Here is a 144,179-nt window from a genome sequence, read left to right as displayed (position 1 = left end):
CTTTACAGCTTTCATCAGGGCACACTGCCTGAGGCATCATGCGATATAATTCATTCTCTTTTTTTTTTTTTAAAGACTAATTGTCCTTCTTAAAGTACGCCAGCATCTAGTTCTACTCTTCACGAACTTCTGCTTCATTCATGTGCATTTTTACCTAACCAATTAAGCAGAAGACAAAGACAAAAGCAATAGAGAGAATGTTTAAACAAAGGGAAAAACACAATATGAAGAAAAGAAGAGAAACTTCTGGGCTCTAAGATGGGTCAGACACAGAAAAAGAAAGCAAAACTGGAAGGTGAAAAAGAGAGGGAAAACAGATGAACAAAGACAGAGAGAGGAAAAGGATATCCAATCAACAAATAAATAACAGACAACACAGAAAAAAGTGGGATGGAGGAAACAAAAGAGGAAAATATCAGGGGTTATACATATATAATATATATGTGACTACAGTCTCTACATGCAATCTACTACAAAACATAATTTCAAAAAACTCAGAGCTACCTCTAACATGATGACACCATCATAATCTACCTGAAAGTAAACGCCTATGATCTACTGTTCATCATTTTGTCATTATCTAATGCTCTTTGGCAATATCAACCAAATATATGACGAGAAGTGAACTTTGGCAATATCTGGAAGGAACGCTGGAAATGCATACACATGAGTACTTACTGCTGACTGGCAGGCAATTTTCCACCGTCAATCACAGATCAATTATTCTGGAAGGTTAAGCTGGATCAATTTACAAATCGGCAATCAATCTCTACAACAGAAATTCTTAATGTGAACCTTAATTCTTAATGTAAAATATTCCATACAGCTGTTAACGAGAAATGAATACGGAACTAGATAACATGCTCGATTATACTGCTATGAAATTGCATTTTTAGTAAAATTACTCTTTATTATTGTATTACTCTATATAAGGAAGAATCAATGAATGCGTAGTTGTTTATATATGGAAAATACAGATATATAAAAACACATTTAGAAAAAAAACAACAATCGCTTCTTTCTCAAAGAAACAACAGTTACAAGGAGTCATTTCTGATAAGGCCTAATTATGCTGTGTTTAATGCCCTTCGATTTTCCCCCTACATTTATATCAAAATATTTAAACAAAAACAAAAACAAAAAAGTCAAATCTAATTCAAAGTACTGACCTGGCCAAATGTTTTTAAAAGCTTGTCCATAATTCCTTAGCGTCTTCTTGCTTTCATTTAATATCTTACACCATAGGTTTACCTCTTGCTCTCTTTATAAAGTGATCGTTTTGGTTTTTCTCTACAAAGTCAAACGCACAAGGATGACTAGAGCACAGGGTCACACAATGCAGTTGTGAACTCTTCCCTAGAGTAATGTCAAAGTGCACAACTGATCTTTTTTCCACTACGGATACCCATGCACAATTTCTACCCATCTTCTCTGTGTTCAAGACGATAAATACAAGAGCTATCTATGCCTGATGACTTTGCAATGTCTGTCTGGTTTTCTGGAGCTGTGAACGACCGACTGCCTTCAACGCTCTCTGAATTTAATGTCCCATGCACTTGCTGTCTTCACACGGCAGTTCATTTACTCTGTGTGTGTGTGTGTGTGTGTGTGTGTGTATCAAATTTCTTATTTCAATGTATCAGTGGGCGAGTCCAGGCTCACACAAAACTCAGCACTCTTAAAAAAGTATTGCACAGTTTCTTTCAAATATGATTTTTTTTCAGGGGGTTGGAGGGAGGGGATGAAATTTCACTAATCATTACTGTGAAAAGTATAATGGAGCTGAAATCCTGCAGCCTCTAAAACCCACTCACACTAATTTGCAGATACTAAACTTATTTTCATAATCAGTGAAATATAATAATAGTAAACATCATCAAGCATAAATGACGACATTTAAAAGACCCGATTTCCCATCCAAAAGAAACTACTTGTCAAAGTAGCAAATTTCAAAATTAAAAATGTATGCAGACACCTATTGCAACCAAAATGTGCACGCACACACCGGCATACAAACACACACTCTCTCCCTCTCTCTAATTATGACCTTTAAAAGTGACAGCTCCCAAGAAAAAGAAGAGATGAACACATATTGCACACTGAATGACTTGGCATGTCTGTTCGCCACTAAAATGCCAAAAAATGCTTCATGGACAATTTCTTTTAATGGTAATCAATATGTAAAAAAAACTAATGATAATAACAAAACAAAATAAACAAACAAATTATCAACAAAAAAAAAGGAGGAAAATATGGAAAATAGGACAAAAAGGTGACTGATGACAATGTGTATATATATATTTCTTTTTTTTTTTTATTATTACAAGAAACATATGTACAAAGAAGCCAAACAAAATACAAGAGTGTCGTAACACAAGAACGGTCTATCCCACTGAGAAGTATCTTGAAACATCAATACAAAACTAATAATAATAATTTATATCTGCAATCTCAACACACACACACACATACACACACAAACACACAAGAAAAGAAGCACAGACAACATAAAAAAAAAAGAGAAAAATCAGAAGAGAACTGACACTGAATTAATTCCCTTTAGACAATGGATTCAGTGACAGATGGGCAAACACACACACACACACACAGACACACCACTTATCAGCAAAAGGGTGGTGTATGCAATTTGCACACTTTATCATGTGCAAGGAGCACACTTGCATGACATGTCACGCTTTCATGATTGTCCAACAGCACCCAGTACACCGGTCTTTCTCTCTCTCTCTCTCTAACACATACACACACACAAATATAGCTATTCTTCTTATCTACCTTAGTCATCCTGCTTCCTCTCACCATCAACATTTTCATATTTTATCTAGGGAAAGTTAAAGGGAGGGAATGCAAATGTAGAACAGAATGATGTTAATGCTAACATCAGTATTACAGACGAGTATGTGAAACAGTGGTGCACTGATTTCATCTACACCATGCAAAAACTGTGACAAGCGTTCTGGAAAGTGGACCTGTAATGACAAACCGAGTCACTCTGACTGAGGCCAGAGACAATCCACCTGAACAGTGTATGAACAAAACAAAAAAAGCAGAAACAAGCATTCTAAACAATGAAAAAAAGAAAGAAAAAAAAATCAGAGCATTTGAGCAATATACTTTTTTCCCCCTCCTGGATTCAAATCACTGTCTAAATCACAGAACAGTTTGCTCAGTACTTGCTGAATAACGAAATAAATGCTGAAAGCAAAATATAGATATAATTTCAATATTCCTACAATGTAAACAGAGCCACAAAAAGCAGCAAGGTCAAGGGTTAAATATAAACTTGAATCAGAAAAAAATGACAAAAAGCATCTATAATTTTACACACACACAAACACACACATATATATAAAAGCAACTCATTAAACATAACACAAAAGTAACAAAAACAATCCACAAATCAAAAATCCCTGGAAAACAACAAACAAACAGTTTAGACAACCTGCAAATACCTTAACATTTATATTCATAAAAATGCAACTTAAGTCATCAATTTCTGGAGGAAACTTCTTTAAAACAAAAAAAAAAAAAAAGAAGAAAAAAGAAGAAAAAAATTAAAAGGAAGCAAAATTAACCACAAAGTGAAATGCGTTTAATGAGAAGCAGAAAAAAGTGAGAGACCCCTCCCCATTCCCCCCACCCCCCCCCACCTGAATCTCCCGCCCCCCACCACTCCCGCTCTCCCCTTAATTATGATACTCAAACAGGACATTTATATACAGTGAGGCAGTGCAGAGTGAAAATTCTCAATGTATTCACAATGTGAAAGGTGACCCAAAACATAAGCTGTCAATCATTAGATATTTTTTCAAGCACTTGACCTTTTAAAGTGCCTCGCACTTAGAAAAAAAAATCAACCAAAAAAAAAAAAAGCATAACACACATTAAAAATTCAGATGAGCACGTTCTGAGTGCTCTTTACTTCTTACAAATGTACAAAAAATATACAGCTTTTTTTTCTTCTTTTTTACATACTTGTACATACCTATCATCCGCTCTCATGCATGGAAACTCTCTCTCTCTCTCACACAGCCCTTAGAGCCAGTCACTTATTTCCGGTGATTATGATATAAATAGAATAGCCACAAAAAAAACAACAAAAAAAACAACAAAACAAAAAACAACAACAACAAAAAAACAAGGAAACTCTCCAGAAGAGAAGTAGATGTAGAGTTAACAACTCTTCGTCAGATCTGCATCCCACTTCGCACAACAGTTAATATGCATTCATTCCTTGTGCGTGTGTGTGTGTGTGTGTGTGTGTGTGTGTGTGAACAGAGCGTATCTGGTGCATTCACATCAAAATGTGTGTGTGTACAAAAGATCTTCAATTTAAGTACTACCCCTTCTTTATTTGTGGGTATATTTTGCATACCCCCATCCCTTACTAAATAATTCCTACCTGACATGTTAATGTAGACATGTATTTGTTACTTTTTTATTTAATAATAAAAAAAAAAAAAAAAAAAAAAAAAAAAAAAAAAAAAAAAAAAAATCCCTACCTTCCACATGACAAAAAGACAATGAGGCAGCTCAACAGTCACAGCAATGACAGATGTGGAAATGGACTACATGTGTAGCACAGACTTTCTTTTGGCTAACATGACAACATGGTCCACACACTAATACTAGCAACAGGAAATTTCCACCTAAAGAATAAAGCAGAGAACTGCCATACAGTCTCAGTCTCCAACAGTGCTGGCCTCCACGAGATGTCGAAAGCGAAACAGACTGTATGGCAGACACATTCTTACTGACAACGGGACTAAAGCTTTCTATCATCTAGGCTTCTTTTGTAAAAGCCTTAGATTGTAAGCAAAACAAAGAAAATCGTTTAAGCTACTGACCAGCTTTTAAATCAGGACTTTTGGATCTGGGTTAAGGGATGCATGAAGTACCATAAAAGTGGGACTGAAAGTTTTTATTTCGATATATATCTTCTTAATAAATCACTTTTTTCCCCACTCCAGTGGAAATCAAATTACACTACAAGGCAGAATTCTCAGTGACAGCCAAATATGCTGCCAATACTTGTGCTGGTGTGTCTGTGTCTTGTGCGTATTCGCATGTGTGTGCGTGCTTGTGCGCATGCACATCTTTGCACAAGTTTGTGTGTGTGTGTGTGTGTGTGTGTGTGTGTGTGTGAGAGAGAGAGAGAGAGAGAGAGAGAGAGAGAGAGAGAGAGAGAGAGAGCGCACGCTAATCTGCAACTGCATGTGTGCTTGCATGCACGGCAAAAGTCTTGAGAAAAACAGATTTTTAAATATTTTAAAATAAAAGTGATACACATGAAAAGATTGAAAAGATGAGATTCTTTGATGGAGATTCTAAAACAATTTCTTTTTTTCTTTTTTCAAATAATAATTCCCAAATAAACTAAGCAGAAGGACAAACTAAACAAATCACCATCCAACCAACTAAGCATGATCTCATAAAATATCTAAGGGTTGGGAATATGAGTGGGTGTGTGGAAATCCAGCCCATCACATCAGCCAATTTACAAGACTGACATGTGCGATTCTCTTCATTCTAACAAATGCATCATAATCTTTGGATGTTTTCTGTTACAAGTTGATGATGGTCACAGAGATCAACGAGAACATTTTTTTTTTTTTTTTTTTTTTATTCTTTCACCTGATTTCAGTCTGTCTTGACCAACACAATTTATTAATAGCACACACACACACACAAATCAATGAAAAGTGTAGAAAGCCTGACCAAGCAAAGATCTCAGATCTTTAACAGTTGTTTCCCTTGCGTCAGTCTACTGAACTAAACAGCATGAGGAACATTCACACTCAAGATTCCTGGATTCAGATCTGCTCAAACAACCCAAATAAAGGGAAACAAAATCCTGCGGACAATGATGACCACTATGGAAGGGAAAAAAATATACGTTGCACCGAATGTGAAAACCGTAACATTATAAGTAATCTTCCATCGGATTTGAATATTCCAACACAAAACAAGTCTCTCTCCAAAATTCAACAAAAACTGATCATTCAATCATTCATCCTTCCTTTTCCACTGAATACTGCCATACATTAATAATTGCAATCTTGATATGATGATGATGAAATTCTAGTTTCCTTTACATTCAGTACACTGAATTAAGTATTGCTATATCACCCTTGCTATTCTGATTCATACCGCAACATCCGTTAAATCATCACAACAGACTGGGGAAAAAAATGTGAACCTTGTCTTTCACATTACCCAACTGCTTCCATTATGACACAATTCCAGATCTACAAGCATGTCAACATCGCAATGATCAAAACATGCATAGCACCCTGTGAAAACTGGAAATTTGCACAACAGCTTCAAAACACATTCAACAGGTACTTCATTAAAAAAAAAAAAAAAAGAAACAATAATATCAAAACAAAAGGAAATTTTCCTTTCAAAATTACACATGTGAATAAATGACACTTCCCCCCTTTTCTATTCAAACAAGAAAGAAGACAATTCACACACTGCAGTTTTAACCCCACATAGACAATTCACACACTGCAGTTTTAACCCCATATAGACAATTCACACACTGCAGTTTTAACCCCACATAAGTTCAGAGTGCTGGAGGGTTGGGGAAGTGACTGAATATTTACACACACAAAGTCATACAGGCTGCAGTATTGTTGTACCCAGTCATAAATGCTTCACGGTAATGCCAACATCAATAAATAATAAAAGACAAGTTTCCATCAGTGAGGGGGGGAAAAAAAATGGTGTGCACATAACGATGTGACCAGGTAGTATACACTGATACCACCCCACTGCACCCACTTTTTTCTTTCTTATTTAAAAAAATCAACAACAAAAATCAACATGCTATCTGCTTTCAGGATTATGACATATTTCCACTGAACGACACGCTATGGAACCTGTCCCATCATGCCAACAACTACATTCTGTGACCCCAACATGTAAACTGACAGCTCAAAAATAGCATCAATTTTGTGCTAAAAACATAAGCTCACATTCTTGACACAAAAACAATAACTTCACAGGTCCCTACTGCACCTAAAGAAAGGGACCCATGTGGGTCCTGCACCCTGACAGTAAATAACTCTATCAGTTTTCCACCGACAAACTACCTGTTCATCTTATAAGGTGACGAATCGTGCAGAATCAAACTTATCTGGAACTCAGTGGTGGGCTATGGAACACCAACAGGGAAGGGAGAGGTAAAAGAAACATAAAAAAAAAGAAAAAAGAATGAAATCACAACGATCAACCAGAAAGGGGAGGCAATAAACATCAATAATAATCACAATAATAAAGGACGAGGGGGAAAGAAAGAAAGAAACAAAGACACATCAATTCACAGCTCAAGGGAAAGGAGCAGACGTCAGGTAAAAACAACAAAATGAAAGTGAAGGACAGACAATAAAAAGACGGGTGACAGCAGACACAGTCACAGACCAAGTGAAGCTATACATATATATATATATATATATATATAAATATAAATCCAGGAGACAGAAAAGATTAGGCAACACCACAATATCCATAAAAAAAAAAAAAACGAAAAAAAAAAGAAAAAAAGAAGAAGACACCCATGGCTAACAGAACTCGCTGTCTCAACATGCGCACTAACTGGCACACCAAAACAGATGAAGGCAATATCTCCACGGCATGTTGACTAAAGCCGGATGATTGATGCTGATGCCGATGATCATGATGATGCTTCTTCCTCCCCTCCTCCTCCTCCTCCTGCTGCCGACTCTACAAGCAGAGGACACAGCCAGCACGACAACAACAGGAGCTACTACGAGTCCAACAGAGAAGGGTCATTGGCCGTAAGAACATAGGGGTCTACCTGTTCGGGCGGGGCATTGCGAAGCCGCTGGGCCACAGTTTTCTTGCCCTTGCTGCTGCTGCCGCTGGAACCGGTGCCGCTGCCCACTGCACCACCACTACCAGCAAGGCCACTGACTGCAGTGCTGGTGGGGGTGGTGGTTTCACTGCCGGCCTTCTCTCCCCCTTCCCGTAGCTTCATCAGGTTCTGAGTCTGTAGGACAATGAGGATGTTCAAATGTCATAGGATGTTCAAATGTTACATCCAAACAGGAAAGGTTTTTGAGGGGGTTGTTCCCCCCCCCCCCCAAGATCACTGTGACCTACTGATGCAGACTCCAGCAGGGGTCTGATTCCTGTCCTGTTTTTCAAAATATTACTCTGCTCAAGCAGAGAGATCAAAAGTAGATGCGGCTGGTAGCCTCCAAAAGTATATTACCTCCTGTCTGTTTATGTATGCAGCATCCCCTTTGACCCAAAATTACGCTCAATCCAACAAAATGTATTGTGACCCACTGGTGCAGACTCCGGCAGAAGTCTGATTCTTGTCCCGTGCAAAATACTACATCAGCTTGGGCAGAGAACTCCTTCTATGGTGTGCAGATGGGGAGATCTACATAAAAGTGAAGGAAAAGCTGTACCATTTATCAATTCCTTTCCCTACCCCCCTTTTTAACAAGTTATTTTTGGGGGTTTTTTGTCTGTCATGATGTAAAACTTGTGTGAAAAAGTAATACACAAAAAAGAGAGAGAAAAAAGAGAAGTAGCAGCACAACACCCTTCTGCCCCTCACCATTCCTCAAGGTGCCACACCACTTCTCAGTGCAGCCTGCAACTGGAGTTTCTCATGTGCAAGCTGCTTTTTCTCCTTTCAATTTTTTTTTTTTTTTTAAACAAGTCACACCACAAAGTAGAATCACAACACCCCCCCCCCCCATCCCCTTCCAAAAAAAAATTCCTTTTTTTTTTCTTAAACATGTCCGACCACAAAGTAGCATCACCCCCCCCCCCACCCATCTCTCCCCAAAAAACAAACTGCCCCTTCAATTTTTTTTAAAACATGTCACACCACAAAGTAACAACACCCCCCCCCCCCCTCATCCCCCCAAAAAAACAAACTCCTCCTTCAGTTTTTTTTTTTTTTTTTTTTTTTTAACATGTCACACCACAAAGTAAGAACACTCCGCTCCCCCCCACCCCCAAATCCTCCCAAAACAAACTCCCCCTTATGTTTTTTTTAAAACATGTCACACCACACAAAGTAACACCCCCCCCCCTCATCCCCCTCCCCAAAACAAACTAACCCTTCATTTTTTTTTTAACACATGTCACACAACAAAGTAACAACCCCCCCAAAAAAAAACAACAACTCTCCCTTCAATTTTTTAAAAAAAAAACATGTCACACCACAAAGTAATACCCACCCCCAACCCACCCCCCAAAAAACCCCCCAAACTCCCCCTTCAATTTTTTTTTTCAAACATGTCACACCACAAAGTAACATTATCCCCCCCCCCGTCCCCCCTCACCCCCTCCCTACCCCCCCACAGTTCCATACCACTTCTCTCAGCGTGGCCTGCAGGCGGTGTTTCTCGTGAGTGAGCTGCTCTATCTCCTCCAGGTTGCGCTGTTTCTTGGTGCTGGTCATCTCCAGCAGGGCGATGGTGGAGTCCTTCTCACTGATGGCCGCCTGGACCGCCTCTTGCCTGTCACACACGGCCGGCCGTACAGTGTTTTGCTTTTAGCTGTCACTTGTCATTCACCTTAAAATCTTCTACTTGAGTTCTGGTCAACAAAAATGTGTGTACTTTCAGAATAATAATTAAAAAAACACAAGAGAGGCAAGGCCTTCAAGACTCACTTGTGATACACTTAAAAAAAAAATCAAGCTTTTTATGTATCGAGTATAATTTCAAAATGTAACATTTAAGATGAGAAAGATCAGTTTAAAGCAAATTAACTCCCCTAGCATTACAGAGTAATTTCCCTTTTTTACTATCTGCATCAAAACGTTTGCAAAATAAATAAAACTTCCATGCTTAGCAAAAGAAGTTCCTGTTTGAACAAAAAATGATAATAATGACTGCTCTAGCTGTTGGGTCAGAATATCAGATCAAAGTGCCAAGTTTAGAGAATACAAAAAAATATAAATATAACAGTAAATGCAGTTTGCATATAATTAGGCTTCATTCTTTATTTTTTTTGTGCCCATCCCAGAGGCGCAATATTGTTTTAAACAAGATGACTGGAAAGAACTGAATTTTTCCTATTTTTATGCCAAATTTGGTGTCAACTGACAAAGTAGTTGCAGAGAAAATGTCAATGTTAAAGTTTACCACGGACACACAGACAGACAACCGAACACCGGGTTAAAACACAGACTCACTTTGTTTACACAAGTGAGTCAAAAAAGTGTACTCTACATACACTGACAAAAAACTGAAACTTTTGTTCCAATGATATCTGGACCCTCACCTGTCGTGCTTTCACTCAGGTGTGTGTGTGTGTGTTCTTTCCTCTTACTTTCTTTCACTCTCCATGATGTTGTGGAGCCAACAGGTTTAAAAATAGCAAGAAACACCCAGCTTTAATCAGTCAATACATTCAGGGTCAGTTCACCATCAGCACTCACTCTTTAACCTTTGACTTCTGGAACTATTTGTAATTTTTGCCATAAAACACATCACAAAACTCTAACTCCCCCCCCCCCCCCACCCCCCCCCCAAAAAAAAAATCACTAAAATTAAAAAAATGCTCAAAAGCATGTACAAGTATTGTTTTTTTGAAGGAAAATGAATGGAAAATATATTTCTCATAAGTTTGATGTTGACAGTATCAGGGGGAACAGGGGAAGATATCACAGATTTTTAGAAAAACAACAAGACATCATTTGAAAAAAGAAAAAAAAGAAGAAGAAAAAATCAAGGCCATGTATTTCATGGGTGGAAATGCTGCTGAAATATTTGCAAATGCATTGAACACAACAACCAAGTGCAATAACATCGTTTTCCTCCATTATCATGCTGTTCTGTACAAAAACACCCTATATAAACACTCACACACACCCAATGACAAAACACAACACAGGAAGACAACAAAAAGAAATAACAGAAAGTAGCAAACTCGACCATATAATCCAGTCCAGTGCACGTACTGCTGCTAGCCCGTGATTTCATACACCTCTTTCAGGTGTTCCACGACTAACTTACTTCATTTCATACACCTCTTCCAGGTGTTTCTGTCGCTCTGCCCCCATCCGTTTGAGTTTGGCGTCACGGTCCTCCAACTGCCGCGTCAGTGTGGCTAGCTTGCTGGTGTACTCGCGGGATGACGCTTGCATGCCTTCCACTTCCTTCCGCATATCTTCCATCTGGGGTGGGAGGGGGGCATAAGGCAGGAATATAGCTGGTTAGTCTGGAGTGTGTGTGTGTGGGGGGGGGGAGGGGGGGTATGAATGTGTCTCTGTGTGTTCTGTGAGAGAGAGAGAGAGAGAGAGAGAGAGAGAGAGAGAATGTGAGTGTGCATTTTCACCTAACCAGATAGATGTAACAAATATAAACAGTTGGCAGGTATATTCAATCTACCTAAATGGACAGGTGTAAGAAACAGTTATCAAGCAGATCTCTGAGATTGATTTAACAAGGCAGAAACAAAGAATTCTGAATGCTAGATGCACACACTGTATTACCACCCAAGTTTTCACAATCTAAATATGACCTAAGGCTGACCTGTAACAACCTACACTGCTACACAGGTTATGTTTAGGGAAATACCAAGTTTTCAAAATCTAAAGATTTAAACACAAATATACCCATGGCTGACTCGTGCCTACCAAAGCTTTATGCACAGGTTATGGTAAAGGAAATACCAAGTTTTCACAATCCAAATATATCAAACACAAATGTACTCAGAACTAACCAGTTACCACTTCGGCCTGGCCATACATGTTATGATAAGGGAAATACCCAGTTTACACAATCCAAATATTCAAACACAAATGTATTCAGAAGTGACTAATTATTATCTAGGTTTGCAACACAGGTTATGGTAAAGGAAATACCCAGTTTTCACAACCAAAATATCCTCATGGCTTACAAATTACTACCAAAACCTGTCACACAGGTTTTGTTGATGGATATGCCCTGTTTTCACAATCCAAATGATTATTCAAATCTCACATAATTACCAGTTTTCACAATCTACATAATCATTAAAATACACATGTACTCACAGCTGACTTGGAAGAATCAATCTGGGACTGTAATTCCACCATGTCCATCTCTCGTTGTGCAGTGATGCGTACACTCTCCCTCAGGGCTTCCTCCAATTCTTCTATCCGTTCGTTCTTCTGCTCTATGGTTGTCTGTAATGTACATGATAAAAGGTTAACAGCATTCGTTCGCTCTGCTCTATGAGGTTGTCTATATGTAGATGATAAAAGGTTAACAGCGTTCGTTCGCTCTGCTCTATGAGGTTGTCTGTATGTACATGATAAAAGGTTAACAGCATTCGTTCATTCTACTCTACAGTTGTCTGTAATGTACATGATAAAAGGTCAACAGCGTTCGTTCTTCTGCTCTATGGTTGTCTATATGTACATGATAAAAGGTTAACAGCGTTCGTTCTTCTGCTCTATGGTTGTCTGTAATGTACACATAAAAGGTTAACAGCGTTCGTTCTTCTGCTCTGTGGTTGTAATGTACATGATGAAAGGTTAACAGTGTTTGTTCATTCTGTTCTGTGGTTGTCTGTAATGTACATGATAAAAGGTCAACAGCGTTCGTTCTTCTGCTCTATGGTTGTCTGTAATGTACATGATAAAAGGTTAACAGTGTTCGTTCATTCTGCTCTATGGCTGTCTATATGTACATGATAAAAGGTTAACAACGTTTGTTCATTCTGCTCTATGGTTGTCTGTAATGTACATGATAAAAGATTAACGGTCACAAGGCCTTTTATGGTTGTAGGGGTGAATTCATATCCACTGTTTCTAGCCAATTATCATCAATGGCCTGCATCAAGGGAAGCAAGCAAGTTTGATGTGCGATGTTCTCTACTAAGCTCCAGGATGGATTACATCCCTTCGACTTTGGTGAAAATCCAATACAGATATGCAGCTCAAGTTTTTTGGTTTTTTTCTACTTTGTATTTTGTGTTTCTTTTTACCACAACAGATTTCTCTGTGTGAAATTCAGGCTGCTCTATAAAGTGCGCCACCATTTTTTTTTTTTTTTTTTTTTTTTTTTTTAGTATTTTTTCCTGCGTGCAGTTTTATTTTTTCCTACTGAAGTTGATTTTTCTACAGAATTTTGCCAGGAACAACCCTTTTGTTGCCATGGGTTCTTTTACGTGTGCTAAGTGCATGCTGCACATGGGACTTTGGTTTATCGTCTCATTCGAATGTTGCTACATTTTGTCCATAATCATTTGGAGTGAGATTATAAATATGAAATTTACCATATCTAAGAGGTGTGGGATGAGGAGGTGCTACAGCTGATAGTTTTGCTTACTTAATAATTTAAACAGTAAGCGATGTATCAGAATTCTTACTTGTTCAGTTATGTTGACTTGGACTTGCTTAGTTGGTTGCAGACAATAGTGCAACTTTCTCTTCAATGCTCACCATTTCTCTCTCTCTCTCTCTCTCTCAGTTTGTCTCTTTTTCAACATCAACAAGCAAATTACACTTTCCTCACCGTTCTAAAAATCAACACAACACACATTTACACAAACACACACATACATTCACAAACACTCACACTCACACACTCTCACATACACACACAGATATACATTCATGAACACACACTCTCACATACACACATACTCTTTCACACACAATCTCTCTCTCTCTCTCTCTCACCCAAACACATTCTCTCTCTCACACCCAAACACACACTCTCTCTCTCTCTCTCACACACACAAACCCTCTCTCTCTCACACACACACACACACACACACACACTCTCCTGAGATTTTCAACCCAGACAACTGATGCCCACGGAAACACAAGACACGTACAGACAGCTGCGAGGCGTCGTCGGTGAAGGAGTCTTCTCGTTTTCGTGCCTCCTCCAGGAGCTGTGCGTTCTTCTTCTTCTCCGTCTGCTGGTTACGTTTCAGGGTGCCCACCTTCTGCCGGTACTCCTTGATCACACTGCAACACACACACACACATACATGTATACATGCACAATCACACACACACACACACACACTCACAAAAACATACGCACACACACACAAATACACACAAACTCATTCTCACACAGACACAATCACACACAGACACACACCTTACACATGATGATGAATTTTGTTCAATGTCCCGATACAAATACTGGTGATTGAAGACATTTTGTTACAGTATTGATTTTTTTTTAATATATTTGAGTGTTATCACTCAGTAAATGAGGGGGAGGGGGATCAAATGGGCATCATACACACACAAACACACAAGCGCCACACACACATGCAAACACAAAAAATATGTACACACACACACACACAATTTAAAGTGTTATCATGATCCACAGTCAACACACAAAGACAAACCAAATCCAATACACTCATCCAGTTCAAATGAGCATGTAACAACATCATCAGTAGCCAGCAATAGCAGCCAACTAACTCTACTTTGGTATGGCCATGTAACAAGATCCACTGGATCCTCCTTTATCCATCTTACCTCTGAGCGATGTGTTAAGTATTATTTTCCTCCTTTCACTACAAGCCTGATTCCTTGCATCCTCCTGATTGCCCTTCTCTACTGTACGAGGAGTTTGTGCCACACAAATACCACACATCATTCTTTCCCTCCTTTCGCTAAAACCTTCAAGCCTTACTCTTCCATCTCTGTGATCTGCCCTTTCCCAATATATGGTGAGATTGTGCTGTATGAGTACCACAATATTAGCATTATTATTTGATCCAACCGTTTTGGTGCTTTGGGTGGTTTCCCATGTCAGTGTATGTGCAGACTGGCATGTGCCTGAAGCCCCTTTGTGTAAGCATGCACGCAGAAAATCAATACACACACTTACGATTCTGTAATCCATGTCAGCATCCGGTGGATCATAGAAACAAGAACATACCAAGCCTCCACACCCACGAAAACCCCCAAGTATCACGGCCTACACAGCAGGGTAAAAAATAGCCATGCACGTAAAAACCCACTCATGCAAGTATGTGAGTGACCTTGGGAGCAGCAGCCCACAAATGCAGAAGAAGTATCATTATTATTATCATTGTTTCCCTCCTTTCACACAGGGAGGTGCCATGGTAAAAAATCAGTAAGGTGTTTCCCTCCTTTCACACAGGGAGGTGCCATGGTAAAAAATCAGTAAGGTGTGTCCCTCCTTTCACACAGGGAGGTGCCATGGTAAAAAATCAGTAAGGTGTTTCCCTCCTTTCACACAGGGAGGTGCCATGGTAAAAAATCAGTAAGGTGTTTCCCTCCTTTCACACAGGGAGGTGCCTTGGTAAAAAAATCAGTAAGGTGTTTCCCTCCTTTCACACAGGGAGGTGCCACTGTAAAAAATCAGTAAGGTGTTTCCCTCCTTTCACACAGGGAGGTGCCACTGTAAAAAATCAGTAAGGTGTGTCCCTCCTTTCACACAGGGAGGTGCCTTGGTAAAAAAATCAGTAAGGTGTTTCCCTCCTTTCACACAGGGAGGTGCCACTGTAAAAAATCAGTAAGGTGTTTCCCTCCTTTCACACAGGGAGGTGCCACTGTAAAAAATCAGTAAGGTGTGTCCCTCCTTTCACACAGGGAGGTGTCATGGTAAAAAATCAGTAAGGTGTGTCCCTCCTTTCACACAGGGAGGTGCCATGGTAAAAAATCAGTAAGGTGTTTCCCTCCTTTCACACAGGGAGGTGCCTTGGTAAAAAAATCAGTAAGGTGTTTCCCTCCTTTCACACAGGGAGGTGTCATGGTAAAAAATCAGTAAGGTGTTTCCCTCCTTTCACACAGGGAGGTGCCTTGGTAAAAAATCATTAAGGTGTTTCCCTCCTTTCACACAGGGAGGTGCCTTGGTAAAAAAATCAGTAAGGTGTTTCCCTCCTTTCACACAGGGAGGTGCCACTGTAAAAAATCAGTAAGGTGTTTCCCTCCTTTCACACAGGGAGGTGCCTTGGTTAAAAATCAGTAAGGTGTTTCCCTCCTTTCACACAGGGAGGTGCCTTGGTAAAAAAATCAGAAAGGTGTTTCCCTCCTTTCACACAGGGAGGTGCCATGGTAAAAAATCAGTAAGGTGTTTCCCTCCTTTCACACAGGGAGGTGTCATGGTAAAAAATCAGTAAGGTGTGTCCCTCCTTTCACACAGGGAGGTGCCATGGTAAAAGATCAGTAAGGTGTGTCCCTCCTTTCACACAGGGAGGTGCCATGGTAAAAGATCAGTAAGGTGATGTGTTTGTGATCCAGTGGTACGGGTTCGATCCCCTCTTTTGGCACAGAGTTGTGTCCATCAGAAAGGCACATCACTCAGATTTTCCTCACCCCACCCAGGTGTATGGGTACCTGGCTTGGGGAAGGTTACAACAGCACAAGGAGAGGACTGGGCCTCCCTGCCTACCTATGCCCAGCCCTACACAGTGGATATGAATGCACTGCTGTCAGGGCCCATAAAAGGCTGTGGGACCTTTTAACCTTTTACAGGCTGTGGAATTCTCCAGGTGAGTTTCCTCAGAAAATCGGCTGGAGTCCTGGGGCTGCCTGATGCCCCTGGTGGGGTGCATGGAGGCAAAGCCCCGAAAACGGAAATCAGTGATTCTTAAGAGGTTTGGGGGGCCTCTCATGAAAGCTAAAACAATAATTCACAGTTTCTTCTTGGACCCCCAAGAAAAAAACAGGGCGGTCCTCTTCCTCTCCTACTTCAACAGTTTGTGACAACCATTCCCATCCCCACTTATCTGCAATGCTTTCTTCGTTACAAAAATACGTGGCCACGATTCACCACTCAAGACATGCTTGCCGTTTGAAAATTACAAGATGGCGATTAAAGCAAAAGTAACGTCACTGTATAGATGAAAAACTGAACCCAGCTCAAAACGAAAAACTGAACCTGGCTTGAAACGGACTGGACTGAAATCAACTGCTTTTCTGCTGAAAACAGCATATCTGCTGAGAGTCCACGTAAAAATTTTATTTTATTTCATTCCTCTGAAATCAACTGCTCTTCCTCTGAAAATAGTGTAACCACTGACAGTCCACTGAAAAAATTTATATTATTTTTTCCTCTAAAATCATCTGCTCTTCCGCTGAAAATAGTGGATCCACTGACAGTCCACTGAAAAAATTCATTTTATTTTTTCCCTCTGCAATAAAACCACTCTTCCGCTGAAAACAGCGGATCCGCTGCTAAGAGTTCCCCAGCCCGCCTGCTTTTTTTTCCTCTTTCACCCCAAGCGTCAATCAAGCCCTTACTCCTGCATGTCGGTGATCTGGGCTTCCTTCTCCTTCTTGTCCTCCTCCAGCTCAGACACCTTCTTCTGCAGCTCCTCCAGCAGGTTGGGGGCCGGGGCCTCTCCTCCGTCCTCCTCCCCCCCGTTCACCTGTGGCCCCTCGGCCATGCTGCTGGGGTCCCCTGCAGAGGTCCACAGGTCCGAGTCCTGCACTGGGTCTGTCTGCATCTCGGCTGTAGCCACCTCTTTGCTCTGCGGAAATGCGCAGGATGTAGGGAGGTGAGAAGCGAAACGAAAAGAAAAATGAAGTTTTGTTTTTCCTAAGGGTACTGAGATTAGCATGATAACAACAATCATGTTGTTGTTTGTTTTTGTTTTTTCACCCAGCACTGAGGTACAAAATCAAGTTTAAAAAAAAAAAAGTACAAGAAAAGAAAATCCAAGAAAACTGAGTTAGGAAGAAAGAGAGGAAGCAAGAGAAATAGGTGGGGATAGGCAGAGAGAGAGAGAGAGGGAGAGGGAGAGAGAGAGAGAGAGAATTTGCTGTTTAGGGATGATTTAGATGAAACAGGAGAGAGAGAGAAGGGTGAGGAGAGAGAGAGAGAGAGAGAGAGAGAGACAGACAGACAGACATACAGACACAGACCTAGACAGACAGAGATAGAGAGAGTGAGAGAGAGAATGATTTAGATGAAACAAAAGAGAGAGAGAGAGAGAGAGAGAGAGAGAGAGAGAAAGGGAAAGAGAAAGGGAAAGAGAAAGAGAGACCAACTCAGAGACAGAGAGGGAGAGTCAAATGTTTGAATGTATTTTAAAGAAAATGACAAGGACATAAATGTACATAACATGTATAGGCATGAGAGAGAGAGAGAGAGAGAGAGAGAGAGAGAGAGAGAGGGAGATGAAGGGAAAAAGACAGGAGTTTGAGAGAAGGGAAATCAGGATGAGCCACAACCCTCTGAACTCTGACACCCTCCACCCATCCAACATCCTACTTCACAGCAGTCCACAACACCATCATCAAAGTGACAGAAGACGAAGGAAACCAGTCCTCTTACAGACTGCGTGGTGGACTCCTGTGCAGCAGCCTCCAGTTGTCTCATCTTGGCGTCAGCCTGGAACTTCTGGGCCCTCAGTTCTGCGGCTTCCTCTCTCAGCTCACACAGCTCCGTCTGACATGTGGAGAAAGGAGTCGATGGTTCAATCAGGGTTCCCAGGTGGTGGGCATGAAGCCAAAAAAGGACCTTTAAAGGACTTTATAAGGACCTCAAATCAGTTTAAAAGGACCTTTGCCGACATGACTTTACAGTACACCCCAATCTATTTGACATGCAGAACAGCAGACACTTACCTCTCATAAACGGAAGAACAGCTAATCCCATTTGACTGTCGTATTTAGTCTTTGCAATTCACGTCACTGTAGGCTAGGCCTAAGCAAAGCAGCAGCAGCAGGCGTGACTCACAGCCACTGTACTACGCTTCGCGTCTGCCACCAAGCAGAAAGCGCACTACTGTTAGGGCCTAGGCCTATAGGCTGTATCCTCCTACAGTAAGTACTGAGTTTCAGACGATCGCGTCAGCATCTTTCAACGCGCTTTGCAACTTGCGGTTTTGGTGTCGAAGGTGTTTCAGTTTCGTTCTCAAGTCTCTTTCTCTTCATAAAACAGGACTTAACAGTACCTTTCAAAAATTAAAAGGACCTCCTGATGAGTTAAAAGGACCAACTTGCTGAATCAAAGCACTTAAAAGGCCTTTTGACCAAAATCCAATTCCTAAGGACTTAAAAGGACTTGAAAGGACCCTACGAACCTTGTTCAATTCTCTATAGTTACTCTTCCTTTATCCATGAGAGGAAAGGCGAACAATGGTTCATTTCTCTACCATTACCCATCCACACAACAGTCACTTTATCTATCCATTTCCTATCCACACAATCATTTTATCTATCCAGACCAATGACAGATTTCTAATAACATTTCATTCCATATTCACTTAAAAACACTCCACTAACACTACACACATTGCAAACACAGATATATCATGGTGACACAACTAACATAACAAGGCGTTCAAAACTAAACCTGCAACCCTAGCCTTCTGGTCAATGTACTGGTATAGGAAAAGTAATCTGCAAAATGTTCCTGGATTATCTGCCAAGCAGGTGGGTGTTTGTGTGTGCGTGAGCGCGAATGCAAGAGCATGTGTGTGCGCATGCTTGCGTGTATAGGGGCTTATACGTACTATCTATAATCATTATTATCATTATTTCAATGTTGGGACTGTTTTTGGACTTTTTACAAAAAATGTCAGATGCCTTGTTGTCAGGTCTCTTACAAACACACCAACAGTAGACACCGATTGGTTTGAACATTGTAAAACAAACTGTTGCCAAGTGTCCTTCTGACAGTTTAAAATACAGTTTTCCACATTTTCAAAGCAAAGCCGGATTGGTTTCATTCGAAGGTCAGGCATCTGTTGTTTTTCTGCTTTGCTTTTTTTTTTTTTTTTAAAACAGCAGATGTGGATTAGCATAAATGGATCAATAAGCACACCTTGACACCATCTTGAAATGGAAACTTCACAGCAACAGAACACGGTATGGAAAAACAGGTCATTTCACAAAACGATCAAGCCACAGCAGACCCCCGCCCCTCCCCACTCACACACACCCTCCCTTCAAAACTCCCTCCACACATCCCCACCTGTTTGGCAGTCAGTTCGAAATGCATGGCCTCCATCTGAGTCTTCAGGTCCTGGTTGGTCTTGACGTACAGGTCCAGCTCTTCCTGGTGATCTCGGTCAGACTGTTCCCGCATCTCCCGCAGTCTGCACAACACAGGATACAACAATACACTATACTTTCTGATCTCCACCTGGAGTGGCAGCCTAGTCGTGTGTGCCTGCCTTGGAAGTGAGATAATCTGAGCACACAGGTTCGAATCCCAGTATTTTCTCCCCCTTCACCAGACATTGAGTGGTAATCTGGATGCTAATCTTTCGGATTAGACAACAAACGAATTCCCGTGTGTATCATGCACTTAGCCCATGTAAAAGAACCTGCGGCAACAAATGGTTTGTTCCTGGCAAAATTCTGTAGCAAAATCCACTTCAATAGGAAAACAAATAAACTGAAAGCAGAAAAAAAGAGAAAAAACATGGGTGGCGCTCTCAGTGTAGCGACCCCAATTTCAAACAGAGAAATCTATTTTGACAAAAAAAAGAGCAATACGACACAATACATTATAGTTTGTTATCTTCATCTGGAGTGCCTAATGGTGTGCATCTGCCCAGGAAGTAAGCGAATCTGAGCGCACAGGTTCAAATCCCACTCTCGCTAGAATTTTCTCACCCCTCCACTAGACCTGGAGTGGTGGTCTGGATGGTATTCTTTCAGATATAACAATAACCGAGGTCTCATGTGCAGCATGCGCTTTGCGCACACAAAAGAATCCATGGCAACAAAAAACTTGTCCCTGGCAAAACTCTGTAGAGAAATCCAATTTTGACAGAAAAACACATATACTTGCAGGCAGAACACGCACAAAAAAGAGAAGAAAAAAAAGGTTGGCGCTCTCCCTGGGAATTTCACACATAAAAATATGTTGATACAAAAAAGTAAAACAATACGATTAAAAGAAATGGATGGATAAATCATTTCATAAATAAAACCGCAAGCAAATGTGTCTGTTGGCCCCCCGAGTAGAGTGCCAAACACACATCACTACACTATCAACACTGACCGCACACACACACACACACACACAAACCTTATTTGAGAACATAATGTCCCATCAACTCCGACTAACAGGAAAATACTCTTCTGCACAAAAGCAAGTTTTATAATAAAATAAAGCTGTTTCTGTTCTGTTATGACAAAAGGAAGTTTCGTATTGCATTGTTTTTATTTTCAATTGCGAGTTTTACTGACTGCAGTTGAGCACATCAAAGTGACCAAGGTATGAACCCTCTCTCTTGGCCTTCCTTCCCACCCACTTCCTCCCCGCACCCCCTTCCTTAAAATAGGATTACCTGAGCGACTGCTTCACTTGTAGAAGATTTAACTGCGATAGCAAGATATATCACTGACATTTTTCATAACGGTAAGCTTCCAGCCTTCGGTCACATTATACAAACTGGTAGCCAAGAAACATATCACCACACACAAATGCATGTACACACAGATACGTGCTTCCCTTTACTATCTATTTCGTTACAATTCATGCATAAATTAACAAACCGAGATGGGCAAAAAAGAGTACCACAAACACAAAGCAAAGCTTTTTTAATCAAAACAAACTCTCACAATGTGAAAGTTTCAATTAAAGACACCTAATCAAATAGAAAGTGCACAGGCAATGCTGACATTGGACAAATACTAATTTCAAAAGAACTCTTCTCTGACTATCAATAAAGTTTTGACGGTACAGTCTAATCGAGTCTGTGCAAAGAGAGGATTCACCGCAACGCAAAACCCACATCTGCCAAGATACCAAGTCAAAAGATGCATCATTTAGCTAAAACACTGTCAACACCAGATTCTTTACTGCAGGCAGTTCTGCACAGTCTGGTCTCACTGCAAACCACACACCAATGAAATTCACCCGACTGCGCAGGAGTTAGCCACAAGATGTTACAAACAAATGTGATGAAGGACAGAATAAACCAGCCCAATAATCACTTCTTATTTTGACTGGAGTTATGATTTTTTTTAAAAATCCTTTGGGTCACATCCAATCCAATCCCACTAACATTCCAAATGACTAGGATTAGGATTAATCATGATTCATCAAATCAAATGGGAGGAATCAAACACTGTCACATAATAAAAGAACAGCATCTGCAATGTGGAAAATATAAAGAACAGACTTCAGAGAGCAGTTTGTTGACTTAAACCAAAGGCAGAGAACCACAGAGAACCAAATTATAAAAGTTTCAATAAAGTAACTAAAGCTCTTCCCATTAAGCAAAAGAAGAAGTCTACACACCCTCCAAACGCCTCCCCTCTCTCTCTCACACACACATATATACAAACACACACAAACACACACACACACACAGGGTAACCTGATCACTGGATAATAAGGTAAATGTGGAAAACAGAGCTAAAACCTTAAGTGGATTAATATCCTGCTAAAAACATACATGTACTCAATCTGAAAAATGTGACAATGTTGGGATAAAATTACACTATTCATCTTACAGCATTGCACACACACACACACACACACACACACACACACACACACACACACAAACATACACACACACACTTTCACTCTTGCTCACACCAAAGTAATGTACTGGTATAAGTGAAAATTCTTATTAGTTTCTCACATGTTAAAAACTGAAAGCTGATAGCTCTTGTGTTCAAGTCCTGAGACAATTACAGAGGGGAAATAATTCTCACAAAACACTGCCAAATGATTCACACAAATGAGTTTATATTGTTACATGTCAGTGATGTGACAACTAGTTTGGCAATATATATATATGTAAGTTCATATAAGAGTTTGTATTTGTGCACACGTGTCTTTGTCAGTGACTGTGACTGTGACTGTGTGTGTGTGTGTGTGTGTGTATGTGTGTGTGTGTGTGCGCGCGCGCGCATACTTGTCTTTAAGTCTCTCTGTGTGTATGTCTGAGCACATGTGTGTGTGTATGTGCAGATATATGCATTCTTGCCCGAGTGTGTGCAAGTGACAAAGCCAAATACTGAGAAATAAAAAAGCAAAGATGTCTATGTGTATGCACGTCTTGTTTGCAGGCACACACATATGAACATAAGGCATAGAATGCATGCACAAACGCACACTCGCCAAAGCAAAGAAATCTGTTCTGCCATGCAAGGAAAGCAAAACAGTCTGACTCCAATAAATGCCTTAAAACAGAAGCATCCCAGTAAAACAGACTTGGGACAGACACATGTGATCTTTACAGGTGCACAAAAAAACAGCAAACCAGCCAATAAACAGTGACTGAACAAATACATCAAGAAAATGTACACTGTGCAGTGAACACTGTCTGTTTTTTTCCTCTTCATTCCCTCCCTAAGATTTAACATCCAAACATAACTCCCACTTCTAACTCGCATGTTTTTACCACTAGATACCTTTTTTGTTGAGCTACATTATGACACAACAAGCAACAAAATCATGGGTCACAGAGGGTAGCTTTGTGCAACTGTACTGTGTTAAAATAAATTATTAAAAAAACCAAAAAAAAAACAGAATAGAAAACTGAATAAGTGATCGGACAGTTAAAGTGTGCTAAACAAAAAGCTTTAGTCACACTCACACAGAACAACTTTGCGAACAAGAAGCCAGAAAGTACAAAGTTTAATGAACCCATACACAAACATAATTATGCAAAGATATATTCACAATTACCCATTACCATTACCACAATAAAATGGAATACAGTTTTGTACATTATCTATTTATGTTTCGGTCTGGTTTTTAAGCCATCACTGGGCACTGCAGGTGGCTTGGCAAGGTGAAATAAAACAAAAGAAATATGTACGTGGTCCTTTCTGCTGTTAAAACTGTTAGGCATTGATTGGACATCAGACGGTAAGGTACCTTCCAAGTTGCTGGATTCTCTCTAAGATAACCTCTTTCATTCTGACACAGATAAAACAGAAATATGGTAAGTGTACAAACTGGTAAGATAAACAACAACATCATCATCAACGAAGGAACAAACACAAAAGTGTGAACAATACAACAGCCAGGTTTCATCAATGTCAAATCATGGAAATACACTTTCTGGACATGAAACATTCATTTAAATCGTTCAAACTCAACACGTTCTAAATCAACAGCAAGCTTATATTTCATTACCCTTTCACACAATGTCCTGTGAGGAAATCTGGCCATTAAAAAAACAACAACAAAAAAACAACCCACCACCTAAAAAAAAGAAACTAAAAAATATCTGATGACTTCCTCTGGTAGAATTTACACAGATACTTCTCACCCAACAAACTAGTTCTGGTGAAGTACTAAACAGATCTGCCACCACCCGAAGACACCAAACCAAATCACGCTGTCGAAAGCCCGGCCAACCGACTGCATAGGTGTAATTTCAGGGCTGACCACAAGACAAAACAAGGCAAAATCTTTATTAACCAAGGGTGGATTGCATGAGCGAACTTTGCAGCACTAAGTTTACTTGTCATTAAGAATGTTCCTAACTCCATGGTAAACTACGTATACTTATGAACATTCTTAACTCTAAGCAAACAAGCGCTGCAAAGATCACCCCATGCAACCCAGCCCAGGGTTAAAATTAAGCCAATGAAGCTTTTCTTACATGCTGCCCTCATCCATGTGGGAGCAAAAAACAGAAAGGGGAGACATATACAGGCACCACTGAACACCACCAAAGTGACTCAGCAGCAGTGCAGGGTCTCCTCTGGTGTGTGGCCTCCTAGCAACCTAACATCAATGGTTCCCTGTGCACTGCCGACACTGGGAGTATGACAGATGAACTCGGGTGTGGCTGTGTTTGGGGGACTCAGAATGAGTGGCGTGGGAGCAATGCCACTGAGACGGTGCAGATGACAGGGCAGCAAAAAAAAAAAAAAAATAAGGGGAGACAAGGAGTGCACTCACCTCTCGATCTGACGGTCCTTCTCGGTGATGGACTCCTCCAAACTGGACACAGCGCTGTCTGTGGAGTCGGTGAACATCTGACGGGCCTTCACCTGCGAAAGCGTCTCCTCCTTCTCCTTGATCAGGTCCTCCTGCGTCTCCACCTGACCACCCACACAGCAATTTGAACACCCGGTAAATTTTAAACATACACTCTCCGAACGCTAAGACAAACAAGAATATGTTGATTAATTTGGTGATACAGACAATACACTAATGAAATTGAATACCATGCTACCTGAATAATCTAAAAAAAAACAACAAAACAACCAACAACAAGAAAACGATGCAGTACAATATACAACTTTTTACATTATTTACAAGAATTTACCAAAAACACTGGGATATGGTATTTGTTCTTTAAACACACAGCAGTACAATATATAACTTTTTACATTATTTACAAAAATTTACCAAAAACACTGGGATATGGTATTTGTTCTTTAAACACACAGCAGTACAATATATAACTTTTTACATTATTTACAAGAATTTACCAAAAACATTGGGATATGGTATTTGTTCTTTAAACGCACAAAGTCCAAATGACACAGCTATCCCTACCAACCTCTCTGAATAAAGCACAGAAGAAAGAAAAACATCTTTCTTTCTTTCCAACTATCAATCAGTAGACTAAATGAATCTTAACACTTTGTTCTAACTGAAAGTGGGATGGGAGCTCTGCATGAGTCAAACAGTAAATTTCTGCACTTGCACAGGGACAATGAACTCTGTCTGACCTTTCTCTGGAGTACAGTTATCTTTCTCTCCTTGGTGTCCAGCTGATCCTTCAGCTCCGCCACCTCCGTCTCCAGCCGTCGTTTGTCGGAGGCCACAGCCTGGGATTCCTTGCTCTTGCGCTCTATCGTCCCATCCTTGTTCTTCAAACGCTCCTGAAGACCCTCGATCTGAAACATAGCAACCACATTGTGTCTTTAACATCTTGTATAAAACCCTGAAAATTGTAGGTGCCTCTGTTAAAGGAATAACAGAATAAATCTATAACATCACCAAAGTCTACATGATGAAATTCCGGTTTTCTTTTTTTTCTTTTTTTCTTTTTTTTACGTAAGGAAAGTGGATTGTTAGCAATTTTATTCTTACGTAGAAGTTCATCTTTACACACACACATGTACACATGTCCATTATCATAACATTGAAGTATGCGCATGTGTATACCTCATTAGAAACAAATTTTGATGACAATAAAAATAAATATGTGAAAAGAATCCGTAAAATTTCTAACCACAGGTTTCTCCATCACCCCACCCCTTCCCCCACTTCTCCTCTTACACACACACACACACACACAAATATGTGCAAGCATATACACATACACAAACACATTCACACAAACACGCACAAACACACTTGTACACCCTCCCCCCCCCACACACACTCACAATCTGCCCCCCTTCCTACACATACACTGACAACTCCCCCAACCCCCCCAGGCCCCCACACAACCACCACCCCTACTCACACCCACACACACACAAGCCCTCACATCCACCCCCATCCACATACGCAAAACACCCCCTCAGACACATACACAAACACCTCCTCCCACACACACACACAAATTCACAACCCCCACACATGAACACACAATTACCCTCCACACTCCCCCATACACATACACCCCCCCCCACACACACACACCCACAAACACCCCCTCCCACAAACCCACACGAACACCCCCTCAAACACACACACACACACTCACAACCCCCCCCCACGCAAACACACCCTCCCACACACATACACTCACAACCCTCTACCCTTCCTCCCCACACACATCCACAACCCCCCCCACCCCCCTCACACATAGACACACCCACACACGCACACACACACACATCCAACTTCCCCCACCCCACCCACACAAAACATCCCCCCTACCCCCACCAACCTCCCCACACAGAGACGTACATCTGCCTGCAGCATGGTGGTCTGTTTCTCCTTGGCAGCCAGCTGTTCCTTGAGGACGGTGACGTGGTGCAGGGTCTCCTCGTGCTGACGCTTCAGAGTCTCCGCCTGCAGCTGAAGGCTGGCGTACTCCCTCTCCTTGCGCCCCATCTCATCCTTCAGGCTCTGCAGCTACACAATGCAATTTTTTTTCTTCTTGATCTTCATGTGCGTGCCAGCGCGATCTCACTGCATACACACATCTCTCACCTCAGTGCCTTTGTTTCTGTCCCCACTGGCTCTGAACCTAACCATAAACGTTAAGTATGCATAACAGAATAAAAAAATATATTGATACTAACACAGTAACAGACGTGAAAAAAAAACCCAAAAAACCCAAAATTGTTGAATGAAACCTCACACATCATAGGTGCAAAAAAGAAAAAAAAGAAAAAAAAAGAAAAAACCCACACAACACAGCAAGAGTGCCCAATTATGAGGTCAAGAAAAAGGCAAAAATTATCACAGCCTTTCTGGAAAAAATATAGGTGAATGGACCAGAAAATAGAGAAAGAAAAAAAAAAAAAGAAATAACAGAGAAAAGGAAAAAAACACAGACAGCAAGAGACAAAAAAGAAAAAAATTTGCAGCACACAACTTACCTCCAAGCGCTGCTGTCTGTCCTTGACCCCCGGGCTATCTTTGGACAGGTCACGTCTGTCATCCATTGTCAGTTCTTCCTTGGATTTGAGAAGTTTGTCTTCTAGCGATTGCACTTCTCTCTCCAAGGCAGCAATTCTGGCATCCTGTACAATCATTATCACCACTATCATTACCCTGTCAAGCCCTAACAGGTGAGATACAAGTGGATTCAAGTCTCCATACAGAGTTGAAAGTATGAAAAAAAAAACCCACACAAATTATAATAATAAATGACATAATTAAATCAAATGAAGACATAATTCATATAAATTATAATGCAGTACCCCCTTCTCAGATGGGGCTCATCACACTTTACAAATTTAAGAATAAGTGACATACTGCCTGCGTTGATTTATTTGTGCATACTTTTATGTCACTTATTCTTAAATTCGCATATTAGTAAACCGCAGTAAGCCCCATCTCAGATGGGCATACTGCGCTATGTAAGCTTTCAGTTTATTATCATCATCATCATCATTTTTAGTTGTTGTTTTTTTTCAGTAATAACTATCCAGTCTGTTTAATACCTTGTCTTCCCATGAGATCATGTGACTCAGACATTGGGAAGTACCAGGTATACTCTTTACCCATCTGTATTGATTTTAGAACTCATTAACACACAGGGATGAAAGATAACATATTTTGTAAACCGAACTATGCTTTTGTGAGCGCTGTTCGCTTTTAGCTGCACACTTTGTTTAACTGTTTTCTTGTGGGTACTGTCAGCTTTTAGTTACACATTTTGTGAACTGTACTTTTGTGGGTTTGGTTCCCTTTTAGTTGCACCAGACAAAAGACGCAGCTTGGTCAAAACATCTGCTTTCTCCGGCATCTACAGTCTGTCTTAGTGACACTAATCAAAGGCCACTCTGCGGAGAAAGTTACTGACCACAACAGACTGGAGTCCATCCACATATTGTTTAATCATATTTGTCATTTGTTTTCAGCCAGCTTCAGACCAGTCACCACACCCCCCAGTAAAACTGCCTAAGAGCTGGCGTCTTTCTGTGTGTGTGTGTGTGTGTGTGTGTGTGTGCGTGCGTGCATGCATGCGAAATGTGTGTGTGTGTGTGTGTGTGTGCGCGTGTTTGTCTGTTTGTGTGTGCGCGTGCTTGTGTGTGTGTGAAGCGACAGCTGCATTTCCTTCAGACCAAACCACTCAAAAACCCACTTTGCAGACTTTGGTCTTTGCTTTCAAGCTGGAGAAGTTTACAAAACTTTGCAGAAGACCTTGTGAAAAGGCAGATGTGGCAGATCCATGATTCTAAAAATAACACTTTACTTTTTCCTGATTTTCACGTATTTGTTAAAAAAAGAGAAAAAAAAGAGAGAGAGTATATATATATATATATATATATATATATATATATAAAGAGAAAAATCAATCCAGAGAAGGAGAAAGTAAGTGGAGAGGGTGGAGTGGTGGGCTGGTGTGTGTGTGGGGGGCTGGGGGGGGGGGGGGGGCAGGGGGTGGAGAGAAAATGCACACAATACACAAAAGGGTGAGAGAGGAGAGAAGAAAAGAGACTAAAGAGGAGACAGAATCGGGACAGTGTCACACACACACACACACACACACACAGACACACACACCCACACACACGCACACTCAATAAAGATCATTTTGACTTGACTTGACAGAGGGTGGGGTGGAGGTTGGGAAATATGTACTGCACACTGACAGCTCCATACTGATTGAAACAGCAAGTGAACAAATTTACAGAGTCACTGCACTTTCCCAGCACACAGTAAAGGCAAAGCTGAAAGAGCTGTCAACAAGGGATCCACTGACCCTGCTACGACCCCACCAGAAAGCTCTGAAGGCAGAGGAATTATTGGACATGACAGAGAGAGAAGTGAGGGGATGTGAGGCTGGGGGATTATGGGGGAGTGGGGCAGTGCCAACATCAGCCATGCACTTTGTTTGACCTCCAATACCCAGCCATCACAATGCATGGTATCTTACTTCAGACAAGGTGCAGGAAGAGGAAGACATGGAAGGGGATCTGGGGGGGGGGGGGGATTCAAGGAGGTAGTGGTGTGGGGGTGAGGGAGGGCCTGATGAACAGAATGGAGAGAGACTGTGACAGAGAGACAGAGAACAGTTCACAGAGCCCCTCCTCCCTTTGCCTTTCAGTCACTGTCACACACTTTCACACATTCCACCACCATCCCACACACATAGAAAGATCAAGGAAGTTGATTCTTCTTCAAGTTCTTAAAAAATAGATGACTTTTCTGGTTTGTTGAGAAAAACATAAAAAGCATGATATCTGGATGTAGGCTTATATCAACAAAGCACTGGCACTGTGTTTTATGCTGTATGGTGAAAGTCAACATCACAGCTGAGGGGCTGATCTTGGTTCAAGTTTCACACAGGTGACTATTTTCCTCCCCTGAACACTACCTCATTCATCGCCATCTTTTTTCCACAAAACCGTGAAAAGTAATCTGAAACCTTCTTTTGTCTTCAGCGGTACACTGATGTCCTTGTAGCAAAAGGCACATGACAGGAAGAACAGAATACCCAGCAAAGTCTTGTATAAGATCAACTTCTAAAGGTACACTGCTTTTCACTAGGAAGATCGGCAAAATAAAAAAAGTGAGAGAGCTGCTAGGGGCCAGATGGTAGTACTGGAGGGGTTGGGGATAGTGTTTCAAGTTGCAACTCTGTGGCAATGCACTTTTCCTTGGGAAAGCAGCCTTAATAAAAATCTGTAGTGTGAATATATATATATATATGCATGTGCTTGTGTGCTGGTCTGTGTGTGTGTGTGTGTGTGTGTGTGTGGGTGTGTGTGTATGTGTGTGTGCGTGCGTGCGTTTTGGTGCTTGCAAGAGAATGAAGGGACAAAAACTTGCCATTGGAAAATAGTACAAAATGAGTCATCATCAAGTTGGAAAACACTACAAAGTGAATCATTGTGAAGATGAAAAACAGCACAAAATGAATCACTGTCAAGGAGGAAAACATTACAATATGAATGATTGTCAAGGTGTAAAACAACACAAAATCAATGAATCATCATCAAAGGGAAACGGTGCAAAATGAATCATCCTCAATGTGTAAAACACAAAATGAATGATCGTCAAGGTGAAAACCACAACAACAAAAAAATGAATGATCGTCAAAGTGGAAAACATTACCTTTGCCTCAATCATGGCATTGAGAGTGTGACTGGAACTGGATGAGGCTGACAGGTCCACAGAAAGGGATGAAGCATCTGTGCCACTTCGCAACCGAGCAGACTCCTGCAAATCATGTATTCACACAAATGTTGTCTCACTCGGTGCTTTGCAAAACTCAATCAACAGAGTAATTTCACAATCTGCAACACTGACTATGTGCTAAAAAAAAAAACAACCCAAAAACAAAAAATCCAAATGGTTACATTCACCATCACCACTGGCACGCTCTAGAAATTGATAATATTCAAGTCAGTAAAATGACATGATCAGGCAGTGATTTTTTCAAATTTGTGGACTAAAATAGTAAATCAGCACAAGTTCAAAATACAATAGTCATACCCATTCACATTCAAAAAGATCACATACGTGTACAAACACACTGGCATGCCCTGTCGAGGTATGATAATTTCTTCCAGTACATTGCTTTTTTCACTCAAGCTTTCTGAACAATGTGTACTCAATATATGCCTCCAAGATCAACACTCAATCTATGCCTCCAAGATCAAAACACTCACAATAATTTGAGCAGATAAATGTGAACATTTTCAATGTTTTTACATGTCATGTTTGTGATAGTGACTTGTGTGCACACATCCATTATCTGAGAGACTGAAAAAAAAGAAAAAGAAAAAAAAAAGTTAATGTGTGAGCAAACTGTGTGTATGAGCACATGCTCAACTTCCCAATAAGGCTGTGTTCAGTTCAGTCAGTATTTTTTGCCTGTGTGTGCCTTGAAAACATGCACATGTGTGCTATACCTGTCTATGAAAACATGTACGTGTGCTGTAGTATGCCTGTTAAACAGGAATACATGTGCTGTGCCTATCTGTGAAAACACACACGCATGTGCCATGCCTGTCTGTGAAAAACATGTACATGTATGTGTGTAAGCAGGAGGATCACCTCAGACAGCTTGCTGATCTCTGCGTCCCTGGCCTCCACAGCGGCCTCCAGCTGTCGGATCTTGGAGGCGTCTTGGGCCGCCTGGGACTGCAGGCTCTCCATCTCTCTCCGGTCATCCTCCAGCTGGTTCACCGGCAACCCTTTACCCTGCAACACACCAGTCGTCTGACACCCCGCACATGTTAACCCTTTACCCTGCAACACACCAGTCGTCTGACACCCCACACGTTAACCCTTTACCCTGCAACACACCAGTGGTCTGACACCCCACACGTTAACCCTTTACCCTGCAGCACACCAGTCGTCTGACACCCCACACATGTTAACCCTTTACCCTGCAACACACCAGTCATCTGACACCTCATTTTAACCCTTTACCCTGCAACACACCAGTCGTCTGATGCCATACACATGTTAACCCTTTACCCTGCAACACACCAGTCATCTGACACCTCATTTTAACCCTTTCCCCTGCAACACACCAGTCGTCTGACGCCATACACGTGTTAACCCTTTCCCCTGCAAAACACCATGAGATGCCAACCCCTGTCATGGGTTTGTAGGAAATTTGGTAGGAACATTTTGAATTTGGTACATTCTGAATTTGGTAGGAACTCTCAGACTACAAGCCACATCAGCAAACATACATTTCATCTAAAAGGCATACATACAATCACTTGGGCAAAGATGCTGTTTGACCAAGACGCAACTTGATTCAGCCACGTTCTCTCTTGTTCAGGCAAACGATTAAGCTGATCGGTCCACTCAATGCTGTTTCAATGTAAGCACGCACACGATTAACTGAGCATAATCACATGAGACCAAGGTTCAAAGTGACTGCCCTGGCCATGTGATCAAAAGGTCCAGAGCATCTGGGTAATGTTATTATGACAGGAGAGTATGTGACAAAGCTATGTAGTCCAAAAAGAACTCGTCGGAACAATTTTGACGTAGGAACAATTTGCGATCGAGCGTGACAAAATATGGCGACATCGCAACAGTTGGCATCTCTGAACACCTGACATGTCAACCCCTACCCTGCAACACACCAGTCATCTGACACCACATGTTAACCCTTTCCCCTGCAACACACCAGTCATCTGACACCACATGTTAACCCTTTCCCCTGCAACACACCAGTCATCTGACACCACATGTTAACCCTTTCCCCTGCAACACACTAGTCGTCTGACACCACATGTTAACCCTTTCCCCTGCAACACACTAGTCGTCTGACACCACATGTTAACCCTTTCCCCTGCAACACACCAGTCATCTGACACCACATGTTAACCCTTTCCCCTGCAACACACCAGTCGTCTGACACCACATGTTAACCCTTTCCCCTCCAACACACCAGTCGTCTGACACATGTTAACCCTTTCCCCTGCAACACACCAGTCGCCTGACACCTTATGTTAACCCTCTACCCTGCAACACACTGGTCATCTGACACCCGGACATTTGAACTGTTAGCTGGCGCTTCCAGCATTTGCTTACGTTAATATGTACATATGCTCCTTGTTGCATTTGCTTATGTACTCTTGCTAATTGTAGCAACTGCTTAACAACTCATTGTTCCAGCATCCGGTTATGAACAACTCATTGTGCATCTTTGGATTATGTATGCCTGCTCTCTGCAGCATTTGTTTATTTGTCTTAGTAACTCTTAATCCAGTGCTGGCTAGCTCTAACCACAATAACAAGAAATAGACCACAACAGTGCAATAAACGTTTGATGTGAACTACAGAATGTAAACGACTTCAAATTATCCACAGAAATAAATAAAACCATCCGCAGCTTACAGAAATTGTTAACAGGTTCTGCTGATGAGAAATCTTAAGTGTACCATAAATAGACAAGCCTGCAATGTGGAAAAAAAAATCTTTAAAAATAGATTCATTATGTTAATGTTCTGCACTGATTGTCACTGTTGATGAGAAATCTTAATCATACTAGGAATAGGCACAACCGCAATAAAATAAATAAATAAATAATTTTTTTTTAAATATATAATTATATTCCTTATAATAATGCTCTGCAGTGATCATCACACTTTTACAACATTCTTCCCATAAGACAAATTGCTTCCAGACATTTCCCCATAAAACAAAATAATAATTATATAACACTATCAATTCAAACAATTCTATAACAACTTTTTTTTTTTTTTAACTACAACAATATGATAATAATACTAATAATAACAATAATCCGGCACCCAAGACCCCACCTGCAGCATGTCCAGCAGGGTCTTGATGCTGGCATCCCGCGCAGCCAGTGTCTGTTTCTGGGTCTCGATGCGGATCTCCAGCTCATCGACCGTGCGGCGCAGGATGAGCATCTCCTTCCCCTGACTCTCCTTCTCGTTCCGGAGGCTCTCCAGCTCCGAGGCGTTGGCCGCCGCGATGACCTCCGCCCCCTCCCCCGTGCCGAACTTGCCTCCCAGGTCATGGAAAAGATCCCTGTGTCTCTGTTCAAACAGATCACACAGGCATGTGTGGTCAATGATTTGTTGTACCACAAAATCTTTCCAGACTTCTACAGGTGTCTCCTTGAAGGATTTTTTTTTTTTTTTTTTTTAATGAGTTTTTATCAATTCATAACGTTCAATTATACCAGGAAAACTCAAACAATATTCTTTCTTTGTGTGTGTATGTGTTGTAAATTGGGGACATGCAGGCCGTAACATTTCAGTCCTCTCATCTAGACCATAAAAGTCTGCTCATTGTACAAGATTTGTTTCTTCTCAACGTTTAGAGAAAAAAAAAAAAAAAAAAAAAAATCTGATATCAGTTTTCATTACTGGTTTTATCATTGTTTTTGTTTTGTTTTTTTCCCCCCGTACATCAGGTGGTTTCCTAGCTTTCTGATTCCATGAAACTGGAACTGTAAAGGTCTAGATTTGTTTTACTTTCAATGCATATTATTTGACAGAAATTTAGCCAGGGACAACCCCTTTGCTGCCTTGCTAGGTGCATGCTATTTATATATATATATACATACACACACATATATATAAGTACTAGACCTCAGTTTATCATCTCAATATGAAAGACTCGAACCCAGGCCATCAATGAAAGTGTAGTGGAGGAGGGAGTAAAAATATGGGTCCATATAAATTTGAAAAAAAACAAACAAAAAAAAAAACCAACTTTGCCACGGCGGCTAGAAAGATTTTTGTGTGTGTATCTTTCATTTCTTAAATGATATCATATTTATAATCTGAGGCAAATTTGTTAAAATCAATGTTCTGTGACTTTTCTTGAGAGAAAATGCACACACACACATGTACACACACACTCACACACACACACACACTCTCTCTCTCTCTCTCTCACACACACACAAACACACACTGAGGCAACAACAGCCATTGCATACTTATTTCATAAACAATATATAAAAGCTCTTTTGATTTTTTAATAGGTCCAAAAAAGGAACTGCGTGCAACACAATCTTTCTTTCAACATAGAGCACACATATCAAAATATCATGTGCTTCATGACATCCTGAATGCCCCTGGGGCAAAGCATACAAGCAGAGATGCAAATGTTAACACCAACTCAAATGCCAAACTGTTGCCGTCAGTAGCATTTTGCCCATGAGGTCTAACATACAACAGTGTCCTGTGTGTGTGTGTGTGTGTGTGTGAGAGAGAGAGAGAGAGAGAGAGAGAGAGAGAGAGAGAGGGGGGAAGGGGGTGGGGATGATGGGCATTGTGATTATGAATGTGTGTGTCACTGTCTGTCACAGGATGTATGTACTATGTATATTTACAAAATACATCACAAGCACTACATTCTACATACATTACTTTGAACCCATGTAAATAAAGAATAATAATATTGGCGTCACAAGAATCTGTCAATAAGAAACCATACAAAACATTGATGATTTCCATGTATCAGTGACTGTGTTCCTCTAAAACTGGTAATTATCATGACTAAGTACACTGAATCAATGCACACTCATTAGACCAAATCCTGCCCCTTTCCAATTCTCCCCCCTGAACACAGAAACACACACATATACAAACACACACACAGTCACACACACACACACCTTTCTCTTTTTTCCCACCACCTTCACCACACAACCCAACCTATCCAATCCCAAAGACCAAACTCATCATCAGAGGTCAGACGACAGAGGATAGGCAACAGCCATACCCCCTCATCACAAATGCATGAGCTCAGACTCCTCTGCAATATTCCCACCACATTGGGAATGCTACATGTATGTTAAAATACATGGCTTAACTTGGAGCAGCTGATACTCTGCTGATAAATCGCCTCAATTACGCATTCCTGCTCTGGACAGAGCATCTTGCACCAAACAGGAGACATGAAGGCTCTGACAGCAAATCTAGGAGGCTGTGATAAAAAGTCACAGGCCAAAGAGTGGGTGGGGTGGGGTGGGAGATGATAAGGGTAAAGGAGATAAAGTAACAGGGTTAAGGCATCAAAGAGAGCAAAGAGAGAGGTAGAGAGTGAAAAAATACAAGAGAAAGAGAGCACGGAACTCCGAAACAATTTACTGCAAGGCCACTGGCCTATTTGCGAGGGAGACAGTCAGGTCAGTACTGTATTAAATTTAAAGACACACAAAATACCTTAAATCAAGAGGAAACAGGCCTTCATCATAAGCCCAAAGTTTTGTTAATGAAATGTATGCAAACAAGACTGGAGAGAGACAAAACGAGAACAAATGAACTGAGAGTCAGACACTGTTAGTTTATCAAACCATTTTCAAGACCTACTTGAGAACATAACCAAAAAACAAAACAAAAACAAAACAAAACAAACAAACAAACAAAAAAACCCAAAAATTGTAGATGACAGATGCAATAGCTAAATTTGTTAAAGTACTGGACTTTCAATTTGGGGGTCATAGGTTCAATCCCATGTATCTAAAACTGGAAAAAAGCCCACTCTACAAGTGAACACAGGAGTTGTAAACCTGGAATGCAGTTCAAAAGAAAGAGAAGCATCTTACACACACACACACACACACACACACACAGAGAGAGAGAGAGAGAGAGACAGAAATTATGGCTCCAACCTAAAAGCAAAGAGTATGACTAAAAGACAGAGGTGAAATGGACAAGAAAACAAACAAAAATGACACAGAGGAGATGGAGGAGTTTGGTTTCTGAAGGGAAGACTACAAAAATCAAGGGGAAAAAGAATTCGCTGTTACATCAGTCCCAAGTTAAAATTTCATCCGGTGAAGAGCGAGTTAGCTTTGGAGGGAGGGAAAGAGACAGATAAAGTTTCCCAGACCATCATCACATTCACAGTATTCAAACAAAAAAACAAAAAAAACACTATAAAAAAAGAAAAAAAAGAACCCAACAATTCTGGCTATTGTGTGCCACTGCCTGTTAGGGGTGTGGTGTGCTGACCTTTGGACTGGAACCAAAATCAGATATATACCATTATCAGAGTCAGAGAGTGCTGTCCAGAGGGCGTGTCCATGAGCTGTCTACTACTCTAGTCTGTGGAATCCAGTTCTCAGGCCTCCGTGGCTGGGTGTGGATGCTTCACTTTCACTGTTAAATGCCCTAGCATTCAAGCATACCAAATGCCACCCTAAACTCTTTAGAAATCTTTTCTCTCTTTTTTGGGGGGCGTGGGGGGTGGGGTGGGGGTCTTAAACAAGAAGTAAACACTACAGGCACTCTTAAAACAAAAGTGAGAGACAGACAGAGAGAGACAGAGAGAGAGAGAGAGAGAGAGAGAGAGAGAGAGAGAGAGAGAGAGCGGGAGAGAGAGATGCCTTATCAAAAGCCCTGTCTGTTTCTGAGCTGGGCATTCCTCTTCCCCTGGTGGAATCAATGGAAAATTCATCTGTCTCTAGCTATCATTTATAACTTCATTTTTAATGTATGCAAATAACTTTGTCTATGGATACTACAAATGGATAAAAATATTAAAAAAGGGAAAGAGAAAAAAAGATTTTTCACCAATAAAAAAGGAAACACAGGCATGAGTAGGTAGTCATAAATATGATAAACATGAAAAAATTACTTCTAAGATTTCAGGACTGTGCGCTCTTCTTTATTTCTTATGCCTCGAGTCAGTTCACACAAACAGTATCAAGGTTATCATTTAATGAAACTGTAAAGGCTGTTAAGACAGTAACAAGGTATTCATTCATACAGTATGATATCAGGATGTATGTAACTGAATCTCTGGCAGAGATGAAGATGACCACATCTGATATATCTGGTGTCTGTGGGCCAGGTTAGCGTGTCAGTGGCCCGGGTTAGTGTGTCACTCAACACATCCATGACAGGTTTTCTATCATTCATCAAGGACAGCAAGGCAAAGGAGAAAAAGCATGATGTGGGGTAAATTTGATAAGCACAGCTAAATTCCACCAACATATGGGCTGAACATTGTCCTGTCCAAAGCATCTGATGCCCAGACACAGCAGCAAAGAAATCAATAAATAATATCAATGGAAGCGTTAGAACTGCAGGCCACATTCTGAACAATTTCAGTGTTGTTGTACTGGAGATGCTGATCAGAAATATATCACTGTGCTTATTTCCTGGCTTGAATATATATATATACACCTTACAAGTTATTACTTTGTGCTAATATATAATATATATAATACTACACTGGTACAGCAATCAAAAACAACAACAGAATGTTACATTACAGTGCCTAAGTGCTTGATGACACTAACAGCTGTCACTCTTTCAGCTGCAAAATAGCACAGAAACATTCCCCTACCTACCTACACACACACACAAACACACACTGTATGACTCTCTCTCTCTCTCTCTCTCACACACACACACACACACACTGTGTGTGACTCTCTCTCTCTCTCTCTCTCTCTCTCTCACACACACACAGAGTTGCAGATAATGATTATGTTCAAGATTTCAAGTGGATTTCTTGTCATGAAGAGGTGGGAGACAGTACTTGGTACTACTCATCAGTTTTTACTTTGCAAACATGATTACACAAAACAAAGGAATTAAATGAAAGTAAAGAAAACAAATGGTACACACACACTCACAAATTTTACACACTATCATTTGTAATCCAGAATGTTGCTGTGTTGCAGTACTTAAGTATGCACACACACCAACACACAATTACACAAACGCACACATGTTCTTTGCCACATCATTGTGATTTTCCATCAGAAGATTTTCCCCCCAATCTAAAGGACTGATCTATAAATAAAGCCAAAGGTTTCTCCCCAAATGATACATGGTACCATTGCTGTTCTGTCTAGAGCTTCTCTATTGTTTAAGCAGACAGTACAATAACACTAGCTTAAAACTGACATAAGGGGGGATAGATCTGAAACAATATAATTTACAACCATGCCAAAATTAAATTTTGTGCATAAGAATTAACATGTTAAAATCAATAATGTTCAAAATGTTTTCATAGTGATAGGAAAAGTCTTTTTTTCTTTCTTTTTTTCAAATAATTGGCAAAGTCCGTTACAAATAATTCATGTCACGGTGTAAGAAAAAACCTGCCAGTATGGTACTATATTCATGTCCAGTCATCATTTTTTAATGGCACCTCAAAATGAAATTGTACTAATTTGCATGCTGAAGAACTGAACCTATATTTTACACCATCCACAGACAAGTTTTACTCTTTAACAGAACAGAATAATACTAATAATGCATTTAACTTCAAACTTAAGTTTTTTTTGTGTTTTTTTTCTTAGGAAAATATTCTGAAATATTTTAATACAGCACTTGGTTAACATAATAAATTCAATCTCAATGAATGAATTCTGAGTGTTAATGATGATGATGATGGGTTTTGACTGTCACTATCAGTCATATTCTATAAATGACTCAAAACATTATGATTTTAATCGATTAAATGCGCTGATGCGGATCACGCACATCATCCACACATTCCCTTTTTTAGTTCCTGTGCCTGCAGGGTATGCACTCAGACATGTAATGTTCTGAAGAAACAGAGACACCAACTGACAACATGATATGGGTGTGGGAAAAAGCTGACAAATTTAAGGAGTGTGTGTGTGTTGGCAAAAGAAAAACTGTTACTACTTTTCTAGTGTTAGTCAAAGGAAAGCGGTTTAACAAAATGTTTACTGACAAATTATTACATCCACTCTATTTATTAGACTTCAATTATTATTTACAATTTAACTCTGTGCAATTTCTCATAAAATTTGTAGTAAGTTTTACACCTCACAGTTCTATATTTCATTTATTTATTAATGATATTTTGTCTTTCCAAAGTTTACCATTTTTCTTAAATGCACACTCCCAACTCAACCCACTCTGACAGGAAACTGAACGCACAGGCAAAGATTAACCATTTTAGTTTCATTTGCAAGTTCAAAGCCCATCCAAACGCACACCTACATTCTGTACTCAAATGCACTCTAACATGAGAAACCCTTAATAAAAGACCAAGATTCAATCCTTTCAAGTGTACATATTGTGTATTCAGTGAGTCAGTATGAACTATGATCTCTCTGGACATGAATCCGCTTTCAGTCACAGACTGCAAACCTTCCGACCGAGAAGGTATACAAGCATAAGAAAAACACAGCCCACAGTACTGAGCAGGGTACCATGCTGCAGAGTGCTAGAAAAAACAACTAAAGCCTTTGATCTGAATACCTTGCCAAACATGACCTGGCCACACGCTATGGTACAGGAACAGAATTCACCTCTCATAGTCTTAATAATCAATCGTTCAATGTGGTTTGTGTGGGTTTGGTTGCTAGTAATAGTAACGAACCCTGACAGTTCTTTAAAAAGTCTTATTTTCTATAGCATTTTATTATTGTTATCGCTATAGATGTATATCATATAGTATAAAAACAACAAGGCCACGCTATTATCTTTTACAACAGTGCAGAGTCTCTGGAATATTGCCTTACAATTCTGAAATGTCAACCCACAAAGTTCACTCCTTTATATTAATAATCATAAGATTTGAAGGTTCTTGTCACATGGTCCCCCCACCCCCTCCTTCCAAGCATAAAGCCAAGGCCTAACTTGTAAGAAGTCTCTGTGTATGAGACACCTGCTGCGGTTCTTAGGTGGGAATTGACTGGTCAGTGAAGACCTCCCCCCCCCCCCCCCCTCACAGCACTTGACTAGTACACAGAAGTAGTACAATAGTTGTACAATAAAACATAAGCAATAAGCAGTGAGTTCAGGAAGCTGCAACATTATGACAAAGCTACAACTTTTGCAAGTCTTAAACAGGTCTATAATCTGTTAAATAAACAGGTGTCTGACAGTGACATATATACGTATCAGTGACAGTCACTGAGTAAGAGTACACAAACTTGTGAAAGACTGTTCAATGCTGCAGCATCAATAGTCTCTGTGTCACTGAACTTTTCTTCAGTGTCTAGCTAGGATAAAAAAAATCTCTCTCTCTCTCAATCTCATTTTACTTTCTCACAGTCTGCTTGTCCAAAAAATGTCCTAGTTTGACAGACCAGATACCATGCCTGGTCCTAAAATCTCATCAGTTCAATTCTGTCCTGTCGGAATCAAAAGGATCACCTAGTTAGAATTTGGTTTCAGGTAAAATTTCCAGCACTGAGTAGACATACATGTCACTCTCGTCTACATAAAAAAAACGTGAACAAAACAACACCAAAAAAAATCTGAAGCATACATGGTGTTCAAAGTCCTTCAAATTGTGACAATTAAATGAAATGAAAATGATTTGCTACATTTTCCAGACTTCCACCAGTTCCAGATCATACCACTTTCCTTCATATTGCCTTATACTTTTGTTTCAACCCCTAATTTAAGCTCCAGGCTGGAAATGTAACAAACTTATGAGGAGCTGTGTGCTGTAAGTGTAAGGATCTGTAGCCAATAAAACTAAGTAACTGAAGTACTGTGCAGTGTGCGCAACAAACTTTGATGGAAATTAGCAAAACTTTCTTTGCTTTCATTTCCTCAGCTTATTTTTGTTATTATCACTTGAGATGCTTTGTTACTTTGTATACATGTATGTCAGACATAGAGGCACTTGTTTAAAGTCTGCACTCTCTAGATCCTGGGGTTTGCCAAGTCCAGGATGTCTCTTGTCTGAGACCAAATGACATGTTGATTTAAACTAAGCATACACAAACAACTGCCATGGTGATGTCAGCCAAATCCTCAAAATTAGACAACTTTAGATTTATGTAAAGATCAATTAAAACTGAAACTAATTAGGGCATTTTATACATTCACTGCCAATTAGTTTCAATGCCATGCATGGTCTACCCTTTCAACCAATCACCATTCTTCAATTTTTTTGTTCTTTTTTTTGTAAACTGCACTGTCAGAACTAAGTATGTTATGCAGAGATCAGTCTGATGTTATCAATTACTAAATCAGAGTGACAACACACACACACAATGTCCATCCCAAGAGTACAAAGTATTATTAGCATGGTCTCTTGTGATGAATCACACGCTGAGTCAGAGAACGTCATGTGTGTAGTTTTCTGCAAAACCTGCTTTGAACTAAAATCAAATTACCACACAGCATCCAAATATTGTTAAAGCAGTTTTATATTGTATTTGTAGGTGGTCACGAGGATTGCAATGTGAATATGTATACTTATTTTGTTGGAAAACTGTACACACTTAGCTCCCTTGTTTCTATGTTTTTACAACATTCATTAAAAAATTTTTTCTAAGTTTCTTCATCAAAACAGGGCCAAAACCTGGGGTTTTGAGTCAACAAAAAGTATTCATTGGAAACCATAGTTATAATGACTTGTTTTTCTTTATGATAATCATATATCTTTACACTTTTAAAGCATTGGGTTGGACATACCATGCCACCTCGTTAACAATGCTGCCTGAAAAAATCTTTTAAAAACTATTCTTTAACATCTAGAAATAGAATGCAGTACTACTAAAAAAAAATTAAAATAAAAAAAGCATAATCACAGGCTTTTGTAACAGCTTTAAATTATCTTTTTGCTATTTTTTCATCAAACTGTATTACTTTTCATCTTTGTCATCACTACTACCACCAGAAGAAAAAAAAATCATAATGAAAAACGAACAGTAATACTAATAGCTGTAATTCAATCCCACACTTTTAGTTTTGGCTTCTGTACCAATTATACAACTACTTTCCACTAATCTTTTTGAGCAACCAACCTTTAATTCAGCCTGTGTGACCTTGAGTTGCTCATTCAGCATGTTGCACTTGGCTGACTCTTCTTTCCTCATTGAGCGCTCCTTCTTCAGCTCTGGGCTCCAGAAAGTCTTGATGCTGTTCATGCTGGACCCCAACTTGTCTCTGGCCACTTCCACTTCCTTTTGTAACTTGGCACATTCCTGATGGAGTTCTGTGACCTGGCACTGTAGCTCAAAAATCAGATTGTTTCTGTAGTCCTGAGGGGAGGGGCTGGACGTGATGAAAGGAGGCATTGGGTAGTTCATTTCACCACTACGATCAGATGAACGTGAGCGAGGCACAGAGCTGTGTTCACGCTCTAATGATCTCGCACCCATGTGAGGATACTCCCTGTCTAATGAACGGTCACGATTGTAAGTTCTTTGATTTCTTTCACGCTGATTATCAATGGCAGCAGACAGGCTCTGCATACGATCTAAATGTCTGTCAAGGGAGCGGTCTGTGGAGTATACAACATCACGTTCTAATCTATCAATCGACCGATCACGCAATGCAGTGGTGGACAAACTAGTGGCACTGTTGGTGCGCGCATGGTGACCATGACTAAAATGGCTGCTTCGTGCATGATGTGTAGGGCTGAGGGCACTTTTGGGGGGAACCTGACTACTCAACTGGCGTGGTATCGATAAACTCTCCAGGTAGGTGCGCTGCCCCCCTCCGTATGTGGCATTGAAAGACTGAAGATGCTCCATGGGTAAATTGAGAGGGCTGTTCATGCTGGAATGACCACTGTCCATTCCAGAAATACCAGAGATTCCTCCATCAGAGCCTGTTCGACTCCGTCTTTCTAAAGAATTGGACTTGCTACCATTCCCGCTCATGCTGCCTCCTGTCAAAGATGACCGTGAGCCGTAGCGTGAGGATGAAGCTCCAGGACCATGATGTTCTGGACTGGTCCCTGGATGGGAGGACATGGGTCCTCCCCCATTCATGTTGCCAGTGCCAACATCCCCACCCTCCGAGTCCATCCGGTGGCGGCTGGAGGACCGACTCTTACTAAACATCTTCTTCAGCTTGAATTCAGGCATTTAAAAATCGAAAAGGTGACTTGAACGTAAAAAATAGTGAGAAGACCGACAAACACAAATCATTCTAAACTCAAAACTGTGAAAGATGTGGTGCCATCAGGCACAGCAGTGTGGTGCTGAGGCGACTTGCTGCTGCACCATTTTTGGTGCACTCAGCATCAGCAGTCTCATCTTTTATTAGTTCTCAGTAATTGTCATTACAGCGTCTACGAAATAGACAGACGAAACATGAGCAGTGGAATTTTCCAAAACGAAAGCCAATCACCTCACAAGTTACAAAATGTTTCACAGGTTGTCATTTTTGTCTGCCCTCGACTGGCTGCCTCCGTCCTAGAGCAGACATTAGCATCCTCACTGCGACATCTATTTCCGGTTTGACGAACCAATAACTTCCGTGAAAGGAGACGTCTGCTTTGGCAGTGAGAATGATGATCTGAGATTTATGGCTTTGCTATAACGTTTGATTTTGTACATAGCTGACGAATCGATATTATGATCGTATCCAATATGTTGCCGAGCTGTCCTAGGTCCTTGTTTGCTTAAATGTGTTTAAACAAGAAGAACAACAGCCCCAACTCGCGGGAAATTCGAACATGTCGTTGATCACATTGTTGATATAAATTGATACAAGACACTTGTTGACGCACAGTTTACAACAGTATTTTATACAAAGAATGGAGAAAGAACAAAGCACGTTTGGACAGGTGAGTTCAAGCCTGAAGACATGTTTCATTTTCGGATCACATTCCCATTGAATAGCATTAAATGTGTAGGTCACCCATTTTCAATTGAATGTTTATCTTTATGTCAGCAGCAACCAAAGCTTATTTATATTTAAGTTAAAACTAAACTGGTGGGGTATTGTCGTGATTCGTGGTCTTTGCATGTGAGAAGAACTCGGACAAAGGCACACAATTTCAAACCAATGCTGGTAAACACTTCCCCTTAGCATGCACATACTACATGTACGCAAGACATGTGAGCAAGACATGCTCTGCAACCAACAGAAACACAAACCCATGGTTTGATGAAGTCCCCCTTTTGGGAAGTGTCTGAGATTGTTTCGGAATTATTTCCCTCATATTGCTTATATCCAAACCATTGTGCTGCCGTCAGTGAAGGTGTGTGTGTGGCTACAGTTTAGAGAATGTTGGGCCTGGAGTGCATGCATATTTGTGTACCAATCAAATAGATCTCTTCTAGTTCTACAGAATTTTGCCAGAGGACAACTCTCTCTTTGCCATGGGTTCTTTCACAGTGTGCCAAGTGCGTGCTGCACATGGGACCTTGGTTTATCGTCTCGTCTGAATGACTAGACGCTCAGTTTAATTTGCTTGTGCACATATGCATGCACACACACACACACACATACATGATGTATATTCATTTCTATGCTTGTAGATGTTACATGAACTGGTAATTAAAAATGTTAAATCTGATCTATTTTTATCAACTGGATCTTGACACAGGAGGGGTTCAGCCCTGAAGAATATGAGGCTGTGCAGCAGGCGCTTCGTCAGAGGCTGGGACCAGAATTCATCAGTCAACGTGTCGGAGCTGGTGGTCTGAAGGTACAACTGTTTTTCACTATGTCAGCATTTGAGAAATAAAGCTTGCGTCTCTGGAAGCATAGGGATGGAGATCTTTCCATTGGAATGATGCATAATTTTAAGGAGATCATGTAATTTTCATGTGTTTGCTACTCTCGAATGTTACAAGTGCTCAACTGTGTCAAAAATCATGGATGAGTTTTTATCATACACAGCAGACAGCATGCGCACACATAATCTTGGCAGTAAAGTTTTGAATCATTTGATGTGGTTGCAGTCTTTACTGGCACACCAGTTACCCCACTTGGAGCTTCTTCAGCTTTGACTGTTCACATGTTTGTTGTTTTACCTTTTTTTTGGCAGCTTGCATACATTGAGGGATGGCGTCTGATCTCAATGGCAAATGAGACGTTTGGCTTTAATGGCTGGTCCCATTCTGTTTCTCAGCAAACAGTTGGTGAGTGCTGTTTAATCCGTAATTGTATTGTCAAATTGTATCAGTGGATGCATGCATGTATTAAGTGTCATACTGTGTTTGTGTCCATGCATTGTGTCAAAAGATCAAGTTCTGACAGAGGTACCAACACAGCAATCTCACAAGTCTGTTTATTACTTAAGTGTGTTTCACTGTTTGTGTGTGTATGTGTCACTGGGGAGAATACTTTTGATCTTTGATGAGCCACACTTTTCTTTTTACTACTATACACTTTGGTTTGTGTTATTGTAATGCATGGTGGGGTAGAGGGATGGATTGTTTTTCTTTTGTTTCTCAAAGTTTGTTTTCTGTTATCATTTATAAAAATGATGATTTTTATCAAAATAATAATGTATTTTTATTAGATAAGTTAAGTAATTGTAAATTTTTCATGTTAAAACCAACTCAAGTCCTTTTTTTTCCATTTAATTAAGTTATTAGTCTTAGTAAGTAAGAATGAGAAAAATCTTCTTTCAGATTTCGTAGACCACCAGAATGGGAAATTTTATGTAGGAGTCAGCGCACTTGTGAAAGTTCAGCTTAAGGTAAGCAGATTTATTTTGTTGATTGCTTGATTTGTGTGTTTGGGGGAGGGGGTGGGGGGTCGTGCATGCACACTTGACAAATAAAAAAAAAATTCTGCTTTTTTTTCTTTGTGTGTGTGTATGTTCAAATGTTGGTGGTTTGTTCATTAAATTTGCTGCCAACTTTAATTTCAGTTTGTGAAAGAAAAAAAGAAAGAAAAAAGAAATCATATAATAATGATAATAAATTTTGCATGTTTTTTTAATCAGGATGGGTCTTTTCATGAGGACGTTGGCTATGGTGTGAGTGAAGGGATGAGATCCAAAGCCCTTTCATTGGAAAAAGCCAGGAAAGAGGCTGTCACAGATGGGTTGAAGAGAGCTTTAAAGTAAGTCATTAGTGTTGCTGTGTGTGTGTGTGTGTGTGAGGAGGAATTTTGAATCGGTGATTGAAGACATTTTGTGAAAGTATTTATGAATACATTTGAGTATTATCGGTTAGAAGGGGTGGGAGATGTGAATGAATGGAGGGTTGGGGAAACTGGGCAAATGAGGGTGAAATGTGGGTGAAATTTGGAAAAAAAAAAAAAAAAAATCTAAATACAATTACAGGACTTCGTGAAAGAGAAGACGTTAAACTGACAAGCGAAACAACTGATAATGAATGCAAAAAGTCAAAAACATCAACGTTCTCAGTCACTTGTGAAGACACACTTTAGTGTACATAAGGCTTCATCAAGCTACAGTCAAAAATTATATGCTCAATTGTCAGGTTACTAAAGCATATGCACTTGACATTAGAACAATATTTGGTATCCAACAAAAATCAACATTTGTACTGTTCACAAATAGGGAGTGCAATAAATACCTAATTGTGTGTGTGTGTGTGTGTGTGTGTGTGTGTGTGTGTGTGTGTGCTGTTTTCACTGTCAAACTTTGCAGATCTGTGTTTCGGTAGACACAAAGTTTCTCTGATGTGTGTGTTTATGAGTATGTGTGGTTTTCACTGTCAGTTTTTTTGTACAGATCTGTGTTTTTTGGACGATACAGTTAGGTTATTCTATCAATGAATTACACATGATTATGATATAAATAATATCTCTTTTTTGTGTGTAACAGATTCCTGTGTGTTAAGTTCGGGTTGTTTTCCTCAGGTAGAGTTCATTACCTTAGCCCAGTGCAGACCTTTGTTTTTTTTGTTATTGTCACAAGGTAATTGTGTCTGTTTGCATATACTTTTTGTTGTATATTACTATACATAAGTTTGTTGCCAAGAGCAATGCTCTTGTTGCTGAAAGTTCTTCACTAATGTACGCTATGTTACGTATGTAGGTGCCTCACATGGGACACTTGCTTATCATCTGTTTTGTCAAAGTGCAGTCTGTCATCAGCACTGATCAACCTACAAGTCTTTGTCAATAGAAAATATCTCTATAAGTATAACTTGTCGTAATTTGCAGTTGTTTTGGAATGTCACATTGACATATAGGAGTTTGTATCATTCAGACAGAAAATAAGTTAATAACTATAATTTGTCGTAATTTGCAGGTGTTTCGGAAACTCTTTAGGAAACTGCCTTGGTGATAAGACATATCTCAAGTGTATCACACAGGCTCCTAAACCAGTAAGTAATTCTGTGCTTTGGTAAATACCTTTACCTTTTCTCTTTTCTCTCTCTCTCATTTTACCCTGTGCAGGTATATGAATCTATGTTGTTTGTTATGAGTTTATTAAAAACTGGAGCATGGCTGTGTGCTGTAATACTTTTGTTATAAATAGTACATGATTTAATATTCTGTGTTATGATTTTATCCAGTTCCAAAACTGGTACATGATTCTGTGACATGTGTTGCATGCTTTTATCTAAAACTAGCACATGATTATGAGAATGACTCTGTTATCTAGTTAAATTCAGATAAATCAATCAAGAAAATTAATTATGTGATGCCATGCTTTTGTTCAAAACTAGTATATTATGCTTGTAACCCCAATGCCTTTGTCATAAACTGGTACATAATTCTGTCCTCTAGGTCATGATTTGATCTGAAACTGAGAATACGTGACTGGCTTTTCGTAACACTTTATCCAGACCTAGTCTGACTGTGCTGCATGCAATACTTATATCATAAACTCACATGTGATTCTGTGCTGTAATTATTGAATTTCCCTTCTCTAATGACTTGTATGTAAAATTGACATATGGCTGTTAATTTAGCCTAATTTGTTCGTGCAAAACTAATAGGAGATTCTGTGTTCTGTGTTATGCTTTGATCCAGCACTGGTGCATGATTGTGTACTGTAAGTAATGCATTATTTTGAAACTGGTGCTTGTTTTTGTGTTATGCACAGTGTGTCATTCCAAAGTGAAAAGGGATTCTGTGTTGCATATAGTACTTTTATCCAAAACTGGGGAGTGATTTCATTCTGTGTATGGTATTTTTTATCCTCTGCTGTATATGATTCTGTGCTTTGTGTGATGCTTTTATTCCACACTGACATATAATGCTGTGCTATCTTTTCTGCTCTTACAAAAACTGGTTTGCAGTTGTATGCTGCATGTAATTTTTTATATTATAGAATTTTTTTAAATAAAAAGCGAGCATGATTCTGTACTATGTATAACATTGTTATCCCAAACCTGAAAGTAACTGTTTTGTGTGGGCAATACTTTTGTCCTAAATAAACCTGTGATTCCATGCTGCGCCGTATGTATTGCTTTTATCCGATGTAAAGCATGTATTTAGATTGTAATTCTTAGTAATTCAATGATTTTGTGTCAGATTAGTGTCAGATGTATCTTTTAATCATTAACCATGTCTGCTTAAACCAGGATAACACTAACAGGATATGAAATGATTAGCAGCCTTGTGTTGTTGTAAATCTTTTTTTCTTTTCTTTTTTTTTTTCCAACAAAAGCAACAACCAACTTACAACATTGCTGACATGCGCCGCGAGACTTTGGATGAAAAGGCAGCCCATGCACGTCGGACGACCCGTAACAAACGGCAGACGAACTGGCACACAAGTGAGCACACAAGTCAGCAGACCCCTATGATGTCAAGAACTCTGGCCATGGCTTCTCCAGCCAATGCAGAAAATCCTGTCTCTGGAGGATGTGACAGCGTGGCAGATGTAAACAGAACAGGCGCTCTCACCACAGAGCGTTTAGAATCTGCTGGAGGTAAGGTATCTCTAAGCATTGTAACCTTTCATACCTCTTGAACAACAGAAGGCATTATGAACATTAACACGGGCTTAATTTCAGGTCTCTGAAAAACGGTGAATTTTGGTTACAGCAACACCATATGGAACACCCCAAAATCTCGCATAATAACGTACGTTAATGAAAGATGTCACATGGCAGTCATATGATTCAAATCTTAGAGCTTCAGTCTGCTAGAGTTAGCTTACTACAAGCATGTCAGAAGGGACTTGTCTTTTTTGCCCTGTTTGGTTGGCTGGACAAAAGCAACAATGTCAAATGTCAGATATTGTGTTTTATTGTATTGACTAATTCATTTCAGGTTTTGAGCCTGAAGTCAGAACAGTTGAATGTTGATTGATTTGATCATCTTTATTCGGTGATGATATGTGTATTTCAATATACTTGTTCAAGAAAAGTTGACTTGTTGGGTAAATGAAAATGTTATTTGAATTGACTGAACTAGTTGATACCTTTTATTTTTCTGCAGTTGTCTTCTTTTTTCTTTCTGTTTTTTGTTTGTTTTTGTTTATTTTTTATTTTATAATCTTCCGGCATGCATCCCGGTAATATAGTTGTCAGTATCAACTCTGAGAGGTACACAAATATACATACATGCACTCAATGCCTGACTAGCTTATTGGGTTATGCTGCTTTCAGGTATCAGCCTAGCATATGGGGTGTATCTTATATGGATCTGTCGGAACACAGTGATGCCTCCTTTAGACACTGAAACCAGTATTGGTGTGTGGCCTCCTGGCGACCTAACATTGATGGCTCCCTGCGGACTGCCGACGCTGGAACCCGGGTGTGGCTGTGTATGGAGGAATCTAAATGAGCGGTGTGGGAGTAATGTCACTGAAACGGTGCAGATGATGGGGCAGCAAAAAACAAAAAAAAAAAAAAAAAATATATATATATATATATTGAAAAAAAGGGGTGGCACTGGTTTATGGTGACTTGTTCTTCAGGCAGAGAAATCGGTTGTGACTGAAGTGTAAAACAGTACTATTTACAATTATATGGAGTTTACTGGTTTTTGGTGACTTTCTTTTTTCTGGGAGAATAACCCAAATATCAGGCAGAGAAATTTGTTGTGTTTGAAGTATTACACTATACAATTATACAAAGTTTCAATAGTAAAGAATACAACTGCTTGTTTCAGCTGCTGCTGAAAAAGAAAACATTGAGATCGCTCCACAGCACAGAAAAGCAACTGATGCCAAAGAGAGTGAATCCAGACCACAGGCTCCTGAAACTCCTGCAGCGAATTACAGGTAATACCTAGACTTGCGGCTTGAACTTTTATCTTTAAAAACTGATGATAATGGGCGACAATAAAGTTTAGTTCCCAGACAATTTACTATGATTTAGTTGAAACTTACTGAGTATGTGTGCAGGAACAGATCATGTATGCTGTGTGCATGAGTGTACATGTATATGTGTTACACAGCATGATTATTGGCCATTACCTGTATTGTTTTTTGTTTTTGTTTTTGCTTCTTTATATTTATTTCTTTTACAACAGCAACTCACAATACTTAGCAAAGGGGGTGGTTTTAAAAAATTGTGATATAAAACAGAAAAGAAAGACTAAAACTGTTGAATTACTCAGCATTAAACTTGGCTTGATCCAAATAAGATATTACATATTCAGTATAATGCAGTAAGATAAACCTATTTAAAGTGCAAGTCTAATGCAGACAACTCAAGTGTATGTGTGTGTTTTGGTGGGGGACAAGGGGTGTGTGGGGGGCATGTTGGTATTGCTTTTATATACATATGTTTTTTAAGAACTACATTTAACAAGTCAATATATGTCATTTGAAAATGTATATATGTAAAAGAAACAGAATTCTAATGGCACTTAACAATTTGTGTTTTTGATTTAGTTCTGGAGAAAACTTGTTTGGTTGTTTTTTTGTTGTTGTTTTATTTGTTGTTGTTGTTTGTAACTGAAGAGGAGGAGGGTGGAGGATCTTCTATTCTTCATCTTCATTTTCTGTTTTTTTGTTGCATTGTACAATAAGTGATCAAAGGACTGTTAACAAAAACAAAAATGACAACTGAATGCAAAATTGTAAAAATTGTGAGTTTAATTTTTGTCTGTATTTTTTTTTATGGTGCAGATTAAACACAAAAGAAAAGTCAGCAGGAAGATTAAAAGAAAAAAGTAATATTATGTGATGATATGAAGTTGTTTAGCATAAGTTTTAAAAAAGTCTCAACCATTGTTTTTAAAATAAAATCATTTTGTGTTTAGGAAAGGTTCATGCAGTTGCACCTACTTTCTTTCCTATTAGTGAAACGCCATCAGCGGAAGAGCTTCAGCGACAAGAAAGACTACGCAGAAAGTTGCAAAGACAGCAAGAGTTTCAGGTGTTGCGAGCCAAAATTCAGGATCAGAAAGGCCAAGGTAAGCTGTACCTGTATAATGGAACCAACATCTGCCGGGTTTTTTTCACATCACTTCGGTTTGTGATTTCTGCTGATGAAATTGTTCTCTCCCTAAAAATGTGTTGGTTCTCCTGAGATATGTAAGCTGTGTGATGCTTATTACATTTGTGTATAAGAATTATTTTGAATGCATATGTCATGGGTGTCAGTTCATAGAATACTCACAATTAACTATAGAAACATTACTCCTAAGTGTTTTTGTTTTAGTGTATACAATTTACAAGTGAAGAAATATGCAGTGACAAAACCATACACGTAAAATTGTGTATGTAGACACATATGTGTATTTTTTGTGTTTTTTTGTTTTTTGTTGTTCTGTTTTTAAAATTACAGAATTTTATAGAATCATGCCTTATCTCTTCCTGCGTCGAAACGCAGAGTTCAACAGCTCGCCCGAATCCTCCGAATCCTTGCGGCGCTGCAGTCCTCGCCTGAAGAAGTGCGCCACCTGGAGCACATCCCTGAATCCCACCAGATCCCTGATACCATTCGCCGTCCCCACCGGCACCAAAACCGCCGCCAGCACCATGCCCACCACGGCAGAAACAGCAGCGGCTCGCCCACCAGATGGAAGTGAGCTCAGGGTACCATCAGGCTCTGGTGCAAAAGAATCAACTCAAATGAGCAGGTTGATGTCTGAGGGACCCATGGCCACCTCCACCCCTGCCCCTGGGAGTGTGGCCCAGCCAAGGAAGGGTGACGGTGGTACGGGGGACGTGGGGGATCTGGATCCCAACATGTTGATTGGAGAGGACGATTTTGGTGAGAATGAGTGTCATTTCTCTTCGTGTGTACGTATATGTTTGTGTATATGTGTGTCCGTATGTATGTGTGTTTACATGTGTGTATTTGTGTGAACATGTGTATGTACGTGTAAGTGTACATGTGTGTGTATGTGTGTCCTTGTGCATGTGCATGTGTGTAATTACCTCATAAAGTGCAGTGGTGTCATTACAGTTTAAGGGCAAAGCTCCATACGTTGATCAAACCCGCTGTTTGGGTATTTTTCCCTCAGTGAATTACACACACACACACACACACACACACATATATATATATATATATATATATATATATATATATATTATATATATATATATATATAGAGAGAGAGAGAGAGAGAGAGAGAGAGAGGTGTTCCCTCAGTAAATTAGATATATATTATATATATATATATGTGTGTGTGTTAATGCTGTACAATTTTAATATAAAGGACAATCAGAATGTGGCATGTCTGTGTTTGTGTATCACTGCATGTAGTCACTTTATTCTTCGGTCATAGCAGGTTGTCAGAAAATCTTCTTTTTTAAATTTCTGGTCCATATCCAATACTTGAACATAACTGGCATGTATCTCCATAGAAAACCCAGATGTGCAGACTTAACATTTCCCTAAATAAAGATATATTTATGTCTTCTTTGTCTGCGCTTATTGCAGTCATCAGTGTCAGTAGAATTTCCATGTGCTGCACATGACCTTTTCCCCTGAAAATGGGTACTTGTTTTAAGTTGAAGAAAATCAAATTTGCATCCTGGAAAGAGGCCAGGGCCAGCACACATTCAAGAGTTACTGTTCTTACACTTCCCAACCACAATGCATTCTTAGCTATTTAACATTGTATTATGTTGTATTGTATCGTATTGTATTGCATGTTGTCACAGCAGGTTTCTCTGTGTAAAATTCAGGGTGCTATCCCCAGGAAAAAGCATTGCTACAGTGCAGCACTGCCCTTTTTGTTGTTGTTCGTTTTTCCCTGCAAGTGTATTTGTTTGCCTATCAAAGTGGATTTTTCTCTAGAATTTTGCCAGGGACAATTCTTTTGTTGCCGTGGGTTGTTTTTTTTAGCATGCACTGGGTGCATGCTAAACACTGGACCTAGGCTTAATAATTCATCTGAATTACTAGTGTCCAGACAACCACTCAAGATCTAGTGGAGAGGGAGAAAATACTGGTGGAAATACTGGTGGGTGTGAGATAATTGTGCACTCAGATTCTCTCACTTCCTAAGCAGTCGCATTACGACTATACCACCACTCCGCCTGGCGAATCACAAATGTTTGTCTCCTGTAATAAAGGCCTGTACATATGAAAGAGTTTCTTCTCTTATATTGAAAGGCGTGATTCACAGTGAAGATGTGATCGAATAGGGGAGAAAAATTGTCACTTTGTTTCAGAGGAGATAGAGATTTGGAGTCAGATCAGTCAGAGTGTTCAGTCTGCAAACGATAAAGCAAAGAGGAACTCTGCTGGTAAGAAGGAGTGTGTGTGTGTGTGTGTGTGTGTGTGTGTGCGTGTGTGTGTGTGTGTGTGTGTGTATGCATTTGTATTTCTATGCCTCTGGGAGAGGCCTTTTTAAAAAAATTTGTTCATCAACATAGTTTGCATGTGTGTCTGTGTCTGTGAGTGGAGGAGGAGGAATTTTGTTTAATGTCCTGTCACACATATTGGTGATTGAAGACATTTTGTTAAAGTATTTATGAATACATTTGAGTATTATCGGTTAGAAGGGGTAGGAGATGTGATTGAATAGAGGGTTGGGGGAAACTGGGCAAATGAGGGTGAAGTGAGGGTGAAATTTGAAACAAAATTTCTAAATACAGTTACAGGAAATTAATTAAAAGACTTCGTAAAAGAGAAGTCGTTAAACTGACAGGCGAAACAACTGATAATGAATGCAAAAAGTCAAAAACATCAACGTTCTCAGTCACTTGTGAAGACACACTTTCATGTACAAAAGGCTTCATCAAGCTACAGTCAAAAATTATATGCTTAATTGTCAGGTTACTAAAGCATATGCACTTGACATTAGAACAATACTTGGTTTGTAATGAATTTGATAATAGTCTAAACACAGAATTGGTCTGCGAATCGGACCAAAGTCTGAGAAAGTCAACTGACAAGGTTTTAGACTTGAATTCAAGCACCTATAAAAGTCTCTTTCTAGTATATTGCTTATTTCTTTGTATGACAGTGGGCAATATACTTTTATACTATCTGTATGATTCTTTACTCCCTTTTTGCTGCCCTGTCTGCTTGGTCGTTATAAAGGAATCCAGTATGGGATGGTATCCAACAAAAATCAACATTTGTACCTTTCACAAATAGGGAGTGCAGTAAATACCTAATTTCAAACAATAAATCTTCTCATTGATTATTCTCAACAAGGAGCAAACTTTTTAAAACAGATTGAGAATCAACACAAAATAGGATATTACTATCATTGGTATATCAACAAGATGATTTAAAGCCATAAGAATGGCCACCAATTCAGCAGTAAAAATTGAATGTCCCTTACCTAAATAATATGATTTTTCTGTTTTTAGGCCAGGAATGACAAAAGCAGATCCAGCACTGCTATCATCCAGGAGCCATCAGTGTAAAGTTTTAAATGATAATCAAAATTTCCTTTTAATTCAATTCTGACAGGTGCTGGTTTTATATGTGGAGATTCTGCTTTTGTTGTTTCAGAAGCAAATATGTTGATGTTTGCTTTTGTTAACTCCCAGGGAGGGACAGATGGCACCAGAACATGAGGTGTCATATCATGTAAATCAATGTCTATGTCTGTGTCTGTGAGTGGTATTGCATGTTTTTTCAGTATTTGATCTACTTGCTGTCCTTTCTATCAATGCGCTCCTTCCTTTCTGTTACCCTTGCATTTCCATCTTTGTTGTTGACTCACTTGTGTAAACAAAGTGAGTCTATGTTTTAACCCGGTGTTCGGTTGTCTGTGTGTGTGTCCGTGTGTGTGTGTGTCCGTGGTAAACTTTAACATTGACATTTTCTCTTCAAATACTTTGTCAGTTGACACCAAATTAGGCATAAAAATAGGAAAAATTCAGTTCTTTCCAGTCATCTTGTTTAAAACAATATTGCACCTCTGGGATGGGCACACAAAAAATAAAAAAGAAGCCTAATTATATGCAAACTGCATTTACTGTTATATTTATATTTTTTGTATTCTCTAAACTTGGCACTTTGATCTGATATTCTGACACAACAACAAGAGCAGTCATTATTATCATTTTTTGTTCATACGGGAACTTCTTTTGCTAAGCATGGAATTTTTATTTATTTCGCAAACGTTTTGGTGCAGAGGGTAAAAAAGGGAAATTACTCTGTAATTAATGCAAGGGGACTTAATTTATCACAAGTGAGTCTTGAAGGCCTTGTCTCTCTTGTTTTGGTGTGATTTCCTTACATTTACTGTCAGTTCCTTTTCTTATGTCGACTGTTGTTGTGTGTTTTTGTTTTCATCACACTATTCGTCTCGAACTTGTTTTTTCACATGAATGTACAGTGGTTGCTATTGGATGGGGGTTGTTGTCTTGAAACATTTTTTTTTTTTTTTCGTATTGGTCATCAGTGCAATTTATTTTATTTTATTTTATTTTTATTTTTTTCAGAAGCATCTGAACCTGCAAAGAGGAGAAAAGTGAATGACTGTCCATGAGCAGCATCCAGTTGATGCTGACAAAACCATGAAAATGATGATAGCAAGATCGCAAATATCAGTATGTGTATGAGTGTGTCTGTTGGTGTACGGGTGTATATATTCTTCTGTTTGTTCTTTATTACCCTATTCCCCTTCCCCATCCCCACCCCCTCCTTTTTTTGGTTTTTTGTTTGTTTTGTTTTGTTGTTGTTATTGTCGCATTTTTTTTTGGTTTTGTTTTTTAAAGCAAAACCATGTGTGAGTCAATAGCAGCACAAGCCACAAAACTTATAATGTTGCACATTCGGGTGTGCGTTTTTCTGCAGTATGTTCCTATATTCATCGATTTGCACCCATAAGACAGTGCAAGTATTTATGTGAATATATCTCTTAAGTTTTGGTGTGTTTGTGTGTGTTATTTTTCTGGAGATGAATGGTGTCAGTGCATTTGTGCGTGTTAATGTGTGAGAGTCAGATAATGGACTGGAGTGAGAAAACTACGTTATGGTTCCTATATCATTCATTGTGAAGCAGTTAAAATAAAAATTTTAGTTTGATCATCAGGGTAGATTTTATACTGTGAGCTTTGGAAATATCAGGTGTACTCAAGATCTCGGTTTGTGTCAGGTTTTCGGACATTTCAGCATTTAAAAAGACACAATTATGCTTGCTTCATTTGCAAACACAGATAATTGTCGTACTTACACTGATGCACATCACTCACATACATAAAGATGTACATATATGTGTACATGAATACACTCACACGCACACATACACACACACAAAACAACACAACCCATCGCAACACAACACACATACACACATACATATATATCAAAGTATTACACTTTAAAGTATTACAAAAATCAGTCACTCCCACCCATGTCTTATGGTTGGTGGTGTTTTGAATTTCATATGCTGTGTTTATAATTTTTTGTCTGTGAGAGAGGAGTGTGTGTGTGTGTGTGTGTGTGTGGTTCAGTCTTTAGACTGACATATGTTCCTGAAAAATCATGCAGAATAAATGGGAAAGTATTTGTGTGTGCGTGTATGAGACAGAAAGAGAGAAGCCTACATTATTTCCCAGTCTCTTTGTTTGGGCATTTATATGCCCATTGTGTGTGTGCCCCCATCTATATACCCTGTCTCTATGCATCAGCGTCTGTGCACCAATTCTCTATGGTCTCGCATCTTTATATCACAAGACTATGTATTCCAATTTTTATATGTGCATAATGTAGGCGTCCCTGTCCGCATGTGTCCAGTATTTCTTTGCTCTCAGTCTGTTATGTTCCTGTTTCCTGTGTGTCTCAGTGTATCCCCCATCCCCATGAATCTTCATTGTGATCCATATCTCTATGTGTCCCTGTCTCTATGTAGCCAGGCCATCTCTTGTCCCATTGTCATTGTGCCCCTGTCTTTATGTGTCATTATCTCTATGTGTCCTTGTCAGTTCCTCTGTGTCTTGTATGGTATTGTATGCTTTCGCCACAGCAGATTTCTCTTTACACTTTTACAGACTTCAAGCTACTCCCCCATAATCCAGGGCTACCTGACTGCAGGTGTATGTGTTATACTGTCATACATTCAGAGAAATATAATCTTTTTATCCATTTTGGGGTGTGGAGGATACAACAATAATACATACATAATTATTGAGTCACGGTTATCAAAGTGCATTTCTCCACAGGATTTTGTCCAGGGACAGCTTTCTTGTTGGAGTGGGTACTTTTACACGTGCTGGGTGCATGCTGCATGTGGGACTTCAGTTAATCTCACCTTTTCTGAAAGACCCCTTCTCTATCTTGTCTTCATGTATTCCAGACTTGGTGTAGCTGTCTCTTGTCTTTGTATGTCCTTGTATTTCCCTCTTCCTCGTTCTCATTTTCTCCATCTGTCTCCCTCTACCTTCCTTCTTTCTTCTGTCACTCTTGCTCTCTGTGTCCTATTCACACCCCCTCTGTCTAGGTATGGCTCTCGCTTATGTTTATTTTTAGCATTTACAATGGCCCTGGTTGTCAGTCTCATGAAGGCAATACAGGCAAAAGTGATGATAGGCGTTGAGCTTATCATCACCATTAATATCGACACAAAGCCATCTTCAATGTAGTCATAGTAGTGGTGATGAAAATTTTCGTACAAAACTTATGTTACACTACACTATACAACATTACGCTACACTTCACTTCACTACACTGCACACTCTCTCTCTCTCTGCCTCTCTTTCTCTCTCTTTTATACACATGTAATATCCCTCTCTCTCTGTGTCTCTTTCTCTCTCTGTGTCTCTTTCTCTCATGTTTGTTGACATGGCTTTTGTTTTTTCTCCCCATGAATTAAGGGCATGTCTTATTCATTAAATCATTTGTCATTTCTCTCTCTGTCTCTCTCTCTCTATTCAGCTAATTTCCATACATGTATATACATGAAAACACATGCACACTCTTTCCCTCTTAATCCCTCTATATTTCTCCCTGTATAATTATGTCAGTCTCTTTCCCTCACCCATCATCCTTCCCTTTCTTTCTTGCTTTTTTCCCCCTTCATTCTTTACCCCCACCCCCGTTGTGTTGTCATGTCCCACAAAAATGCCTTTTGTGCTCCTGGGATCAAGATTTCTCTTATTTTGAATGCATAATATTCACAACAAAATGGCCTTGTTTTGGACAAATTTGGCTTCTGCCTAGTCAATACAAAGTATGGGATTTTCTTCAGACAATCATTGTAACATCTGTTACGAATGAATGCTGCTGCCATGACTGCATATGGCCACATCTCTTTGGGCACTTTTGATTCAATGAAGAGACACCTACCTTTTTCAAAAAGTGTTCTCCTGTGTCGTTCAGCAGTTCCATTTTTGGTGTGGAGAATAAGGTGCAGACATCTCATGCCTTATTTTGTTCTTTCTAAGGACTTCACTGAAAGCGCGTGGAGTGAATTCAGTGCCATTGTCTGACCTGATGCACTTCACCTTTCCGTAGGGGGCAGAATCTGCTAGAAATTTTTCATTTGCAACAACAGCGTCGCTTTTGTTCTTCAGCAGATACAAAAAGCATACCCCTGAATAATCATCTGTGAAAGACATGGCATAATTGAAACCTTCCTTTGAAGTAGGCGTAATTGGACCAGCAAGTTCTGAATGGACCAACTCAAGTGGGACAGTTGAACAGTACACATGGTATTCTGTTCCTGTCATTTGTCATTTTACCCAACATGAACACATTGCAATCATCAGGTTTCTTTTTATCAACAACTTCCATTCCATCAACCGCTTTTTAAAGCTTAATCACAACATCATAGTTACAATGACCAAGAATTTCATGCCACCCCCATCAAATCACATGCATAATTCACACTGTCACTGGTATCACAAGCATAGTCTTCAGTGTTTGTGTCACATTTGTTGGGGTAATCTGGTCTGCCACGCTTTTCAGTCTTGAACTTGGTATCATCTTTGCACATAAGTTCAGCAGAATCGTGCTTGAATGAAATACTAGCCCCTTTTTCAGTTACAGCCTGCACTGAGAAAATGTTCTGAGGGTATGAAGGAACATACTAAGCGTTTTTCAAAGATGCTTTCACATGTCTACCATTAGTGTCCACAATAGTCACATCAGCATCACCCCTTTTCATAGCAACATTGTTACTTCTCTACCCATTGGCCAGTTCAGTAAAATGTTTTTCAGGTCTGAAACTGCCATCAAATTAGATGAATTTGGACTCATCATCTATTATATTATGTGTAGTTGCCCTACAGTCAACCAGCAATGTGTCTTCTTTCACAGACACACATTGCTACCAGCATTTGCCTTAAAAGCAAAAGAGTGTTCAGAATGATCCCCATGAGTAAGTTCACTTTCTTACTTCATCTGTGATGTTACTATTCTTGTTTCTTCATGTTTTGTCACTGTGTGTTTTTGCGACAAAAACTACACCATAACCTTATCTTGGATTTCACACCGTTTCTTGCAATATGACCAGTGTCTCCACATTTGAAGCAAGTGATTTCCTTTCAACTTCCAATTTGATGCTTTAAAGTTGAGGCATCACGGCAAGAGGTTGATGTGGAAACGGATTTCAGAACCGAATCATCAGTGGTTGAAGACCTAGAACGATCTGTGTCTTCGAAACTTCGTAAAGACACTTTGAAATCACTGAAAGTCTGTTTCTTGTCACTCAAGAGTGACAACTGCAACAAACAATTGATAACTGTCAGAGAGGCCTTTCAACACCATTGCAATAAGCAAGCTGTCCGCAACTGTTTCATCAGCATTCATGAGAGCTGCAGCAGCAGTCTCTGCTCTTATCACGTGGTCAGTCACTATTCGTCATGGCGCTTCAGGTTAGCTCAGTGTACAACGAAATCACCCTTGGAGTGCCCGAGCCAGCATAATGGGAACGAAGAATACTCACGGCCTTCCTTCTATCTTTAACTGCATCTCTCATAATCAAGGAGAGGCTTTTGTCGTCCAGAAATTGATTTTATTTAGCAAAAGCTTCTTCATTCTTGTCTTCGACAACTTCTTCGACAGGAGTTAAGATAACGTCTTCCAGCTTCTGAAGTCTCATGTACCCCAGGAATTTTAACACCCACTGTTCATATTTTCGTCATCTCCATCGGAAACCAGTCCAGCATATATACCTTCCATGAAGTCCTGCACTGCTGGGCCCATAACCTGTTGAGTTGTCACCTCTACTCATGATGGAGGAAAGAGTTCATACAGATGGGGTCAGCCCGATACTCCCCCGTGTCGATACTCCCCCGCGTCAATACTCTCCCCCGTGTCGATACTACCCCGTGTCGATAGTCCCTCTCACAAAGATCCAAAAACAGTCAAGTACAGATGTATGTATATTTTTGTGACTGATAATGCTTTCTGCTTGATCAAAGTTGTGTTGTGGAATGATGAATGTGTTCTCTTCATAACAGCTGTCCGCGTTCAGAGTTGAGCAGCGACTTGTGTGTTGGGCCCGCTGTTGTTGATGTGAGCTGTATGAACTCTTTCTTTCATCATGAGTAGAGGTGGCAACTCAACACCCCACGCCCCGCCCTCCTCCTTCCCCACCTCCCTCTTTTCTCTCAGCATTTCCGGTTCTCTGGTTCCCGTCATGGTCTCAATGATCACCACATGTCAACAGTAACTGTTTCTCTCTGTCTCACATGTGCACGTGTGAATAGTATGTGCTAATTATGTACTTGGTCCCCGCGTCGACAGTTAACTTTCTGCCTCTTTATCTCTGTCTGTCTGTGTCTCTCTTTTTCTCTCTCTCTCTTTCTTTCTCTCTCTCCATTAAACAAAAAAATAATCTCTCCATTAATCAACCAAAAAAAAAAAAAAAAAAAAAAAAAATCTCTCTGTACGTGTGTACCTTCTTGAGGTGTTCCTATTTGCTTATAGACAGAATCACATTACCGAGACAGACTTCTTACACATTATTGTCCTGTGCAGACAAGAAAGAGGTCTCGATTCTGTGTCTGCTTGATCTCTCGACAGCTTTTGACTCAATAGATCACGATATTCTTCTCGACCGTCTTATCACACTTTTGGAATCTCTGGTACAGCCATAACTTGGTTCAAGTCTTATCTTTCCAATCGCACTCAAGGAGTGTTCATCTCAAGTTCTCATTCTGAATCCAGACCTCTTCCTGTTCGATATGGTATTCACCAAAGTTCAGTTCTAGGTCCAGTACTATTTAGCCCGTACACTCAGGCCCTGTCCGACACCATCAGTGAACATCGATGTGATTTTCCCAAGTTTATAGATGACATCCAACTCACAAAAGCTTCTTCCCCAAGTTCTTTTGTTATCCTTATCAAAAACATGGAGATGTGCATTGTTGCAGTGAAGTAATGGATGCTGACGTAAAAGCTCAGACTCAATGATGTCAAGACAGAAGCCATGCTTGTAGGCTCTGTGTCTGTGCTTAGTCATTTCTCGGACCATTCCTTGGCTGTCTGCAATGCTGTTGTCAACTTTCAAACTTCTGTCAGAAACCTGGGTGCATTCTTTGATTCAGCTCTGTCCATGCATGACCATGTCAGTAATTTATGCAAAACTGCAAAATTCCAACTGATAAAAAATGGTACCATTTGACCACAGCTGACTGTTGAAGCAACTTCTCAGCTTGTCTGTTCCTTGATTCGCAGTCGCATTGACTACCGTAATTCACTTCTCGCTGGTTTGCCCTCTGATCTGTTATCACGCCTTCATATGACCTTGAACAATGCTGCCAGAGTCGTTCTGAAAAAGTCAACAAAAAAGATCATGTTACCCCTCTCTTGCGTCAACTTCATTGGTTGCCTATCTAGTTCAGAATTCAGTGCAAAATTGACATATTGGCTTATCGCCTCTTCGAAGGTTCCCTCCCATCTTACTTATCTTCTGTCCATATTTTCACTCTATTCTGTTCTCTCAGGTCTGGAGAAAAGTTCCTTCTAGTCCCCAGAGTCTCTTCAAAGACATTCGGTCAAAGGGGTTTTCAGCATCAAGCACCTTCTGTTTGGAATTCTCTTGCTCTGGATCTCCGGAAGTAAACTGAAAACCAACCTGTTCAAAATGGCCTTTGGATGTGACGAAGCAGTTATTTGTCTCCTCCTACCCTCTGCACTCCCATTGTGTCCCCCCTCTATTGTATTCCTGTGGTGTGTGTGCTTGTGGGTTCGTGCTTGAGCGCGTGCGCGCGCGCGCGTGTGTGTATATATGTGTGTGTTTGTTGTGCCCTTTTTCCTGCGATTATTAATATATATATATGCAATTCACATTCATGTGAGGCGCATAGAGCCCATCCTTGGGGAGTTTGCGCCATATAAGTACAATGTATTATTATTATTATTATTATTACATGCACATGTGAATATTTTTATCTACTAGATCATCACATGCCAACAGTGATCCCTCTCTCACTCTGTATGTGTGTGTGTGTTTGTGTCTGCATATATGAGTATAATTTATATATGTGCGTGTGTGTTTTTTCATATGCATACTTGCGAGCACGTGTGAGAGAAAGAGTGGCCAAAAGTCATATTGTCATGTATTGTGAATCTCTGTTAGTCTGTCTGTCTGTCTATCTGTCTGTCTGTCTCTTTCTCGCTCTCTCTCTCTCCCCCTCTCCCTCCCTACCTCCCTCCCTCTCCCTCCTCTCTCTCTCTCTGATTCGCATGCATAATTCATAAAGGTGTGTTTACGCGTATACTTGCGAGAGCACTTATGCGTTTGCGCATACATGGGGGAGAAAAAGAAGGGCCATAACTCTCTCTCTCTCTCTGTGCATGTGTATAAATTGTGTGTGTGTGTGTGTGTGTGTGTGTAGCACACTTATGCATGTGCACGTGCGTGGGGGAGAGAAGAAAGAGGTGCCAGAAGTCTCAGTCACATCGTCACGCATTGCGGATCTCAAAGGACGGCACAAGGTGTTTGATCCATTGCGGCGGAAAGGTCTGTGAACCGACGCGCCAGGTGGGATGCCTCAAGTTCACTTGCCTATTGTTAAGTTTTTTTGTATCGCCGTGGCAAGTTGGAACGGATATTTATGGAACAGATTTGTGGTTTGGTACGAGTAGGTTACTGTTGGTAGGTTGCCGCCATGTTTGAAAAATGTTTTACTTGAAAATGTCACATTATAAATACAATGAATTCTACAGTTCAAGAAACTGAAGTTTTATTTAAGTCCTATCATAATGCAACACCAACGCTAAAAATGCCAGCAACTAAACGTATTGAGATGTTCATTCGAACAGACCTTTGCTGTCCATACCAATCTTCCAACAATGAAACATAATCTATAAAACGTCATTTTCATCGAAACAAAAAGCCCAACAAACCCAACAGCGTTTAGTCGTGTCTTGAACGCTTGTACCGAAGCTAAATGGGTTGGTTGCCAGTGGTTGACTTTCTGGCTAACGAACAATTAAATGTTTAGGTCATTTCAAAATTGTGTGCGTGCTATATGTGAATATTGGATACACACTCCAGTTTTCTTTTCTTTTCAGTGTCTGTGGGTATTCTGAATAGGATGCAGCACTGGGTATACCTAGTTTCCTTTTATTATATTTATGTGGTCCACCTTTGCTATTCTATTCATGGCGCCTTTATTTGTGCTCTTTGGGTATATTCCAGACACTGACGTGGATGCTTGCTATATCTGGTGTTACCGAAAAACAGATGGGTCTGTTTGGGCGTTGTAATATGCAATGACATGTGGGAAAATAGAATGTTCAGTGCGAACAAGAATTTACACATTCAGCCCCCCCCCCCGACCCCCGCCCCCCTCCCTCACTCTCTCTCTCGCTTGCTCAGGCTCTCACCCTCTTGATGGTACACATCTCTCTCTCTCTCTCTCTCTCTCTCTCTCTCTCTCTCTCTCTCTCTCATACACATATCATCTTCCTTACTCTCTTTTTCTCTCTCTCTCGCACATACTCTCTTTCTTTCGCGTGCGCGCGCACATATTCTCTCTCTCTCTCTCTCTCTCTCTCTCTCTCTCTCATGCACATACAATCTTCCTTACTCTCTTTTTCTCTCTCTCTCTCGCACATACTCTCTTTCTTTCGCGTGCGCGCGCACATATTCTCTCTCTCTCTCTCTCTCTCTCTCTCTCTCTCTCACACACACACACACACACACACACACACACACACACAGCATGATCTCTGTTACACTCTCTTAGTCTCTAACTCTTGGTCTGTCTTCCCCCTCTTTTCCTCCATCCCCATTCCTTCCCTCTCCCTCCTCCTCGCCTTTCCAGTCACTCCCTCCACTCCCTTGCCCTTTACAACGGAATATCCATCACGTTGAGGAATGAAAAAAAAAAAAAAAAGAGGAAAAAAACGAAGTGCCGGTAAACGAGGTTCATGGTTAACGCCTAACACCCCACGCCTTTGAGTCACGTGGATTTGCAGCAGGGAGCTTGCTTGGCTGCTGCTTACACTTACAGCAGGTGATGCCAGACGCACACACACGTGCGCGCACGCACGGACATACACACAAGGCAGGAAGTTGTTCTCTGGGGATAGATCGGTTTTCGGGGCTTGTTCTGCATCTGCGCAGTTCCGCCGGCTTGGCCAAGTCTTGAAAACTTTACGGAGCTCCATCCCCTTTCAATCCGGACCCTTCGGGGAGAAATCTTGGGTAATACGTAACTGAGTCTGATACATACTACACACTGTTGGGATGTTGTTCTGAATATACAAGGATGGTAAACAAAATCCTAGTAGTTCCGCGGTTTTGGCCTCGGCTGTAGTCTGGAAGAAACCGCCCATCTCAGACCGCCACATATTGGCCATTTCCCAGTTGTCCATGAAGAATTCCAGTTGACTGATGTCCATAATTTTATCTGATTTTGAATGCCGCATATGAGTATATCAGTTTCATTCATTAAATTTTGTCATTATAAGGCCGGCCTAAAACGCTTGTTTAAATTCTTAAGTGGATTTTAGCATCCTGTGCAATACACTTGAATATCAAGTCGTGTGTTCAGTTTGTGATATCCCACTTTTACCATCTTCAAATGAGTTTATGCATAAAAGTCTAAAAATTTAATCACTAACTTGCATGAACAGACCACAGATATATGTCAAGAATGTGCATGCAGGCTTTTCTCGGATAATCTGAGCGGATATACGCACACCGTGACCACACACCACACACACACGCACGGCGCACGCGCGCGCGCTGACACATTGAAATGCAGCAATGCACATGTTTAGAAAAGGACAGAGGCGTAGACAAACTAAATCGAAGAGAGAAAACACACACGGAGAGGAAGAGTGATTGTGGAGGCAGAAGAGAAAGCTCGCAGTTCAGAGGATCCCATCCAAATACACCTTGGGGGTCTGAATCACCTGGGGAACTATTTCCTACCACCAGGCAGAGAACATTCTGCCACACGCGCGCGTGCGGCATCAAAAATATTCTCGGTTGAATTCGTTTGAAATCGTCACGGTGTGCCGATGCCTCTGGAGTATTAATCAAACGTTTAACAAAGGTAAGTGACGCATTCTGTTTGTCCCTTGTTCTATAGCGATGGATCTGTTTCTTCTCCTCGTTTTGAAAAACTGATGAACAGACGTGCGTGAATTTTAAGTCAAGAATTCATTTGTTTAAAATATAATGACAGTTGTGGTATAGCAGTGTAGTAACAAGTGGACATCGGCATATGTACACACAGCGCAAGGAAAATACTGTGGAAGTTGTGTTTTTTTCCCCCGTCGTTTTTGTTTTAACCGTTCGTTTTGTTGTTCAAGTGTTTTCCTTGATGTTTGACGTTTTTTCGGTATTCTAGTCAGTGTTGTTGTTTTTTTAGGGTGAAAGCATCTGCCGTGCTCATTTCTCTCAACTGATGCTCGTTTTAACGACTGACAGAAGCAATTTGTGTGTACAAGTATGTGTGTGTGTGTTCTTGTACGTGTGTGCGGAGAGCCGAGAGAGATGGAGCCAATCTTCTTAAGAAAAAATCAGCGTGTAAATGCGCAGGTACACCAGTGCAGTCACGCGAGAACTATGATGTGTGTGTGTGTGTGCATCTGTGTTTGCGTTTTGAGTGGAATTTTTGATGGAAAATACCCATTTGTACTGTACTCTGTCTCTCTCTCTCTCTGTCTCTCCGTCTCTCACGCCCGCGCGCGCGCTCACACACATGACTCACACGCACACTCACCCACGCAATTTGTTATTTCCAGACTTAGAATGAAGCCCGTGTTGTAGTGAGAAACTAGCGTCGTTAACTATTTGATTGGTCGATCAAATGAGTACATAGATACGTAAGCTAGTATATTCATGTACAGTTAACTTGAGTTAAACTTCTGTGACACTTGCCGATCCACTGCCAAGAGATGTTTTGAATGCTTCGCTTGAACGATAGGTATACTCCAGTGGAACTCGTAATAAGAAATGCATTTTGGGTTCAAGGTCCCAAGGTTAGAAAGAAAGAAAAGAAAAAGAAAGAATTCCTGACGCGTATGCTAGTCAGTTTCTTTGTTAGAGACTGGTTCAAGGTTCCAGCCGAGGGAGGGATTGGGGGGGTGGGGGAGGGGGGCTGAAAGAAGAAAAGGAAAAAAGAAAAAAAAAAAAGGAGGAAAAATTCCTGACTGACGTGTGCGATTTCTTTGTCAGATACCACTTTACGTGTACTGTTGTCACATGACTCTCCGCCTTTTTTTTCCCCCATTGCCAGTCGTTTCTTTCCTCCGCCCGTTTTCCCTCCCTCCCTCCCTCCCTCCCTCTCTTTTCTTTTGAGAACTTTTACTTTGTTGTCTCCTAACTTTGCCATTCTTTTTCTTTTTTTTCCCTATCTTTCTCTCTTTACCTCCGCCCCACCTTCTTGCCTCCCAGGTTCCTAATCTCTTTCTTTTGTCTTGTCTTTCTCTTTTTCTTCCACCCTTCTTTCTTACCTCCCTCCGACCTACTCTCATTCTTTCTTTTGAACCAAGGCAAGGCAAGGAGTTTTATTTCGTGTGCCCCCAGGGGTCATTGAAACATTACATACGTTCATCTTTTATACTTATCCAATAAATATAAAAAACCGTTTTACTTGGTTCTCTTAATTCAGTTGTGGGTCTTATCTGTGAAATGAGACCTTTGACGGTGTCCGCCGACTCAGTTTTGATCATCGTCAGTAGGCTTTATCGGTATGTAGGGTATATTGCTCATGCCTGTTCAGTGATGTGATTGGTAAAGGCTCGTCACTCAGTGTTCATGTTCTCGTTATGCTTTCTTTCTGAAATAAGTTTTGTTGTTGTTGTTGTTTCTTTTACAGCTGAATTCCTCTCTTTCTCTGTCTCTCCCTATACACACATAAATTTCCTCTCTCTCTCCCGCAAACAATCTCTCTCTCTCTCTCTCTCTCTCTCTCTCTCTCTCGCTCGCTCGCTCGCTCTCTTATACACACATAGATTTCTCTCCACCACCACCCACACACACACTCTCTCTCTCTCGTCCCCTCCCCCCTCTCTCTACCTTCCTCACCACTTTCTCTCTCTATCCTGTATTTTCCCTTCAACCCCCACCCCACACTCCTCCACTCATGTATTCATACTTTCCCCAGTTTGGTCTAAAGCCTATGCTATTCTTTTCAACCGAAGAAATACTGAAATGACGGCAGCGAACATCGAATCAAGTTACTCAGTCGTGATTTCCTCGAGTTGTGCTTGGGTCACCAGACTCACATGAGCTCCAGTTACCTCTTCACCCATTTCTGCCCCGTGGAGTGCCACTTAACACAACTTGTCATGGAGGAGGTCGTTAGTAGCATAAATAAACAAATAAGAAAGGGGGTAATAATAAGGAAAAGGAGGAGCGGGGATGGGTAAAAATTTATAAAGAAATAATGAGAAATAAAGTAAATAGATAACTTGAAATTGAATGAACTAATCAATGACTGATGATTCATTATGGTAGACATGCTATTTCGTCCAGGGAGATAAATGAATAGATAATTCTTGAATAGATAAATAACTCCCTGCGGTGTGAAACAAAGTGTATCCGAGCAGACCTGGTGTCTGGTTTAAGACTACATACAGACAAAAACTGAATAAGCTTGTTATAAAGTCATCTGGTGAATAGCTGGCTCAGTGTGAAGACAACCGAAACTGGAACTGCAGTAAAAACACAAAGAATACAAATCCAAGACGTGAGACTAAATTCCGCATTTTCAGACAGTAAAAATGGGAGACAAAAATAGGGAAGGATAACGTCAGAAGCATTTTGACATTTTATGATTTTCCTTTCATTACATACGGCCAATTAAACACACAGAGTGATTTAAAAAAAAAATTAAATTAACCCGGGGAAGAAACGGAGTGGGCACTCATCTGCCGTGTCACCCATCCTTACAGAAGCACTCTGGTGACACTTCCTTGAACGCTCAGTCAGGGAGTCCAGTCCGGCACGCAGGCAGTTAGTTTCTCATCCATCTCTGGCTGTACACATACATACATGTGACGGCAGTAGCACTGCAAAGTGGGCCTACTGGTCTCGGCTGACGGGCTGCTGTAAAGTCCTTCACTTCACTGGTCGTTGTACAGCACTTGGATTGTAACTCTATCCAACTGTGTGTGTGTGCTCCTTTCCCAAGTTTGTCGTCAGTGCTACGAGGTGGCGACCTCCGTCGGTGACCAGAACAGACGAGGTGAGATTGAAGATGATGATTATGACGACGACGACGACGACGTTGATAGGGATCGTCGTCGTCATCAACCAGTAGTGGTAGAGAAGGCATAGACATTATACAGAGAGGGCGTAGACATAAACAGTAATGGTACAGAGGGCATGGAGATTAGTAGCAGAGGACGCAGCAATACGCAGCGGCCCACACAGCAGCAGTTGTTTGTAGACCCAATTGTAGGGACAGGAGTAAGAATGATGATAATGACGATGACGACGTTGGTGGTGATAGTGATCGTCATCAACTAGTAGTGGTAGAGAGGGCATAGACACTAAGAGTAATAGTTGTAAAGAGGGCATAGACATTAAGAGTAATAGTTGTAAAGAGGGCATAGACGTAAGTATCAGAGGACGCAGCGATAGCAACGGCCCACATGGCAGCAGTTGTTTGTAGAGCCAAATAGTAAGGACAAAAGTGAGTACGATGAAATTGACGATGACGACGTTGATAGTGATCGTCATCATCAACTAGTAGCGGTAGAGAGGGCATGGACGTAAATAGCAGTGGTAGAGAGGGCATAGACAAAAGCAGTAATGGTACAAGGGCATAGACATAAGTAGTAGTAATGGTAGAGAGGGCATAGACATAAGTAATAATGGTACAGAGGGCATAGACATAAGTAGTAATGGTAGAGAGGGCATAGACGTAACTGGTGATGGTACAGAAGGCACGGATATAAGTAGCAGAAGACAGCGAAAGCAGCGGCTCACATAGAAGCAGTTTGTCGACCACAAAGCAAGGACAGAAGTGAGTATGATGATAATGACGATGACGATGTTGATAGTGATCGTCATCTATGAGTAGTATAGAGCGCATAGACATGAGTTGTAGAGGACGCAGCAATAGCAGTGGCAGCACATATCAACAGTAGTAATTGTAGAAGTGAATATGATAGTAATGACGACGTTGATAGTGATCGTCATCTAGAGCGGGGCATAGACATGAGTTGCAGAGGACGCAGCAATAGCAGCGGCACACACAACAACAGTAGTTATTGTAGTAATGGTCATCGTCATCGATAAGTTGTGGTAGAAAGGGCATAGAGATAAGTAGCAGATGGCTCAGCAATAGCAGCGGCCCATTTTGCAGCAGAAGGAAGTGGTGACAGCAACTGTTGTGGTTAGTAAGTAAGCAGATGGGTTCATACTTGGTTGATGGTACTGATCTGGATATTGTCCTCGATATAGTTGTTTTTTCCCCCAGTCTTCTTCCTTTTCTTCTTTTCTTGTACCTCTCTCTCTCTCTCTCTCTCTCTCTCTCTCTCTCTCTCTCTCTCTCTCTCTCTCTCTCTTATTTTCGTGTTCTTGATTTTCTCTCTCCCCCCCCCTCCCCTCTTCTCTTTTTCTTCTCCAACTTCAACTACTACTTGATTTCTCCTGTTCTCCTCGTTGGTTCTCGTTCTTTTTTTTTCTTTTTTTTTCTTTTTAGTTTTATCTTCTTTTTTTTTTCTTTTCTTTTATCCGTTATTCTCCACTTCATGTCCCTCCTTTATCTTTCTCTTATCCTACTCCTTCATGATGATCATCTCCTTCTTTTCCCCGACATATTGGTTCTCCTTTCTCTCTTGCCCCCCCCCCCCCCCCCCCCCCCTTCCCAACCCCCTGCCCCCATTCTGTTCCCCTTATTTTTTTCCCTTTTTTTGTGTGTGTTTCTTTTTTAAACAAAAAATTATTAAGTGTTCCAGCTCCTTTCGTATCATTACGGTTTTCCGTGCCAGTATAATTATCCTGCTTCTTCTTTTCTCGCTTCTCTGGGAAGAGGATGTATCTGATTCCATTGAAGTGCCTGGTATTTGCATGTGTGTGTGTGTGTGTGTGTGTGTGTGTGTGTGTGTGCGTTCGTACGTGCGTGCATGCATGCGTTCGTGTATGAGTATGTATCTGATCCCACAAGTGAATACTATGTGTGTGTGTGTGTGTCTGCATTCATGCGTGTGTTGTGTTTGTGTGCACTAGCTGTATGTGTACGTGTGTGTTTCTCTGTGTGTGAACGTGCATGAGTGCTTAAATGTACAAGAGAGGGAGAGCGTGCGCGCATCCTTATGCGTGTGTCCCTGTATTTGTTGATGGGTTGACACAGTCGCTGATAAACAGATCGAACTTGCCTCAGTCTTATGATCTGATACATTATTTACCGCCCCCCGCCCCTCCCTCTCTCTCTCTCTCCCCCTTCCCCCACCTCTCTCTGTCAGTCTATCCCTTTCTTTTTCTCTTACCAACCTCACTCACTTGCCTTCTTATGCCCACTTCTCTCTTTATTTTTTATTTGTTTATTTCATTTTTTTTCTTTCTTTCAGGGAAACCCCACACCATCCCTGTACGGTCGCCTGCTAAACGCGTTGGTTCGTTTTGCAGGCACTGACTGAGACAAGCTAGAAAATTGGAAGACTCATTAGAAGGCAGAGAAACGGTTTAAAACTCTTTTTTTTTTATAGTGTTCAACTGACTGAAGGTGCCAAAATGGCAGGTGGTTTTGTGGGTGTTGGCATCGCCGCGACCATCGTTGGGTGTCTGATGATGGTGGGATTTGTCGCCGTTCCAACTGCAGGTGAGTCAGTGCGTGAGTGTGTGTGTGTGCCTGTCTTTCCACTTGAAGTGATGTTAGGTGTGTGTGTGTGTGTGTGTGTGTGTGTGAGTGAGTGTGTGTGTTTGTACGTGTACGTGTGTGTGAGTGAGGGTGTGTGTGTATGAGAGAGTGAGGGAGTGTGTGTTTGTGTGTGTGTGTGTGTGTGTGTGTGTGTGTTCAGCCTTTCTTTAATGTAACGTCTTTTCCACGTGCAGTGTGTGTTTGTGTGTGTGAGTGTGTGTGTGTGTGTGTGTGTGTGTGTGTGTGTGTGTGTGTGTGTGTGTGTTTTCAGCCTTTCTTGATGATTTAACGTCTTTTCCACTTTAAGTGATATTAGGTATGCAGTGTGTGTGTGTGTATGTGTGTGTGTGTGTGTGTGTGTGTGTGTTTTGCCTTTCTTGATAATTTAACGTTTTTTCCACTTTAAGTGATCATTGTTAGACGTGCAGTGTGTGTGTGTGTGTCAGTGTGTGTGTGTTTGTGTGTGTGTGTGTGTATGGGCACGTGCTTGTGTTTGTGTATGCGTGTGTGCGCGCGCGCGCGTGTGCGCATGAAGAAAAATGGATTGGGGCAAGAGGGGCGGGGACTTTTTTTTATATACATTTTTATTTTTTATTTTTACTTCATTTAATCGTCGTACCTTTTTTTTTTCACAAATACTCACCCACTCACTCACAGTTCTTTGTTTGCTTCTTTCTTAATGGACAATATACGTGCATGCAAGATGTTAGTGTTTATCGAATGTTTGCTTCTTTTTTTAATTTTTAATTTTTTATTGTTCTGGTGTATTTTTTGTCGGTTTGCCTGTCTGTCTCTTTCATTCGTCTCTCACACCTTATTCTTCCCTTACTATGTTGTAGACGTACGCAGAGAAGGGAATAACATAACGTTTAACGTGCAGACAAGCATTCTTTCGATGGTTTATGTAAATGAATACATTCGCAGTTGATAAGCAGGAATACATCATACAAACAACAAGGTTAGTGCATAGAGATAAGTGAATATATTCGCATCATATGTAGGTTCTAGTCTTCTTTTTTCTTCTTCTTTTATATATACGTAATTCGTCTTTCTTTTGCATATCCGAATTTGCTCTGTGAACCAAATTGTTTTCTAATAATATATTCTCGCTTGAATATGGATTGCAGACTAAAAGCAAACTACGTGTTTTTTTTCAAAAATGCTGATGCACATTTTACCAGTCGGTAATATCTTGTTGATAAACATATGATGATCTTTCAGGTAGTTTGCACGTGTTACGCCCAATAATACGTCAGTTGATGAAAGTTTTATGTTAACATTAATATCTGTTAGACTTTTTTGCTCTATGAAACCCCAGAGCTTCGGCACCACTGGACAGCCATGAAAAAAAAGTGTTCAATATAATCTATCGTATCTTTACAGTAAGAACATTTGTTACTCTCTGATAATTTCATTTTATTAAGCAGCATGTTTGTAGGGTACATGTTGTGTAGTGTCTTCCAGTGAATCTAGTTTCCTGTGTAGTGTTCACGGCCCTGGCCCAGGCTGATTCGTCAAGCTCTTCTTCTTCTTCTGCGTTCACTCGTATGCACACGAGTGGGCTTTTACGTGTATGACCGTTTTTACCCCGCCATGTAGGCAGCCATACTCCGTTTTCGGGGGTGTGCATGCTGGGTATGTTCTTGTTTCCATAACCCACCGAACGCTGACATGGATTACAGGATCTTTAACGTGCGTATTTGATCTTCTGCTTGCATATACACACGAAGGGGGTTCAGGCACTAGCAGGTCTGCACATATGTTGACCTGGGAGATCGTAAAAATCTCCACCCTTTACCCACCAGGCGCCGTCACCGTGATTCGAACCCGGGACCCTCAGATTGACAGTCCAACGCTTTAACCACTCGGCTATTGCGCCCGTCATTCGTCAAGCTCAATTTCGAACTTTCTCTGCCAAAAATTGCAGGCTATGGGTACAGTGTCCTCTGTCAAGGGGGCGGGGCCTGAGCTAGACGGAGTGAGAGTCGTGAGCATATAATTTTTCACTGTAGCTTGATGAAGCCTTTTGTACACGAAAGTGTGTCTTCACAAGTGACTGAGAACGTTGATGTTTTTGACTTTTTGCATTCATTATCAGTTGTTTCGCTTGTCAGTTTAACGACTTCTCTTTTACGAAGTCCTTTAAGTAATTTCCTGTAACTGTATTTAGAGGGGGTTTTTTTCTTCCAAATTTCACCTACATTTTTACCTTCATTTTCCCAGTTTCCCCCAACACTCCACCTCTCTAACATCTCCCACCCCTTCTAACCGATAATACTCAGATGAATCCATAAATACTTTAACAAAATGCCTTCAATCACCGATATGTGTGACGGGACATTAAACAAAAATTCCTCCTCGTGCGGATTTTTTTTTTTTTTTTTTTTTTTTTTTTTTTTATGTCGGGGTTGCGTGCCCTGAGCGACTGCACACGAGTTTAATCGTGTGTGTGTGTGTGTGTGTGTGTGATGAAGTTGGGGTTTTGTTGTTACTGCTTAGTGTCCAATTTTGCATCAAAGTAGGCCTGTTTGCAGCCAAGGATTTGAAGCAATAAAATTGACCAATCAGTACAAACGACTCGATTAGGGGCGTAACTACTCAGGTGAATTTACAGTAAGCAGACGATCGATCCCTCTTGCAGTGTCGCAGACAATCAACAATCTGCGGACTGAAATGATGGTACAACAACTTTGGCCTATACAATATAGAGGGCACGATAGTCGTGTGCGCAATAGAAACACTTTATTCACTGGACGTATTATGTTTTATGTTGAAGCAGTGACTGAAGTGAGTCAAAGGTGTGCCGTTAAAAAACAAAACAAAACAAAAACAAAAACAACCCGAAACGAAAAAAAAAGAAAAAAAAAAAAAAAAAAAGATCCACTCGAGTCACTCAATTTGTTTTTGACATTGAAACGAAAGCCCTTTACGGTTTGATTTATAGCTAAGCGACAGTTAGAGTGTAGGTGGGTGGCAGATGAAGCTGCAGCAGAAGAGGAAGAAGTTGTAGGGCGTGGGTTTTTTTTGTTTTGTTTTGTTTGTTTGTTTGTTTTGTTTTTGTTGTTGTTGTTTCCTCTCAGCCACAGTGAGTGATGGGAGTGGCAGGGGAACTTACAGTCAGCCGGAAATAATTATTCGCAACATGCAGTGTGTGTGTGTGTGTGTGTGTGTGTGTGTGTGTGTGTGCGTGTGTGCATGCGTGTGTGTGTGTGTGTGTGTCTATGTGTGCATGCGCGTGTGTGTGTGTGTGTGTGTGTGTGTGTTTGTCGCGCACGTGTGTGTGCGTGCCCCTCATGGAATGACACGACGGCGCTTTCCAGTAAATCAGCAGGCCAAAATTTGTTCGCGAAGTTCACGATACAAAACAGCTGGTGCTAATCCTATTCGCAGTTTTAAGTCTGAAATTTCTCTCTCTCTCTCTCTCTCTCGGTGTTCAGGCGCGCGCGCGCGCTCCTGTGTGTGTGTGTGTGTGTGTGTGTGTGTGTGTGAGAGAGAGAGAGAGAGAGAGAGAGGTCATTAGTTGAGTTTAATTGTTGATTAGTTACCGTAGAAAGTGTACACGGGGCAAAATAACCATCGTTTGTTTATTTTGTCAAGTTTTCAAACTGACAATTTCAGCCCCAGAAACCCTCCTCACATGTGATATGTATAGATTGTATCTTTCTTCTGCGCTTCTCTCTCTCTCTCTCTCTCTCTCTCTCTCTCTCTCTCTCTCTCTCTCTCTCTCTCTCTCTCTCTCTCCCATACAGCTTCAGAACTGCAAGGTCTAAGAAGACTGTTTCAAATCCAATGCAAAGGAATCTCAGAAAAGTTTGGAAGATAAATTCCAGTATTCAGTCTCAGCCACACGAGTGTCAGAACCATCATGAGAGATAGTCATATAGTCTGATCTGTATTATGGATAAGAATGCAACAAGGAAGCAGAGATAGTCATCATAGTCTGATCTGTATTATGGATAAGAATGCAACAAGGAAGCAGAGATAGTCATTATAGTCTGATCTGTATTATGGATAAGAGTGTGCAACAAAGAAGCAGAGATAGTCATTATAGTCTGATCTGTATTATGGATAAGAATGCAACAAGGAAGCAGAGATAGTCATTATAGTCTATCTGTATTATGGATAAGAGAGTACAACAAAGAAGTAGAGATAGTCATATAGTCTGATCTGTATTATGGATAAGAATGCAACAAGGAAGCAGAGATAGTCATATAGTCTGATCTGTATTATGGATAAGAATGCAACAAGGAAGCAGAGATAGTCATCATAGTCTGATCTGTATTATGGATAAGAATGCAACAAGGAAGCAGAGATAGTCATTATAGTCTGATCTGTATTATGGATAAGAGAGTGCAACAAAGAAGCAGAGATAGTCATCATAGTCTGATCTGTATTATGGATAAGAATGCAACAAGGAAGCAGAAATAGTCATTATAGTCTGATCTGTATTATGGATAAGAGTGTGCAACAAAGAAGCAGAGATAGTCATTATAGTCTGATCTGTATTATGGATAAGAATGCAACAAGGAAGCAGTACATGGTTATTTTCCTGTGTGTTAATGAACAAATTACCTACAAACGTTTAACATACGAACCGGCAAACCTTTAACATACGAACGATTGTATGAACATGGCGGCGACAATGTTTTGAAAATTACAATGATTATGAAATAATTACTTGATCACTTCTCATAGCGACGGTAACTTTATATATCAGCGTGAATATAATGGCGGTCACGATTGATGCTTTTGGAATCAATCGACGTTCTAGTGTGAACAGTCGTGTGGTATATTTTACGGGGATGTGAGATTGAGGAACTGTTTGTTTCATTAATCAAGAAGGCTTACCTTTTACTGTAGCAGTATGCATCTGTCGGAGGTTGTCTTTTTTTTTCTTGATAAGAAAATCAGTTTATTTCATCCGCAATCGATCGTATTCATCCGTATAACTGCTTCGTTGTACTGATGGAAATGAGCAGTATGGTTAAAAGTAAATGTGACTCTTATGAATCAGTTCACAAGCAGTGTTTCTTCGGGGGGTTCCTACCTCGAGGATTCAACACTGTAATCTGTCTTGTTTTCATTCCCTCTTCACAGCAGGAAGGAGGAAGGTAGCGGCTCCGTGGTTAAGACGTTCCTACATGCCAATACAGAGTCCGTGAGGGTGTGGGTTCGAATCCCTCCCTTTCTCCAAAGTTTGACTGGAAAATCCAACTGAGCGTCTAGTCATTCGGCCGAGGCGATAAACCGAGGTCCCGGGTGCGTGTGCGTCCATGGGAACGAGAGTGTTGTCCTCTGGCAATATTCTCTTGAAGATGTCCACTCTGATAGCTAGGCCTCCATAAATCATGCATGCACTCAAGGCCTGACTAAGCGCACTGGGTTATGCTGCTGGTCAGGCATCTGCCAAGCAGATGTGGTGAAGCGTATATGGAGCAGTGACGCCTCCTTGAGAAAATGAAACTGAAACTCTTCACCTCAGAGACCGGGTAAACTGAAAAGAAAAGTCAGAAGAAAAAAAGAAAAAAAAAGTGTCAAGGGGTCAGATCTAGTGTAGGGGGGAGGGACAGTTCTGGTAGGTCACACCAGGATTTCCTGACCCACTTGCTGTCAGAGGAACGCAGACTGAGGTTGCTCGCGAGAGGCTCCAGACAACGACTGTGTCTGTGAGCTCAGAACGGAAGTTGTGTTGCTGAGGACACAGGAAGTTGTCAAGTGGTCCAAGGACCACAATCGTTCACCGGACTGTCACCGCATGGTGGCGCTATAGTTAACCATTTTGTTATCACTGATGGTTGAGAGCCAAGATGTAAAATCTAACAAAATGATGTACTGTACGACTTTCTTTGTCTTAAAAAGCAGATAACCTGGATACACTGGGACTTAGAAGCCGATAAACGACACATAATGTTTCTAAAGTGTCATAAAATTAAACTGAAAAACGTATATTATGGTTTTCTCAGTACACTCACAGGAAAGAAAAGAGTATTGCATGATGTTATAGAGTGAAAGTACGAAAATTTGTATCCCAGTATTTGAAACGTAGAAACAGCATACCAGTGAATGTCACAGTGAGAAAGTGTGTGTGTGTGTGTGTGTGCATGCGGTCGCACAGGTGTGTGTGTATATGATACCCCCTTATGAGACCTTTCTCTGTTCACTCGCAGTAGAAGCATATAACATGGCTCCACAACTCCACACAACCACCACTGACTCCAAAACAGCACTAATAGGTACCACTTATGAGCCTCGTACACTGTCAAGGATGGGCACGGGAAAGTGGGAATTTAGTAACCTCCCTCTCTGTCTTCCTCTTTCCCTGCCCCATTCCCTCTGTCTTGTCTGTCTGTCTCACTCAGGTATTGTAACAATCACGTCACAGTGCTATCGTGTATAGATATGATAATAGTGTTGCACTGACAAACAACCCATGCACATGCACACGTGCACACACATATTACAAACACAGATGTGCTTAATCATGTGTGTTTTACATTCGGTCCAATTTCGATAGCTTGATTGCTTTATACTATCATGCACTACTCCAGTTTTTAAACATCAAATTTTGGAAAAATGAGGGATGGGGCAGTGGTGAAAGAAACCTGCATTAACACGGCACAGAACAACACAGAATAACTGACACAACAGCATATAACAACCACTTAATACCATTTAATACCCCTCCACATACACACACACAAACCCAAAAACAACCACCACATACCTCACTGGCCACTTCTAACACTTCCTCCCCTCCCCCACCCCCACACACATAGACCACCCACAAACCACCCAATAACCCCACAACCCCCCACCTACCCACCCACCCACCCACAAACCACCCACCACCACCACCCCACCCACCTCACACACCTCACGCCCACTCCATCCCTCACCCCAAACACACACACACACACAAAAAAACCCACCCACCCACAACCACCACCACCATTTACCCTGCCACCACTGACCACCCTCCTTCAGGCCAACAAACGCCGGACAGATCCAGAGAGCTGCCGTTCTACAAGGCGCACGTGCTCGACCAGTGCTGCATGATCGGCATGCAGTTGTCCAACGCCACTGGCCGCTGCTCGGGCTACCCGGCGCCGGTACCCGGGGTGGACGAGCAGTCACAGAGCGCCTGTCTGTCCATCATCGAGGTGTGCTGCCTGAAGCAGGTGCAGCTGGACATGTGTGAGTCCGGGAAGAGGACCGCCCTCCAGCGGCAGATGTGTGCTGTGAGGGACTCGGATGCTGGGGCTGAGCAGTTCAGGGTGAGTACAGGCTTGTTTGGGGTTTTTTTAGGGTTTTTTTTCACTTCGTGTGTGTTTGGGTGGGGTGTGGGTGAGGGGGTGGGAAGGTGAGTGTGTGTGTGTGTGTGGTGGGAAGGTGTATATGTGTGTGTGTGTGTGTGTTGTGTGTGTGTGTGTGTGTGTGTGTGTGTGTGAGCAGTTCAGGGTGAGTGCTATTCTCTCTCTCTCTCTCTCTCTCTCTCTCTCTCTCTGTGCGTGTGCGTGCATATGTGTGTATGTGTATCTGTGTATGTGTTTGTGTGTCTGTGTATGGGTGGGTCTGTCTCTTTTCTTCTTCCTCTGTTCCCTCTCTCATTTTGTGTGTGTATGTGTGTGTGTGTGTTTCAGCAATTGCTTTGGTGGTGGTGGTGGTAAACGTCTTTACAAGACTGTGTGTGCCTGTGTATACCACACATGCACACATGCACATGCGCATGCACTCTCTCTCTCTCTCTCTCTGTCACACACACACACACACACACACACACACACACACACACACACACACACACACACACACACACACACACATATACGCATAATCCCCTCTGACTCAACTCAAACACATTCACAGCCATGCGCGCGCAACAAGCTGTGTATATTCTCTTCTCTCTCTCTCTCTCTCTCTCTCTCTCTCTCTCTCTCTCTCTCTCTCTCTCTCTCACACACACACACACACACACACACACAACATGCCTTATATACCCTTTTCTCTTTAGTCTAATATCACTTAAAGTAGAAAGACATAAAATTGAAGACCAACACACACACACACACACACACACACACACACACACACACACACACACACACACACACACACCCAACATACACACCACCCCCCCACCCCACACACACTCTAACCCAATGCTTACAATGTCCAGGAGTGTTGCCAGTGCTGCCAGATGGGTGTAGCGGCCAGATCGCAATCTCAGTCCTGTGAGGTTCCGAACCTTGGGGAGCCGTGTGACTCCAACTTTGCAGAGTGCTGCACCGGCAGACCCTCCCAGGGCTACACCCTCCCAGGTCCTTCTTCTTGCCTTTATGTCCCCCCCCCGCCCCCCCAACCCCCCTTTTTTTTCTTCAATTTATTTGCTGTAGTGTTTCTTGTTATTGTTTCTGTTCATTTTCTTCTCTTTTAGATTTCGTTTTGTTTGTCTTCCTTTCTTTTGCTTTGTGTGTGTGTGTGTGTGTGTGTGGAAATTTATTGACAAAGAGATAGACAATATTATAAATCTTTTTTTTTTTCGTCCGTGGGCTGCGTCTCCCACGTTCGCTGGTATGCACAAGTGGGTTTTTACGTGGATGATCATTCTTACCCCTGCCATGTAGGCAGTCATACTCCATTTTTGGATGGGACTAGATTATAATGATACTGCACAACTCCAACTTTGGGTGGGACTAGATTATAATGATACTGCACAGTATTTAAAAAATCCAGATTTCTCTCTTCTTCAATGTTGAATTGCAGATTTTGTGAGTAATTCTGCATGATCTTCACTAAATGTTTAAGGGTGATATGGAAAACAGTGAACAGAAGACACACATGTAGTATGATAATGTGGCAAAAATGTGCGTTTTGTGACACTTGAATAACTGATAGCAGTCTGTCCATCATGGCTGTGGATATGCAAGGGATAGATAAATTAACATTAAGATACATTCCTTGTTTATACTAACGCTTCATTAAACAGTTTTTTGTTTTTTTTAGTTTTGTACAGGCAATAACTGAGTAGCAGAGAAATTGATTAACACAGAATAGCTTTTGTTCTTGTGATTTGAACAGAATAGATCTGCCTGTGCGTAGTGGACCGGTTACAGGTCTACTTGTGTGTTGTGAACTAGTTGACTAACACATAGATGTTCATGCTGCCTCCATAACCCGAACCCCTCAGAAGCTCTAACTGCATGCCTGATCCTATACCCACCACCAGCTCTGCGAACCACCAGTGCCCCTCCGTCAAACCACACCAAGAGAGGCGAGGACAAAGATGAACAGGAGGGGAATCAAAACAACGGCAACGACAACAACGCAGGGGATGGCGATGACATCGATGAGTGCACTTTGTTCGCTGGCGACGTGTGCTCTCACCTGTGTGTGGATCTACCTGTCGGGTTCCGCTGTGACTGCCCACCTGGCTTTGAGCTGCAGGACGATAAGCGCACGTGTGGCTTCAATGATAATGATGGTTTGTAGTGTATGGAGCGAAAGGTTGTGTTGTGTCGTGTTTCACGTGTTTGGTGATCTCCTATCTGTCGGGGTGTGAAACGCAGGGAGAGAGACACAAAGTGTGGAAAGGCATACATGGACCAGTCAGGTTATATGCTGAGGTATGACGCATGCACATGCGCACACATGCACCAGCGCTTGCGCGTGCGCACACACACACACACACAGAGTGTGTGTGTGTGGATGCTTAATTTGCATAATAATTATTATTTGGCATGGAAAAAAGTCTGTCATTTCCATGTTTGTGTGTATTTAACATAAAGGAAAAGAGTGAGAAGAAGATGTTGAAGTAAGCATATAGATTCTTTTTATCATTGGTGTATTGTTTTGGGCAGTCGGACTTGTCATTTACTGAATTGGGGAAGGAGATTGCACTAAAAGTCTGCTGTGCTTTGAATGTTGATGTCTGATCACCCCTAGAAACCAGTAGTCAATAACCGTACAATGCATGCATAGAACTCAGAAGTGTACCTGCTTGTGAGATTGCTTTCGGGGATATGAGTTTGCGCGGTTGATTTTCTTGAAACTGAAAATCTGTTGAACCCGGGTGTCTGTCAGAATTTGTTTATTTACATGCCTGTTTGTTCCTTTGTACTGCAGTCTTTCTGTGTTAAAGATGTCTATCTTTCTTTCTTGCCCTCGGCTGTGTGCTTCTGACAGATGGTCAAGCACGTGCACGCGCATATTTATGACCCATTCCAACATGAAACTACACTACAGTACACTACACTACACTACACTACACTATGCCATACAATACTCCACCACACTACACTGTACCACACTACACTACACTACACCACACTACACTGTACCACACTACACTACGGTACACCATGCTGGACAACTACTCTCCACTGTACCCCATCATTCCACTCTTCACTGCACAACACCATGCCATACTGCACTACACCACACTACACTGTACCACACTACACTACAGTACACCACACCATGCTACTCTATGCTGTACCACATCATTCCACTCTTCACTGTACTGCAGTACAGCAAACACTACTACAATACACTGTACTCCACCATACCAGCCCACACCACACTTCACTACACTACTCTACATCACACCATACCTTACCACAGCACACTACACTACACCATACAACACTACTCTGCACTGTACTGCACTGCACCACACTACACTACACCTCACCACACCACACTACACCACATTACACCACACCACACCTCACAACATCACACTACGCCACACTTTATCACACCACACCACACTACACTACACCACACCACACTACACAATACCACACCACACCAAACCACACTACACCACACTACACCTAACCAAATCACACTACACCACACTACACCACACCACATCATGCTACACCACACCACACTACACCACACCACATCACACTACACCACACCACACTACACCACACCACACTACACTACACCACACCTCACCTCACCGCACCACATCACACCTCACCTCACCACACCACACCACACCACACCACACCTCAGCGCACCACACCACACCACACCACACCACACCACGCCACACCACACCGCACCACATCACACCTCACCTCACCACACCACACCTCACCACACCGCACCACATCACACCTCACCTCACCACACCACACCTCAGCGCACCACACCACAACACCACACCACACCACGCCACACCTCACCACACCACACCACAATACACCACATCACACCACACCACAATACACCTCAGCACACCACAATACACCACACCACACCACACCACACCACACCACACCACACCACACCACACCACACCACACCACACCACACCACACCACACCACACCTCACCACATCACACCACACCTCACCACATCACAATACACCACACCACACTTCATCACACCACACCACATCACACCACAATACACCACACCACACCACACCTCACCACACCACAATACACCACACCACACCTCACCACACTACACCACACTACACCACACCTCACCACTCCACACCACACTACACCACACCTCACCACATCACACCTCACCTCACCACATCACAATACACCACACCACACTTCATCACACCACACCACATCACACCACAATACACCACACCACACTACACCACACCACACCACACCACACCACACCACACCACACCACACCACAATACACCACAATACACAACACCACACCTCACCACACTACACCAAACAATTCTTCCTCTTCCAATCACTTTCCCCACACCACATCACATCACACCACACCACAATACACCTCACCACATCACATCACATCACACCACACCACAATACACCTCACCACACCACAATACACCACACCACACCACACCACAACACAGCACAACACACCTCACCTCACCACACTACACCACATCACAATACACCACAATACACCACACCACACCACACCACAATACACAACACCACACCACATCACACCTCACCTCATCTCACCACTCTACACCAAACAATTCTTCTTCCAATCACTTTCCCTTACCACACCACATCACACCATGTCACACTACACCACACCACACCACACCACACCACAACACAACACAACACATCACACCACAATATGCCTCACCACACCACAATACACCTCACCACACCACACCAAACAGTTCTTCTTCTTCCAGTCAGTTACACTCACCCCACCACAATTTAAAGACAAAGGTATATTACACAACAAATGATTTTTACTTAGACAATGCAGGTTTTCAAGTGGGTTTTTTTTCTTCTTCTTTTTCTCCCTGTAGATGAAATGGACTGCAGCATCAACAACCCTTGTGAACAGAGGTGTGTCAACAGAAATTCTGGGCCTGAGTGTCAGTGTTATGAAGGATACAGGCTGAATGATGATAGACGCACCTGTGCAGGTAAATAAAAAAAAAAAATCATCATTATCATCATGTCATTGGTTTTATCCTCTTCATCACATGAGTTGTCGTTGTCATTGTCTTCATCATCACTTTCACCTTTTATTCTTGTGCATCTTATCTGTGTGGACTGATTTCAGTGGAATTTGTATCTTTTTTTTTCTTCTCTCTCAATTGAATGCTTGGGTTTTGTTTTTCGTTGCATATTTTGTGCACATATTGATTACAGATAAAAATGTACTTTTTTTTCACGAGTCACTATGAAACATTACCTTTCATACACTGTCGTTTGGGGCAGTGAGACTGGCAGGAATATCAGCAACCAGTACTTGCAAAACTGACAATGTATTATACTGCATTACTTTTTGTCATCAGATTTCTCTGTGTGAAATTTAGGCTGCTCTCTCTCTCTCTCTCTCTCTCTCTCTCTCTCTCTCTCTCTCTCTCTAAGGAGCGTGCAGTGCTAGCCACATCATTCTTCATTTTTTCTTTTTTCTTCTTTTTCTGATTGCAAGTGTGTTTGTTTCACTATCAAAGTGGATTTTTTTTCCCACACAATTCATTGCCATTGGTTCTTTCATGTGCTTTAAGTGAATGTTTGCACGCAGGAGCTCAATTTATTATCTCATCTGAAAGACTAGCACCCAGACCACCACTCAAGGTCTAGCAGAAGGGGGGGAGTAAAAAATATGTGGGATTTGAACCCATGGCCACTTGCTTCCTAGTCGGGCATATTACCACTCAGTCACCACACCACACTGCTTGACATGAAACAACTATCAGTCAGATCGAATCAGGCACAGGCACATCAAACTAGAATTATTTAAAATACCATAAATATGCACCAGAATTACTTGAAAATTCATCAAAAGAAAACTGAATAAATGTTTTGAAGAAAATGAAAAGAAATGGTCAGTTATAGATTTTACAGTCATTGATGGAAAACATGATGATTATTGGATTTTTTGGGTGGGTGGGGATGGGGTGGCTACAAATACAAGCAAGTGAGCTGTCTTAATTGAAATGTCTCATGACCTGTGAACTGACTGGGACATTTAGTGCCTCCTCATTATGATAACTAGTCAATCAATATTTGTATTTGTATTTGTATTTCTTTTTATCACAACAGATTTCTCTGTGTGAAATTCAGGCTGCTCTCCCCAGGGAGAGCGCGTCGCCATACTACAGCGCCACCCATTTTTTTGTATTTTTTCCTGCGTGCAGTTTTATTTGTTTTTCCTATTGAAGTGGATTTTTCTACAGAATTTTGCCAGGAACAACCCTTTTGTTGCCGTGGGTTCTTTTACGTGCGCTAAGTGCATGCTGCACACGGGACCTCGGTTTATCGTCTCATCCGAATGACTAGCGTCCAGACCACCACTGAAGGTCTAGTGGAGGGGGAGAAAATTTCGGGGGCTGAGCCGTGATTCGAACCAGCGCGCTCAGATTCTCTCGCTTCCTAGGCGGACGCGTTACCTCTAGGCCACCACTCCACATGTATGAATCAATGCATCCAATGATTATATAATGCTTAAATTATTGTAATTACCTACCTTTCAGGTTCTCAGCTGGCTGTCCTAGTCTTGCTGACGGCTATAATGAGACGGTGCGACCAATGATTATAGATAACAAAATTTTAGAATATGTTTCACACCTCATCGTTTTAACATTTTCACGACAGACATCGACGAGTGCGCAGAAGGAAGCTACCGCTGCTCTCCTAGCCAGCGCTGCATCAACACCAAGGGAGGCTACTCCTGCCTGGCAGCGGATTGTCCCTCGGGCACAACCCGAAACCCCCGCACAGGGCAGTGTGAGGCTGAGAACGCCTGCCTCAGTGGCTTTGCCTTCAATAGCCACACACGTAGATGTGAAGGTGAGGCCTCGGTGAAGATGAAAAATTTGACGGTCAACGTTAGAGGCATGGTCTAGGATTACGTGTGCATGGATGTAGGTGTACTTGTGCCAGTTTTTTTTCTTTTTGTATGTTTATGATTTGTTTGTTGTTGATGTTGTGGTTGTTTTGTTGTATAGGACCAGTTTTTATTTTTGTGTGTTTATGATTTGTTCATTGTTGTTTTAGTGTTTATAGGACCAGTATTTGTTGTTTTTTTTCAGCTCTGACTTATGCCAGTTTTTATTTTTGTCTGTTTTTCATATGTTTGTTGTTGTTTCAGGTTCTGTAGGACCAACAATTGCTTTTTTTTCAGCTCTGACTAATGCCAGGTTTTCTTTTTGTATGTTTATCATATGTTTGTTGTTGATGTTTTAGTGTCTATAGGACCAATATTTGCTTTTTTTTCAGCTCCGTCTTATGCCAGTTTTTCTTTTTGTGTGTTTATCATGTGTCTGTTGTTTTAGTTTCTGTAGGACCAATATTTGCTTTTTTTTCGGCTCTGACTTATACCAGTTTTTTTTTTTTCTTTTTGTGTGTTTATGATTTTTTTCTTGTTGTTGTCTTGAAATATTTGCTTTTTTTTCAGCTCTGATATGGCCCTGTGTGGTTATATGAAAGACAAGGAAAGACAAAGATCCTGTCCTCCGTGCACTTTTCTTTTATTTTCCCCTTTCACCATTATTATTTTTTCCTGTGCTACCAGGTTTCCTGGTTTTATTACTTTGTAACACATCAGTGCAGCTGCACTGCAGTTGCAGAAGACCAGCCCAACAACAGCTGAGTGTACTGTCAAGGCCTGTACTCCATGTACAAAATGCACGCATCATCAAAAACATGTTCAGTCCTTTTGAAAACACTGGCGAACAAAGCAGAGGCCAAAGCCAACAAGCTAAAAGCACCAAGTGAGAATAGAATTAGTTGAGAAAGTGAAACATAATATATACAAACACAAATATAGAAATATTGGTACTTGGAAAGAACTAGGAGTTACAGAAAAAAAAAATCGGTACTGGCGGTGCAAAGTGTTAATGTTAGCAACAAATTTCGGCTATACCTACATACAGTCCCTTCCACTGATCCGTATGAGTGTAGGAATCAACATCCATGCCTTGTGAAAACTACTTATTCCGTCTTACGAAAAAACAACAACATTTTAATGTGGATATTGCCCAAATTTCATGATCCAAATCGTTGTGTTCATCAGTCCCCCTTTTTTCACAGATGTGAACGAGTGTGCACTGGGCTATGACAACTGCAAGGTGGGAGAGAGATGTGAGAACACCAACGGAGGCTTCGTCTGCCGCCGAATCCATCACTGTGGCACAGGCTACACACTGGATGAGGCTTCACAGACCTGTGTTGGTATGTTCCTGTGTTGCTGGCTGTTTGTGTGTGTGTGTGTGTGTGTGTGTGTGTGTTTGTGTGTTGTAAAGTGGTGTGTGTGAGTGTGTGTGTTGTGGTGTGTGTGTGTGTGCGCGTACATTTGTGTGTGTGGTGTGGTGCGTTGTGTGTGAGTGTGTGTGTGTTTGTGTGTCTGTGTCTGTGTGTGCTGTGTTTGGGTGTGGTGTTGTATGATGTGGAGTGGGTTGTAGTGTGTGTGTATGTGTGTGTGGGTGTTTGGGTGTGGTGTCAGTGGGGTATAAGTGTGTGTGTTTGTTTGTGTGTGTGTGTGTGTTGTAGTGTGTAACCTATAATCATCAGTCCACAGTGTTAACCACTTCACTATGGCAGATGTTTTCGTTCTTTTTTCCTTTCATTTCTTACCTTTTTTTTTTTGATACTTAACTAATTCACTTTTCTTTTTTTTTATCAACACAATAATTTACTTATCCATTTATTTTCATTTTACTTCCCAGACAATGACGAGTGTGCCCTGGGCACCCACAACTGTGCCGGTGGGTTCATTTGTCAGAACGTGCAGGGCTCGTTCCGCTGTGTTGCCAAGCAGTGCCCCTTGGGCTTCCGGTTCGATTCCTCCGCTGGAGAGTGTCGACGGATCATCTGTCGGAGAGGGATGCGAGCCAACAGGGCTGGCTCCTGTGTTGGTGAGTTTGTGAGCGGGAATGTTTTGTGTCTGTGTCGGCGTTCCTGTCTCTGTGTCCGCGTTTCTGTCTCTGTATTTTTGCTGTCTGTTGTTTGTATATCAGTGTTCATGATCACCTGTCTGAGTGTCTGCGTGTTCTGGTTTTAAATGTGTTACAGCGCTGATATTCCTGTCTGTGGTTTGCTGGGCTTTAAATCAAATGACTTGTCTGTCTGGGTTTTTTTGTCTCTTTTTTTTTTTTTTTTTTTAAATTTCTGTTCTTTTCTCTGTCACTCTCAGCTAAATGGTCCATCAGTTGGTTTTTCCAGCAGTGGTTTAGGGTGCTTTTGTTTACTTGCAAAAAAAGCTAAGGGAATTTTTGTATTTGTTTCAGAAAGGATCCTGCAGAGGTACTGAATAATTGCTACCCCATACCTTTAATTGTGTTGTAGATATCGACGAATGCACAGAGGGTACCCACAGGTGCCTCAGACACCAGCGATGCATTAACAGGGTGGGCTCCTACCTGTGTCGCAGCCTGGTTTCCTGCCCACCTGGGTATGAACCCACCTCCAATAATGGCTGTCAAGGTGAGAGAAAGATTTGTCTCAAGGTGCTAATTACTGCCCTCTTGTTTTTTTCTTTGCTCATGTAATATTTGGCCCTCGCAATATATTGACTCTTTTCAGATGGGTTAAACACTTTGTGATGTTTTTTTTTTTTCTGTCGTGCAGTGTTCATTTCTTTTATCTATCTATCTATTGACTTATTGTTTAGCCTTGAATGGAATTTTAATTTCTTTCAAAAGCACAGTATCTCCATGAAAAAGACAACAATATAATGAATGTTGACCACAAACCTTACCTCCTTTAAACAGCACAAGAATATGCCAGCGTGTGCAGATCAAGAAAGACAACAGAGTACAAACCTTTCTAAAGTTCCTGCTATGTGTGTGCCTTCAGTATGGTTACCTGCCCTCAGCATACACACAGGTGTTTCTATACATGCATGCACTTCTCACTTACAGCTCCCATAACCCTCTAGGCTAACAGGGGCACTGCTGCACCACAAACCTCCATCTCTCTCTCTCTCTCATGTTGTGTGTCAGTGCCTGGGTTTGGGCAAAGCTCCTTTTCCAGTCAGCTGAGTAATGCTGTCTGTCCATCTCTGTCTTTGTCTTCCCCTTCTCCTTTCTCCCTGAACTGTTCCCTGGAGGATGATCTAGGAGTAGCCATGTGCATAAATCTAAAAATACATATCCAGAACTGGACAGGCTACATGCATATAATATTTAGACAATATGTATCGAGAACTGCTGAAGCCGCATGCATACATCATTTAAAAAAAATATGTATCCAGAACTGCTGAAGCGACATGCGGTTATGACTGTGTTTGGTTTCACATACATTCAATAGTAAGGATTTCTTTTGTCGAAATATCATGCAAAGTCTAAAAGATATGTACATTCAGTCATGGAGAAAATCGCTTGAAGACAGTTCTAAATGTCTGTTCTATAGGAGCATCAAACCAAACTTTTGTCAAGCAAAATATATCTCACAACTTCCACATGCTTACATATATCCTCTGATAAAGTTTCGTTGCAGTAATCATAAACTGTAGATTGAAACAGGAAGAAGAGAAGGCAAAAACAGAGAAAACAGAATTTGCAAGGAATGTAATAGGGATGCTGTTGGGGATTAATTTCATTTTCTTTTTGAATGTTCTCAAAATACTGTAATTCAAAATGAATTGATACCACATAAATATAAATCACATATGTCAATGTTCGGTTTATGCAGTTTATTCAGTGCTGGGAAGAAAACACAACTTAATCTAAGTAAATTCATAAAACTTGGAAAGGCTGTGTAACTTTTGTTACATCTAAAACATACTTGTCAGTATGTTTAAGTTTGATTTGTTTTGTTGCAAATCATCATTAGCGCGTGGGTGTGCGTTTTTGCATGCTTCGGAGACATCGTTGGACTGAAGTTGTGATTCAATGAGTGTGTATTGTTATTGTATCCTCCACACCCCAAAAGGGGCAAAAGGATTAAATTTCTTTGAATCTTGAATCTTTGAATCTTTATAGCATTTAACAAATATGTATCCAGAACTGGAGAAACCACATGCACATGATATTCAAAAAATATGTATTCAGAACTGGAGAAACCACATTCATACAACATTTAAAAAACAACAACATATATCCAGAACTGAAGAAGCCATATGCATATAATATATAAAAAGAAACATATATCCCCAACTGTTGCATTCAGATATCAACGAGTGCACGGCCAACAAGCATCGCTGCTCTGCCGACCAGGAGTGTGTGAACCGACAGGGAAGCTACTTCTGCCAGTGCCCGCGGGGCATGAGGCATGATTCTTCAGGCAGATGTGTGGGTGAGTCACAGGCGCGGCACATGCTTCAAGGAGAAACATGATCACCTTAGCCTTCTTCTTCTTCGTTCATTCATGGGCTGCGACTCCCATGTTCACTTGTGGGCTTTTACTTGTATGACCATTTTACACCTATCATGTTGGCAATCATACTCTGTTTTGGGGGCATGGGGGTGCATGCCATGTACGTTCTTGTTTCCATAACCCACCAAACGCTGACATGGATTGCAGGAATTTTAACATGTATATTTGATCTCCTGCATGCGAATACACACAAAAAGGGAGTTCAGGCACTAACAGGTCTGCACATCTGTTGACCTTGGAGATTGGAAAATTTCCACAGTTTGTTGTCTCATGAGATTCAGTTGTGATTTGAAGGTAATGTTTTAAAGAGAGAAAAGATGATTTAGGTATATGACGCTCTCTCCATGTGAGAGGACAGGATGCAGATGAATCGGAGGCATGTTTTACAGAAGGAAAGGATGATTTAGATATATAATATATCGCTCTCTCCATGTGACAGGAACGGATGAATCTTAGGCATGTTTTACAGAGAGAAGGGATGGTTTAGATATATGTCGCTCTCTTCATGTGAGACAACTGGATAAATCATAGGCATGTTTTACAGAGTGAAGGGATGGTTTAGATATATGTCGCTCTCTTCATGTGAGACGACTGGATAAATCATAGGCATGTTTTACAGAGTGAAGGGATGATTTAGATATATGTCGCTCTCTTCACGGAGAGGACTGGATGATTTGGAGGCATGTTTTACAGAAAGAAAGGACGATATAGATACATGTGGCTCTCTCCATGGAAAGGACTGGATGAATCGTAGGCATGTTTTACAGAGTGAAGGGATGATTTAGATATATGTTGCTCTCTCCATGTGAGATGACTGGATGAATCGTAGACATGTTTTACAGAGTGAAAGGATGATTTAGATATATGTCGCTCTCTTCATGTGAGACGACTGGATAAATCATAGGCATGTTTTACAGAGTGAAGGGATGATTTAGATATATGTCGCTCTCTTCACGGAGAGGACTGGATGATTTGGAGGCATGTTTTACAGAAAGAAAGGACGATATAGATACATGTGGCTCTCTCCATGGAAAGGACTGGATGAATCGTAGGCATGTTTTACAGAGAGAAGGGATGATTTAGATATATATCGCTCTTGTCACAGAGAGGACTGGGTGGATCACAGACATGTTTTACAGAGAGAAAGGATGATTTAGATATATGTCGCTCTCTTCATGGAGAGCACTGGATGATTTGGAGGCATGTTTTACAGAAAGAAGGGATGATTTAGATATATGTCGGTCTCTTCATGGAGAGCACTGGATGATTTGGAGGCATGTTTTACAGAGAGAAGGGATGATTTAGATATATGTCGCTCTCTTCATGGAGAGGACTGGATGATTCGGAGGCATGTTTTACAGAGAGAAGGGATGATTTAGATATATGTCGCTCTCTTCATGGAGAGCACTGGATGATTTGGAGGCATGTTTTACAGAGAGAAGGGATGATTTAGATATATGTCGCTCTCTTCATGGAGAGCACTGGATGATTTGGAGGCATGTTTTACAGAGTGAAGGGATGATTTAGATATATGTCGCTCTCTTCACGGTGAGGACTAGATAAATCATAGGCATGTTTTACAGAGAGAAGGGATGATTTAGATATATGTCGCTCTCTTCATGTGAGACGACTGGATAAATCATAGGCATGTTTTACAGAGTGAAGGGATGATTTAGATATATGTCGCTCTCTTCACGGAGAGGACTGGATGATTTGGAGGCATGTTTTACAGAAAGAAAGGACGATATAGATATATGTGGCTCTCTCCATGGAAAGAACTGGATGAATCGTAGGCATATTGTACAGAGAGAAGGGATGATTTAGATATATGTTGCTCTCTCCATGTGAGATGACTGGATGAATTGTAGGCATGTTTTACAGAGAGAAGGGATGATTTAGATATATGTCGCTCTCGTCACAGAGAGGACTGGGTGGATCACAGACATGTTTTACAGAGTGAAGGGATGATTTAGATATATGTCACTCTCTCCATGTGAGACGACTGGATAAATCATAGGCATGTTTTACAGAGAGAAAGGATGATTTAGATATATGTCACTCTCTCCATGTGAGATGACTGGATAAATCATAGGCATGTTTTACAGAGAGAAAGGATGATTTAGATATATGTCGCTCTCTTCATGTGAGACGACTGGATAAATCATAGGCATGTTTTACAGAGTGAAGGGATGATTTAGATATATGTCGCTCTCTTCACGGAGAGGACTGGATGATTTGGAGGCATGTTTTACAGAAAGAAAGGACGATATAGATACATGTGGCTCTCTCCATGGAAAGGACTGGATGAATCGTAGGCATGTTTTACAGAGTGAAGGGATGATTTAGATATATGTTGCTCTCTCCATGTGAGATGACTGGATGAATTGTAGGCATGTTTTACAGAGAGAAGGGTTGATTTAGATATATGTCGCTCTCGTCACAGAGAGGACTGGGTGGATCACAGACATGTTTTACAGAGAGAAAGGATGATTTAGATATATGTTGCTCTCTTCACTGTGAGGACTAGATAAATCATAGGCATGTTTTACAGAGAGAAAGTATGATTTAGATATATGTCACTCTCTTCATGTGAGACGACTGGATAAATCATAGGCATGTTTTACAGAGTGAAGGGATGATTTAGATATATATCGCTCTCATCACAGGGAGGACTGGGTGGATCAGACATGTTTTACAGAGTGAAAGGATGATTTAGATATATGTCACTCTCTTCATGTGAGATGACTGCATAAATCGTAGACATGTTTTACAGAGAGAAGGGATGATTTAGATATATGTCGCTCTCTTCACGGTGAGGACTAGATAAATCATAGGCATGTTTTACAGAGAGAAGGGATGATTTAGATATATGTCGCTCTCTTCATGTGAGATGACTGGATAAATCATAGGCATGTTTTACAGAGTGAAGGGATGATTTAGATATATGTCGCTCTGTTCATGGTCAGGCATCTGCTTGGCTTGGCAGATGTGGTGTAGCGTATATGGCTTTGTCCGAACGCAGTGACGCCTCCTTGAGCTACTGAAACTGAAACTCATGGAGAGGACTGGATGATTTGGAGGCATGTTTTACAGAGTGAAGGGATGATTTAGATATATGTCGCTCTCTTCTTGGAGAGCACTGGATGATTTGGAGGCATGTTTTACAGAGAGAAGGGATGATTTAGATATATGTCGCTCTCTCCATGGAAAGGACTGGATGGATCGGATGCATGTTTTACAGAGAGAAAGGTTGATTTAGATATATGTCGCTCTCTTCATGTGAGACGACTGGATAAATCATAGGCATGTTTTACAGAGTGAAGGGATGATTTAGATATATGTCGCTCTCTTCATGGAGAGGACTGGATGATTTGGAGGCATGTTTTACAGAGTGAAGGGATGATTTAGATATATGTCGCTCTCTTCTTGGAGAGCACTGGATGATTTGGAGGCATGTTTTACAGAGAGAAGGGATGATTTAGATATATGTCGCTCTCTCCATGGAAAGGACTGGATGGATCAGATGCATGTTTTACAGAGAGAAAGGATGATTTAGATATATGTCGCTCTCTCCATGTGAGACGACTGGATAAATCAGAGGCATGTTTTACAGAGAGAAGGATGATTTACACATGGCAGTCTCTCTGTGGAGTAAGTCAGCAGCATGCTGCCAGGTAGAGGGGTATAGAGGTGTAGGGGTATACAGAGGTATAGGCAGAGAGTGGCATAGTACCTCATGGAGTTATTTGTCATATGTTTTTCACTTACATGGTGATGATAGTCAAGTATGCTGAAGAGTTTCAGTGTAGGTTTTTTTTCAGCTTTTGTTGAGCAGTGTAAAAAAAAAAGTGTAGTCCTGCCCCCTGTTGTTCATTATTCCAGACAGTCTTGTGACATATCAAGTTTGCAGGAAGCATGTAACTAGTTTGTTTTTGATAACCTTATCTAACCTAACCTAACCTACCCTAACCTAATTAACCTTGCGAACCTAACCTGAATATCCGTAGCTGGCTAGTTTTGTATCTAATTATGATAATCTAACAATAATGATCATTATCCCAAACCAAAATCAGCAACATCAACAGCATCATCATTGTTTGGTTGTTGCTGTTTCATTTGCATCATCATTGCCTTCATCATCAAATCATTCTAATCACACCCCAACTCCCACCACCATCAACATAATCATTCTAATCACACACCCACCCCCACCCCCACAACCTTAATCATTGTGATCTTTCTAATTACACCCCCACCCTCACCACCTTAATCATCGTAATCAATCTAATCACCCCCTCACCCCCACCACCTGAATCATCGTGATCATTCTAATCACACCCCCACCCCAACACCTTAATTATTGTGATCATTCTAATCATACCCCCACCCCAACACCTTAATCATCATGATCATTCTAATCATACCCCCATCCCCACCACAATCATCATTATCATAATCATTCTAATCATGCCCCCACCCCCACCACCATCAACACTTTGATCATCAAATCATGCTAACCACACCCTTACCACACCACCACCATCATCATAACCATTCTAATCACACCTCCACCCCACCACCATCATCACCTTAACCATGATAATCATTCTAATCACACCCACCCACCATCACCCCCTTAATCCTCATAATCATTCTAACCCCCACCCCCACCATGCGCATGGACGTGTTTCAGACGTGAACGAGTGTGCTTATGGTGCCGCCATTTGCCCCTCCTCCTCTCGCTGTGTGAACACGGTAGGCTCCTTTAAGTGTGAATGCAAGGAGGGCTACATCTCTGATGAAAATGGAGGCTGTCTTGGTGAGTGGGCTTTCACTTACACTAGTGCTAGCGCTGCATGCCACTACAACTAGTTGTTGTGTTGAATGATATGATAGCGTGACTGGTTGTACTAAATGTGCTAACTCAACAACTAGTTATATTAATGCGCTAATACTGTGACTAATCATGCTAACTGTGCTAATACCATGACTGGTTGTACTAAATGTGTTAATACCATGACTAGTTGTGCTAAATGTGTTAATACCATGACTGGTTGTACTAAATGTGTTAATACCATGACTGGTTGTACTAAATGTGTTAATGCCATGACTGGTTGTACTAAATGTGTTAATACCATGACTGGTTGTACTGAATGTGTTAATACCATGACTGGTTGTACTAAATGTGTTAATACCATGACTGGTTGTACTAAATGTGTTAATACCATGACTGGTTGTACTAAATGTGTTAATACCATGACTGGTTGTACTAAATGTGTTAACACCATGACTAGTTGTCCTAAATGCTCTCATTCCATGACTGGTTGTACTAAATGTTTGACTTGCCTGGTGTTTTGAAGCTGGCTTTCAAACATTTTGAATATCTGTTTTGTCTAGTGTTCTTTTGGTGTAAATCATTAATCAGTAAATAACTCCTTGTCTTCACTTTTGTGTTTTAGTCCAGTTAATTTCTAACTTATGTTATTTTTTTTACAATTCTTAAATGTACACATATTCATATGCCTTGAACAGTCAAGATGTGCTTCAGTGTGGGGATGTGTGTGTGTGTGTCTTCATCTTATGTGGAGTGGGTGTGGGCTGGAGCTGGAGCAGGAGGATTTGTGCGTGCAGGTGTATTGGTGTGTTTCTAGTATGCTTTCTTCTTCTTCTTCTTCTGCGTTCGAGGGCTGCAACTCCCACATTCACTCGTATGTACACGAGTGGGCTTTTACGTGTATGACCGTTTTTACCCCGCCATGTAGGCAGCCATACTCCGTTTTCGGGGGTGTGCATGCTGGGTATGTTCTTGTTTCCATAACCCACCGAACGCTGACATGGATTACAGGATCTTTAACGTGCGTATTTGATCTTCTGCTTGCATATACAGGCACTAGCAGGTCTGCACATATGTTGACCTGGGAGATCGTAAAAATCTCCACCCTTCACCCACCAGGCGCCGTCACCGTGATTCGAACTTGGGACCCTCAGATTGACAGTCCAACGCTTTAACCACTCGGCTATTGCGCCCATCAAGTTTTTAGTATGCATACATCATTGTACTTTTCATTGTAAACGCCCAGGGCTTTTGTTTCATTAGATTGGGCGTACAAAATGCCCTTTTATCATTATATTATTATTATTATTTTATCATGAAGAAGGTGATGTGTGCAGACATTGACGAGTGTCTGGCGGACAACATGTGTCAGCACAAGTGTCGCAACGTGCAGGGCTCCTACTTTTGCACCTGTAACCGTGGCTACCAGCTGAGGGAGGACAAGCGATCGTGTGAAGGTGATGATAATAATAATAACGATGAGGATGATGATAAATATAATGATGATAATGAGGTAAATATGTCTATGCTGGTTGCATACCAACACTTTAGCTTGCCTTCAACGCGTGTGCTATCGGGAAAATGAATGAAATAAAGCTGTAGCTTGTATGCAGGCTTGATTGCATGTGTGTGTGTGTGTGTGTGTGTGTGTGTGTGTGTGTGTGAGTGTGTGTGCATGTGAATGTTGTTATTTTTGTTAAGCATCATTTTATTCAGTACTATTACAACATGAGACCCGTGTCTTTTTGTGCTGATGTTTGGATACTAGAGTTTATTTTTTCTTGTACACTACAATGGACTTGTTTTAAGCTCAGTTATTTACACTCACACACACACACACACACACACACACACACACACACACGCCAACACACATACACTTGCACACATGCGCAAACACATGCACAAGTACACAAACACAAAAGTATGTACACATGCCTCATACAGGGACATGCACCTATTTGTACACAAACACATACACACAGACACACAAAAATACATGCATGCATGTACACAGGCAAGCATAACAATGATAATGTACATCACACTTACATTTCATTCAGTATGTCATGACTTACTGCTCTCTGTGACTCTGTCTCTGTCTCTCCCTGTATGATGCTGAAGTGTAGAGAAGAAGCTAAGATCGTGTGTTTAGCTGAACATTTGTATCCAACATGAAGAACTTGGCAGAGCATTCTTGGCAAAGTTAACTCTCTCCATACGAACGGCGAAAGAGACGACGTTAACAGTGTTTCACCCCAGTTACCATCATCAAAATATTGCAAGCGGAAGGCTCTTATACTGAAGAGGTGAATGTTGACAAAGAATACCACAATTCTGACGATGGAAGCTAAAGGTTGGGTCATTCAGACACCCACTGGACATCCGAGGGGTCTGTGTAGAGGAGAAGAGAGGACTGGCCGTACTGAATGAGTTAAAGGCACTATTGAAAATGTCAGTTTGACCACTTGGTGAATTAGCCCTGGGTTATATGCTGTGCAAAGCTGGGACATTTTCTACTTCATCATCAATATTTGAAGTTCTAACTTCAAACAATTTCAAGTCCTGTGTAGCAATTTCTGTTACAGTCAAAAGTTACAGAAATTTTGTCTGTTTAATGTAACTATGCTATGTAGGTTTGTGAAATTACAAAACGTATTTGTATTTGGAACGATCTCGTCAAATCTCTCTCTCTCTCTCTCTCTCTCTCTCTCTCTCTCTCTCTCTCTCTCTCTCTCTCCCTCTGTCTGTGTCAGTGTTCAGTGTTCATTGTCTCTCTGTCTCATCCTACTCAAGGTTTGGTTTTCATATGTGTGTGTGTACAACACGTGCAACAATATATATATACAGGTTGGTGGTCTTACATCAAAATAGTTCTGAGTTCTTAGTTCTCTCTCTCTGTCTCTCTCTTAACACCATTGCCCAACCACCTTAAAAAGAACATTGCCTTTCCCACCTTATGCCATAATGTGTGATATAAATTGTTCATTTTATTGATACTGTTTGTCAAATGTGTATGGTTGACAGAACCTTCCTCACCCTCTATCCCCCATTCTGATGTGTAATGTGGTGTGTGTTGTGTGTTTGTCCTTTGATTTTGTTCATTTTTTTTCCTACGCATTTTACTAACACCACGCTAGTGCCTGTATGCCATGTGTGTGTTCGTGTGTGCGTGTGTGCGTGTGTGTGTGTGTGGTTGTTGTTTTGTTTTGATTTATGCATATTTTTTTTCCTCTGTTGTGTATCTCTACTAACACCATGCTTTCATTTTTTTAAATATTGTGTAGTGTAGACCCTGTTCAGGGCGGGGACTGGATGTAAAAAAGCACACCAGTGCTTATCTATTATCCTCGAAATAAAGAATTTGTCTTGCCTTGTCTTGTCTATTACAGATATTGACGAGTGCACACAGTTCAGAGGTATTGGAGGAAGGGGAGGTGTATGTGGAGGCAGGTGTATCAATACTCCAGGCTCCTACAGGTGTGAATGTCCCGAAGGATGGCGCCTGAAACGTGATGGTCGCTCATGCCAAGGTGTGTGTGTGTGTGTGTATGTGTGTGCGTGTGTGTAGTGCATGTGTATGTGTGTGTGTGTGCATGTTAGCTTATGAATGTGTCACCGCATATGGGTATGTATGCGCATGTGTGTGTGTGTAGAGTTGTTGCTGTGTGGTTGTGGTTGCTGCGTGTGTGTGTGTGTGTATGTGTTTGTGTGTGTGTATGTGTGTCTCTGTATGTGCCTGTGTTTGTGTGTATCTGCGTTGTGCCTAACTTCTTGATTCACCTGGTTCTATCTGAACTAATAAGTAAAGACATATAATCTGGTTTTCCCCCCAAGTTAAGTATATGATACATGTGTTCATTGATAAAGGATCAGTATCTAGGTTCACATTCAATGCACACAAGGAGCATGTGGGTTTATTGACAAAACTGATATTTATAATGTCATTTATACATACAATGGTTGCTTTCTAAAAGTACACAACTAGGTGTTGGGGGTGGGTTGTTTATGAACACTTACATCATAAACTTGTTGGGTTCTTGTTAACTTGGGGTGTAATTAGAATGATCATGATGATTCAAGGTGATGATGGTAGTGGGCGTGGGGGTGTAATTAGAATGATCATTATGATTAAGTTGATGATGGTAGTGGGAGTGGGGGTGTATTTAGAACCATCATTATGATTAAGGTAATGATGGTGGTGGGAGTGGGTGTGTGATTAGAATGGGTGGCCAGGTCGGTAGACTGTTCACACAACAAATTGTGGGTCTGTCAACAGACATTGACGAGTGCCAAGAAAACGTGGCCTTCTGCCCGCAACAAGATGGCATCTGTATCAACACACGAGGCAGCTACAAATGTCCCGTAGTCCGCTGCCCAGAGGGATTCGCCAAGACCACGTCCACTGGCCCTCAGTACAGGTGAGAAGGAAGGTGTCGTTTGGGTGACTAGAGCCATATGTTATTGATGCTTTATCTGCATGTACAGGTGAGAATGAAGGTATTCTTTGGATAAACAGAGTCTTGTACAGGTGAGAAGGAAGGTGTCGTTTGGGTGAATAGAGCCATATGTTATTGATGCTTTATCTGCATGTACAGGTGAGAATGAAGGTATTCTTTGGATAAACAGAGTCTTGTACAGGTGAGAAGGAAGGTGTCGTTTGGATGAATATAGTCTTATGTTATTGGTGTGTTTTCTCTGAGTTACACGTGAGAATGAAGGTGTCGTTTGGATGAACAAGGTCTTGTGTCCTTTGTTCTTTTTTTCTGTGTTGTGAGTCTTCCTTCTTTTCCCTTCAGTGACGTACTGTCTCGGAAAGGTTTGAAAGGTTAATCAAAGCCCTTTCCGCTTCAGCTGGGTGATAGATTATCAGTTCACTAATTAGAGAAAACCCTGCCTTTTCTAGTGCTCATCATTCACAAACTGCTTTGTAGCTTTCTGTAATCTGTTCCTCCTGCATGTCTTAGTTTGGATTCTGTTGACTGTGTCAGTATCTTCGTTGGTATGGTTTGGTTTGCTTCGTTTATTGATATGTTAATGCTTCTTTTCTTTCACAACTGATTGGATATCCAAGGTGTGACTAAACCATATATATCTCAACATTTCTTTTCTTTTGTGACTGCTGGAGTATCCAAGATATGACTAAACCATGTGTACCATTTGTTATTCTATTTATGAGGGATTAGCTTTATTTCTGTTAGCAGGTTGTGAGGTATATCCCTCTAATGTTGCTGCATAAAAATGAGTTTGCATTGGAACCAATGTGAAATACCTAATGATGAGAAAAGAGAAATTGAAAATCAAGGAGGATATAACACAAACATGAAAAAATGTTGGAATCTGGTTTGGTTTACACACACACACACACAGAGTCACACACACACACACACAAACACACACACACACACACACACACACACACACACACACATTCTAAACAAAGTATAACATCCATTTGTTGCATACAGCCAATTACATGGAAAGGCCCACAACAATTAACATATTTTTCTGTTTAAACTTAAGTCTGTGACTTCCCTGGTTGATTCATGAACATACACTCATAAAAAAGGTCAGATGATGACATTGTGAAAATGTGCTTGTATGACAGAAACAGGCCAGCTTTTAATGACTTCAGACATGCTGTGGGGATTCTTTTTAAACTGTGCCTTTCAAAATTGTGAACTTTGGCAATTGTTATCAATGTACTGATTAATGATAACTTTTTTCTTTGTGGGTAAAAGTGTTTTTATGAAGAGAAGGAGACAAGGCTTTAACAAGACTCATGTCTGTTAAAACTGCTATTTCTTCATTAAGATTAGGCAAAATTTTAATTGGTTTATATTTGAAGAGCATCTTTTCTTACATGTTTTGCATGCATTTATCCATTAGCTTACTGCATGTAGATTTTATCCCACTAACCCATTTGCCTCTGTCTTTTCTTTTTCCTGCCTGCTCACCTGTACCCGACTGGTAACCTAACCACAACCTGCTAACCACCCAACCAACCCACCCACCAACCTGCCAACCTGCCAACTAACCACCACCACCACCACCACCACCGTCAACGTTCCAATGTCTGCTCCATCATCACCACCACCACCATTGTCAACGTTCCTATGTTTACTACTCCACCACCAACACCGTCAACATTCCAACACCTCCTCAACCACCACCACCGCCAACACCATTGTCAACATTCCAACACCTCCTCAACCACCACCACCAATACCACCATCACCACTGTTAACATTCCAACGTCTCCTTCACCATCACCACCACCACTACCACCGTCAACATTCCTTCGTTTTCTTCTCCACCACCACCACCATCACCACCACTACTACCACCACCACCACTGTCAATATTCCAACATCTCCACCACCAACATCACCACCACCAACACCATCAACATTTTATTGTTTCCTCCACCACCACCACCACTGTCAACATTAACAAATTTCCACCACCACCACCACTGTCAACATTCCAATGTTGCCACAACCACCACCACCACCATCACAACCAACACTTCAACGTCTCCTCCTCCCCCACTACGTGTTCACCCCTCAGCACCCGCTGCAAGCGCGTGGAAACGGACTGCCCGGAGTGCCGTCGCGGCCTGCTGTCGCGGTCGTACAACTTCCTCACCTTCCCCTCCAACGTCCTGGTGCCCGCGCCCCTCTTCTCCATGACCGGGGCCAGGGACCAGGACAAGAGCTACACCTGGCACCTGCACCTGCTGTCCGCTCGGCCTCTGCGGGCAGGGATCCTGCCGGCAGACCTGCGCTACTTCCAGCTGTCCAAGTCGCTGGACCAGGCGGTGGTCAGCCTGGTGACGCGGGTGGAAGGCCCTCAGGACATTGAGCTCAGGCTGGACATGAACATCACCAGCCATGACTCCGGCTTTGAGGGCGTCGCTGAGTCCAGGATTTTCCTCTACATCACCGACGACGGCAGCGGTGGACGTTAGGGAGTAAGCTCACAGAGAGAGAGAAAGAGAGAGGGAAGGGACAATGACTTTGAATTACGGGCTTGAGAGAGGTGGGGGATGTAACTTGGGCCAATCGCTTTCTTCTGTAATCAAATTCTAGCCCAGATAGTCAGGACAGTGGTGGCCTCCTCTGCTGTTCTAATGGCCATAGTTGGACATGACTTATTATTACAAAGGCTTTAAGTAATTGCTTCAAAGTATGTTTAAGTTTTGGTAAGCCCTGCTTGTTATTGAGCAGTATAACTAAAACTTTGTTAAGAGTTATATGTATCAAATCAATGTATTATCAATATTTTCTTTTCCTTTACAAGTTTCTGTTCCTTACCTGCATTGATTTGCATTTCAAAGATGGTTCAGGCAGTGATGGTAAGACAAGTGGAGTCTTGAAAGAGAAGTAGTGTCTGTTAGCCATGAATCTTTCTGTGCTTGGACTGTCAGTGTTTCTTCACAATGCCTGACTAAGCACGTTAGGTTATGCTGCTGGTCAGGCATCTGCTTAGCAGATGTGATGTAATGTATGTGGATTTGGCTTAATTCAGTGACGACTCCTGGAGTAACTGACCTGAACTGAACTGTTACTGTTTTGCAAGGCCAGTATTTGAAACACAAATATTTCTGTATTTTTTATATGTATTTGTGCACGACAGTGTGGCCAGTACTATATGGTCAGGCAGTAGGTTTCAAGACTATTGCGCAAGCTACAGTTTTCAGAGAGGCAAGTGTTAAGGTTTTCTTTGTCCCATGAAGGCAAGTTTTGACTGACAGCAAAGGCAGCATATATACCGCTTGAAAACTGTAGGTTTGATGCTGACAGCCTGATCTGATATGAAGGTACAGATGTTGTATGTTACCTTTTGGACCATACCAGGAAGAAAGCACATAATATGACACATGAGTCATATGTGACATGTATGACACATGTGTCAAGTGCCTGTGGAGATGAGCGCACTTGAAACAAATGTAAGAAAAATCACAGTTTAAGAAACTGTAAGATATATATGTGTGTGTGTCTTTGTTAGCTTTTCGTCATGTATGTAATCTCTGTTCTCTGCAGGCTCAATAAAGCCAGTTTTGTTGAAACATTGCCCTCGGTTTGCTTTAGTCCTTTCACTTCTGTTGTTTTATTGTGTCTGGCTTTGGCAGAGTGTGTTTGGAACAAGTGTGGTGCATGATCACACAGTAATAATGCAGGTTCTGTTTTGAAAGGACACAAACACAATAAGATATTAACTGTTTGACCACACCATTCAGTTTGTAAAACAATTTTTATGTAAGTTCAAAATAAACAAAAATTAATCCATGTATGGATAGTTTTTGAATCAGTTATGGCACCAACGTCTGGACATCAGGCCAGAAGACGAAAAAGACGGCATTCATGAGCTGGACAGAGCGGCACAGGTCACAACTTGAGACTGCTCCTCTCTCATCTCTACAGTCTGAAGATATCAAACACTGACCAGTGCCCTTGTGGCACAGGCCCACAGACCCCCTCCCATATCCTGCAGTCCTGCTCCACCTTCGACGCTCTGAGACACCAGGCATGGCCTAGCCCGGTGGAGCTCCAGGAGAAACTGTGAGGACCGGCGGGGTCCTTGCAATGGACCAACATCTAGCATGACCAGGGAACGCTGAAGAAGAAGAAGAAGAATCAGTTATGGAAAATCCCCATTCAACACTTTCAACAAAATGGTGTCCAAAGTAAAGACAACAGCAACGTTTGGAGAATGTTTAGAAATATAGTTAGATGAATAACCTATTTTGTATCTCTTGTAACCATCTGTTGCAGATTAGAAGAATTGGGTTTTTTGATTTTTTTAAGTACCATTGTTTTGAGGGCTTATTGGTCATTTATGCATGTTAGTTGTTTTCATGGTTTGTGCACCTCACCTGTGGTGACTTTAATTACAACATGCCTGTATGAGTGTTGCAGCTTGTTTGAATCCATCATACTTTTCCCTGCTTTCCTGTTCCCCCAACCCCCTTCCCTGTTTCTGCTGTCTTCTTGGCTCTTTTGAGCTGGGAAATGTAATTGGGAACAGTGTGATGTCTTTCTTTCTTTTTTTTTTTTTTTTTTTTTTTTTGCTGCTCCATCATCTGCACCACTCATTCAGAATATGAGTCCCCCAAAGGTAACCTCACCCAGGTACATCCATCACAGTCCCAATGTTGGCAGTCCACAGGGAACTATTTTAGTGACATTGTTTTATGTGGATAGTGATTTCAGGCAACTTGTTAGATGGACTCTTACATGACTTTTGATTAAAGGATGCAGTTGAACAGGATCCATTTGGAATGATATTTAAGTCACTAGTGATGTGCACATGTTCTTGCATGTGAAAATACATGTGCGCACACACACACACGCACGCGCACACACACACATGCACACACACGCGCGCGCACACACAAACACACACACACACACATTTACTGTTGTGCACACACATACACACAAGTACAATGAGAGAGAGAGAGCAGACAACAGACAAATTATACTGAAAGCATCAGCCTTGTCAAAACGAGAAAGAAAAAAAAAGAAGACAAAATGATGCAACAAAAGCAAGAATGATAACAAAAAGAACAACAAAATAAAAGTTTTTGTTATTGTATTTCTGCTGCTGCTGCTAATTTTACTGCTATGGCAAACTTGTCCACTGGCAGACATATTAGTCTCACTTCAAAGACATCTACAAACATGGTGTGGTAACAACTGCATTTATATGGTCATTTAACACATTGGAGAAGCGTGATGTGTATTTGAGTGTGTGTGTGTGTGCACACGTGTGTGTGTGAGTGTGTATGTACGTTATGTGTGTGTGTGTAGTGTGTGTGTGTGTGTGTGTGTGTGTTTATTATGTGTATGAGTTTATTCTGGCATGTGTTTCTCTGTGTGTGAGGGTGGGGGTGGGAGGCCAGGGGGAGTGGTGTATGTGTGTGGGGATGGGGGGGGTATTATTCATCAACTCATCTCAACTCTTTCCTCCATTACAACCCTCACAGGGACATTAATCTACTGTTGTGTACTTAGCCAGCCATCCATCCATCTTTTGTTGTGTGTGAGTGTGTGTGTGTGTGTGTGAGCGCAAGTGCATGTTGCAGGGATGTGTTTTCTAGAGGGCATCATGGGTGGGTGGGTTGGTGGTTTCCAATGTTCAATTGAGCAAAAGTATTCTGGCAGGTGTTTCTGTGTGGGGTTAGGGTGGGGGGGGTATTATTCATTAACCCACCTCAACTCTTTCCTCCAGCACAACACTCACAGAGTTCATTGACACTGATTTCTGTTGCGTACTTTTCCATCCATCTATTCATCCCTCCCTCCTTCCTTCATTCATTCATCCGTCCACCCACTCACTGACATACCATCCCAACTCTTTCCTCCAACACAACCCACGCAGAGACATTAATTTACTGTTGTGCACTTATCCACCCATCTATCCATCCATCCCTCTTTCCTTTATTCATCCATCCATTCTTCTAAGCCTGCACTGGAAACACATTTTCCAACAGCAGTAAATTTCCAGTGCTGGTCTTGGTGTGATCTGGTTCCAAATGCATGTTTTATTGTTGGAAGCCATTTGCCATGTTTCCAATGTTCAGTTGCGTGAGCGTATTCTGGCAGGTGTGTTGGATAGGGAGGATGGGAGGGGGGTGGGGGCTTGGGGGCGTCATATTCATTAACTCAACTCTTTCCTCCAACACAACCCACACAGGGACATCAGTTTACTGTTATGTACTTCATCCACCCATCAATTTATCCATCCCTCCATCCTTTATTTATCCATCCATTAATGCATTTACCAGGGTTCGAATTTAGCAGGTGCCCAGGTGCAAATGCTACGAAAAGTTGGCTTTGGCACGCAAATTTTCTGTCGAGAGTGCCCGGTTGGCACTCAGAAAAATTGATAGAAACAAAAGAAAATTAATTAAAAGACACACCAAGAAAGCAAGCTCGAACGCGGTCGATCGAAATGTAAAGTGTCTGCTGCAGCTCGCTTCACAGAGCAGCATCTTTGCGCGTTCACGATTGGATGTTGGCGTTCATGGCGCGTTAGCGACGAACGGTGTTTCCCATCTTCAATGTTAAAAGAACAGGCCCATGGGGTTCAGGCATGTGGACATTTTGAATGCGGTTTTCCAAACATCAACACAAATGCAAATTGTAACTCAAAAATTTTGTTTTGTTTTAATATGCTAGCACCCAAAACCACAATTGGGCACTCAACTGTTTTGTCCAGAGTGCTGGACTGGCACTCAAAAAATAGAGTTAAATTTGACCCCTGATTTACTCATATCCGCTCTTTTCCTCCAACACAACCCTCACAGGGACATTAATTTACTGTTACCTGCTTCGTACACCCATCTTTTTATTCATCCATCCACCCATTCAATAACTCATCTCAAATCTTTCCTCCAACACAACCTATACAGAGACATTAATTTACTGCGTGTTTCTGTGTGTGGGGGGTGGGATGGGGTTGGAGGGGCGTGTTTGTTACTCATTAACTCAACTCTTTCTTCCAGCACAACCCTCACAGAGAGTTCATTGACATTAATTTACTGTTGTGTACTTCATCCACACATCTGTTTATCCATCCCTCCTTCCTTTATTCATCCATCCATCCATCCATTCATTCACTGACAAACCTACTGAACTCTTTCCTGCAACACAACTGTAGGGGGAGGGGGGGAGGGTGTTATTATTCAATGACTCATCACAACTCTTTCTTCCTCCGACACAACCATCACAGAGAGTTCATTGCCGAGGAGGACGGGGTGGTGTGTGGGCGGATGGAATGCGAGTCGGGCGACCGCGACTGTCTGCAGAACAAGACAAAGACCATCGCCTGGCAGTTCCTGTCCATCCCCACCATCGAGTTTGTCTCCTCCCCTGTCAACCTCCTCAACATCCGCACCGTCGCCTACTCCATCTTCCCCAACCTGCACCTGCGCATCTCCCTGGGCAACGAGGACGGGCTGTTTGACACCATTGTGCAAGGCGACAGTGGTAAGGTTGTGTGTTTGTGTGTGTGGAAGGGGGAGGGGGGGCATAGGGGGGGGGGGAGGGGAGGTTGGAGAGATGAGGGAATGGATGTAGGTACGTAGAGAAGCAGAAAGAAAGAAAGAGTCAAACATGGATAGTGTATTCTCTATGCTACAAATGTATTCACAAATCAGCCCCTTCCTATCTTTGTGGCTGCCTTCACCTCTACACTCCATCTCGCTCACTACGATCAGCTTTGGATCCACTCCACTTACGCATACCCAGATTCAAACTCTCGACTGTTGGCCGCTGTTCTTTCTCTCTCTCTGGACCTTGCAATTGGAATGAACTTCCTCTTTCGCTTCGTCAAGTCTCCACACTCAGCTCTTTCAAGTCTGGCCTTAAAACCCACCTCTTCCCAAAATAGCCTTCCTTCCCTGCCTCTTCCTTGTCTTTAGTTTCTCCAGTTTTAGAGTTATGCGTGCGTGAGAATGACTGGTGTGAAAGCGCTTAGATTTGTCTGTGCACAAGATTCAGCGCTATACAAGTACCATTATTATTATTATTATTATTCATTAGGCCTAGAAAAAACAAACGGGTTGCTTGACACCGTCATGCAAGGTGACAGTGGTAAAGCTGTGTGTGCATGTGTGCTGGAGAGATGAGGGGAATGGATGTAGGCAGAGAAGCAGGGAGAAAGAAAGAAAGACATAAGGAAAATATACTCATCAGGCCAAAGACCCTATGAATGGGAAAGCAAATGGTGTATATGGATAGAATATTCATAAAGCCATAGCTCTTATGAAGGGGAAAAACCAGCATATAAAGACAATTCATTTGGCCATAGTCCTTAGAAGGGGAAAAGCAATATATATGGATAATGTATTCATCAGGCCTTAGCTCCTATGAAGGGAAAAACAAACAGCATATATGGACAATGTATTTATTAGGCCATAGCCTCTTTGAAGGGAAAATGAACATCATATGGAGATAATGTATTCATTAGGCCGTAACCCCTATTTAAGGGAAAACAACATAATATATGGATAATTTATTCATTAGGCCAAAGCCCCCATGAAGGGAAAAACGAAGAGCTTATATGGACAATGCATGCATTAGGCCATAGCTTCTATTATAGGGAAAACAACATATGCAGATTATGTTTTCATTAGGTCATAGCCCCTATGAAAGGAAAAATAAACGATGTATGTTTCACTGATTTGCTTGAATAAACATGAAAAAAGGGAAATTATTGCATCACATGAAACAGTGCAGTACAATATATTACTGACTTGGAGAAAGAGAGGAAGAGAGAGAGGCAAAAAGGAGTTGGATGGGTCAGGAGTGGGGGTGTTGGACAGTGTGGATGCATACAAAATGTCTGTGCATATGGAGAGTGAGACAAGGATATGTGTGTCTTGTGTATACATGCTTGTGTGTGCAGGCTTGCTTCAGTGTGTGAGTGTTCAAGATTTCCAAAGCAGAACTGATGACAAGAAAGACAGCTGCTTGATTTTTTGTTTGACAAGTTGGTGTGTGAATGTGAGTGTGTGTGTGTGTGTGTGTGTGTGCATGTGTGTGCATGGATGGTGTTAGTGTGTGTGTGTGTGTGTGTGTGAGGGTGTGCATCTGTATGTGTGTGCATGGTTGGTGGCAGTGTATGTGTCTGTGTGTGTACATGCATGTGGTGTGTGTGTGTGTGTGTGTGTGTGCATGGATGGTGGTAGTTTGTGTGTGTGAGTGTGAATGTGTATACACATTAATAAAACATCTTGTTTGTTTCAGCCGCTTTGCGTCTGAAGAAGCCGCTGGTCGGACCTAAGGAGATGGATGTGACGCTGGTACTGGAGAACAGGGACTTTTCCAACAGACTGGTCATCTCCCGGCACATCACCTACGTCAAGATCTATGTGTCGGAATATCACATGTAGCTCTCATGATAAAACGCTGGATCAGCTCTAAAGCGAGTTTCCCACGCCTGTAGTTGTCATAAAAAAAGAAACTCTTCTGAGTGGTCATCAATGACACATCACTGAGAAAAGATCATGTTAGATTATCATATCTCTTATAAATCTGTCCTCTATGATTATTACGGTCTGTTTGAACTGGCATCCATCATCAGTAATCAAGCAAAGTAGTTATTAGAGTAAGTGCTTCTAATCTTCTTTTTTTTCTGCTTTGATTAACAGATGTGAGACAGCCTTGACAATTCTGCAGCCAGCTCTGTTGGAAGCTAAGCTCATTTTCATCTGCTTGAGCACTCTCAATACCATTAACTGTTAACTGGGGGTGGAAATAAAGAGTGGGAAAATGAGTGAAAAGTCCATTGTAATTTTTCTTTCATGATGTAGAAGATGGGCACTGTCTTTGTTGTAACATCATACATTTGTTTTTTGTTGTCATCCACTTTGATGAATGATTGAACTATGTGTTTTGAAGCTGGAAGGATAATGAATATGAAATCATATAGTGACTTTCATATTAGTACTGTTACTATTAATGATGAAAAATGGGAATATAGCATGGAAAGTGGATATAAAGAACAAATTCAATAAGATAAATGAAAAATGGTTATAGGTCTCATAGCTGTTGACAACTGTAGCGACAGTGGTTTCACACTTGCAGTGTAGACAAGCAAAGCCCAATCATCTTCCACCACTTCAACCTTCCCTGACCCAAGTCAGATACCTATTCATACCTGGGCTGAGTGATTAACATCAGATTCAAGTGCCTTTCCCAAAGGCCACAACACCACGACAAAGCAGGGCTTCGAACTCCAACCATTGGTGAACACTGGTTCGGGAATACAATGCCAAACTGATTCAGCCACTGCACCACCTCTCCCTTGGCGACCCCTAAAGTGGATCATGACTTCCATTAATGGATGGGAAGACATAAGCTGTATACAATTAAAGGGCCATATAAGATGGAACAGGTGAAGATACTGACACGAGACACAAAATTACCAACGTCTTTCCTGCTTTCTTTGTGCTATTCTCATGGAAAATAAAATGCGAGAATGGCTGGGTTGGATGATTTGGAGGTCATAGATAAAGGTTATATTTCTTTTTCTTTCTTCAGTTTGAACATGCCATATAAAACATTCTGTTACTTTGTGGATGTTCAGGAAATTAGAATATAAAACAAGATGTATGTACTAACCCAGTTTTGTGGTAGAATTGTTTTTTTAAGAGCAACAGCAGTCAGTTATTTGTTTTACTTAATTTGGTTTTGTTTTGTGTGTTTACCTTTTTAATCAAGACTAATGAACAGTTTCCACTTCTGGATGTTCATAGGCAAATGTGTGTTTTTTCTTTTTCTCCTCCCCTTGTTTTTATATGGCTTATCAGTCATCTGTGAAATGCAGTGGAAACTCGTTACCTTTAGTCTCACACCTTCGGTGCTACATGTCTATCTCTTCTCTTACCTTCCTTCCTCTTTTTCACCTGTCTGTGGCAATAATAATATTATGGTTTGGTGCCTTTGCTTGTCCTGATCACATACTCCATACTCAAGCCAGAGACACTGACAGGCAGACAGATTACTGCCGCTCCAAAACTGGGCAGACACGCCAATACTAGACAACAATCTATGAAATAAAATACTCTTTTCATAGCTTATATGATGTCCACCTTCCAAAACTGAACAGAAGTCTCCAAAAAAGTGAGGACTCAATAAATGCAGCTATCACCTGTACCGTTAAAATTCTTCAAAGACCACTTAGGGATAGTTGATGGATTATACAACAACAAATGAAAAACGGAAGACCATATCTGACTTAAGGAGTCCCTCAAACACATACTGTCTTCATAACTGGATACCACTGTTTGCATCATCTGTTGATGATTAACCTCTGTCCAACAGGTTCCCTTCAACCAATGGACAGTAGATTGTGCAAGCAGGTTTCTGCCATTTTCTAGTATTCAGAGATGCCAACTGTTGCAATTTCCCTGTATTTTGTTCCAGCATTACACCAACGTCCAAATTGTTCCGATGAGTTAATTTTTGACATGGTTACATGCTTTCCTGTTGCAACATTACCCAGAGGCTCTAGATTTATCAATCACGAGGCCAAAAGCGGTCACAACTGACTTGGTCTCACGTGATGAAGCTCAGCTAATTGTGTGCATGTTTCGATTGTTTGTATGCCTTGTAGATAAAATGTACATTTGCTGATGTGGCTCGGAGTCCAAGTGTTCCCACAAAATTCAATATGACTACTAAATTTCCTGACTGTTCCTACAAACACTTGACAGGGGTTGGCATCTCTGAGTATTCTAACCCCCAATCCTCTCCTCTGACAGAACAAAGCTGTGCATAAGATTTGGATATTTTCTTTGTGCTGCATTAATCCTGTACATACTGATGAAAGACTGTACATTTGCAATGAGAAGACTACACTATTTCATGGGTGAGCAAAACGGTTTACCAGAGAATCCATTTACAAGCATACCAGTTGAACTGGTACTGGCTGGTTGTGATTTTTAAGTGCATGACATCTGAGAAACAGTTGGATTATTAGTTTGTTAGTTCTGTACAGCGGGGTTCAGAAAACACTGGTTTCAGATTTATTTTATTTTTTTGATGGATGAAATAAAGCTTGACAATGATGTGTGAGTATGGACACATTTGTATGAGTGTACTCCTGCTCGGTGAGAGAAGGAGAGGGGAGAGAGGTGGTATATTAGTGATATACAAAAGGTAAAATACATACAGATTAAGCATATCCCACCAACAAAATATATCACGTACAAGAAGTTTTGCTTTCTTTTAGCTACTCTTTTATTCTCATCATTATCATGATTACCGGGTATTTGTCTTAAACTATACACTTGTACACATTATCACTCAGAAATTTCACCAATAATATTCATTCAGCCACAATAAGTTTCATACAAATTATTTGGAAGAATGGATCTTGAACTGAAGGTGCCAATGACTGGCCAGTGTGATACCTGGAAGAGCAAGATCACTCTTCATGAAAAAGTTAGTAATTGTAGAATCTCACATGGCATGTGAAATGCTTTCAGAGAAATATTCAAAGGCATATGTTCACATGTGTGCATGCCTGCATAATCATGTGTGTGTGTGTGTGTGTGTGTGTGTAACATGTGTATATATAAATGCATTGACTGTGTTTGTATTGGTGTGTGTCAGTGTGCGTGTGTGCGGACCTGTATATGCACAAAATGCCCATATGTGTATAACTATATGAGTGGAAAGGCACCAAAGCAAAGTGGCTGCATTTCAACACAGCATTGTTCATACAGCTAGTGATACCGTGGCACACAGTGTACCTGCTTCAAAACCTGACCTAACCCAGCAAACACGAAACAACCACACTGCACTGGAACTACAGAACAGCAACTGTCGATCAGCACACAGGTATACATTAACTCAAAAAGCCAACTGCAGGTAGCATCCACACACCCCTGTCTTGAACAAGAAGTCAATGTAAAAACAACAAAATCTGCAAGGACTGAGAAAACATTTTGACAATGGAAAAAAACAAACAAAACCTGCCTTCAACCAAACTAGTGTAGCGAGCACAAAATTTCCCTTTGATTTTTTTTTGAAAGATTTAATTGTAAATTTTCTCCCCTCTCTTTGATGGAAAATGGTGAGGAAAAGAATTCATGATTGTAAATCATAGAAATAAAAAAATCATGCACACAGCAATTTCAAAGATTCTGCTTTCTGTATAGTAACTGATTTTGCTGCAGTGTATATTGTATGGAGGAAAAAAGTAACTAGAATGGAAAAGAAAATCACTCACGACAACAAACTTTAATATGTTAATTTCCTTTCCAATTTTTGTATACTATGAGTGGCTCAACCGGTGATCAATAAAGGCTGTGATGATGATGTTCTTTATTTTATCCCTTTCCAGTTCTTATATATGTGTGTTTTAACTGATTTACATATTTTATGGTTTTTTTTTCTCTTTTTTTTTATGCCTGTGCTACGGAAGAAAAATTTCCATTTGAAACAGTAGTTTTCAGTGGAGAATAATGTGATCTTGAAATCTTGAATTCCTGTTCCAATCAGTGTAAGAGGACTTGGTACTGCATACATAAAACAAATTGTTCCTGAGCAAAATGCAGAGTGAAAATGTATTTACCAAGTGTTAAATGAAAAAAGTAAATAACATATGGTAAACTGAAATGGAAATACATACAACCTCAACTCATACAATCCCCCAAAATTCAATCCTCCTCAATGTCAAGGCTTGATGAGTTAACACATAGCTCTTTTACATGACCTCACTTGCATAACCATAGCTTCTTCCCAACACATCACGGCATCATGCGGAGAGCGCCGTCCAATCGGATCACTTCCCCGTTCAGCAGGGGGTTCTCCACAATGCACTGAACAAGGTGAGCAAACTCGTCAGGGTTCCCAAGGCGACTGGGGTTTGGAATGGTGCTAGCCAAGAAGGTGCGCACTTTTTCCGGAAGACCGGCCAACAGAGGTGTGTCAAAGAGACCTATAAAGAGGGGGAAAATATGTAAAGATCAAAAGAATGACAACATTTTTTTGCTTTTTAAAAGTATGTGAATATCAAAAGATTGACTTTTTTTTTCTTTAACTTTCTTTTTTGGCAGAGACATTTTTTGCTTTTTAAAAGTATGTGAATATCAAAAGATTGACTTTTTTTTTCTTTAACTTTCTTTTTTGGCAGAGAAACCTATAAAGAGGAAAAAGTATGTAAATATCAAAAGACTGACATTATTTTTTGTTTTTGAAAAGTATGTAAATATCGAAAGACTGACATTAGTTTTTGCTTTTGAAAAGTACTTAACATGAAAAGACTGACTTTATTTTTTGCTTTTGACTCCCCCCCCCCCCCCCCCACACACACACAAAAAGATTCAAACCTTGATATTTATTAAAGCACAGCACAATATAAAATAACAGATAAATATAAGTGCTCAAAATACAGAAATGAATATAATCCAGTTGAACTGATAAGAAAAAAAGACTGATATCTGATAAATGCGTTAAATGAGAGTCCAGAAAGATACATATTTGATAAACATGCAAAACTAGTGTCCAAGCTGTATCATGTAGAATGGTCTCTTTCAGTTTATGGAGCTGCATATTAGTCTTACAACTGTTTGCTAACCCCCCCGCCCCCTCCATCCCCCCAAAAAGACCATCAAATGATGCTGTGAGTGTGGCAAACACATGCTTAGTTTTGCAGTGGAAAAAGTTTCTTCTTTTGAAAATTATGGAAAATTGCTAGTCGTAGTTTTCCCATTCCTCGAGGTCAAGATATGTGCAGAAATACTATTGCCTTGATTCCCCCTTTTATGTGAAAACACATCCAAAAGATCAAATATGCATGGTAAAGATCCCGTATCCAAGTCAAGTTTTCAGGAGGCTTGTGGAAACACGAACATACGCAACATGCACATCCCCGAAAACAAGAGTATGGCTGCCTACATGGCAGAGTAAAACCAGCCATACATTGTAAAAAAGTCCAGATCTATCCAAGTGAATATGGGAGCTGCAGACCAAAAACAAAGAAAGGAAAGAAACCTACCTGGTGCAATGGTACAGACACGTATCCCCTGACTGGCCAGATCCCTGGCAATGGGAAGGGTCATGCCGACGATGGCTCCCTTGCTGGCGGAGTACGCTGCCTGTCCCATCTGGCCGTCATAGGCGGCCACGCTGGCCGTGTTGACCAGCACACCTCGCTGGCCATCTGCACTGGGCTCGTTCTTGCCAATCAGTCCTGATGCCAACCGGATGACGTTGAATGACCCGACAGTGTTCACCTGCCCAAGCAAAGCATTGTTGAATTCAGTTTTGTGGTATTAAATTTGTGTGCTATCACTTTTTGTCACAACAGATTTCTCTGTGTGAAATTCAGGCTGCTCTTATTCACCTGCCCAAGAAAAGCATCGCTGAATTAAATTGTGTGGTGTTTAACTGTGTGGTATTACTTTACGTCAAAACAGATTTCATTGTGTGGAATTCAGGCTGTTCTTATTCACCTGCCCAAACAAATCACTGCTGAATTAATTGTGTGGAATTCAGTTTGTGTGACATTACATTTTGTCACAATAGATTTCATTGTGTGAAGTTCAGGCTGCTCTTATTCCTCTGTCCATGCAAAGCATTATTGTGTGCTCTTACTTTTTGTAACAACAGATTTCTTTGTGTGAAATTCAGGTTGTTCTTATTCACCTGCCCAAGCAAAGCATTGTTGAATTAAATTTGTGTGGTATTACTTTTTGTCACAATAGATTTGTCTGAAATTTTGACTGTTCATATTTACCTGCCCAAGAAAAGAACTGCTGAATCAAATTGTGTGGTCTTAAACTGTGTGGTGGTTACTTTGTGTTACAACAGATTTCTATGTGTGAAATTCGGGCTGTTCTTATTAACCTACCCAAGCAAAGCATTACTGAATTAAACTGTGTGGTATAAAATTGTGCGGTATTACTTTATGTCACGACAGATTTCTTTGTGTGAAATTCAGGCTGTTTTCTCTCAAGGGAGAGCATGTTGCTTCAGAACAGTGCCACCCATCTGAAAGTCATTTTCTGTCTGTATTTGTTTTGCTGTCAAAATGGGTTTTTCCACAGAATTTTTTGGGGGACAATGACGTATTGTAACTTGGTTTTATTCATTTCAATTTTAGTTCTGTGTGTGTTTACTCAAGATCCTTATCGAACCTTTTTCAGAAAGATGTTACCATCTTTTTTTCTTTTTTTTTCTTTTTCTTTTTTTGTGTGTGTTAATTTGTATATTCATTTATATGAATACAATTTAGTAAATGAAATACCAACTTTCAAAGCAAACAACTAGTTGGCTATTTTCCTCTAATTTTCACAAAAAAATCTAATGACTGGAAGAAGAAAATCACTGATTTTTACAGCAGTGTAATATAATTCATAACCAAATTTCATCTTAGCTCTAAGCTAATTCTATCGAATTAAAATTTTCTTTTTATGAAGCACTTAAAATAATTCCTCATGTCAAGTCAACATACATATTTGCGACATACATTGTACTGAGCCATCAGAATGTGAATCAATGATCGGCTATATTTAGATTTGTTATTTGCATAAAGTTAATTCCATCAAAACTATTAAAGCCGTACACATAACAGCATTTTTTTTTTTTTAATAGTTAAGCCCCCCCCCCCCCCCTCCGCCCCCCCCCCCCCCAAAAAAAAAACAAACAACAACAACAACAACAAACAAACAAAAAAACACACACACAAATAAAGAACAAACACAAACACAAAAACAACAAGAACACTGGTCTAATTCTAAGGCTTAAGTTAAGCACATGGCTACACAATGTTTAAACAACAGGTGTCAACTATGAAACTTGATTATCCTGTCAGTGGTGTTGGCTGTTAAATCACCTTGATATAGCCTTGTGTTAATGGCTGGGCTATAAGCAATAACAAACAGCAGCCATTTCATCAGAGAATGTGGGTAGCTTAATTACAAAAAAAACCAGCGAAGCTGATACAATCCCCTATGTGTTGCTTGCAGAAGAGTCGTGTACAATATGAGTCATGTGAACTTCAGGAATAAACTGGTTCATATTGAAGTAGTCAAATTCACCATGGGCACGTGGAAAGGTAGGGTGGGAGTAAGGGGTTCTAAAAAGATTGAAAAACTATAGGGCAGAGATCTGAGATACCATCAACAACTTCACATACACACACATGCTCTCGAGCATGTGTGAAGTCACTTGAATCACACACAGTCATACAAATATATTTTTGATTCAACTCAAACTTACCTTTGCAACAATTAAACAAAACAATATCTGAAAATAGGAATAATGCACCCTTCACACACATTCAGCTCATAAAAAGATGTCATAAAAAAAACAACAACTTCATTTTAACACAACTCACAGTTATGACACGGGCGAAGTCTTCCAACGAATGCGGCTTGTCCTTTTTGAAGTTGTAGGTTTTGAAGGCTACACCGATGCCCGCACAGTTCACTGCCACATCCAGGCGTCCAAATTTCTCCTGGGCTACAGCTAACGCTTGTTTCACGTCTGCCTCTGATGTTACCTGTTGTGTAAAGCAACACTGGTTCACTGGCTGGCATGACAATACTCTTCCAAATCACAAACAGAATTCAGAATGTATATGAAATAAAAGGTGTGTGTTTCATGCATGCATGCATGCTTGTGTGTGTGTGTGTGTGTGTGTGTGTGTGTGTGTGTGTGTGTGTGTGTGTGTGTTGCACATGTGTGTAAGTGTGCATGCATACATGTGTGTTTGTACATGTATATGTGTGCAGACATTCTCTTAAATATGCATCCTGAAATGAGAGGAAAACAAAAAATAGAAAAGAAAGAAGACAACAAATTACACATCCATGCATCGATGGGCGCAATAGCCGAGTGGTTAAAGCGTTGGACTGTCAATCTGAGGGTCCCGGGTTTGAATCACGGTGATGGCGCCTGGTGGGTAAAGGGTGGAGATTTTTACGATCTCCCAGGTCAACATATGTGCAGACCTGCCAGTGCCTGAACCCCCTTCGTGTGTATATGCAAGCAGAAGATCAAATACGCACGTTAAAGATCCTGTAATCCATGTCAGCGTTCGGTGGGTTATGGAAACAAGAACATACCCAGCATGCACACCCCCGAAAACGGAGTATGGCTGCCTACATGGCGGGGTAAAAACGGTCATACACGTAAAAGCCCACTCCTGTGCATACGAGTGAACGCAGAAGAAGAAGAAGAAGAACATCCATGCATCTCTCTTGTATCTCTCTATTCTCCACATGGCAGCTAAGATTACCAACAAGTTATATTCAGGCACCAGTGAAAAGAGATTATCTAAGTTTTGTCCTTTGATCAAAATCACGGACTCAGTGACTGCATTCATTTTGAAAAAGAAAAGAAAAGAAAAAAAGACACACACAAAAAAATCTTTCTTTCCGGAGAACAAACAAACTTACATCGGTGGGAGCAAAGACACAATTATCTCCCAGAGATTTTGCCACATCTTGCCCACTGGAGCTGGGAAGGTCACAGAGCACGACCCTTGCCCCCTGACGCACAAAGCGCTCTGCTGTGGCCCGTCCCAGCCCTGAGGCAGCCCCTGTCACCAGTCCCACTAAGCCCTGAAAAATTTCATATATTCTTTAAGAAAAAGAAAATAGTAATAATGGTAATACTACTAATAATGGACATTTATTGAGTGCTTTCCTCCCTTGGAAGCAGCTCAAAGCACTTTACAATAAACATTATATGCAAATTAGATAACTGATAAAAGAGATGGCACAAACTGACATGATCTATCAAAGCAGCAAATGATCCACAAATCAAGTTTTTAACGTAATTTCTGTGATAACATTAAGCAATTTCATGCTGTATTTAGACAACAGCTTGTCTTAATAATAAGCAAAGGCAGCTACATGTATAGTTTCCATCAATGACAGATGTTTTGTGACATAATAGCTGCATACATGTGTGTGTGTGTGTGTGTGTGTGTGTGTGTGTGTGTGTGACTGTGTGTGTTAGTGTACATAAATGTGTATCTGTGGTATGTGTTCAGTCTGCATACATGCAAGCATACATAGTTTTACTAGCATTACTTAACTTTCCACCAATTTATTCACAATTAAATAAAAACATACTGTACCTGCATGTCAGTGAATCAGATATACAGAACCCAAAGACTTGAAAACTGAATAATTCCTGTACAGCACACTATTATGTTCTTTGTAACTGCAGCAGCAATGTGAAGAAGCACAGGTGTTATCTGAACAGCTGACAGTTCTCAACTGAACAAAGTAGTTATTGGTTCAACAACACAGCAGCTATTTAGCTTTCACCTCCCCCCTCCCCCAATTCCTCCATCCACTTTTATTTGTGCAACAAATGTTGGAGTTTCTAAATTGTGTGTGCGTGCGTGTGTGTGTGTGTGTGTGTGTGTGTGTGTGTGCGTGTGCGTGTGTCTGTGTGTTTAATTGGAAACTTTACAATCTTGAAACGATTTACCCTTTGTGTATAATGATGAGAAACTTTACAATCTTGAAATAATTTGCACTTTGGCCACACACACACACGCCCTCCCCATATTTTCCGAGTCGGTCTCACACACGTACACCCACCTAGTGGGTCACCGATGCACGCCCGCCAGGAACGCACTCACACACTCACATATGCACACGCATGATACTGACAAATGGTTTAAGAAAATGTGTATGACAACAGATGACAGTTTTGCGCTGTCTGATTGTATGCCGGCTTTTTGTGCTATGAAAGAGACAATAACCAAGTTGACACTCATTCTGGTTTCATTTATTACATGTATCAGGTCAGCACCGCGACATTCGATTGCTCTGGAGTTTCGACGACCTCAAACAGATTTTGCAGTCACAATACTGTTCAGCATCTTAAATTTTAGATCAGATTAACGTTCCGATGCGATGAATGCAATCTTGACAAGAACTCACCTTCAGCGTAACAATCGATGCCATTTTGTTAAGGTTAAAGGTTATAATAGTATTTTGACGAATCAAGTTTGTTCAATCCTGTCACCTCGTGGCTGACGAGCTTAGCGGAAGTTGACTGAGTGAAAAGGCAGCAGACGACTCACGTTTTCACAAAGAACCGTTCACTTTATGAGCACAGTAATTTCTGTTTACAGAATCTTTTCGTTATGGAAGTCGTGTTCGAAGACAATTTCAGACAGTGTTTAGAACATCTGAAAGTAGGAAACTTTCGAGCTGCTACATCAGACATCTATCCGATTTCAAAGAAGACGGCCAAGTTGGGTTATGCCAGGTGAGCCACCATGATGATTGGTGAAAAATTGGAACTTAAATCTGTATGTCATAACTACGTGTTATGTAATGTCTGGGTTAACCACCCCCGAAGTAATGTCTGTTTAATTGTAATTAACGATTACATTTGTGTCAGTTTGAAGGCTCGTAGGTGACAGTGCACTGTGTGCATATGCGGAATCAGTTCTCGAATGCATGCGTCTTTTGCGAATGTGCGTGCGCGCGCGCGTGTGTAAAAGAGTTCGTATAGATATAGTTTGTGCAAAGTCGAAATCAGATGATACTCCATAGACAGCATTGACTAGTATCATTGTCGCAGTTGGCAAGTACAATGAACATGTTTCCGTGCTTGCTTGGATCTTGCCTATTCTGTTAAAATCTGGGAACGTCCACCTCCAAGCTTCCATGTGCTTTCTGTTACTTTTGATAATGATTTTTGTTTTTAAAGATTGGGCAGCGGCAGTGTGGTGAAGAGGAAAAAAAAAAAGAAAAAGAAGAAAAAAACAACCCCAAAAGCATCTAGATAAATATGAGGTGACAGACACAAGATAAATTTACACAATATCTCTTTAAATATGGGTTCTCAAACAGTGGAAAACACTAAATATCATACTGAGTGCAGCAGAGTGCAATCACACTGCAGCAGAGTACATTCCCAGATTGTAAAACACAAAAAAGTGCTCACGCTGCTTGACATTATTATATTGTGTCCACTTGCCAAAGAGATAGAAAAAATAGATTAAGCACCCTTTTATGAAAATACCAACACCCCAAACAGCAGAGCCAAATGGGCCCCACATGGGTCCCACATGGTTAACCAGATAGGCCCCACTTGGGCTAACACAGGTGGGCCCCACTAAGATTCGCAATGGGGTTTCCAAGTGGGACCTACACGAGTTTCTGCTGGGATCCCAGTGGGCAATCCCATATCTGTGATGGGCAGCCCATCAAAATCCCATCTCAGATGGACTTACCACATGAAAACCATATGGGGTCTGGTGGTATTTTGATGGGATGTCCCATGTCCCAGGTGGTATTTTGATGGGATGTCCCATGTGATATTTTGATGGGCTGTCCCATGCCCCATGGTATTTTGATGGGCTGTCCCATGGTATTTTGATGGGCTGTCCCATGTGATATTTTGATGGACTGTCCCATATCCCAAGTGGTATTTTGATGGGCTGTCCCATGTCCCAAGTGGTATTTTAATGGGCTCTCCCATGTCCCCAGTGGTATTTTTGTGGGCTTTCCTATGTCCCTGTGGTATTTTGGTATTGATTATGATCACACACACACACACACACACACACACATTTCTGAAAAAACAACAGGAATTTTATTTGAATAAAATTACATCACATGGTGGAAAATCATTTTCACAAATAAAAGGTCATTAACATTTTTACAGTTTCAATCCATGACATTTTACATAATTTATATCTGCTTCATCAGCAACATCAAATGTAGTTCAAACACCTCGAATGCCAAATCATAAAGTTACCTTTAGGCAAACATCCCAATGTGACATTCATAAGAAAAAGTATTTCTTTATAAACAGAAGTGCAGTTAAGGCAGCCAAGAATACTCCGTTTTTTGGTTTTTTTTTACAGAAAATGCTTATCTTGAAATACATATTGCTATACAACATCAGAGCACTGCACATTGTGAATCAAGCATTGTCATACAAAACTCACAAAAATTCAATAGGTAGCAAGCATTTATTGCAACTCTGTTACATGGGGGAAATAAATGCTTGAGACAAAAAAACAACAACAAAAACATGCATAAAGATATGGGTGACTACAAGAAAAGCAAACTTTCACTTTCTGAATAAAAGAAAAACAAAAAAATCACCTAACACATAACAGATGTCGTAAATAAAAGTCACAATCAATCTTCTCAAAGACACAACTGAACAGAAGGCTGAAAAGGAAAGCATCTTCCATACATGCAGCCTGTGAAGCAGGTGGCTATATATATATATTTTTTTTTTTCATTTCTTTTCTTTCTTTAATTTCATCTCTGTCAGTTGATAGTTAGGATGTGCCGGAGTGTGAAATTCATTCAATATGAAATAGTGTTAAAATTATTTTGGTGACATGGTATAAATAACATTTACATTTCGCAATGCAGTTCTGTTCTAATGAGTTAATTTGGTGAAATATCAGTTGAAACAACAATTAAAAGGGTGCTCGTTTTCACAGATCTAAAGTGGAAAATCAGTTGTGCTGTATCTTGACTTGATTGTCTATTGGTCTTGTGAATTTTGTCACAGTGCAACTGTCCTGGATTTCTCACTTAGTACATTACATCTTAACATTACATACATACATACATACATGCATAACTACATATCTATCTCTGGTCGGCTGGGCTCTAAGCAATATTTTTAATTTAATTTAACATATCTATCTGTCTGCCCAAGCTTCCCTGCACAGAGTTCTTTATATTGTTCATATATATATATATATATATATATACACATGTATCTATATATATATATATATATATATATATATATATATATATATATTTATTAAAACATTATTCAAGTGATAACAATAAAGTCATTGAAGTGAAATGCATTTCTCTTTAACCTTGAAAGACTTTATTGTGAACAACTCTTTTGCTGCGGGAAAGAAAAAGGGTGAAAAGCTTATGAAATCAAGTTGATAAATATGGTGACATATAAAAATACACAAGATGAACACATGTTAAAGAAAATCTGATAATTTCTCATCTGAGATAATAAAGTTGTTCTGATTCTGATATATTAGAAAAAAAATCATAAAAAATAATATGTACTGGTTCATGTACAATAGTTCTGGTAATTCACATTCTTTTTCAGTCATTACAGTTTTTACATGCACTCATGAGCATGAGACATTTGAGTGAACAAACACTACTGTGTACAAGATCTGTTTATTTCCCAAACTTTTGAAAATTGGCTGTGCATTTATTTGGTTTCCTGGATGTTGTTTCCTCACGAATTCATAAATCTGTGTCCATTTCCCTCTGTTAAGGTTCTGAAACAAAAAGAATAAAGGTCTAAATGAAATATAGCAACACACACACACACACACACACACACACACACACACACACACACACACACACACACACACACACCTACACCTTTTGCCTTAATTTGGCCTTACATACACGCCAACACCAAACGCAGAAACACATATACTAAGTGACTAACACTTACTAAATGACTAACACCACTGCCCTATCTAATCTATCTTACTCAAACATACACACACACACACTCACACTCACACACACACACACACACACACACACACACACACACACACACATCTTTGCATTCACACACACACACGCACGCACGCACGCACACACACACACACACCTTTTGTCATAATTTGGCCTCGTATTCACTTTCTTTCCATTGGCCCTGAATATTTTCAGCATTCTAATAGTGTAATACATTTAAACTAATACCAATAGTAATAAGTATACAATACTTTTCCTACTTATGTAGCTAAGGCATGTAAAAGAATCCATAGCAAGAAAAAGTCCACTCTGACAAATTTCTACCAGAAAAATATCTCTCTCATAATTGACGTATCACTTACCACTGCTGCTGACTGGAGGAAACAGCAGAAGAGTGCTCCAAAGGCATGTTGATCTGTGTCCTGCTCCTTCCCATTTTCATGGTCTGATGTCTTCTGGGTGTCGTTCTGATGCCTGTGCAGCTGAAGTTTTTGTTTCCTGGGTGTTGTTTCCTCGTGAATTCATATGTCTGTGTCCATTTCCCTCTGTTCAGGTTGTGAAACACAAAGAATAAAGGTCTAAATGAAATATAGCAAGCATAAAAGAACATTTATTTATTCATTCATTATCACATATTTTAGACTTGGACAAATAACACACTCTCACAAGCGTGTTCTTCACCACTTCCCTATCTAATCCATCTAACACACACACACACACACACACACACACACACACACACACACCTTTTGTCTTAATTTGGCCTTACATACATGCCAACACCAAACGCAGAAACACATACTACGTGACTAACACTTACTAAATGACTAACACCACTGGCCTGTATAATCCATCTAACTCACACACACACACGCACACTCACACATCTTTGCATTCACACATACACACACACACACACACACACACATGCATGCACACACACATACACACCTTCTGTCTAAATTTGGCCTCATATTCACGTCAATCCAAGACCAAACGCTCAAACACAGACTACACTAAGTGACTTACACGCAAACACAACTTAAACCATTCATTACATATATATATATATATATATATCTATATCTATATCTAAATCTCTCTCTCTCTCTCTCTCTTTCTCTCTCTCTCTCTCTCTCTCTCTCTCTCTCTCTCTCTCTCTCTCTCTCTCTCTCTCTATATATATATATATATATATAAGCAGTTAGGTTTCTGTTAGTGTTAGTATGTTGCACATGTGTGGACGTTAATAATTTGATTACTGGTGTCATTACTGTCAGATTATCTGTGTTATTTTCTTTGTACTGGTTGATTATTTTCAATTTTCAGTTGACAGTGTAATATAATTACAAGGTAATTTCTTTGTACTATGCTTTTTTACCACTGGCCCTGAGTATTTTCAGCAGACTGATAGTGTAATACAATTAAACTAATACCAGTAGTATACAATACTTTTCCTACTTTTCCTACTAAGGCATGTAAAAAAATCTCTGTATGACCATTTCTACCCAGCCATGTAGGCAGCCCTACTTCGTTTTTGGGGTTGTGCATGTTCTTGTTTCCAGAACCCACAGAATGCTGACACGGATTACAGGATATTTAACGTGCATATTTGATCTGCTTGCGTACATACATGAAGGGGGCTCAGGCACAAGCAGGTCTGCACATATTGACCTGGGAGATCGGAAAAATCTCCACCCTTTACCCACTGAGAGTTGAACCCGGAACCCTCAGATTGAAAGTCCAATGCTTTAACCACTCGGCTATTGCGCCCGTCATTCTCAGATTCATGTATAGCAATATTATCCTATTGGGAAACATTACATTTGTCCTTTTATCCAAAACAACTATACATTTATTGATTGTGTAACTCACTGTCAGATATTTTAGGTATTCGGTATTTTTTTAAACATACTGGTATAAGAAATGTGCATGGCAAATACTCGTACATCGTCAAGTTCCTTAATTTTGAGACACGCATACACTTTGCAAAGCATTGGTACTGTGCTCAAATTTCTCAGTAATAATAGATTTTTTTTATAGGAAAAAGTCAAACCCAGAAACTAGTGAAACTGAAAGAGAAAAACAATTATATATGAAATTGCTATTAAGGTTTTATTGTACTAAAGTGACCCATCTTTTTAGTCTTAACTTTGGCTCAGTTAAAACAGTTATAAAATGATGATTAAGCCTAAGAAAGATAAACTGCATTAAGACAATTTTTTGTTTCAACATTTGCTTACTTAATAGATGATTCAGTGATTGTGACAGTATTTAGCAGTTAACTCAGTTGCAGTTCCTCTCGATTGATAATTATAGTGAACTCACTATCAGCGTTTAGTCTTCATCAGTTAATGTTGGTCATTGACACATACAATTTTGAAATGACCCATCAGTGTGGCAGGTTTATAATCTGTTTTTTCTGGTTGTTTTCAGTTGTATAGTTTACTCTTATTACACACATAGATCTATGCTTTTCTGGCATTTTTGTCTCATAATCTGACAGCCACACTGTAACTTATCTTACCATTAGATGCTTCTGTGATAGTGTTTGTATGAGCAGTAACTAATCGCTTTACAGTCAGGACTGCAGTTTTCTCAGATATTTTTGTGAAAAATAGAGGGTTTAGAACAAATTATTTCAAATGCATTTTGTGTCATTAATAATAATGGATACTTTTATATAGCACTCTATCCAGAAAACTGCTTTAGGTGCTTTACAAAACACATGATTTTATACAAAAAATACGGTCACATTCCCACATGATGGACAAAAGTAAAAAATTTAAAAAAAAATAAAAAAAAAGCAAGGGCTATGCTGCCTGTCCGGCTTAGCTCTCTCTCCAAGTAGACCCGTTTCAAATCAGCAGTAACAATGTGGACAGGGGGAAAAGAGGCCAACAGGAGGAACTTGAGCAGAGACCTTGGCGAGCTTTTTGAGCTTGAAAACTATCATGGGAGACAATCTGACTGTCAATTATGTCCACTTACATGGACCTTAATGTTTGATGTTGCTTTTTGTCTAGCCATACACACACCTGTATCAGCACTGCCCAATTAATTACACTAAAAAAAAAAAAAATCAAACCACAGTAAACACAAAACTCTGTCACATATGTAAACACACACAAACACACACACATACACTGGAAAACAGCCAGTAGCTATAACACTGTTGCAGGCAAAATGAGGTGATGTTATTGATATGACTATCTTTGGCAACTTTACCAAAATGCGCAAGTGTGATTGAAGACCTGTGCATGCCAAGTGAAGCTTTGCAAGTTACCTAACCTGCTAAAGAACGAGGCAATGAAAAGGATACTATACTTTTATCACAACTTTGTAATTATAACCCGTGTTTGCACAGTGATCTGTTTACATGAAGTTGACAGCGCTTTACATCTGACCTTCGGACCTTGACAATATATCGTGAAATCAAACTGATATTTGTGGAAGAAGAAGAAGAAGACAGCACATATGGGCCTACACTCACATGCATACATTAGTGCTGTACATGACAGCACCTACATGTGTGTATATATATATATATATATATATATATATATATATGTGTGTGTGTGTGTGTGTGTGTGTGTGCACAGACAGACACTTCTGATACTAAGAAGCAATGATAATGGTAGCTTTGGAACTTTTCTTTCACTTTGATAATCTTGAGGGGGCTTCACACACAGGTATCTGCAATATCTTTTAAATATCATTCTTCTATTTCATGAAAAACTGAAGAATAGTTAAGTCCATAAACATATAGATGGATACTCTTTCATAGAGTGTGCTACATAGTTGATGGTTCAGGGCTGCTGATACATGTATGTTTTGTACTTTGGTTTGCAGTGAGAATGATGTGGAACGGTTTGCTCGATCGATGACTGATGTCGTAGCCATGATGGCAGAGAAGGTTGGAGAGCTTGATGACGCAGGGTGATGGAAAGGAGAATTACCGTTATTTGCTGATGGATACCTTTAGGATACTGCGAAACAGTTGTGGTGCCAGCCCAAAGGTCTGAATATATTATGTGTCATTTGAGTAAACTTCTAAACTAAATGTTAATTTGATGTGTAACAGTGATTAAAATGTTTTGCAGAGTATAATCATTTTACGTAGATTTAATTTGAATTCTGTTTTGTCCTTTTCGATTAAAGTAAACTTTTTTTCCTGTCTGTAAGTAGTTTTGTGCATGTGTGATCCTTTCTCATTAAGTTGTTTAAATCGTTCTTAATTATAATTTGTATCGAGAAATAGAGATTTCTAGGACCAAGTATTTTAATTGCTCTACAAACTAAATTCAGTAATAATGGCAGTTTGTGTTTGTGGTCATGTTATTAGTCCTGTGAATACGATACAGTTATTCGTTAATCATCTTTTGAAATCCTTTTTACCAAGCTTGTTTGTAGATATCTACTTATGTTTGTTAGCTCACTTAGAAATGTTCTGTCTTTAAGTTCCTGTTATTATCTTATGTTAGGTGCACTTTGAATTTGACATAGGAGTCCTGTTGGATTTAATCTTCAGGTCAAGTTACTTTATATAAAAAAGTTGATTATTATGCAGAGATTTTTATGCTCTCTGTCTCTCTCTCTCTCTCTCTCTCTCTGAGTCTCTCTCTCTCTCTCTCTCTCTCTCCCTCTCTCTCTCTCTTTTCTCTTTCTTTCTGTCTCACTTGAGTCTCTCTCTCTCTCTCTTTGTCTATCTGACTCTCTCTTTCCTGGAAGTTCTGCCTTACTTTTATCTAATATAGCTTCTGCTGGACAGATGAAACAGACTCAACACACAACACAACACAACACAACACAACACAACACACACACACACACACACACACACACACACACACACACACACACACACAGAGATCCACCACCCCTGCCCCAATACCTACTAAAGCAAACGTGACCCCCCTCAACACAGGTGCAAGAGCATCTGGGCGGAGCTAAGCAGGGTTCCAGACTGATGATGAGCACCCATATGATCTCGGACAAGGTGGTGAACCTTTTCAGAGGGGAGTCCCTGGTTCAGGTGTTGGCAGTGATCATTCAGTTTCTGTACAACCTGGGGGTTGATATGGTGGCCAACCAGGATCTGGTGTGGGACAGCTTCAAAGGAAAGCTCAGGTGAGAGTGTGTGTGATTGTGTATGTGTGTGTGTGTGTGTGTGTGTGTCACTGTGTGTGTGTGTGTGTGTGTGTGTGTCACTGTGGAACAGTTTTAAGTGTGTTGACAGACAGATGCGGTATAGACACATGCACAGATAATACAAGCAATACTTGTGATAATGATGAAATGTAATATTTTACTGAAGAAAGTTTGTAGGGCTGATGGTGACAAATTTCTTTGCAAAGCTTGTCAAATACTGTTGTTCTTTCTGTGATAGCTGGTTACAAAATATTTTGACAAAACCTTTTACCTTACAAACTTAAATGAAAATCTGAGCTAATGATAGTCATTATTGTAATTGTATATTATGTTTTTGTAAATTTTAGATCATGCAGTTTTCTGAAAGCTATTTTTAAAAACTCTCTCTCGATCCAGTGACATTGTTTGATTGTATGTAACTTTTTGGAGACAATATTGGAGCAATGGGTTTCAGTGTGGTAATGCTACTTCTCCTAATTGATTGGTCATGTATAAATATGATGAATTTTGATGACCTATTTTTGATATCATCAAAGCCGTCATGAAAATTGTTCATGTGCTTCAATTGAAAATGTGAATTTTGATGCTTTGTTTGCAGGACATGGTTGGACATGGCTGACAGAGAATCTGAAATGGACCAAGAGCCATCAGTGAAGATTCTCAACAATTCCTGTGCTGTGGTCGAGGTTTGTCTTCCCCGACAGTGGCAGAGGAATGAACGGTTTCTGGAGGACTTCACATCCTTTGATAACATGCAGGCGGTCATACAGGCCTCCTCTTTTTTCCAGTTTGATTTTGGGTGAGATTGTCTGCCTAATTGGACAGTGTTATTGTTATTACATACGCACACACACACATATATATATAATGTAGATAATATATAAAATGTATTTACCACCTCTGTGTACACAAAACATACAAAGTCGTGTAAAGCATTTTTCTTGTTTTGTCATTTTATCTTTTAATGGTGGAGATGATGTTATATATGGTATATTCTAGCCTATTTAGCCTTCCACAATCGATTCACCAGTCACGATAGGAATGTTGCTTTGAAACTGTTAACATAGCAAAAGATTTCCAATGACATATTGTGATTAAGGAGAATTATGTTTGAGTCACAGAAGACTTTGCCTGTCTTTCATATTTAAAAGCATATTGTGTTGAAAAAGAGATAATTATGATAGGAGAAATCATGGGATGGGGAGGGTAGGGTGGGGGTGTTCATTGGCTGTTATTTTTCATAAACCACTGGACTACTATGATGCAGTAAGGACAAAAATGAATAGCTGAATATTTCATGAAAAAAGATATGGGTCACAAACTCTTCTGAAGGTTTCGTCTTTAAAGAAAAAGGAAAATTATCAAATCTAAGAACAAGCACATTTTATTCTTTGCATCTTTTAGTTCTTACTGATATCAAATTATAAATAGTGTGGTTTTTGTGGATATGTTGTTTTTTTTCACACTTTGTATTTTCCAGTCCTGTGATTTTACAGTCTTTGGATGACAAATTTTGCTCATGTGTGTGTGTGTGTGTGTGTGTGTTCACAGCAAAAAGGCAATGCTGAAGTTGGTACAAGTGCCTAATTTGGCAAAGTGTCTTTATCCGCAGCTGAACCCCAGAGAAAGGTTGGCTTTTGTTTCATTATCTATTTTGTCTTGAAAATTTTAAGCTTGTTCCTGTATTCTTGAATGAGGTAAATTTAGACCTTTTTTTTTTGTTTTTTGTTGATTTTTTTACCAAAAATAATTTTTCAGTTCTTGAATTGAAAAAAAAAATGTTTACACGCTGACCAAAACTTGACCAAAACTACTGTATTTAATAGACCTTTTTGAAAATGATAATTGGGTAAATCTTGTGGAGTACTTTCCAATGAAGCAGACATAATCATGTTTCAGTGGTACAAGCATTTGCTGTTAGCTATGTTTTGGGTTGAATTTCTTCTATTTCCAGTTTCTTGCCCAGAATTTTGTTGGGCGTTGGGGCTGGACAGGGTTTCTATTGACTGAAAAGAGAGGAAACTGATGAGGTGTCATTAAGAAATAAAGATTATGTTGCACATCTGCCTCAGTTGGTTGAGTTCCTGTCACATGCTACTAGTGCGGCACACACTGCCCCATCTTCAGTCTTGTCACTTTTTCATGGATAATGTGACATTGTGGCAATAGTTTTTACATTGCAGTTTTCCTGCGCATCTAAAACATAAGTAATTTGGGATTTGATCCAGACATTTATGAATAGCAACTGACCTATATACTCTGTATTATTCTATAAGCACTGGTGTGAAAAAAAACATTTTGAATAATTTGGAGTTCTCACAAAAAGTATTGTCCAACCAGCATTTTAAAGCATTCTTCCACATTGAATTTGAGACCTTTGAAGGCACCTGATTAAGTATTAAATCACAAAAGTCTGATAGCTAGCATTTTGGTTAAGGGTTTGTAATAACTAGATAAGTGTTTGTTAAAGTGATAGGGTGCCAGCTGTTGTTTTCCCTTGTGTATGCGTGTTACTGTAGCTCACTTCTGTGAAGGTGTATTTTCTCCATGAGTAAAAGCTGTTTGATTGATTTCAAAAACATGCCTTTTTTCTTTACCTAAAAGAATTTCAGAAACACAGTGATTAAACCATCTGATCCTGGAGATAATCCATTTCTTATCTGTTTTATTGCTTACGTGATCATCTTCTGTAATATCCTTTCCCAGTTTGTCTTTTTTTCTGATCTTGAGATAATTGAAGAATCTCTGTATTAGTATATAAAATTTAAAAAATCCTTGGATCGATTCATCCTGAAAGTTTACTGTTTTTTGGTCTCTCTGGTGGTAAAAGTTGATAGCTCATGCTTTATTTCATTCTGATCTGTTAGTTTTACCTTTTTTTTGTGATGCAGTCTTGTATGTTTGACTGAGCTTTTTCCTTGTCTGAAAAAATACTAATCTTTTTCTGTAATAAACTTAACTCTGGCATGAATTTGTGCTTCTTTAGCTATTTGCATTTCAAAAATACACAGTTACATTTCAATGGAATCTGTTTGCTTTATTAACTCAACATTATTAGGATTAGTTGCAGTTTCACATTCTACCCTGTTCAGTTTGTGTTGTGATCGATACAGTTTTATTCTTTGATTTGCTTTTTGTGTAGTGGATGGTTTCTTTGATCACTGTTCCATCTTAACTCACTTGTGACAGCAAGTTTTCTCCCTTGCTTTCCCCCACAGACGGTCCATTTGTAAGGGTTTGGAAAAAAACTTTTTAAAATTCAAAATACAGAGTAAGAAAATGAAACTTTCAGAACTGGTTTATTACGTGTCTGGCTATTACATATAAAAAATTCAAAATTCTCATCTTTCTCATCAGTTTTGCCATTATGTAGAAAATATTGCCAATTTTTCACCCCGAATCACCTTTACCATGCTCGCTTTCTGCACTTAATTCACTTTCTTCTTTGTCATCCTCCACCTCCTCGATGTTCGACCCTTCAGTTTGTAGCATTTCAGGTACTTTGGCAACACTAAAACATTGCCGTCGTTGCCTTGTTCACTCCGCAACATTTTGAGAAGAACCCGCTTCAGACGCCATTTGCCAACAGGCTGCCACGCGAGCAGGCAACCAGTCAGTGACTGTCAGCGTGTGTGCGAGACAGGCCACACATGACAGGCTCGTCAATCATACCATTTGGTTGTGGAGTGACCCAGAATAGCGCACTCTGCTTGGCTAATCACAAAAACACTTGTACAGTGCGTAGTGGATTTTTATTTTTGGAATATGCTATTCCATTCTGTTGTCCAAATCCAAATACATTTTATGTAGGAATGCTCACACATTCCGTCGTCCAGGGAGAGTTGATCCTAATGTTCCTGTACAACTTAAAGAAATAGAAATGAAAAAGAAGTCACAATGTTTTTGTGCTGTTTATTTCCATAAAAAGAATACTTACCCTTCTCCAGTGTTCAGAGTAAAACAGTGGAGGTAAAAAAATGTTTGATTCATATCTTCAGGGGATTGTGTGTTTGTGTATTTCAGGTACTTTGTGTGCAACTGCATGAAAGATGCGATCAATGAATGGCGCACTGCGGACGAAAAGGAATCGGAGATGCCCACGTTACACAGTAACCTGCGCTTCTATGCAGAGAATGTGATAGTGGCCAGGCCTTCCCTGGGAGTTTCGTTGTTGGCACAGCAGCAGTCAACAAATAACGTGGTAAGCTGTTAATGATATGGATACTTACATAGTGCCTATCCTCAGTCTGAGACCAACCTCTAAGCACTTTACAAACTCAGGGTCATTTGCACGACAGGCTGCCTACCTGTGTAGACTAGAGCTGACAGATGGCTGCCATTGGACGCTCATCATTCGATTCCTTGTGTCATTCAGGTATATTTCAGGCACGCACATGTACGCAGTCAGACATGTAACATCTCTCATGTATGACCGTTTTGTTTATTCACCCTGCCATGTAGGCAGCCATACTCCATTTTCAGGGGTGTGCTTGCTGGGTATATTCTTGTTTTCATAACACACCGAAAGCTGACGTGGATTACAGGATCGTTAATGTGTGCATTTGATGATCTGTGTGCGTTTACACACGAAGGGGGTTCAGGCACTAGCAGGTCTGCAGATATGTTGACCCGGGAGATTGGAAAAATCTCCACGCTTTACCCACCTGGCGCCGTTACCGAGATTCAAACATGGGACCCTCAGATTGAAAGTTTATCTTTTTAACCACTCGGCTATTGCATTTGTTGTTCAACGGTATTGTGAAATGGCACAGCGTGCTGTGCTGCATGATCACAACTTCACTGTTTTGTGTCTAGTTATCAATCCAGCCTGGTCATCATCCAAATTAAACTGGGGAGAAACAAAACGTGTGCAAACTTTTGATCAAGTCAGTGGATCAGTTAACATTTGCTCTTGGAATCAGACCAGCAATTGTGCAGCAGGACAGGCAGCAGGAAAGTCATGAGTTCGAACCTTATCGGACATGTGACTTGTAAATTTTATTTATTTATTTATTTTTTCTTCAACTTTTGGTGGGCTCCTGCCCAGAGTTGAATGTAGCTGACTTGAAGAATAGGACCACGCAATCAAGTATTACTCATTTTACTCCTGCATCTTTGAGAGGGTTATCGAATCTCTTGAACAGCACTGTTTTGAGTTGGGTCTCTCAGATCAGGTTGATGTCAGGTATTATAGTAGTGAAAGAAGAATATAGCTCTGTAACATTGTCTTAAATATGGATTTCTTAACAGAGCATCATCAAAACAAGACCAGATAAAGAGAGAAAAATGTAATTATCTCCAGTTGTCAGTTATGTTGAGCAGTTGTCAGCTCCCCCATCCAATTCCATGAATGTAGTCAGTTTATTTTTGGTGCAGCTGGTTTGGCAGAGTTTGTTTTAATGACCAGTTGGCTGGTGCCCTGAAGATCAAGTTGTTCAGGGTAATGGTCTTGGTGTTGTGAAGGTTATGTTGTTCGAGGGTGTGAAGTCTGGATGTCCATCTGTTGAAGTACTTGATCATCAAGAGGATATGATGGCAGCTTGTGTACTTCCTTTAAGCATTTTGTTTTACTATCCCAAAATGGGGGGTTGGCGTTTACCAGATACTGGGTTCTTACAAAGTAGTTTACAGTACTTGTGTTGGTGTGTTCATGTGTAGCCAGTGTCAATGACTGTAGTTCTAGTGTTGTTTAAAGTGACATGTAAAGGCTGTTTTTAAGGACCTGCACCACCACGTGAAGATGCTGGAGGTGATGGCGGTGGCTTCCTGCTGCAGGGAGTTTGCCAAATTTCTCAGCAGCATCAAACTTGTCAGAGCCGAGGGACCCAGTACACTGGCAGAATATGCCATAGGTGAGTAGAGATGATTTGTTTTGCTGCTGTTCCCCCCCCCTCCCCCCTGCTACTGTGGATTTCCTTCTCTGAAACTAGGCCCTTGCAGGCAGAATGCAGTATAGATGAGTAGAGATGTATTGCTTTGTTTTTATTCTTTTTCTTGCTGCTATGGATTTTCTTCTTTGAAAATGTGTGGGTTTTTTTGTTGTTGTGTGTGTGTGTGCGTGTGTGTGTGTGTGTGTGTGTGTACTAAATCACTAGAATTAAATTGTTCTGCTTTCAGTAAACGAACTTGACATATCTCATGAAGCTTTTTGAATAGTTTAGTCGAAGTTGGGTCACTTCACAAAGGTAAAAAAACAACAAAATTTACTTGAAATTTACTAAAAGGAGAGCAATTCAAGGGACACAATCCACACTTGTTCTTCACAGTGGTGCCAACTTGGGTTATTTCCCATTGATGAATGACAAAGGAGATAGATATAGATATATATATATATATATATATATATAATCTCATACATCCCCAGCAGACACTTAGCAGTGTAAAATTTTGAGCATTCATCATATGCCCAGTAGCAGGCTACACACTGTGACTGTTTGCTGTCAGTACTGTATTGTGAATGCCAGATCAATGACCTGACAATGATGTTGGGAGTTGTGTGATATTTGTGACAGGCTTTCTGGGAGTTGTGTGGTGTGTGTGACAGGCTTTTTGGGAGTTGTGTGGTGTGAGTGACAGGCTTTTTGGGAGTTGGGTGGTGTGTGTGACAGGCTTTCTGGGAGTTGAGTGGTGTGTGGCAGGCTTTCTGGGAGTTGTGTGGTGTGTGTGACAGGCTTTCTGGGAGTTGTGTGGTGTGTGTGACAGGCTTTCTGGGAGTTGTGTGGTGTGTGTGACAGGCTTTTTGGGAGTTTTGTGGTGTGTGTATACCAGACTCTCTGGGAGTTGTGTGGTGTGTGTGACAGGCTTTCTGGGAGTTTTGTGGTGTGTGTGACAGGCTTTCTGGGAGTTGTGTGGTGTGTGTGACAGGCTTTTTGGGAGTTTTGTGGTGTGTGTATACCAGACTCTCTGGGAGTTGTGTGGTGTGTGTGACAGGCTTTCTGGGAGTTTTGTGGTGTGTGTGACAGGCTTTCTGGGAGTTGTGTGGTGTGTGTGACAGGCTTTCTGGGAGTTGTGTGGTGTGTGTGACAGGCTTTTTGGGAGTTTTGTGGTGTGTGTATACCAGACTCTCTGGGAGTTGTGTGGTGTGTGTGACAGGCTTTTTGGGAGTTGTGTGGTGTGAGTGACAGGCTTTTTGGGAGTTGGGTGGTGTGTGTGACAGGCTTTCTGGGAGTTGAGTGGTGTATGTATACCAGACTTTCTGGTAGTTGAGTGGTGTTTGTGAGCGGACTTTCTGGAAGTTGTGCGGTGTTGTGTGTGGCAGACTTTCTGAAGGACATTCACATAGAGGGCAACCGGAGTTCCAACATGTTGAGCATGGTGAAGAGCAAGAACGAGGTGCTCAAGGAGCACCCTGCCTACCAGCTTCGATGCGACCTTGTGCGTCTCATTGGCAACCTAGCGTTTCAGAACAAGGAAGTGCAGGATTTGGTGAGTCAGTGGAATGCAGTGCTGTGTCATGCTGTGTGCTTTGATAAGGAATCTACTCAAAATGGTAACATATGACAATACATCATTGGTTCAGGTTGCTTGAAAAAAAGAAATGTCTCCCTTTAGTTTTCTGGTGCAGTTGGTTTGTTAGTGTATATGTATGAAATCGCAGGTTTTCTCCCTGTTCTATTATGAAATGTTTTTGTTGAAACTACGTGAAACAAAATTGGATACCTCATATCCTTGCTGTCCGGTGAAAAGTTATGGTTAAGTCTTGGACCCTTTTTATTTTATTTATTTATTTAATACAGAATCTGTTGACATCAAAACAATCAGTTAAAAAATTTTAAAGACTCAAAATCAGTCATCAAAATCAAGTGTTGTATACATGTTGTCAACCAATTTCATGACAGAAAACCGAAACATTACATGTGATGGTGTATTTCTGTACAAAATAAACTTCAGACTTCAGTTTAGTTGGATGTAGGAGGCTTTGAACCGAACACTGCTATGAAAATGGTCTGTAATCTATCTGTTGACATGATTTTGTTTCCTTTAGGTGAGGGAACACGATCAGCTGCGAGGTCTGCCCGTGATCATGGAGCAAACTGTGATTGATGAGCGCAACCCTTGTATCCTTTGTTGCTGTGGGCTGTCAGGTGTAGCAAGATGGGTCATGGATTGGGATGTGGTTTCTGGCTGTGTGAGTGAGATAGCAAGATAGATCATGGATTGGAATGGGCTTTCTGTCTGTGTGAGTGAGATAGCAAGACAGATCATAGATTGGAATGAGCTTTCTGTCTGTGTGAGTGAGATAGCAAGATAGATCATGGATTGGAATGAGCTTTCTGTCTGTGGCAGCAAGATAGATTATGGATTGGCATGTGCTTTCTGTCTGTGGAAGTGAGATAGCAAGATAGATCATGGATTGGAATGTGCTTTCTGTCAGTGGAAGTGAGATAGCAAGATAGATCATGGATTGGAATGTGCTTTCTGTCAGTGGAAGTGAGATAGCAAGATAGATCATGGATTGGCATGTGCTTTCTGTCTGTGTGGATTGGCATGTGCTTTCTGTCTGTGTTGGTGAGATAGCAAGATAGATCATGGATTGGAATGTGCTTTCTGTCTGTGGAAGTGAGATAGCAAGATAGATTATGGATTGGCATGTGCTTTGTCTGTGGAAGTGAGATAGCAAGATAGATCATGGATTGGCATGTGCTTTCTGTCTGTGTGGATTGGCATGTGCTTTCTGTCTGTGTTAGTGAGATAGCAAGATAGATCATGGACTGGAATGTGCTTTCCGTCTGTGGGAGTGATAGTGTGGACTGAGAGAGATGGAAACGGAGAGGTGTCTGTATTTCTTGGGTCTGGTTGATGCTGGATAGTTTGAGGCTGAAAGCAGTTATCTACTATATGGCAGGCTCTCACACAGTCTGGCTTGACAACTGAATAATTATACATAAGCATCTGTCAGTCCTGGGAAATACATATCTATATAATGTGTTATTATTATCAGTTGGAGGTGTGGGGGTGGGGGGGTGGGGGGGGTTGGGGGGGATCAGCAGGTGGTGTCCTGCGTTATGTTGAATCAGTACAGGCACAGCTGAACACTCCAGAGTAACATGCAGTATTGCTGTGTTACCTCTGGTGCTATGTAGCCTAAAAGTCAATATCATTGTGAGCTAATATTAATATCCGTGTCGGTATGAACCGCCTGATGGTAATGCTACTGAAACAGAACATAGGCCAAGGGAAAGAGTTATTCTTCTCACAGGACAAGGGAAAAAGTCATTCTGCTAATTGGTTTAAACCACTTAGCCCTGGGGATTTAACAGCCTTGGCAGGTTTCCTTGCCACACTGATGTGGAGAAATTGCAGAAAATATACTGTTTTTCCTCCAGATTGTGTGGGGGACACATCCTGAATTATAGAAATTAGTTCCATTTCCTTATGGTTTATGAAAATGTAGTAACATTAAAACCGTTTTAATGAGACTGGTTTTGACACCAGAGCAATTCTCGGGTGCAGTGCTCAGTGAGTTAATGTTGGTTCATTACAAGGTGGTTTAGAGGAAAAGGTGATTCAGGAAAAAAAAAAAAAGTCTTGTCGTTTGTTCTTAACCGCTGAACAGTCCTGGCCGAATGGGCCAAGCTGGCACTGAGCAACTTGGTGCGCGACAACGAGGAGAGCGCCCTGTTCATCCACAGCCTGAACCTGTCGAACCAGCGCAACGGCGTTGGGATCATGAAGGGCTGCGGTCTGGTCCTGGAGAAGGAAGGGGACCGAATCAAGATCCGAGAGGAGGGCTCGCAGTACACCCTCACCAGGCTGTCTGAGAAGGAGCCCAACAGGCCTTGATGCTTGTGTTGTTTGCCAGGAAGGATTTCTTCATACCTCATTGTGCATGTTCAGAGTGAAAGTGCTGGGGGTTTGTCGGAACAGAACAGTAGTGAATGGGGTGGGGGGGGAACCTTGTTTTCTTGACTTTTAATTCTTCATCGATTAAGTTTGGGTTTTTTTTTTGCTTTTTTTTTTTTTTTTAGATAGTTTGTGAGAATGGGTTGCTTTTAAAGAATTGTCAGTAAAATAGATTTATAAACGAATGAGGAAATAACATGGATTTATGTCTGTCTCTCACCAGAAATTGACGCATAAGAATACAGTTAACATGTACATTTGTTACCAGTCGCCTGAGCCCTCTGGTACTTGTATATCAGCAGCAGTATCGGTTTGTGACAGTGGATGTAGCCAGTACATGTGTCAGTTAACTTGCCTTTTGTATAGTGATTCTAGCATTCTGTTTGGAAGATGAGTGTGCGAATCTGTGCTTTGCAGCTTTACTGAGCAAGTATATAAAAAAAAATTGGAGGCAAGTGTTTTTAATTTCATGGACATTGAAGGAAATTTTCTTGCTCTCATCATTTTGTCCATCCAAAAGGGTACAGTTTTTTTGTAACGTAATGTCTATTGCATGGGAATGAGGGGTGGGTTTTTTTTCTGAATTTTCTTTTTTCTTCCCACTCTTTGAAGTGGACAAAGAAAATGCATTTAAGGGAATATTGTGTGATAACATTCTACAAGCAGCAGCTAGATTTTTAAAGTGCAAGTTTGTCTGTGCAGAAACTGCGCCGTATATCATTTCCCCTTTTTTCATCCTCTCAGTACTGTCAGTGCCCCATTCTGTTTCCAGGAAGTACCCAGTGTTCATTGACAGTGTAATGTTAGCTGTGTGTCCAGTCGTGATAACACCATGCAGTGTAAGCTTCATCCTCTGACTTAAACTGACATGTCCAGGCATTGGAATTTCCTGATGTTTCAGTTTGAATTATATGGATTTGTATTGGTCTCTTGATCCTGTACTGTGTGTTAATCAGTTGTGTGTGTCCATTTAAAAATGAGAACTTGACCAACGTTTTAACCTTTGGTAGGATGCATTTTTGTGAAGCTATCTGATCCAGATTGTGCAAAGTGATGGGAACACCAGTTTGTTGCCATTGGTGTGTCTCTGTTAGGTGCCATAGGTGGACGGTCACCAAGGTTGTTGTGATGTCCGAAAATCCCATCTAGCAAGTGAAATACAAGTTAGGTCCGGCACAAAAAGTGCTTCCTTCTGTGGGGATTAAGAGGGCCATTTTCATTGAAGGTATGCACATATTTACGTTCATCTGATCCCATATATATATATATATATATGATCTTTTCTCTTTTGAGTTAGCATCTTTGTGACATACTTTTCAAATGTCAGAAGGGTTTCATACCTGCACTTGTTTTCCTCCACCATTTTATTGTTCAAGACAATTCATTCCTTTATTTTGTTTTTCATTTGAATGAGATTCCAATGAATTACTGCTTGATTTTGATACAATTAAATGGACATATGTGCTTATTGATCATCCAAATGTACACGCTGGACACTTGCATTGTAAATATTTTGTTAAAAGCTACAAAAAGTTGGAACAAAGTATAAAACAATTGGACTGCACATAGAAATAAGATTATTCTTAAACTGCAGACATCAATGTCAATTATTAATTTTCAAAAAAAAAAACAGAAACATTCCAGATACCTTTTTTGAAATAAAATGGCCCCTGCAGTCAGCTGGGTCTAACTTTAAAGCAACATTATTTTATTATATTTCATTAGACAAGATGAAGTGTGGTACTGGTACTGTCTGGTCTTTTCAGATTTTGAATTGGATCAGATTCGGTGGATGACAAAAGAAAAGTGGCCTTGACGCTGTGATTGGTTTCTGTGTGAAACCTAATAGTAGTTTGATTATTTATATTTTTGTGAGTCCTTCACGTGATTATTTATAATTTGATTATTTATATATTTATATTTTTGTGAGTCCTTCACATGATCATTTATACCTTCTTTTGTGGGCCCTTCACACAAAAATGAAAGGTGAATGGGCAGAGACCTTTTTTAATTTTTTTTCTTTTAGTTTAGGAATGCATAACACATACTTCAGCACAAAAGGGTTTTTGAGAACTCTTTTTGGGTGTGGGTGGGTGTATGGGGGTGAAGGGAAGGGGGAGCATGTTTTAGTGTGTTGATTGAAGTATTTTGGTAACAAAAACAGAAAGTAGCTTCCACAAATTAATGAAATCAGGAAGTTCATTAAGAAGTGCTTGAAACTGGAAAATACACACACACACACAAAACAAAACAAAAAAGTCTTGAGCTCTTGGGTTAAGATGGCAAACACTAGAAACAGATGAACCCAAATTAAGGTGATAAAATGCCTTACGAGGAGGGCAGAGAGGGGTCCCAACACTTCTGTTCAATATTTCCATAATATTGGCTACAGAAAGAGGTACAGCAATGTAATTTCGGTGGTAGTTATTTAGAGGTTAGGAGGTGAAGGTTATATTTTCATTTTGTGATGTTTTCTTTCTTTGTATTTAAAGATCCCCATTTTGTGATGATAATGTTAAGCATCACTGTTTGTTAGCTTGATGGGTATTGATTGTAAGATTCTGTGTGTATGAAAGGATTTTGAAGTTAAACTGTGAAATGTATTGAGAGAATAGAACCTTCATGCCAAGGAGGGTGGGGGGGGGGGGAGGTATCACATGGTATGGTAACACTTATCACATGCTAACACATGATGAGTGTACACACGATGCACAGAAATCCAGCTTGTTTGTTTTTGTTCAATAACTTAGAAACTAGAAAGTATTCACTTTGTGACCAACTTCCAGTCTTTTCACTTCTTTCGACACTGATCCCACACTCATGGAAACAGTTGGAAATAATTATACTTTAATTTTCATTGGTAAAAATTGTATTTTCAGTGATTAACATTGTAGCAAATCTAATTTCATGGTATTTTTCTGAAAGCAACCATAAATCCTTTGTAAATCCAAACTTACAAAAGAAGAGTTGCTGATCAAACTGACAAGTTGTTTCACAATCTCCATCACTCCCCTTAAAATGCTTTAATTGTGGCCTTATGTACCAGATGATAAAAGGGGAAAGAAAAAAGCCTGACGAGGTTACCAATGAAATGACCTTAGTTAGAAATAATTTGCTATACCCCTCGCCTTATCCATCACTGGTGAGGAGAGTGGAGGTCTGAACGCAGACATCTAGTTATCCTGTGCCAAGCATGCCCAGCATTAGGGAGTTGGAAACACCTGTTTAGGTCACAAAAGTGTGATTTAAAATGTCCCGTTGCAAGATTATTCTGCTTTACAGTGTCCTCTGTACCATAATTTCTGTTTTTGACTTCAGTGGGAATTGCATGTAATTTTGGTGTTGGCTCAGTTAAGTGATATCACATGTGAGTTGAGGTCCTTGCCTTTAAAAAAAAAAAATTGAGGAAGGGAGGCCATAATCATATTTTTTCTAATTTGTCCAAATTTATCACGTTGGTTTTAGTGTTTTATTGATTTTTTTCTCTTTATAATTATCTCAACAGGGTAAAATGTCTTCAGTATTTGAATTCAGACAAATTGAATAGTACACGGTCATGGATGCAGGTTTGTGCACAGACTCTGCATATACTTAATTTTTTGGGGGTTTTTTTTTGGTTTTTTTTTTTTGCTCTTTTTGTTGACCTAAAGATGTTTGTACAGGTGTGCAATATTCACTTCAACATTACATTTTCACTAGAGAGAGAAGTGCCTTGCTTATGCTAAAACGTAACTGATAAATGCCGTAGATCGAAACAGAGAACCAAACTCGCCTTTTCCCAAAGTTGGGAAGATTGTCTGTCTTGGTGTGAAGGCCAAGAGTGTGTGTGTGGGGAAACATCTGCAAGGAGTTTGTTGCAGCTAAGTTTAGATATATTCATTTTGTTGAAGCACTAAGGCTGCATTCATTACGGTTGTGAAGTACTTAGCATGTTAGGCATACTGAAGTACGACTGAAGTGTGTTTGTATTAGTGTGTGCGTGTGTTGTCGCCACTTTCCTCTCCCTTGGGCCTGAGGTTCCCAATGCCAACACTTGCTCACCTGAATATAGATTGTGCTTCTTTCAGCTTTAAATGAAAATTTTCTTCTATTTAAGTTTTGCTTTCTAATGGATGTAGATAACTGGTTCATCTCAGTGATCGGTAACCACTACATTTCAGCCAAAAATTGGAGGGGGGGATAAGATGCATTGTTGCATTTGAATAAATTTAAGCTTTCTGTTGTGTTTTTTTTTGATAGACAGTGATTGCTGGCAAGTGGCCTTTATGTGAAACATTAGAGTGCATTCTCAAGCTGACACGTTTTAATAACTTTTTATTTTATTACGGTTTGACAGAGGACCTTAAACCCCTCCAAAACATACAAAATTTAGGAATGATCAGCTTGATGTTAGCCAGAAGAAATCTCTGTATTTACAAGAGACAAAACCGTTATAATTTGAACTGACCAGTTTGATTTCTGCACTTCCTTTATAATATATTGACAAGTTTCGAAACTGACCATGAAGTTAATGCCGATGAATAGTGTACGCATTTCAATATAATGCATTCCATTATCTGCAACAAAGAGTGTGTATCAAACATGCCAGTAGTGTTCAGGTTATGCGAATCTCACTTGGATCTATTTTGTTTGAATGTGCCGTGTGGTGAAGTGAGCCTGGATGTGTGTTTCCTGGATGCAGTTTGTCCACAGTGCACTTTCTGTCCATTCCTCCCCATATCCCCAACCCCTTCATTTTCAATGTAGTATCCAGAAACGTGCGTGTAGAGACTGTTAGCTCTATTCTGCAGGAGGAAAACTTTAAAAAAAATTTTTTTTTTTTTTTTTTTTTAATAACTAAATGATAGGATGCCAATGAAGTCACACACATTTACAGAGAGCAGAGTTGAACCATCAGCTGGTTCTGGTTTACAGTGTATTAGGAACATGCGGCAGTGAAAGCATGAATATTGTATGAATGTAGATATCTGAAGAGGAAAGTATATTCTCAAGAATTTTCCACATTTGAGAAAAAGGAAAATATATTCTCAAGTAGCATTTCAACTTTCAAAGTACTGGCACTTCACATCGCCTTTTTTGTTTGGGCAGAATGTCATACATTTATTTGTCATGCTATTCAAAATCATTTCATAATTTATTAAATATGTTTTCATTTTTTTCTTTCATGCAAATTAGCGTCATACAGACACTATAGCAATCATCAAGAAATGCACTGAAAGAGTGAAATACGAAGTATTTCTCAAATCAGAATTGTGTGTGTGTGTGTGTGCTATCATTTCATTCCAACATTCACTTATTACACACAAGTGTGCCCCAATAGTCGCGAACATCAGTATTACTGTTTGTTGGCTTG

The 144,179-nt window shown here is 40.6% G+C and overlaps 5 protein-coding genes across 14 annotated transcripts in view; 3 read left to right on the top strand and 2 right to left on the bottom strand.

Annotated features, from left to right (window-relative positions):
• Positions 1 to 44,135, bottom strand: part of LOC143299762 (ERC protein 2-like) — a 61,315-nt gene extending 17,180 nt beyond the window's left edge. The window contains exons 1-17 of one of the 2 annotated variants that reach the window (XM_076613157.1): positions 42,727 to 44,135; positions 33,809 to 34,048; positions 31,575 to 31,721; positions 30,630 to 30,734; positions 27,443 to 27,586; positions 26,805 to 26,972; positions 25,613 to 25,780; positions 24,834 to 24,976; positions 23,799 to 23,840; positions 19,923 to 20,046; positions 18,279 to 18,392; positions 17,243 to 17,472; positions 13,840 to 13,975; positions 12,050 to 12,181; positions 11,028 to 11,188; positions 9,377 to 9,524; positions 7,841 to 8,032 (exon numbers count right to left, since the gene is read on the bottom strand). In XM_076613157.1, the coding sequence (XP_076469272.1) occupies positions 7,841 to 8,032; positions 9,377 to 9,524; positions 11,028 to 11,188; positions 12,050 to 12,181; positions 13,840 to 13,975; positions 17,243 to 17,472; positions 18,279 to 18,392; positions 19,923 to 20,046; positions 23,799 to 23,840; positions 24,834 to 24,976; positions 25,613 to 25,780; positions 26,805 to 26,972; positions 27,443 to 27,586; positions 30,630 to 30,734; positions 31,575 to 31,721; positions 33,809 to 34,048; positions 42,727 to 43,794 (3,462 nt within the window). In that variant the 5' untranslated portion in view covers positions 43,795 to 44,135. The remainder of the gene's footprint in view (positions 1 to 7,840; positions 8,033 to 9,376; positions 9,525 to 11,027; positions 11,189 to 12,049; positions 12,182 to 13,839; positions 13,976 to 17,242; positions 17,473 to 18,278; positions 18,393 to 19,922; positions 20,047 to 23,798; positions 23,841 to 24,833; positions 24,977 to 25,612; positions 25,781 to 26,804; positions 26,973 to 27,442; positions 27,587 to 30,629; positions 30,735 to 31,574; positions 31,722 to 33,808; positions 34,049 to 42,726) is intronic. The other variant, XM_076613158.1, reaches the window with a different exon arrangement.
• A 65-nt stretch (positions 44,136 to 44,200) lies between these two features.
• LOC143299446 (uncharacterized) lies at positions 44,201 to 57,609 on the top strand. Its single transcript, XM_076612652.1, has 12 exons — positions 44,201 to 44,498; positions 45,264 to 45,365; positions 45,708 to 45,801; positions 46,297 to 46,364; positions 46,614 to 46,732; positions 47,892 to 47,967; positions 49,260 to 49,524; positions 50,711 to 50,822; positions 51,849 to 51,961; positions 52,381 to 52,764; positions 54,177 to 54,251; positions 56,409 to 57,609. Exons 1-12 carry the CDS (start codon positions 44,469 to 44,471, stop codon positions 56,453 to 56,455), a joined length of 1,485 nt encoding a protein of 494 aa, XP_076468767.1. The 5' UTR covers positions 44,201 to 44,468; the 3' UTR covers positions 56,456 to 57,609.
• Positions 57,610 to 66,284: 8,675 nt separating this feature from the next.
• On the top strand, positions 66,285 to 112,429 carry LOC143299444 (uncharacterized). Of its 8 annotated transcripts, none has more exons than XM_076612647.1 (17): positions 66,285 to 66,425; positions 72,037 to 72,149; positions 79,173 to 79,462; positions 80,365 to 80,506; positions 81,415 to 81,669; positions 84,479 to 84,598; positions 86,280 to 86,474; positions 87,717 to 87,857; positions 88,352 to 88,540; positions 88,971 to 89,108; positions 90,795 to 90,920; positions 95,695 to 95,820; positions 97,173 to 97,292; positions 99,228 to 99,368; positions 100,115 to 100,256; positions 107,575 to 107,831; positions 109,593 to 112,429. In XM_076612647.1, exons 2-17 carry the CDS (start codon positions 72,062 to 72,064, stop codon positions 109,736 to 109,738), a joined length of 2,616 nt encoding a protein of 871 aa, XP_076468762.1. In that variant the 5' UTR covers positions 66,285 to 66,425; positions 72,037 to 72,061; the 3' UTR covers positions 109,739 to 112,429. The 8 variants fall into 8 exon arrangements, with proteins under 8 accessions (XP_076468762.1, XP_076468761.1, XP_076468766.1 ...); XM_076612646.1 differs by having other exon boundaries at positions 66,286 to 66,425; positions 71,899 to 72,149; XM_076612644.1 differs by lacking the exon at positions 66,285 to 66,425 and adding an exon at positions 69,322 to 69,566.
• Positions 112,430 to 112,923: 494 nt separating this feature from the next.
• LOC143299448 (3-hydroxyacyl-CoA dehydrogenase type-2-like) lies at positions 112,924 to 120,387 on the bottom strand. Its single transcript, XM_076612655.1, has 5 exons — positions 120,263 to 120,387; positions 118,760 to 118,924; positions 117,697 to 117,861; positions 115,354 to 115,591; positions 112,924 to 114,294 (listed from the first exon to the last, which is right to left on the bottom strand). The coding sequence occupies exons 1-5, from the start codon at positions 120,284 to 120,286 to the stop codon at positions 114,104 to 114,106; spliced, it is 783 nt and encodes a 260-aa protein (XP_076468770.1). The 5' UTR covers positions 120,287 to 120,387; the 3' UTR covers positions 112,924 to 114,103.
• On the top strand, positions 120,388 to 138,857 carry LOC143299447 (ataxin-10-like). Of its 2 annotated transcripts, none has more exons than XM_076612654.1 (10): positions 120,388 to 120,593; positions 127,685 to 127,851; positions 128,760 to 128,962; positions 129,582 to 129,782; positions 130,535 to 130,612; positions 133,007 to 133,184; positions 134,703 to 134,835; positions 136,242 to 136,408; positions 136,968 to 137,040; positions 138,540 to 138,857. In XM_076612654.1, exons 2-10 carry the CDS (start codon positions 127,762 to 127,764, stop codon positions 138,764 to 138,766), a joined length of 1,350 nt encoding a protein of 449 aa, XP_076468769.1. In that variant the 5' UTR covers positions 120,388 to 120,593; positions 127,685 to 127,761; the 3' UTR covers positions 138,767 to 138,857. The 2 variants fall into 2 exon arrangements, with proteins under 2 accessions (XP_076468769.1, XP_076468768.1); XM_076612653.1 differs by having other exon boundaries at positions 134,691 to 134,835.
• Positions 138,858 to 144,179: the final 5,322 nt, after the last annotated feature.

This window comes from Babylonia areolata, chromosome 25 (genome assembly GCF_041734735.1).
Source record: "Babylonia areolata isolate BAREFJ2019XMU chromosome 25, ASM4173473v1, whole genome shotgun sequence".
Lineage (NCBI taxonomy): Eukaryota > Metazoa > Mollusca > Gastropoda > Neogastropoda > Buccinidae > Babylonia > Babylonia areolata.
Note: the sequence above shows the minus strand (reverse complement) of the source record. Positions and strands in the feature narration are given on the sequence as shown.

What these genes read in the sequence shown, in the direction of transcription:
- LOC143299446 (XM_076612652.1), top strand. Translation starts at nt 44,469, where the DNA reads ATGGAGAAAGAACAAAGCACGTTTGGACAG. An exon ending in GATTGGAGAGGACGATTTTG is followed by an intron (nt 52,765 to 54,176) that starts GTGAGAATGAGT and finishes ACTTTGTTTCAG; the next exon opens with AGGAGATAGAGATTTGGAGT. An exon ending in AGCAAAGAGGAACTCTGCTG is followed by an intron (nt 54,252 to 56,408) that starts GTAAGAAGGAGT and finishes TATTTTTTTCAG; the next exon opens with AAGCATCTGAACCTGCAAAG.
- LOC143299444 (XM_076612647.1), top strand. Translation starts at nt 72,062, where the DNA reads ATGGCAGGTGGTTTTGTGGGTGTTGGCATCGCCGCGACCATCGTTGGG. An exon ending in CCAGGGCTACACCCTCCCAG is followed by an intron (nt 80,507 to 81,414) that starts GTCCTTCTTCTT and finishes ACCCACCACCAG; the next exon opens with CTCTGCGAACCACCAGTGCC. An exon ending in TGATAGACGCACCTGTGCAG is followed by an intron (nt 84,599 to 86,279) that starts GTAAATAAAAAA and finishes TTTTCACGACAG; the next exon opens with ACATCGACGAGTGCGCAGAA.
- LOC143299448 (XM_076612655.1), bottom strand. Translation starts at nt 120,286, where the DNA reads ATGGCATCGATTGTTACGCTGAAG. An exon ending in ACTTCGCCCGTGTCATAACT is followed by an intron (nt 115,592 to 117,696) that starts GTGAGTTGTGTT and finishes TTGCTTGGGCAG; the next exon opens with GTGAACACTGTCGGGTCATT. An exon ending in TGTCTGTACCATTGCACCAG is followed by an intron (nt 114,295 to 115,353) that starts GTAGGTTTCTTT and finishes CCCTCTTTATAG; the next exon opens with GTCTCTTTGACACACCTCTG.
- LOC143299447 (XM_076612653.1), top strand. Translation starts at nt 127,762, where the DNA reads ATGACGCAGGGTGATGGAAAGGAGAATTACCGTTATTTGCTGATGGAT. An exon ending in AGCTTCAAAGGAAAGCTCAG is followed by an intron (nt 128,963 to 129,581) that starts GTGAGAGTGTGT and finishes CTTTGTTTGCAG; the next exon opens with GACATGGTTGGACATGGCTG. An exon ending in ACTGGCAGAATATGCCATAG is followed by an intron (nt 134,836 to 136,241) that starts GTGAGTAGAGAT and finishes TGTGTGTGGCAG; the next exon opens with ACTTTCTGAAGGACATTCAC.